Genomic DNA, 139174 nt, shown 5'->3' with positions numbered 1-139174 from the left:
ATAAACGCTTCAATTCTTAATTAGTTTTAGTTTAGAAAATTATCTCTCGGCTGAAGCTACAGAAATCGGTACCTATAGTTAATAATTACACGTAACGCAATAGTAATGTTTGGGAATGAGTGGACTAAGTTATTTTTTGCTTCAAAAGATATTCAGTTTTGAATTTGATATTTATTTAACTTTGCCGAGTCAAAGGGCTCCTTTAACGCCTTGACGCCGTCGTGCGCCGCACGACCTTGCCCATATGGACGGAGCGTCCCTGCACACATCCATGTATCTTTGGCATGTTCGTACCCTAAAATTACTGTAGAAAGCTACTTTTCAGCAAAGATTTTCCAAATTCCTTTTTCTCCAAGAGTAAGAAACAATATCCCATTAGAAGCTACTCATTTCAAGAAGTGCGGGATACAATACAAATATATGAATGTATTGTAGATAAATGCGTAAACAAAATATTTTCAAGTATTCCATGTAGGCTACGGCTCCATGGGCGCAAAATTGACGCTAGCAGTAGCGGTAAAATGAAGAGTGATAGATGAAACCAACAGCGATAATACTGGGCGGCTCCACGATGCTGTAAACTGTCGCTCAAGATCGGTAAAAGACGCATCGTCAAGGTCACGTCGCAGATGGATAAGTCCAGACCTATTTTTACAGTAATTTACAGGGGCGTAGGTGAATTGAGTCCCATATATCTAAATTAAGAAGGGTCAAAATATTTATATGGTCAAATTGAATCTCGGGCATAGTAATCCTTCTAATTACCTTTTAATAGCTTTTAATTTGTAAGTATTTTATTGGTTATGCATTTATGATAATCAAATATAAAATGTAATACATACAGTGCGCTGGAATAAGAGTTACCCCCTTTATTAACTTATTTATTTTAGCACATAAGCAAAACGCTGGGACAGGTCGATTTTTAAAATAATAATAGTATATTATAGCATCAATGTTTCGAGCTTTACGCGATCCGTCTTCAAGTTACAGGCATAACTTTGATTTTTTTAAATAGGAAAGTACATCATGTGACACCTCATTTAAAAGCTTTTGAAATACTGATTACAAAAATGGATAATACTTTAATCCTATTTGAGACCGTAGGCGTAACATTTCGATCGAAATCTTTTTAAATGCATTCATTTTTTTTCAAATCCTGAGAAAACCAATAAGTATTTTTGAAAAATTTAAACGCAGAATGAAAGATTACATTAATACGGAGGACTGAGAGTCCTTAGAATAAACAAGAAGTTTCATTTGAATGATATTATATTTGATTATTAAAAATCAGACCATATTTTATCTTTTTTTCACCCCTGTGACTTATTAAAATAAACATTATAGAAGTTCTGAGGGGCTTTTGACCCCCGATAATAAAAAGAATTCGATCGAAATTTTGCACCTGCGCTTTCAAAAAGGGTTAAAGTATTATACATTTTTGTAATCAGTATTTCAAAAGCTTTTAAATGAGTTGTCACATGATGTACTTTCCCATTTAAAAAATCAAACCTGTCACCTGAAGAGGGATTGTGTAAAGTTCGAAATATTGATGCTATAATATACTATGATTATTTTAAAATTCGACCTGTCCGAGCGTTGTGACTATATGCTAAAAACAAATAAGTTAATAAGGAAGGGTAACACTATAGAGCGCGATCTATCTGTATACGGTACGGTTTGAGTTGATTGCCAAAATGAATTCTGTGAAAGTTGTTCTTAGTGAAAAAGAAAAACAATTGATTGTGTTGAATGGCTTCAAATGTCGTTTTCACAAATCTTTAATACTTTAATACCATAAATCTTTCTTATAACATCTTCTATTTCACGTAGTAAAAAATTGAAAGAAGACAATGACATCCTGTAATACTCAAAAAACTTATCAAGATATTCTTTTAGTTTGTTGAGTAAAAGAACAAATTTTCCCTCTGTCTTTCTATGTACTAGTTAAGGATGAATCCACCATTTTCGTTGCTTTTTAAGCCTCGGTTGACAGCGCAATGCCAATATCAAAGAAACTTTTAGTTGAAATGATAGATTATCCATAAGTACTATATTATTATTATCGGTATGGATACGCACAAGAAGATACCACTGGTCGCAGAGCGTAGCCGCGTCATACTGAAGCTCGTGGAGTCGGTCCCGGCGCCAGGGCATAAGGTCCCGTCTGCAAAATTAGGATAGACGCCCTTCGGTTTTTTTAATTAGTACAATATTTTGTTTAATACAGAAAAATGCTCATTTTGGAGCCCCTCAAATAGGAGCACCCGCCCGCAGTGCATCCATTGCAAGCCCGTTATCGCCGACCCTGCATGGAGCCACTACAAACGAAGATGCGGCGCTATAGGCTATTGATTATATTCAAAATAAGATAGCTAAAAGGAACTACAACGTTAACGGGGTTTTATTATTTGATATGGTCAATGGACATCTATATATGAAAAAACCGCGGAGTGCTACCATCTAAAGGGGTGCGTTTTTGAGAAATGGGTGAATTAGTCCCTGGGCACAGGTTACATTAGGGTGAGTTCTATGTACTTTTGGTACAAATACGTCTACATAAAAATTGTTTCTGGTTAAATTTCCTATCTAAATATAACTTTTTAAAGTCAAAGATACTTTTTTTTACAAAAATATATTCAAAAGAAAAAGCACAAAAAAACCCAAAAGAAAGAAATTTTGTTTTTTGTCCCATAACTTTTGTCCACGGAGATATAGGTATAGACATTGCTTCACTGAAAAAAAACTTACATATTTTCTCTTTAAAATGATATTTGGTATAGGTCATTAGGATTTACAGTTTTCGAAATATGATTTTTCAAATTTCGCCACTCACAGCAATTTTGGGCAATTTTCCTTGTTATTTCGCAAATATTGTTCCGTAACTTTTTTCTACGTAACTTTAGGTATATGCGATGGTACACGTGATAGGAATAGAAATCAATTACCTTTAGAATGGTCTACTCTATAACGTTGTACGACTTTTTTTAAAGAGATTATGGTTTTTCAAGGTTTTATACTTTTAACGATTTTTTTATAATATAATATAAAAACTAAACAAAATTATTATATAATATATTATATATTATATAATACCTAATATAAAAAAATATTAATTTTTACATTTTTTACGATTATTTTTGAAATTTCTCATTATAACTTTTTTTTCTTGTACATGAATATACTATCTATATATTGGGCAACAAGGAGGGCTTACTTTCTGTTCTTTAAAATGGTGTATCATCCATATATAAATACATAATGGAAACCGAGTGATTCTTTGATATTTTTTTACCTGTATTATTTAAAATTATTTCTTTTACAAAAATTACATAAACATTAGTCTTAAAAACATCACTTTAGTTAAAATTATTTAAACGTTGACATTTAAAAATTTTTCAAAATCAAAGTCCATCTCTTCGTTAGCATTAGCTTCAATATCTTCCTCTGACACCTCAGTTATCTTAGAGTTCCCACAATTAGTACCCATGCACATGCACCCTTTGCAGAATATTGAACAACTAATTCCTATCTTCCTACAACCGCAGTTTTTTGTACATCTTTTGGTACATTTGTATGCTATTTTTTCAAGCAAAGCTTGTGGTGCAGGAGCTTTGACAGTAAATATTGGAATTAATCCATATTTTCAAGTTTTCCCGACCGAGTCAAGTGGATATAAAGTATTACCTATAAAAAATAAGATTCAATCATAACACACAATCACATAAAAAAGGTATAATGAGGAATTTAAAAAATAATCCTAAAATCAAAAATCGTTGCAAGTACTTATTACAATTTGATAAAGCATGTCTTATTCAAAAATAACCCTTGAATTTTTTATAATACATACACCATTTTAAAGTAAACAGAATAAGCTTTCTTTTTTATTATAATATAATATATACCATATAGAAAAAAAAGTTATAATGGGAAATTTAAAAAATAATCGTAAAAAATATAAAAACTCGTTAAAAGTCTTGAAAAAGATAACCTCGTTAAAAGAAGTCTTACAACATTATACAGTAGACCATTTTAAAGGTAGTCGATTTCTATTACTCTTATATGTACCATTGCATATACCTGAAGTTACGTAGAAAAAATTACAGAACAATATTTGCGAAATAACAAGGAAAATTGCCCAAAATTGCTATGAGCGGCGAAATTTGAAAAATCATATTTCGAAAACTGTAAATCCTAATGACCTCTACTAAACATCATTTTAAAGAGAAAATATGTAAGTTTTTTTTCTGTGAAGCAATGTCTATACCTATATCCCCGTGGACAAAAGTTATGGGACAAAAAACAAAATTTCTTTCTTTTGGGTTTCTTTGTGCTTTTTGTTTTGAATATATTTTTGTAAAAAAAAGTATCTTTGACTTTAAAAAGTTATATTTAGATAGGATATTTAACCAGGAACAATTTTTATGTAGACGTGTTTGTACCAAAAGTGCATAGAACTCACCCTAATTTAACCAGTGCCCAGGGACTACTTCACCCATTTCTCAAAAACGCACCCCTTTAAATGGTAGCACTCGGCGGTTTTTTCATATAGAGAGATTCATTGACCATATGAAATAATAAAACCCCGTTAACGTTGTAGTTCCTTTCTATAGTACATAATAAATAGCCTACTATGCATGTTCTAAATAATTGTCGTGGAGCCAAGATTTTACAGCTGTGCTGCTGCCGTAATCTTACCGCTACTGCTAGCGTTATTTTGCGCCCGTGGAGCCGTAGCCGTAGCCGTCTAGAGACGCCAAGAGTGTATTCAGAGGAGCTTCTAGGCGAATCTTCTTCTTCATGTGCGTGCTCGATTATCGAGCGTTGGCTATCTATGCCTATATTAATTTTGTTGAAGGCAACTCGGAAAAGGGATGCAGAGGATTTGTTAAACCATTCTCTTAGGTTTTTAAGCCATGGCGTTTTTCTTAGACCTGGCCCTCTTCTTCCGTCTACCTTGCCTTGTATTATTAAATGGAGTATATTATATCTCTCTTGGTGTCGCATAAAATGGCCAAAATATTCAAGTTTTCGATTTTTAACTGTTCTGACGACTTCCGTGACTTTTCCTATCCGGCGCAAATCAACTTCGTTACGAACTCTATCCACACAACTTATTAGTAGGATTCTTCAGTATACCTAGATTTCAAAGGCTTCCAATTTCTTAAGAGAGTATCTGTTAAAGTCCAACCTTCGACACCTTACAAAAGAGTAGAGAACACATCTCACTAAACTAATTTTAAGATTTAAAGTAATGTTGTTTCCACATAAAAGTTTCTTTATTTTAAAGAATGCAACTCTGACCTTCTTGATACGTATTCTAATTTCTTTGCTCATGTCGCAGTTCTCATATAGCTTACAAACAAGGTAGTTGATACTGTAAGTTCTCTCTAATTGTTCACCAAAATCTGCTACTACGAGTACTAACGGTTGTATTGGCGTCTTACTGACAACCATCAACTTGGTTTTGCGGTGTTTAGCTTGAGTCCATATTCATCACACCTTGTGGTAATTCTATTAATCAGATGTTGAAGTTCTTCGTAATTGCTAGCCATGAATACCGTGTCATCTGCGTATCTCAAATTATATTAATATTGACGCCATTCATTTTGATACCACATTGAGCATTAGCCACTTCTTTATTGTCCCGGCCAATCCTGATGTTTGCACGTTGAGGCCAGTAAAGATTTTTGATAATGCGTAGGTCTTTATCATCAATACCTAATTTCTGAAGTAAAACAATCATTTCAGTATATTTTACTTGATCAAAAGCCTTCTCAAAATCAATGAAACACATAAACCGGATGTCCGACTCTCTGCATCTCTGTACCATAAATAGTTAATCTGCGCAATTCTTTTGTGGAAGAAAATTTCTTTACAAGTAACGTTTCGGCATTAATGATAAAGTTTTTATTTTATAACCAGAGCTACTAGAGAGGGTATTTCTGAAAAAAAATTTCTTGTTCACAAATATAAATATGGATTAACTTAACATATTACATTTGTTAAACTGCAAAATATTTGTAGTTTTCAATTAAATAATCAAAAACATAAGGATAAGAAAATTAAATGTAACCATTAATGCATTTCTTAATATTGAAGAAATTATTTGTAAGAAATTATTGAGTTGTGTTTAAAAAACTCGTTTCTTTACATGTGAACCGGTATGCTTAAGGTTAATATGATATGTTAAATTTTAAGAAAGATGGCTCAAAGAAATCAGTGATTTAGGAGAAAAGAAATTGTTCTCTCGGTGCATGTTTGTGCACTTTAGTGAAGTCACTGAAAGTTTTCACCTCCGATTTCGTTGAACCTTTATCGATTTTAATAAAAATTGGTGAGTAGTTATAGGACACTTCAAGAAACAAAGGTGACATGATGCCAACTTGCGCTTTTACCCTAGGGAGGATACCACCCCTTCTCGGGGTGACATTTTTTTATTAGATATATCCCCAGAAATCGATAGAGCAGCAACTTCTAAGCAAAATTTGTTATATAGAGTGAACATAAATCAATACTTTTTGAGTTATTAAATATCAAAGATTTTATTTTTTCTTGAAAAAAAAAATGCATGTTTTAAAGCTGTTTTCACGTATTACTCAAAAGCTATAAGCTTTTGTAATAAAGTTATTCTTACCAAAACTAAAGATAATATTAAATTTAATACACTTCCCACTTAAAAAACTAAACTAATGTTATTTCAAATTGAGTTAATGTATTTAATGTATATTTTTTTCGACGAGTACTCAAATCTAAGTATTCAAGTTTACATAACGGGAAAACGATGCAATTTTTAGCATATACTTGTAAAGCACTTCTCAAAGTACTTCGGAATACCTACAAAATGAGCTCCAGTAGAAGTTAATAGGATCAAAATTAAGCAAGTTTGGATGAAAATAAGAGAACCCTTTCGATTTTTTTAGGAAAAAGTGAAAAATAAAACACACGCCATTTCCACAAAAATTAAAATTTGTAGTAGTCCTCACAATAATTTCTATAGTTAATTATTTCAACAATTTTGACCGGTTTAGAATGCATATTATTGAAAAAATAAAGATATAATTTAAAAATCAGAATTTTTAAAATTATCGTACTTTTCATTTTTGTTTGATAATAACTCCAAAAATACTCAATATACGTGAAAAATTATATTTTTTTTTGTTTCAAATACTTTACCCATTTTACTATTTCCACAGAGTAAAAAATAACCTAGATAGAAACGTTTAAAGTTTCAATTTTGCTGCGAGAACCATGTAACCGATGCCATTTACCCTTTTATTTTTAATAAAGTAAGTGATTTAAAAGACTAAATTCGACGTTTTTTAATAGCTCTTGGAATCAACTTTTAATTAGTTGTTAGGCGAACCTGATATCTTAAAAATTAACGGAGTTATTTACAAAAAAAAAAACAATAACATTTTTTGGAACATAAAAATATTTCCAGATTAACCCCTGGAATCAAATGACATCCCAACCAATATGGTTGATGTCATGTGATACAAGTGGTTAATCTGGAAATATTTTTAACATACGTTAAAATCGGATAACATAATGTAACCCCAATTGTTTAAAATGAATTTAAGGGTTTTTACCCGTACATTTTAGTGGCTTGAAGCATGTAAACCTGTAGGTATAACTATATATTCACCTTCTTACCTTTGTCAAAATTTAACCTCACGTCTGTTTTACTTATAGAGTTATACTTATTTTAGGTGATAACAGTGATGATGGAATATTGATTCTGAAAATGTTTTGTTGTGATACAGCCCTTTTTAGGGATTTTAAATATACCTCTTACAAGATAAGGTTTTGAGCGCGGAAAGACGTGGCGGAAAGATGTGGCGCCCTCTGGGTAACATATAATTTTTGGTGGGGAATTTATGAGTATCGTTCTAAAATACCCCCAGCTACCAACTTTCGTGTTGTTATCTAGTGCCTGTCAGGAAATATTCAAAAATAAATAAATTAAAATTTGACTTTGCCACCCTGAATTTCTGTTATTATCAACTTTCGTACTGAGGTAAGTTGGCTTAAATCGAGCTATTTTATTTCTAGAATTCGAAGGTTAAGCTATGGTCCATTCTTTACATTGTTTTACACGTGTATACATTGTTGATATATTGTAAAGCCCAAATCATGATTTCCAAAGTTTATACATTGTAAATTATGATTTGGTAATGCTTCTAGTGGCATTTAACGTGTCTTGGCTTGTTTATTTCTACTGCATCTTGATTGTAAATTTGGATTAGCTTATTTTCTTTTTATTTATAGTAATTCATCATGAGCGTCTTCTTTGGATTTCATTTATATTCACAATTTATAAAATTCGTAGAAATATTACAAAATGTTATAATTTTTTAAGTATAAAGACGATTTCCCAGAAGTTCCTCATTTAATTTCCGCATCCGCGTTTAAATTTAAATGGAATCTTAAAACGGTTTCTTTGCATATGCACTTTTATGACTTTACACGCGACGAGGTTTTGTGCAAACAAAATACTGAGAAATTTTAATATTTAGTACAGTGCAGTCAGTGAGGGTATTTGGCTCCAAATTCCATTAAGCTTTAAAAAAATACCTATAAAATTTGTAATATATCTGTTCAAACATTAGTAATACCCTCTTAAAGCGATAGTAATTCTGTAAAACTACGAAGTTTTCAAAAATTACATTTATTGAGACGTCGTATCATTTGAATTAAATTTTTGAGATTTCGTTTCAATGAACTATCATTTAGAAAGATGTTTGAAAAGTAAGTTGTGCAATTTTGAGAGTTATATAAATAAAATTGTATTAGTTACACAGTTTTAAATAATTTTTAAACAAAATTCAGGTATGTCTCAATTTCCGCCCACACCGTACTTATGCCCATACATTTTGTTTCTCTTTATTATAACTTTAAAATAGTCTAAGTGTTCTCCTTTCTTGCTTAATGTGACAAATTTTATTTGATCTGTTAGTTAAAGAATTATATTAAAATAACTCAAGTGTGCGCTTCGTCGAAAACCAGTACACAGTGTGCCAGTATATGGAAGCTATGCATAGATTTAATTTTAGAAAAATATTTATATAAGGTCTTTTTTGTAAAATTTTCTGAATTTTTTAAATGGTTAACTCAGTTTTTTTAGGTTTTATATTTTCGTAGTTATTTAAAAAAAAACAATTAATTTCGCAGTTCATTTTTTTAATTAAAAACGAAGCACGCACTTCTGGAGTTCTATCTTGTTTAATTTTTTCCGAAGTCAAAATCTCTATTGACTCCCTCTATTATGAAAAAGTAAAGATTCATTTTTTCATAAAGATTCTAGTTATAATACAAAAACAGATATGGTAGGTGAAAATAGCTATTTCCACCTACCTCTACCGGAAGTATACATTTCCTGACCTGATTGTAGGGAACAAAGTCGTACTTTTCCTCCCTAGGGGGACAAAGTACTTTTACTCACTAGGGAGTAAAAGTAAAAGTGACGTCATGGTATGTCATTGATGAAAAAACTTGGTATTGACGCCCTGTACAATATTCTATTATCTATTACGTAAATATCTATACATTTTAATTTTTATTTATAGAACACCCTGTATTTTGCAGAATGGTAAAAAACAGTAAATTGTTATTTTGATTTAACAATGTTTACATTAATGATATGACTTATATTTGACAGTTGACAGTTATACTGTACCTACTTGTTAGTTTTAGTTCTCTTATAAATTTTGTTAGTTAGTTATATAAATAAATTATTTAAAAATGAAAAAATGACTTGTTGTTTGAGGAAGGTGGAAAATAATATGTATAACATGGGAGTAAAGTGCCTTTTCCTCCCTTAAATGATTACTGCCCTCCGCTACGTGTCAGGAAGTAAACTTCATTCTCGGGTGGAAAAGTAGCACTTTGCTCCCTTGTTATACAAATATTGCTATTTGTATATGTGTATAATAAGCTATTTGCATAACAACGGAGCAAATTGCAATTTTTTCTCCCGATAATGAAGTTTACTGCCTGACACGTAGCGGAGGGCAGTAATCATTTAAGGGAGGAAAAGGCACTTTACTCCCATGTTATACATATGATTTTTCCACCTTCCTCAAATAACAAGTCATTTTTTCATTTTTAAATAATTTATTTATGTAACTAACTAACAAAATTTATAAGAGAACTAAAACTAACAAGTAGGTACAGTATAACTGCCAACTCTCAAATATAAATCAAATTATTAATATAAACATTGTTAAATCAAAATAACAATTTACTCTTTTTACCATTCTGCAAAATATGGTGTTCTATAAATAAACGTTAAAATGTATTAGATACTTACGTAGTAGAAAATAGAATATTACACAGGGCCTCAATAAGTTATTTCATCAATGACATACCACGACGTCACTTTTACTTTTACTCCCTAGGGAGTTAAAGTACTTTCTCTACCTAGGGAGGAAAAGTACGACTTTGCTCCCTACAATTAGGTCAGCAAATGTATACTTTCGGTAGAGGTACGTGAAAAAAGATTTTTGTGCATGCTCAAATCGGTGTATTTATCTTAAAATAACAGAGAAGTGATCGAAGGAAAAATGCGAAGTATATTTAACACCTCTTCCACCAGAATCTAATGCATCATTTTCCTTCCACAATATTTTTATTATACTGTTATTTCTATGTTCAAAGGTTGGACGGGTTTAAAATGAATGGTTTTTGAAAAAAAAAAATAAAAACAAATTATAACGCGCATTTTTAAATTTCCTTAAAGCTCTTCCTTTTCTCCATGTAAGTCGAAAATGAATGTAACTCAAAGAGATTCAAAAAAAGATACAGTGCGAAAATTTAGGATTTTTCAGATAACAATTTTGTTTTTTCTTTCATTACTGTACCTCCTTCGAGTTTCGAGTTGCATGGAAAAAACGGAAGATTTTTAAGAATTTAAAAATGCGCTCTATAATTTTTTCTTGTTCTTTTTTCAAAATCTTAAAGTTGTCCAACATTTTGAACATAGAAATAACAAATAAAAGTTATTGTAGAAGTAAAACCATGCATTTAAATCTGGTGGATGAGGGGTTAAACATATTTTGCATTTTATCTTAAAATAAATTAAATATCATTTTTTTGCTCCATATCTCGCTTAGATTGAATGTAATCGACATTTAGCGGTACTCGTTTTAAAGGCCTTTTTAGGCACTACAAAAGATATTGATATACATTATACCCTTAAAATCGACTATTTTTCTATTATTTTAAGTTGAACAAAAACAAATCTATTTTCACCTACCATATCTCTTTTGGTATTATATCTAGAAGATTTATGAAGAAGCGAAGCTCTTTGACATTTTACAAGCTACAAAAATGTTTTAAGTATATTATAGTTGTTTCGGAAGATGCATAATTTTTAATGTAATCGCAAAAAACCGTCCGAAAAGGTGACATTTTTTTCAATGAAAATGGCAAATTTTTAACCACAAATAACTCAAAAAGTATTGAGATTTGAAAAAAATTATAAAAGAATTTTTGCTTACAATTATGTGCTCTACCACTTTTATTTTGAAAACAAATATCCACCCTGGAGAAGAGGTGGAAACCACCCCCAAGATAAAAGCGCACATCGGCATAGGGTAGGTACGCTTTGAATTAGGAGATAAGTAGAGGCTATTCCTAAAATTTAATTAAAATATAATTATGCAGTAGGATAAAATTCGGAGGTAATATCCTGTTTTTGCTCTTATTGACTGGCGTACTACTGGATACTTACTTATTTCGTTCGTAATTTATTAGTACTACAACAATCTAATTATTTGCTCGTCAAAACTACATAAAATTACTTGCTCGTCACAAATTTTAATAATTTTAATTTTTTTGGATAATATCTTGCTTATCACTTTTCCTCTTTTCTGGAATAAATATTAGTTTTTATTGTAGAGTATATGTGTAAATTATTGTAATTACTGAATACATAGTTAGTGAAAAAATAATCATATTAGTTAACTGAACTATTAATTTGACCGATTATACAAGTAACCGTTACCCAAGAACATTCAAAAGCCATCTCTATGTTAATTATAACAATGTCATTGTCAAATAATGTTTACATCTTTATACCAGTGAGAATTTTACTACACGTAAGTTGCTGTGTAAAGAAAGCAAAGTAGGGATTTTTTCTTTTTCTTAAAGTGCCTATCAGTTCCGGATGTTGGCGATCATCATGGCTATCTTAACTTTGTTTACCGCAGCGCGGAACAGTTCAATGGTAGTTGTGTTATACCGCTTTCGTAAATTTTGAAGCCAGGAAATGCGTCTTCTTCCCGGTCCCCTTTTACCATTTACCTTCCCTTGGAGAATCAGTTGGAGAAGGCCGTAACGTTCTTGATTTCTCATTACATGTCCTAGATATTCTAATTTTTTTGTTTTGATGGTTATGAGAATTTCACACCCTTTCCCCATTCTACGCAGGACTTCCACCATTGTCTTCCACATTAGTAATTCGGTCAACCCAGGATATACGTAAGATGCGCCTATAACACCACATTTTGTAAGCTTCGAGCCGATTTATAGATGCAACAGTTAGTTTCCACGCTTCCATTCCGTAGAGCAGAACTGTGAATATGTAGCATTTCAACAGACGGTATTTTGTTTTTAATAATTTGTCTCGACTGTTGAAAATGGGTTTCATTCTAATGTATGCTGCTTTCGCTTTTATTATTCGCTGTTTAATTTCTGTTGAGCCATTGGCTATTTAAATTCATACCCAGATATATGTATTACTCAACTCTTTCGATATTCTGTTGGTTGATTGCAAGTTGAGCGTTTAGTATTGGTATTTTACTAATTGTCATAAATTTGGTCTTCTTTATGTTAAGAGCTAGTCCGTATCTGTTGCTGACTTCTGTTATACGATTTGATAATATCTGTAAATCATTCAGATTATCGGCAAAGACTAAGGTGTCATCTGCATATCTAATGTTATTCAACCAATCACCATTTATTAATACTCCTTACGCACAACCGTCTAAAGCTTCCTTAAATACCTATTCAGAGTAAATATTTAATAGTAGTGGAGATAAAATACAGCTCTGTTGTACTCCTCGTTCTATTGCAATTATATCAGTTAACTGGTCTTCTATTCTTCTATTTTGATTTTGACCGTTTGATTGTAATAAATGTTTCTGATAATTCTTAGATCTTTGTTGTCAATTCCAATTTCTTGCATTAGAGTTATTAATTTGTCATGTTTTACTCTGTCAAATGCTTTCTGGTAATCTATAAAGCATACGTGTATATCAAAATTTACATCCCTGCATCTCTGAAATAGCACTTGCACAGCAAAAATGGCCTCCCGTGTTCCCAGAGCATCACGAAATCCGAATTGTGTTCTTGTTAGTTGTTCCTCGCACTTTGTATATTATATTCGTTTGTGAATGACCTTCAGAAATGCTTTAAGTAAATGGCTCATCTCATAAGGCTTATAATTCTATAGTCTTCGCACTTTCTCGCGTTGGGTTTTTTTTTTGAAAATTTATAAAATTTGATTGTAGCCATTTTTTGGGAATTATGCCTGTGTCATATATTATATTGTTAAATACATATATTTGTCAACCATTTTATGCCATCGCGTCGTAGTCTATAAGTTTTAAGAATTCGGAATGAAAATGATCAGGGAGTACTGCTTTACCATCTTTGGTACTTTTGATGGCATACGTTACTTCTTCAACTGTAAGTGGAGGTCCAGATTCGCAATTGGTGTTTGTTGTAGGAATAGCCGTAAGATATTAGCGCCAACGCTCTTAAGTTCGTCTGATAATACATACTGGCACATAAATAAACTTTCAATATTTTTGAAATTTTTATTAAGCTTTGCACCTTATACTCTCTTCAATTGTATACAGTTACGTCTACACTTGTGACAAGATCTTATTTTGTATATGGCACCTTTGTTTTCTTCGAATTTTTACGTACACATCCGTTCGATAGCACGAAACAACAAATGACTGTTTTTATTTTACAACTGTCTGACAATATATTCCAACAGTTTTTGCTCATTATGCGATGTATCTCAATTTGTAATCTTGCAAATTGTTAAGGAAAATTGCACTCGACGGCTAGGATGAAAAGATAGGGAAAGTGAAACGAAGTAATCTATTGTCTCTGGTGGATGGAGTTCACATCCTTCCTCTGATGCTCTTGCTTGATTCACTGGGATCGCTTTACGTAAAAATGAAACTGATTTACAGACGGAATATTTATTTACAAGAATATTTTATATTAAAATAAGTAGTGCAGTTACTGAAGGTGGATATGAGCTATTACCTCCGATTTCGTTGAACCTCCATCGATTTGCATGAAAATTGGTGAGTTGTTAGAGGATATATCAAAGAACACAGTTGACATGGTGCCATTTTGCGCTTTTACCTTGGGGGTGGATGCCACCCCTTCTCGGGGGTGAAAAATATTTTAGTAAGAATAACCCCATAATTCGATAGAGGGACAAATTCTAAGCAAAATGTATTATATAAAGTTATTTAAATAAATCAAAACTATTAATTTGAGTTATTAACCCGCCATTACACGCGCTATGAGGGAATCCCTCACCATATTTGTTTATAATCAATGAAATTGTGTAAACTAATACGATAACCTTAAGCACCCAGGAATGCCTTTGGCATAGTTCATGAGAGGGTATGAAAAAGTTATAGAATATTTCAGGCGGTCAGTGTGCTGTGTGATAGTTGAAAGAAGAGACATCCCTCTTCAAGTGAGGGAATTCCTCACTGCGCGTGCAATCACAGTGAAATCACGTTTCTATTATCTCAAAGAAACTTTTAGGTTTTTATTTAATATTTAGGTAGGTTTAATTAAAATATTATTGTTTGGATTAGGTTTGGAACAGTGGCACAACGAGGGGGGGTTTGGGGGTTAAACTCCCACCCAGAGCATATAGAAATATATATAAAAGAAAGTAGGAAAATGTAACTTGTCTTTCACAAATAATACAAAAAACTTTCGGTACCCAAGCAAACCCCCTCCTTCCAGAGGAAAATTCTAGGTGCGCCACTGGTTAGGAACCCATTTTTAAATTTACCTCTTCTAATTGGGAAATAAGCCACAATTTGACTTGAAAAATTGATTTTATTGACGTTTCGAATTCCACCTCGGACGTCGTTATCAAAATACAAAATATTAATAGTTAAATTACATAAATGCCACAAAGAAATAGCTTCAGAACAGTTGTTAATTTTAATTTGTATTTTTAGTAAAATGAATTCGCGTAAAGGACGTTAATTTCTTAAGTGGCTTGCTGAAATTGAAAATTAAGAAAATTTGCTTTTGAACTATATTATTTTTACTTTTGTTTTGTTAAATTATTAAAAAAAAAGAATGTGTGTGTACTTTGTACGCACGTAAGAAGTTATAATTCTATTATATGATTTAAACGAAATTAATATACTTTTTATTTATATTTTGTTTAAATATTAAACTAATTTACACTTACTACTTCTCAAACATTTTTATTAGAACAGTGCCAAAAATTAAAATAATAAAAGAATAAAACACACACAAACACATTAAACAAGCCACAAATGATGTCTGAACATTAATTTTCGAAATTTTTTTTAACTAAATACGTATTTTCTGAAAATGCAATTATATAATAAATATACTTACAATCATAAAATGTATTAAAAAAAACAAAAAAGAAAGTTTCTATTGGGACTCGAACCAGCGCTCATAAGCGCGGTTGGTATTGGAATTCATTCGCCTTCAACGCTTAGCCACGGACACTATGTGTCATTATTTACGAAGATCGACTAACTAAACGGATTAAACTTGTGATATTTTGATATTTTGAAAATTGATCAAATTATTTTAATTTTGAATTGAAATGATTTAGAATTGAAAAAATACAACAAAACATAGAGTAAGAAAACAATATATTAGGTGAATATTGATAGAAATTTTGATGGTAATCAAATTATATAAATAAAAGTATTACATACTATGTATTTTGGCAGATCAAATAGGTAGGTTTATACCCATGATACATTAACAATTATTACGTACCTGTTGCTTTTAAGAACTATTTAAAAGTCACTACAATATTATAAACTTTTTTGTTTCTGTCCTCACAACAATAAAACTAATATATTATACATTTGTTTACCTTTACCTTTACCTCCAAACCACAGCTGTCCTACAGCTGCCATATCGGATAATTTTTGACATGTCCTTTGAACATCCAATCAGAACAAAGTTATAATGCGCATGCGCCGGGCTGATAGGTTTTAACATATAAAAATTCACCCTCTATCGCCGGTAAAGAAGTATAACTTCAAAAATTGGTTTACGAGACTTTCTATAATATATGAGTACAACCCATTTTATATTTCTACATGTTGACATTCATTCTTCCTCGAAATAAGTCGAATTTATGTAGGTGAGGGCGACGCTCATACGCGTGCAACCACGTCACAATAGAAGACGCGTGTAACGGCGGGTTAAAGATCAAAGATTTTAATTTTCATGAGAAAAATACATGTTTTTAACCGATTTTTCACAGATAACTCATAAACTATAGATTTTTACAAAAAAAGTTGATATTACCAAAATTAAAGCTAACAAAAAATTAAATAAACTCCTTACTATAAAAATATTTTAATGTTAACTTAAAGTGAGTTATGAGTACTTAATTAAATGTATAATTGTTTCGGCGAGTACCCAAATCTAAGTATTCACGCTTAAATAACGGGAAAATGATGCATTTTATAACATAAACTTATTAAAAATTTTCAAAGTACTTAAACTTTTTAGACCCCTTACTTTTTTAAAAATAAATGGTTAAATGACCCCTGTTACATGGTTCTCGCAGCAAAATTTAAGCTTTAAAGGCTTCTATAATGGTTATTTGTTTTTCTACGGCCGTGTTAAAACAGGTACTTTCTCGCACGCAGTTTGTTTCCGAAAGTTCCACTTTCCCGGCGTGCGGGAAAGTAGAATACCTTGTAATATGGCATTATAATATAATATAATAATACATGCCATTAACTAATATGTAGATATTATTTACTAATTTATTTCAAATTTATCTTATTTTGTTCATGTTTTAATGAAATTACCGCGATAATGCGTTGAAATAGAATTGTTTTGACATGATATTAAAAAGTCAAATCAGTGTCGACAATAACACTGGTTTTGAATCGTCGTCATCGAAACCGATATGGTCGTCATGGTAACCAATTATATTGAAAGTTTGATATTCACAACCTGGTCAAAGAATTAATTTGTGTATTTTCACTCCTAAATAAAATTTGATAAAAATTTAATTTTTATGGCTTTTTTCCAAATGAACGGCCCTAGAAAAAATATTGTTCCTAACTCATGAGGAAAGTGTCTTCCCCGCACGACTGCTTGCCCAAACTCCGTATCGCGTCGCGCGTCCTTCGGGTAAACGGCAGTCTCGTGCGTGAAAGTATCACTTTCCACACTAGTTAGGAAAATAACTATACCCTACCGAAATATTAAAAGCGGCAGAATATTTAATATAGAAACAACTAAAATTTGATAATAAATAGTTTCTGCGTATATGGAGTATTTGTGGAGTTATTATCAAAAGAATATGAGAATTACGATAATTTTAAAAATTCTGATTTTTTTAAATTACATATTTTTTTCAAAAACATGCATTTTAAACCGGTCAAAATTATTGAAATGATTACTTATGCTAACATAAAGAAATTCTTGTAAGGATTACTATAAATTTTAATTTGTGTGGAAATGGCATATGTTTCATTTTTCACTTTTTCCTAAAAAATTCGAAAGGGTTCTTAGTCTAGGCGTAAAATAGAGGTCACCGTGTCATTTTCAATTCTGATGGACAAACTCAACGGTTTCTTATAGATTTTTGGCGGCTGATTACGAATTTTGAGGGGGATTTCGATCCGAGTGGTCAAAAAATTGTTATAAACAATTTAATTGTTTATAAATTTATTATAAGTCTCTGGCTCATAAACTAAAAAAGATACAAAAAAATGCTTCAAATAAAATTTGTTCCCTAATAAAAAACGAAGAAACAACCGTTTACTAAACTCAAATCCGACAATTAGAACTCAAGATATTGTAAAATTAGTGCACAATGCAAATTGCAAATTGTAAAATAAGTATTTTTCGAAGCTTTATCGATCGTAACTCGGCTTCTACGCATGTAAATGAGCCTTATATGATGTCCTTTTAAAGCTTAATTAAGAGGCTTCCAAAAAAAGTTTGTTAAGTTATTTGATCTTCATTTGTTTTAAAGTTATACCCGTTTGAAGTTATAATTTTCTTAAAAATATTGTACATTCATTTGTTTATAAGGGTTTCAAGCAAATTTGAGCTATAAACATTTATACTTTAAATAACAATAATGATATACAAACTCAAAAGAAACAATTTGAGCTTACGAAACTGTTCGTAAGTTTATTTTTGGCTAAGATGTCGATATTTTAATGGCGCGCTATGAGGCGCAAGATTGGCTCACAGCGTAAAGGTTCACGCGCTAAGATCTCGAGGCAAATTATAATTTCTATGTATATATACGTTATCTTCATTTTTAATTTTTGAAGATCCTGATAAAATTTTATCATATACTTTCATATACAAACATTTTCTTTCATACATCTGCATCGAGATATACAGGGAATCTTAGCTTTTTTACATCTGCATAAATTCTTCGAACAATTTTTACAGACACATGGTGGTAGTAAATCTGATTTTGAAGGCATTAAAATTAAAACTTTTTGGGGCTTCAGAGTTTCATTATCTATAAGATATCCATATACAAGTGGATCAAGTTCTTTTGCAGAATCTTCGAGGCACGTTAATTGTGTGTACACCACATATAATGCTCGTTTTATATGTAAGTGGATTGAGTTTGATGTTGGTGGCATATCTTTAGCAAGAGAAATGCCTCCTTCAACAAGAGAAAACAAGAGAAAAATCTTTACGAATATTTGCTGTTTCAATTATACGTGCACAACCGTTCTCAGTAGAAGACACTTTGATGTTGATATTTTTTTGACATATAATACATAATTTATTATTAAATAAATTATTCATTATTGCAACGAATCAAGAGACAATGGCTTTGTTGTAACAAATAGACAGAATTGACAGTAGTATATTATATTATTGTAGACATTGATAGACATATTAAGAATAGTCAAGGCTTCCTGAGTAAAATAGTGTAACACGAGAGCAGTCGATCGGTATATTTACCATGATATTTATAACTTGACTGTGAGTTGATCTTGAGCCTCAGAGCGTACTATTATATTATCAATATCTTGGCCAAAAATAAACCTAGGAACACTTTCCTAAACTCAAAATACACCTTATTAGTTTTTCTATTATTAGTTTTAATTAAAGTATAAATGTTTATTGCTCAAATTTACTAAAAACCCTTATACAAAAATTAATGTACAAATTATTTAAGAAAATTATAAATTCAAACGAGTATAACTTTAGAACAAATGAAGATAAAGTAATTTGACAACTTTGTTTAGAAGTCTATTCTTCAAGTTTTACAATGAGACCATGAAAATCTCATTTTACTGCGTAGAAGCCGAGTTACGATCGATAAAGCGTCGAAAAATACTTAATTGACTGTAAGCCGATCTTCCGCCTCATAGCGCGCCATTAAAATATCGACATCTTGGCCAAAAATAAACTTATGAACATTTTCGTAACCTCAAATTGTTCCTTTTGAGTTTTTTTATCATTATTGTTCATTAAAGTATAAATGCTTATAGCTCAAATTTGCTTGAAACCCTTATAAACAAATGAATGTACAATATTTTAAAGAAAATTGTAACTTCAAACGGGTATAACTTTAAAACAAATAAAGATCAAGTAATTTAACAAACTTTGTTTGAAAGCTTGTTAGTTAAGCTTTAAAACGATACCTTCTAAGGCTTATTTGCATGCGTAGAAGCTGAGTTAATATCGATAAAGCTTCGAAAAATACTTATTTTGTAATTTGCAAATTGCATTTTGCACTAATTTTATAATATCTTGAGTTCTAATTGTTAGATTTAAGTTTAGTGAACGGTTATTTCTTCGTTTTTTAATAAGCAACAAATTTTATTTGAAACATTTTTTTTATCTCTTTTAGTTTATGAGCCAGAGCCTTATAAACAATTTATAAACAATTAAATTGTTTATAACAATTTTTTGACCACTCTCGAAATTCGTAATCGGCAGCCAAAAATCCATAAGAAACCTTTAAGTTTGTCCATCAGAATTGAATATGACACGGTGACCCCTCTGGCGCCTAGACTATCTCTTATTTTCATCATAACTTGCTTATTTTTAATGCTATTAACTTATTCTGGAGCTCATTTGATAGGTATTCTGAAGTGCTTTGGCAAGTGTTTGTAAGGTATATTTGATAAATTGCATCGTTTTCCTGTTATTTAAGCTTGAATACTTAGATTTTAGTACTCGTTGAAAAAAATATACAGTCAATTACCCATAACTCACTTTGAATTAACATCAGTTTAGTACTTTAAGTATTTTCTATATAATTTTTAATTATCTTCAATTTCAGCATAAATAACTTTTTGTAACATAGCTTTGTAACATTTGTGACATAGCTTTCGAGTTATACGTGAAAAACAGCTTTAAAACATGCATTTTTTTAGGAAAAAATACAATTTTTGATCTTTAATAACTCAAAAAGTATTGATTTATATTAATTACTTTATATAACCAACTTTGCTTGGATTTGTCTCTCTATCGACTTATGGTATTATTTTTATTAAAATAATTTTCACACACGAGAAGGGGTGGCATCCACGTCCAGGTTAAAAGCGCGAGTTGGCATCATGTCTTCTTTGTTCCATGTCGTATCCTTTAACTACTCACCAATTTTTATGAAAATTGATAAAGGTTCAACGAAATCGGAGGTGAAAACCTTCAGTGACTGCACTAAAGTGCCAATTTATTAATCTAAACCCAATTTGGAAATAGTTTTCAAAAAATAATATAAATTATGAAATCGTTTACCTGTAATATTTACCAATTAGGCGAAAAAAGATGAATCGTCATGCAACTTTTTGCATTAGATTCAGGAGAGTGTCAGAAAAGTTTGTGAACTAAATAATTGATCTCCGGTAGATGAAAATTTCCATAAGAAAAATGCATTAAAAGTGCATCTCGAAGAGATGGAAAATGAAAAATTAATCTCAGGAAATACTGACGGAAATGAATTTAATTTTTATACTCGGTGGTTTTGAAGGTTGTTGAACACGAATTTCATCTGGCAATTGGCTCCAAGGTACCTGGTGCCCAGGGTGGAACTAGTCGCCTAGAGTTTTATGTTATAATCATTCAAAATCAGTCGATAACCATTACTCGGGGGGTTTTGGGGATCGCTGAGCACGAACTTATGACAACGATGGTCTCCGACGCACTGTTGCCCATGGAGGAACTCGTCGCCTGGAGTTTCAGGTTATAATCATTCAAAATCATTCAATAACTATTATTCAGGTGTTTTGGTGGTCGCTGAGTACGAATTTCATGTCTGCGATGATCTTGGAGGTATCTGGTGCCTATAGTGGAACTCGTCGCCTGCAGTTTTATGATATAATCAAAATCAGTCAATAACCATTACTCGGGGGGTTTTGGTGGTCGCTGATGTACGAATTTCATGACGGCGGTGGTCTCCGTGGTACCTGGTGCCAATGGTGGAACTCGTCGCCTGGAATTTTATGTTATACTTATTCAACATAAGTCAATGACCACTACTCGGTTGTTTTGGGGGACGCTGAGCACGAATTTCATGACGGCGATGGTCTATGTGGTACCTGGTGCCGATGGTGGATCTCGTAGCCTGGAATTTTATGTTATAATTATTCAAAATCAGTCAATAACCAATACTCGGGGGTTTTGGGGGACGCTTAGCATGAATTTCATGATGATTTTATACCGATTTACAAATGAAAAATGTGATAAGAGTGAGAGAAAGATTATCATTGAGAGAAAGGTTATCAGAAAACGTAAGGTTGGAGCAAGACGAATTTTTTGATTGCGTAATCCCAGAAAATGGTTCAAATTTTCTTCAAATCATATTTTTAGAGCAGTTGTAAATAGAGTACAAATACCTGGTCATAATTACATCAATAAGAAACCAATAAATTAAAATCATATTCAACAATTACTTTAATTATGTGAAATTGATTAATTATGGTGTGATAAATGTCCTCTGATCTTTTTATTATTTTTGTTGATGTTACAGAATATTGACCTACCAGTATAAAATAAATAATTAATAGTATGACTTAACTATTTCATTCATAACTTTCTCCCAGTGTCATTGTCTTAACAAAGAAAACTAAAAACTACCGCAACATATTCCCATTGCATACAGCAATGCCGCGAGACAATAGACGTAATAATTCTAAAAACCCATCATTACCAGAGCACTTTCACTGAAACTTCGGAACCACTGAAACATATCAAGTATATAAAACAAACACGGGAACAATGCCAAGTTCAAAATATTCGAAATGTTGCCGGGAGTGGGTCTCTTCCTAGTGCATGTCCCCTTTTTAATGAAATTCGCTGGTGCAGCTCTAACGCCAAATGAGTCTACAATCGGAGGCAGCTTCAGGCAGTGTCTAATATCCCAAACGCCGGCTAATTTGGGACATTGCTTGGGCGTGGAAGCGATCACTAGACTTCAAAGTTTGGATAACAGTCCGGAATTTGATTTAGTTGATGGATTAACTTTGTCCAGGGATGCCCGCCAGGAATATAGGGATGGACATAATTTTGCTGAAGGCGATCCGAGCAGTTTCAGGTATTTCAAGTATTTTTAAATATTCTTATCAAAAGTGTGATATGTTAATAAAACATATAATAATAGAACAAAATAGCTTCCGTGGGGTTTCTGAATGATGTTCACAATATTTTTCTTCTTCTTATAATACAATACATATTCAATGTATGTTCAAAAATTACATATCCTTCATATTACTTTAAGGTGACTATATAAAATATATTTTATATTATGTTAAATTTATAACTTTTAATATATTTTTTTCTATTACAAATAAAATTTAATAAAAAATTTTTGTCCTGGTAAAAGGTATATTAGTTTAAAAAAGCCCCTATAGGGCTACAAACATAGAAACAAAACGTTTTCGCTCTATAGCAAGAGTGTTACATCATCAGTGTTACAAGAACATGGTGAGCTGCCCAAAAATACAAAGGGTAAAACCTTTTAAAAATAGACTAAAAGTCAGTATATTTAGGTCAGGTTATAAGAGGTGACATACTACTTATAACATAATGACCTAATTAATTATTACCTAGTAACACACTTACCACGTGTGGGAGTCATATGCTGCCCTAAAGCCACATCCATAGGAATTATATCCATCCTTTGGATTTTACGATGTTTACTTTTATATAAGACTTTAGTCTATTTTTAAAAGGTCAAAACGGCAAACAGGTGTATGTTTTCAAAAAAATTTGATAGTGTGTAAAAAATATATTTTTTATATCAGCTAAGTACTTTCAACACATAACGTGCCATCATCATAGCTTCCTAAAAGGACATATTTAAGATAAGATTTTTTTCATATAAAAAATTAGTGAAAAACTTACGTCCTCTTAAAATACCTTCATAGAAGAGCAATTGCTTAACAACACAACAAAAAACATGAATACTGGGCAAAAGCCACAGATATAGGGTAATAACCCTTTACAGTGAACATAATCACATCTAAATTCTTTTATTAATTTATAAAGACAACATGGCTGAGTCAGACCATTTTGAGCCCACGTGAACAGCAGATCAGCTGAGGAAGACTGTCATTTATTAAAATGGTAAAGAAGGAACTACCATCATATGCGACCTCTATATTCATAAATATTAATTAAAAAATTGAAAATGACTAAAAAGCCATGTATAGGTTAAATGAATTTAAAGTTAAGATACTAAATTTTAAAGTTATATTTTCAAAAGATTACTATTATTACTATTGAAGTGAAATGTTAACCTGTATATTATAAGTTATCAAAATTCTCCCAAAAACAAAACTGTTATAGTTCGACCAAGTGTAGAAGAAGTTAGATAAAATCAAACCTAGGAGAAATATCATTTGACAAGCTCAGAGTTTGAAAGCTGTTATTTAAAAAATTTTTAAAAAATCGTATTGATTAATTCAGACAAATAACAAATATTTATTTGTTTAAAAATATGTAAAAAATGAACGAAAACTCAAGAATACCTAAAAGTAATGTTCAAAAAACTTTCATAAATTGTTGGGTATACTGTATACTAAACCAAAATTATTAAAGAAATTTCTTAAAAATAGGATCAAATTTACAATTTAATTGAATCTGGGTGTTAACACAGTTTTGATGGTTTCTTTTCATTTCTCTACTTATTTCTAGACCTTCTAGTAGATTCATTTTGGTATAGTTATTATTAGGTATGCTGTGTAAGATCCTACTATCTCTTTGTGGACTAAAGCTATGTTTCGATGCATGTAAATGATGACAAAAGCTAGATTTATCGATCTTTGACAGATGCTCTTTGATACGAGTATCCAAAGGTCGCATCGTTCTACCCACGTAAGTCACAGGGCATTCACCACATGACAATTTATAAATGCCACTTTTTGAAGTTTTTTAATTTTGTCTTTAGTATGAGAGAAAATTGACTTGATGTTATCTTTGCATTTAAATGAAAGTTTTAAGTTAGGAATGTTATTTAAGATTTTTGCTATATTGTCTGAAGGATAACCTATGTATGATATAGATCTATACATAACTGCTGAGTTGGAGTTGTCCGGGGTCGCAATATAAGCTAGAGATCTGTTTCTTTTATTCCTTAATTTGTTGAGAATGTTATCAACCAAAGTAGGGGAGTAACCGTTACTATGTGCAAGTTGTTTAATAATATCCAATTCAGAAGTAAAATTTGTATCTGATAATGGTAAGGTAAGTAAACGATGGATATAGCAATAAAAAGAAGACATCTTCTGTTGAAAAGGATGACTCGAAGATCTAGGGATAGTATGGTCAGTCTGAGTTGGTTTTCTAAAGACTGAAAAACTTAATTTGTTCTCTATTCTAGTCAATGTTAAGTCTAGAAAATTAATAGAATTGTTAGACTCTGTTTCTAAAGTGAAAGTTATGGCTGGATGTAAATTATTGAGTGAAACTAGAATATTTTCTGCATCTGAGGAATTTCCTTCTATAATAGCCAACACATCATCCACATACCTAAACCAATACAAGATTTTTTGTAAAGGATTGTGATTTGAAGAATTATTATCAAAGATATTAATCTCAAGGTTGTTAAGGAACAAATCTGCTAGAAAAGGCGATAATGGATTTCCCATTGCAAGGCCTTGTGCCTGTCTATAAATAATGTTGTTAAAAGAAAAGAAATCTTGTGATAAACAAATTTGAATAAACCCAATAAGTGGGAAATTGTATCTTTATTAATGTTATTGTTAATAAGTAAATTCTCCACTATAGGAATGGTTTCATCTCTTGGTACGTTCGTAAACAAATTACTAACATCAAACGAAACTAGAAAGAAATCTCTGGGTAAATTTACAACTGACAACTTATTAACTAGATCAGTAGAATTTTTAACAGAATAATTAGGTTGCAAAGATATTGAAGATTGTAAAATGGTATTAATGAATTTAGACAGTGTCACAACTGGAGTGTTATAAAAACTAACCACTGGTCTCATAGGAACATTTGGTTTATGAATCTTTGGTAAACCATATAGTCTTGGTATCTGAGGATTTGACAAAATGAAGGTTTTTTCTTTCATCTTATGTAAAAGAAGGAAATCTTTATGTTTAGATAAGGTAGCTTTTAAGTTGGTAACTAATTTATTTAAAGGGCTTCTCTCTAAAATATCAAAGTTGTTATTTCTTAAAAATTCTTCAGTTTTTTGAATATGAATACAAAGTAAAATGTAGTAAAATGTAAAATGGAGCGGAATGCAAATTCTAAGATTTGAGAAAGACCAGCCATACAAAATAATGTATAACAAATCATATTTTGATAAAAAATATAAGGTCATAAATATTTGACAAAATAGAAAAAGAGTGGCTTATGAAGAACCATCTCTCATCCTCTCTATTTATAATAAACCTCCTGGTGTGCCAGAACTTAAAAAAAAAACGTGATTTATTGTCGCTCTGCTAATACCCAGAATTCACTGCGAATTTTTCCAGAACTTACCAACATCTGCCACAGCAGCCGCTGCTAAAGAAAGTGACAATTCGGAATAATTTTGATTTTATTATAATTTTTGATACCATAAATTTTATTTTATAAATAAATACTTAAAATTTTTTATTTGATTTCCATACAAATACCCTATACCAAACGCACTAACTATTAAAAAAATCACGTGTTGACCGTTTCATAGCGCACCAACTCAAAAAAAAAAATCTTAGTTCTTTAAAAAAATAATAATTAAAAATTATCATCTAAAAGAACCATAAAATAAACATCTATTTCCAAAATATTGTTCCATTTGAAAAAAAATGGACTATTTACAACAGATTAAAAATATTCGCCCTCAGAAAAAATAAGTTAAAGTTGATTTGTAAAGAACTAAGTTTTTTGAGATGGTGCACTCTGATACTGATGTATCGATATGTCCTTTTAGGAAGCTCTGATGATGGCACGTTATGTGTTGAAAGTACTTAGCTGATATAAAAAATATATTTTTTACACACTATCAAAAGTTTTTTGAAAACATACACCTGTTGGCCGTTTTGACCTATTTAGAAGTGTGTACAAGTCTTACAGTTTTTTCCAATTTCCAATTTTCCAATTTATTTTTAAAAGGTTTTAACCTTTGTATTTTTGGGTGGCTCACCATGTTCTTGTAACACTGATGATGCTCTTGCAACAGAGCGAAAACGTTTTGTTTCTATATTTGTAGCCCTATATGGGCTTTTTTTAAACTAATATACCTTTTACCAGAACAAAATTTTTTTATTAAATTTTACTTGTAACTAATGGTATACAGCCAACTACAGGTCAAATTCTTCCTTGTGGATTTTTCTATTACTTCTTTTGATTTGCATGCTTGTAACGTAATTTCCTGAGTTTGTCTGGTGTACTTTGTTCCTGAGTTTGTTCGAGTCTAGTCACATGCAAATGAATTAATACAGGGACTGTCTGTATAGTACAATCATTTTCGTTGTTACCTCCAACAATGAAACGTCTGCGCTTACGTTTTTGCTGCACTCATCAAGCTGAATTCTAGGGTGCTCGGTAAAAGAAGTATAAGTCAATTTAGTCAACTTTTCAGGAGAAGCAAGAAACGAAAATAATTTTGTTCTGAAGCTAAATAATTGTCATATCTCCTGAATCGTAGTACACAGAATTGTTATATTTACCTATTTTACTTTGTAAACATTAATCTTGAAGATGGTATATCTTTTTTTTAATAAATGGAAATTACAAAAAAAATGTGACATATTATTTGGACCACACGTACCAGGTGACTTATACTATTTTGTTCAGCCCAAAAAAGCTGTTGTTTATTAAAAAATAAGTAAACAAAAATATATTTATGCAATATTTATTAAAAAACAATACAAAAACATAGGAATAATGGTAACGGAGAAAAGTATTACTCTGCGTCAGATGAATCTTCATCATCTGGAGTCACATCAGCAGCAGCAGCAAGTGATGTTTTATAAACAATGATTTCCTTTTCTCTTGTATAAGGAAACCATTTCACATCAAACCAGTTGAAAGGATTTCCTCTTGTATCTTTTTTAAGCATGAGACAGCTACTTTTCAAAAGATCTGAAAAATTTAAGAAATCACCATGGTAAAGTTCTACAACATTGAATTTCTTCTTTTTTCCTGTAGTTCTCACAAGCTGATACCAGTCGTGCGGATGACTTATTGGAACACTTAACCGTTTTTTTTTGCTTTTCGATCAATCCATAATCAATATCACACTCTATTTGACTGTGCCCACTCACCATGAATTTATGGTCAATAACTTCTAAATTACTCTAAATTCACAATCAAGATGCAGTAGAAATAAACAAACCAAGACATGTTAAATGTTCTAGGAGCACTCCCAAATCATAATTTACAATGTGGGGTACATTATAAATCCCAAATTCTGATTTACAAAGTTTATACATTGTAATTTATGATTTAGGAGTTTTCCTAGAACATTTAACGTGTCTTGGTTTGTTTATTTTTACTGCATCTTGATTGTGAATTTAGAGTAGTGATATTTTGCATTGCTACTAAAAATATCATAGCAACATGTGAATTTTTGTTCTGACCACCGCATGTATCCCAATAAGGGTTACTTTGGAAACATGTGGTGTTAGTGATATTAATTCTTTATAAATATATGTAGCTATATTGTTACCTTTCCGGTCTCCTTCACCTTCGTGCAACATGTAACATGCCACACTTCTTTCTCCATTCTCATGAATATGTAGTTAGGTTGTATGTCCATAACTGTCTTTTGTAAAAGGCAACAGAGGAATTTACATATGGAGTTGGGAGACAAGTTTGCAAGTCGAAAGTGAGGCATCTAAAAGTACTACCACATTTTGCTTTTTCTGTGTCGTTGCTCTTCATAACATGTGCATTGTCTGCAGCAGTGTGATGAATACTTATCTCATCTTTTATTTTAGTTTTATCATCTTCGCTTTCAGTAACTTTGAGTTTATTACTCAGCACATCACATTTATGGCACGTATCTACTTTAGGTTTTTTAAATGAAATGTTCATTTTATGTAACTCTCTTTCATAGATAGGTCTAGAGACAGGTGATTCATTTTCTTCACAGTATAATTTGTACATTATCTTAAGAATGAGATGGCATGACAAATACAATCTACTACTTTCTCGTCGAGTATCATGAGATTCATATGGGGGAAAAGATCTTATGTGGGACTTCACTGCATTAATTTTTTTTTCATTATGCTTGTTAGCAGAAGGATCACGACCGCGTTGGTCATCAGTTATTCTCCCTGAAATATTTGAATCCCTATTTGCAAGAGCCAGTGTAATAAACATATTTGTCTCGTCAAATGTGTTCATAAAACATTTTTTACAAACTTAAATTCTAGCGTCATTCACCTTTAAATGAAAAGCAATAGCCACTTTGCGAACTTTTTCTTTATCCGGATCCAAGGTAACTTTTCTAGTGGTTTTAGGTGGTTCGGAGTCTATAAGGCTAACATTATATGCAACACGTTTGTTACGATCACCCATATTGCACAGTGGTCGAGAAAATAAACCACTTACTCATCTATTTTTATCTAATTACACCTACGTAAGAAGTTAGTATTACTTATTCTCGCTGTCTCTATTAAGTGTAATATTTGATTGGTAAAATTCCCGCGGTTTAGGGTTTAGTTATCAGCCAAATGCGAATAGTTATCAGTTGTTTCTTAAAAATCTCGTACATAAAAGAGTAATATTTGCTTAGTAGATAAGCTTGACACGCGTATCTGAAAGCGACCGTCTTAGTATAAGTCGACCGCCTTACTTGGATATTATTCAGTATCAATGGTCAAAATAGTACATATGTCGACATGTACTATTAGAGCCAAAAATAGTTCACAAACTCGAAGTGTATAAACAGTATAAGTTGACATAAACTGTTTTAACCAAATAAAAAGTTCATTTAAGTAGTTGTACTAAAAAGACTAATTAATTTTATTTAATCTATATTAGCATATTGACTTGTTCTATTGATACCAAGGTAAAGATATAGTCCTTTATAGTCTTATTCTGCAAAAATAATATTTTGACTATTTTTGACTTATACTCTTTTTACTGAGCACCCTAGAATTTTTCTCTGTATTTCAATCACCGATTGAATCACATTGAATAGATTTGGAGGTAATTTTTTGACAAAACACACTTAAAGCTGATAATTCTAAAACCCCATCATTGCCAGAGCATTTTTGATGAAACTTCGCAACCACTGAAATATATCAAGTATATAAAATAAACACGGGAATAAACAGTATTAATAAAACCGTGGCTCCAACCAACAGCGAATAGACCCGACCTAGTGAGAATAATGCGTTTACGGCTGGGACACAGTAGCTTTACCAATAAACACTTCTGTACGTGAACTGTGCCACCAATATGCGAAAATATGCCAAACAACATTCTCCGTGAAGGATATACTAACTCAGAGCAAAATATATGAAGCTACAAGAAAGAAGCACAACATCCAACAACAGGTATAGAGGAAGCCGGAGTAAACATGAATGTAAAAATACAATAAAATACAAAGTTATCTTAAACACACTGGATTATATCAGCAATTGTAACTTTACTAACTTTACTAACTTTACCTGTATTATGTTGCTTATGTCGCTAATAACCCTTGTGGTTGCAGCGTAGAATAAATAAAAAAAGGAACGCTGCCAAACTCAAAATATTCGAAATGTTGCCGGGAGTGGGTCTCTTCCTAGTGCATGTCCCCTTTTTAATGAAATTCGCTAGTGCAGCTCTAACGCCAAATGAGTCTACGATCGGAGACAGCTTCAGGCAGTGTCTAATATCCCAAGCTCCGGCTAATTTGGGACATTGTTTGGGCGTGGAAGCGTTCCCTAGATTTCAAAGTTTGGATAACAGTCCGGAATTTGATTTAGTTGATGGATTAACTTTGTCCAGGGATGACCGCCAGGAATATAGGGATGGACATAATTTTGCAGAAGGCGATCCGAGCAGTTTCAGGTATTTCAAGTATTTTTAAATATTCTTATCAAAAGTGTGATATATTAATAAAACATGAATTAATAACACAAAATAGCTTTTATGGGGTTTCTGAATGACGTTCACAATATTGGTCTTCTTCTAAAAATACAATACATATTCACTGCACGTTCGAAAATTAAATATCCTTAATATTACTTGTAGGTCTGGATCCCGCGTATGAAAAAAAAGTTGATTAATAGCAAGCTGAAAATTTGTTAATAGCTTAAGGGTGTCTAGTCGGACAAATTTTGATATATGGGCACACTGGAACAGGGGAAGTTTTAATTGTGGAACAGGTTAAAAATTTGGAACGGTCAGACCACGAAAACGGCACATGTATTTTGTCCGACAGAACAGACTTAAACTCTTCGAAAAGAGATTAAACTCTCATGCAAAAATCAGACTGCTATTTGTCACCAAATGGGCGTTTTAATGGGTGAAACATGTAGAATATGTCAAATGACAGGAATTGTGACAGGTGATAAATAGCAGTCTGATTTTTGCATGAGAGTTTAATCTCTGTTCGGAGAGTTTAAGTCTCTTCTGTCGGACAAAATAAATGTGCCGTTTTCGTGGTGTGACCGTTCCAAATTTTTAATCTGTTCCACAATTAAAACTGCACCTGTTCCAGTGTTCCCATATATCAAAGTTTATCCGACTAGACACCCTTAAGCTATTAACAAATTTTCAGCTTGCTATTAATCAACTTTTTTTTCATACGCGGGATCCAGACCTATTGAAGGTGACTATATATTATATAATATGTTAAATTTATAACTTTTAATATATTTTTTTCTATTGCTCCTTTTGATTTGGATGCTTGTAACGTAATTTCTTGAGTTTGTCTGGTGTACTTTGTTCGTGAGTTTGTTCGAGTCTAGTCACATGCAAATGAATTAATACAGGGACTGTCTGTATAGTACAATCATTTTCATTGTTACCTCCAACAATCAAACGTCTGTGCTTACGTTTTTGCTGCACTCATCCAGCTGAATTTTTCTCTGTATTTCAATCACCGATTGAATCACTTTGACTTTGAATAGATTTGGAGGTAATTTTTTGGCAAAACACACTTAAAGCTGATAATTTTACAACCCCATCATTACCAGAGTACTTTTACTGAAACTTCGGAACCACTGAAATATATCAAGTATATAAAACAAACAAACCAATAGCGAATAGACCTGACCTAGAGAGAATATCACGTTTGCAGCTGGGACACAGTAACTTCACTCATAAACACTTCTGTACGTGAACTGCGCCACCAATATGCGACAATTGTTAAACAACACTCTCCGTGAAGGATATACCCGGATTTATACTCAGCACTGTTCGATAGGGAATTGGACAGGGAAGTGGGCAGCGTGAATGTGTTAATAGCTCACTCGCGCTGCTGCTCGTCATGTTATTGCCATTGCACCTACATACCTGTATTATGTTGTTTATGTCGCTAATAACCCTTGTGGTTGCAACGTAGAATAAATAAAAAAAGGAACACTGCCAAGTTCAAAATATTCGAAATGTTGCCAAGAGTGGGTCTCTTCCTAGTGCATGTCCCTTTTTTAATGAAATTCGTTGGTGCAGCTCTAACGCCGAATGAGTCTACGATCGGAGACAGCTTCAGGCAGTGTCTAATATCCCAAACGCCGGCTAATTGCTTGGGCGTGGAAGCGATCACTAGACTTCAAAGTTTGGATAACAGTCCGGAATTTGATTTAGTTGATGGATTAATTTTGTCCAGGGATGCTCGCCAGGAATATAGGGATGGACATAATTTGGTGGAAGCCGATCCGAGCAGTGTCAGGTATTTAAAGTATTTTCAAATATTCTCGTGATGAGTGTGGTATGTTAGTCTAAAATGCAAAATCGCTTGGATTAGATTAGATTTCTCGGCGATGCATGTGTCTTATTCTAATTAATATTTTTTTTTATTATTTAAAAGTATTTTGCAATTTGTTGAGTGTCAACAGTAAACAAAAGCAAAGACATTGACTAAGCACTAAAATTTTTATACAGTTGTATTGGAAATAAATATATATGTTATAACTACTGGTTAATTAGTTAAATTTATTCTGAATTGCAAGTCCAGTGGTTTGAATCTCTTTAACCTACTTTGTTCTTGGGAATTGTCTAGGAGGTTAAGTGCAGTCTGGTTTTCATTGTCTTCCAGCTTGGTAATGTATGCAGTGCTACGTGTTTTGATAAATTCTTGACGAAATATATTTTAAGGTCACGACGAATAATTCTGTTGAGGATATATCATGGTGCATTAGTGACAGTTCGGAGGATTTTTGATTGGAAGCGTTGAATGATTTCAACGTTCAACGTGGAATGAAGTAAACACTTCTGTTCTATTTAGGTATGTGAATTTATTAAAATTCTTAAAATTTATCCACGAGGAAGTGGAAATTGTACAAAACGTTTTCGGTCAAACTGGCCATCATTAGTGTAAACGTCGAGTGTACAAGTAATTGAAACTAACCACTTCAATAGGTGTAAAAACCTCTAAATTACATTATTGCTACATTAGACATTAAATAGCAGTCGACATGAAGTCGACGTCTTAAAATTTTTAAATTAACATGTGGATGTACTTCATCCTTGCTTAAAAATTGAACAAGGTAGTGCTCAAGTGAGAGGTTAACGACCAACTACCTTGGACGTTTACACTGATGATGGTCAGTTTGACCGAAAACGTTTTGTACAATTTCCACTTCCTCTTGGATAAATTTTAAGAATTTTAATAAATTCATATACCTAAATACAACAGAAGTTGTTTTATCGAAGTTATAGAGGGTTTACCCTTTTTAAAGTTTTGATTTCAATGTTGAAGTGACTGGCTGTTTCCCATAGTTAAAAACCCATATGTCCAGATTGGCGAAAGTATTGCCTTATAGAGCGGCAATTTGTTATCCAGAAATATACTTGATGAACGACCCATTAACCAATACATATTTTCTAAATTGAAGATCTAAGTGCTTTCTCTTGGTCCAAATAGGTTTCCTCCATTTGAGACGTTTGCCAAATGAATACCAAGATATTTTACCTCGTTGGCTGAAGGTAATTGATGATTTTTTACAGTTACAGGAGGAGAGGTTCTTCTTCGTGTTGTAAATGAAACATGAATAGATTTTCCTTCGTTGACTTTAATTTTCCATTCCAAGAACCAATCTTGTATTCTGTTTAGATACGCTTGAAGGAGATACGAGGTGCAGGTAGGGTCAGCAGGTAAGGATAGGATTGCAGTATCGCCGGTAAATGTTCCTAGCATCATTTCTTCTAGTAGTTTATGAAGAGTTGTAGTTATGTCTGCGGTAAACAAGAGACACAAAGTGGGTCCTAGCATGCTTCCCTGTGGTACACCAGCTTTGTTAGAATATAGTTTGGAAGTTGCATCTTGATATTTACTCTAAAGACACACCTACCTGACAAATACGAATCGAGAAGAATACAAAAGCTGTGCTGTAATATCCTTTTTAATTTGTAGAGGTTGTCTTCATGCTGCACCTTGTCAATTGCCTGCCTAACGTCAAGAAACTCCGCCGAGCTGTACCTTTTGGCCTCAAAATCGGCAATTATATAGTTAACCACTCCATGAACTTATTGGATTATTGAGTGATGGGACCGAAATCCAAACTGGTTGTCTGGAATTATATTTTTGATCTAGAGTTCTAGTTTTTTTACTAATATGTTTTCGAACACGTTAGACGTGATTGGCACGAGGCTGATTGGTCTGTAAGATATAGTTTCTTCTTGAGGTTTGCTCGGTTTTAGAATTTTTATTATTTGTGATACTTATTATTGTGATACTTATTACAATCCAACAAGCGAGACGTGGCGGCTGAACTTCTCATATTGTGTATTTGTCGCTGTGTATTTTCGCTCAAGGTCAACCGCCAGCTATCGTTTGTCGGATTGTACATATCAAGTATACATATAAAACAAACACGGGAACAATGCCAAGTTCAAAATATTCGAAATGTTGCCGGCAGTGCAGCTCTAACGCCGAATGAGTCTACGATTCTAGACAGCTTCAGACAGTGTTAAATATCCCAGACGGGCGCGAAAGCGATCACTAGACTTTAAAGTTTGAAAAACAGTCCAAAATTTGATTTAGTTTTTGGCTTAACTTTGTCCAGGGATGCCCGACAAGAATATAGGGATGGACATAATTTTTCAGAAGGCGATCCGGGTAATTTGAGGTATTTAAAGTATTTTTAAATATTCTTGATAAAAGTTATATGTTAAAATAAAACAAAAAATAGCTTTGATAATTTTCTCAAAGATGTTCACAATTTTTCTTATTGTAATCATTATAAAAAACATATTCTTCATGTTACTTGATGCGGATTACATGTTTTACGTGGTAAATTCATAAATCTTATCCAATATATCTTTTTTCTGTCATGTTTTTTGATTTAGATGGTTATAACGTAATTTATTCGGAAGCTTTATTTATTAATGGTTGAACTTTATAAATTTTAGTATTTATTCCGACATGGTTTCCATAATAATTAGTCGCCAAACTAAACAGTACCCAAACTGGACATTGTATTTACTTATTAATTTACATAATTTACATGTTCAAATATGCACCATTGCGGCGCAAATAAGCTTCATAACGCAATTCTTGCAGATTTTCCAACATATTTATAAAGAGCGATTTTTAGCACTTTAACAAACAGGTTGGACTTGTTTGTGAGACCTGTTTGTAAACACACGTTTTATAATTTACGGTCGATTTAAACAAATTATCGCTAAATAAAAGCCTTTTAATAGTTAAGTTTTACTAGTGCAGTGACATAAAATACCAAGAACAGCAACTGTGAGTAAATTTTTAATATTAACTGCATCCAGACGATTTTTGTTAGGCTGATTGAAGTTAGATATCAGATACACAAGACTGAAAAGTAATTAGCTAGTAAAAACTCGCCTAGCGAAATAAAGAATTTTTAACAACAAAAGGCAGGGTCGGCCTGGGAAAAATGTTTTGGACAATAATTATATTTAACAAAATAACTTAGCAAATTTGAATATTTTAAATAAAATGTCACAACCAACATTTACAAATCAATCTTCATCCACCAACACTCACCCAGATAATAATTTAAATAATATGAATACCTCCAACACATCTTATGCAAGCACTGTCTCAAAAAATATCTACAAGTATCCTAACAAAGACCAGGCACTTATCTTCGGCTCCATTCAGGGAGCAAAACTTCAAGATTATCTTCTCCAATTGGGACCTCTGGTAAAACCAATAAACATAATTTTCTGTAGCAGAATTTCACACAACAGAATATGTGTTTATCTAACCAATAAATCACTGGTTGATGAGTTTTTAACTAATCATGGTCAAATTGTTGTCAATAATGAAGTCATCAAAGCAAGACGTCTAATTTCACCAGCAGACAGACTAGTATTATCGAATGTAAGCCCAACGATCCCACACGAAACTCTTGTAACCTTACTGGAAAATATTGGATTAAAATTAGTTTCTCCAATAAACTTTCTTAGAATAGGTGCATCAAATCCAGAATACCAACACATACTCAGCTTCAGAAGACAGGTGTATATCGCTCCTTCCCCAGATATTACCATACCCGAATTCTTAGAAATAACACATGATAATCTATCATATCATATCTTTTTAGCCCTAGACAGTCAACGCTGCTTCACCTGTAAATTATCGGGTCATGTTGCATCCCAATGCCCTTCGGGCAATATTAACCCACATTCCCAACAATCATCACAACCCACACATAATGTTCCAATCTCGTCAATATCTCAACCGGATGAAACATCTCCTAATGACTTAAATTCCCACTCAATAAATAATATTCTACCCGAAAGTTCCTCAGTAGTAGAAAATTGTGCAAACGTCGCCAATACTGCTTTGATCACATCCAATCTGGTAACAAATCCAGATCACACTGCTCAATCTGAAAATATCCCAACCTCGGACAAAACTACTAAGTCAACAACTTCATCCGCAACAAAACGAACAGCTGAAGATATGACCCCAGCCACTCCAGAAGAACAAATGCCACCCAATACTTCTACCTTCTCTCTTCCCCAAACAGTCGTTCAGAAAAACAAAAAACCCAAATCTAATACATCAGATCCAGAAATAGAACTTACTGAATCTATTATAAACTATATCGACTCTCATTCTCCTCACTTCATAATCAACAGCCATCAGCTTAAACAGCTCCTAGAAAATACATACGGATCGAGGGATGTTCTTAGCATTGCGGAAGACTTCACAGAAGATATTCCAAAACTAATAGATATGTTAGAAGAACTACATCCTCACGCAAACACTAAGAAACTAAAAACTCGTGTCACAAGGCTAAAAAAGAAATTACTAAAGCAATCCCAAGATTTAAGTGATACCCAATCTGATATCTCAAATACATCTCAAGATACCCAATAAATACATTCGAGTCATTACTCCAGTGGAACTTAAATGGGTACTATACCCGTTTAAATATGCTACAGCATATCATAGCCCTCCATTCTCTGGACATATTGTGTCTACAAGAAACTCACTTCCGAGACGAAAATGTCCACAAAATGAGGGGATACAATGAATTCGTTAAAAACCGAAATGTACAAGTTGCGAGTGGCGGCGTAGCCATTTACGTCTCAAAGAATCTACAAGCAACACAAATTAGAATAAATACAAACCTAGAAGCGATAGCCGTAAAAATTAAAGCACAACTAAATTACACCATCTGCAACATATACATTCCTCCTGACCATTATTTAATTGAGGATGAACTGGAGTCTCTAGTTAATCAACTTCCAACTCCTTTCATTCTTCTAGGAGATTTTAATGCCCACAATTACTCCTGGGGTTCTCAAAAAACAGACAGAAGGGGACGAATTCTATCAAACATATTCAACACCATGAACATAAGTTTACTGAATGATGGCAGCAATACTAGATTCAATATAGCTACTGGCAATTCTTCTTGCATCGATCTTTCATTATGTAGCCCAACTATTAGTCCTTACCTTGAATGGAGAGTTATGGATGACTTACTAGGCAGTGACCACTTTCCTATAAAATTAACGAATTCAATTATAAAAGACAAAATATTAAAACGGAGATAGTATCCATCAGAAATGGAAAATAAAGAAAGCCGACTGGAGCTCTTTCTCAAAAACCATTGAGAATAACATGTACAAAATTAATGAGTGGAAGGACGCAAATACAGCAGTAACTCAACTCAACGAAATAATCATAAAAGCCGCTGAATTTTCAATAGGAAAAACAAAACATATCAAGAAATTTAAACCTGTGCCTTGGTGGAATGACGAATGTGCCGAAGCAATACAAAACAGCAAATCTGCTCTAAATAGATGTAGGAGGGAGAAAACCGCAACAAGTATAATTGAATACAAAAAACATAGGGCAAAAGCAAGATATATTACCAACAAAAGTAAAAAAGAGTCATGGAAGAAGTTCGTAGGAAGCATAAACAGAAACACTACAATATCATCGGCATGGAGGAAGATACAAGGTATTTATGGAAACAAAACTTACCATGTCATTAAAGCATTAGATTATGACGGCAAACGAATAAACCAAACAAAAGAAATAGGTGAAGCATTCGCAGACTATTATCATAAGCTTTCCATAAACAGAAATATAACTAATGATAACATTGCCCTCCCTACGGAATTCAAAGAGCTGGCAAACCTTAATTCTCTAAACAAGCCACTGACAAAAGAAGAAATGGAGGAATCTCTCTCATCACTAAAAGACAGTTCTTCTGGTCCCGATGACATCCCTCCAGTTTTTCTAAAAAATCTCCCAGAAACGGCGAAACAAATCCTGCTTAATATCTTTAATCACATGTGGAATAATAGTGACTTCCCCTTAATCTGGAAGAAAGCAACAATCATCCCCATACTTAAATCTAACAAATCTTCACTCTTGCCTGAATCTTACAGGCCAATCTCCCTAACCTGCTCCATGAGTAAATTGCTAGAAAAAATAATCAACAAGAGACTAATATGGTTTTTGGAAACTCACAAATTATTAATTCCCGAACAATCCGGATTTCGACCATCTAGAAGCACACTTGATAACATTATTGACCTAGAAAGTCATATTCACGAAGCATTTGCTACTAAAGATAAATGTCTAGCAATTTATTTTGACATTAATAAAGCCTTTGATTCTACATGCCATAAAATCATCCTAAATAAACTACATCACTGGGGATTGAAAGGCAATATAATAAATTTCATACGCAATGTTTTATCTCAAAGAGAATTCCAAGTCCGAATTTCTGGAACAACATCATCAACCAAGAAACAATTAAACGGCACACCACAAGGATCAATTCTCAGCCCAACTTTATTTTTAATTGCTATGAATGATGTCTTAAAAGATTTAAAGAAACCAGTTGTAGCCAGACTTTACGCAGATGACATGATCGTGTTTATCAAGGGAAGATGTCTTAGCACCATGGCTCAAAGCCTTCAGCAATGCATAACATCCTTCGAACGTTGGTCTATAATGTCTGGGTACAATTTCTCCCCAAACAAAACAAATTGCATATTATTCTCAAAAAGAAATATACCAGAGCAGCAGCGACCATCAATATTCCTATACAACCAGAAACTAAGCTATACTCCACACATAAATTTTCTGGGCATGATATTCGACGAACGTCTGTCGTGGAAAAATCATATTAAAACACTAACTCTTTCTTGTCAAAAGGGCTTAAATTTATTAAGATGCTTAGCAAACAAGTCTTGGGGATCTGATGGTCTAATGCTGCTAAAAATATACAGAAGCCTTATTCGATCGAAAATTGATTATGGATGTATTGCATACACATCTGCTCGTCCTTCAATATTAAAATGCTTAGATACTATACACAACACCGCAATAAGAATAATTCTAGGGGCTTACAGGACAACGCCTGTAGAAAGCCTATACTGCGAACTGGGCGAACCAGCTCTATCTTTCAGACGACAAATTCTTAGTTTATCCTATGCCTCCAGAATAGCATCAATACCATCAATTCCTGCTCGCAAAAACACGTTCTGTAATCGTTTCAAATCAACTTTTCAACATAGCACCTCTCCACCACCCTTTTATATTAGAATTCACCGGTATATATCAACGTTAAATCTCCAAAATTTCCCCAGAACGTGGTTAATGAATGAACACAGCATTCCTCCATGGATTATCAGAACCCCACATGTAAACACCCAATTGACGAAATATAATAAATACGATACCAATCCACGTCTTATATATCAAAATTATAAACAAATAGTCGCAAAATATAAAAATTATACCCACTTATTCACTGATTCGTCCAAGTCTTCCCAAGGTGTAGGAGCAGCAGTATACATAAACAATGAAACCAAATATTTATTTAAGCTTCCCAGCTCCTACAGCATCTTAAATGGTGAACTTTATGCCATATTACAAGCGTTGAAGCACATTTCCAATGCACAAACCAAACACTCCTTAATAATATCTGACTCACTCAATTCATTGAGACTCATACAACAAACCTTTACGAAAAATCCAATAGTCATATTAATCAAAGAAATATTACACAGTCTGCATCAAACAGACTCAAAAATAGTTTTTCTATGGGTTCCCTCTCATTCTGGAATCGAGGGAAATGAAAACGCTGATCGTTGGGCTTACACAGCTGCGCAATTACCAACATTGGCAGAACAATCAATTCCAGCCGCAGATACAAAACAATTACTAAAATCAATGACTCTCAATTTATGGAGTGAAAAATGGAAAACATCCACGAGCAAGTTAAGAGACGTTAAAGAAGATACTGGTCCATGGAATCCACATACAACCAACAGATCGAACCAAGTCATCTTATCTCGTCTTCGGTTAGGACACTGTAAACTTACTCATGAGCATCTCATTACACATACCGAAGCACCAAAATGCAGAAGATGTAATATACCAGTATCAGTAAAACATGTGCTAACAGAATGTGATGAATTCGCCACTTACAAACAATCTATATCTGGTTATTCAAACAATATGAAAGACATTCTTAACCTGCAAACCGACTGTAAACCTCTTTTCCAATTCCTTAATAAATGTAACCTAGTAAGTAAGATTTAATTGTACACAATTTCATACTTTTGTAAACTTATTAATTGTATTCTCGTTACCCCGCTGATGACCTTCGTGGTTAATGCGGTTATTTCTAAATAAAAAAAAAAAAAAAAAAAAAAAAAAAAACAAACAGGTTATGTTATCTTTTGTAGTTGTTCTCCAATATCTTCTGGCAAAACCCTCTACTTTTCCTTATCTTTATTGATCACATCACTAGTTTAAAAATCGATGGTAAAATCTTTGTTTTTGCTGATGATACCAGTATCAGTTGGAGCAACTCAAATATTGCAACTCTTCATGCTACTATATCTTCTCATCTACTTACAATAAAAACCTGGTCCGTCTCTAATTTGCTTTAGTTTAACGTAGATAAAAGAATAGCATTATCTTATATAGGAGCTCTTTAAACCTTACTTCTTAATAACAGGCAGATCAGTACCGTTAGTTCTGTAAAATTTCTTGGTATTTTTTTAGACAGCAACCTTAGATGGTCCCTTATCGATTTGTTAAGGAAGAAATTATCTTCAGCTTCAGATCTGTTTCGAAGGAACTCAATTTAGCATCTTCCAAAATAAAATATTTTTCTTTGTTCGAGTCGCATCTTCAATATGGTCTTCCTTTTTGAGGTCCTGGTACAGTTGCCCAATCCGATGTTATTTTCAAATTACAAAAAAGAGCAATACAATATCTGTTTGGCCTCAGAAGAATAACACATTGCAGAAGCTACTTCAAAGATCACAGGATTTTAACTCTTCCTTCTTTACATATTTTAGAAAATGTTTGCTTAATTCCTAAACATCTACATGTCTCTCCAGCAAGACTGAATCATGATTATTCTACGAGAAATTCTACCTTTGACGTCTATTTACCGATCCCGTCCTTTGAGTTAGTAGTTAGCAGTTAGTCCTCTGTACAACCATCTCTCTCTACAACTTAAATCTGCAACATATTTCTCTAAATTCCGTAAAATGACAAAAGCCTACCTATTTGAAAGACTAATATTATTCAGTAGACGAATTTCTTAATCAATTACTAAGAAATTACACTACACTTTGTACAAGTAGTTTTTTTATCTATATTTGGGTATCATATGCAGCAGCCTAACTTTTAGACTTATTAGTTACTAGGGTAGACTATGGAATTTGCAGAAATTTTAATAAATAATTCTATTGTTATTATTTTGTTTTCATGACATTTCATAAGCTTTGTCGATAAAGTTATACAATTTTTCATGACAATAAAGCATATTTCTACTTAACTAATCTAAATCTTCCTAATTAAATAATTATTTCTTCATTATGGCCCAAATATTTGCGTCAGGTGTGGTCAGATCATGTGAGTGAGCTGGAAACTCGAAGACTGTTCCACGAGAAATTAGTTTTTCAAAATTTTGGTGAAGTAAGGCTAGGAAGCGTATAAGTTTAACATTGTCCGGTGCAAACTTGGAGTGAGATGTAGCATTATCCAGAAACAATACCACTTTACTATTCTACTAAATCATAGAAAAAATAGCAGACAAATACAACACAATGAAACTGCAAAAAACCAGTTAAGATAAATAGAGAACAATTAATTTAAATAGAAAATTTAATTTAAATCTACAGTAAAATCTCCGTAGGCGACTAATCATATAAAGTGACCGAGTATAACGACCGATTCTGAATTACCAGCCATTAGAAATGGAAATCTCCTTTCTTTTATTTTCTTATACCCACCATTCTCTTAAACAACCACGGATATTCATCATTGGAATTTACGAGTACCCGTTAGTGATAAAACACCCTTAATAGAGGATAATTTAAAAGTCGACCATTCTTAACAAATACAAATAGGGTACAAATTCCTCAATGGTTGGCCGATATTTAAATAAACAACTTAGAATGCAGATAAGTTGCTTTAATATTCCTATTCTCTCTTTACCGACTTTCGTTTAATTCCCCGACTAACAACTGGCAGGACTGTATTAACAATTACCAAAAAGCCCGAAATCTTCTATATAAACTCGAATTTCAACTCCGGATATAAATAAGTAATTTTTCTGTATAGAAAATGACACTTTTTTAACATTTAAACAATATAATTCTGTAAATTAAATGTATATTTATTTCAGATAAATTTCTGCGTATAGTTATACAAGAAGAGAAAAACCGCTAAACGCCGTAAAAATGAGTGGCGCACACAATAGTCCAGCTACGGGGAGCTAATATGAATATTACGTGGCACAAAAATGTATTCACATTGTGATAGAAAATTAAATAATAATTTTATTTTGAAAGATTTTCCCATAGTATTTGCTATAATTAAAGTAAAACGCGCCATAAAAATGCCTCAAACTGCAAACTTTATCAAAAGTACTCTTGTGCGGCACGTTTTATTTCAAATATAGCAAATACTATGGAAAAGTCTTTCATTATGTTAGATTTTCTAACATAAAGCTAATTATCATTTATACTTATATAAGAATCTTAATAAAATTCGTCGAATCATTGATAATTTCAAACGAACACATCTGCCCTTTGTAGCTTCCAAAATTAACCAATTCCGAGAAAACATTGCTTCTGGAGGGTGGTCTGCGATACAAAGACCCTTGCTTTATGAAAATACTCGACATATCCTGTTTCCCAGAGGCTCGGTCGAAATTGAGAACAATCTTTATATCTTTAACTTAACAATGTGTGATTTAAACTGTCTCCCCTTTCAGATTTATGTTTCCTAAAATCAATAGGGAGCTTTGTCCCTGGGGGACAAAATTAAATCTTCTGTTTATTTCTGAACGTAAATTAGACACACATAGGACATTGATAAATGATTTCCACTTCTTTTTGGGGACCCAAAGGAAAAAGGAATCCTTATGCCTAAGTCGTTTTTAGTCTCTCGTCTCTCAATCACTTATTCGTCAACTACCGAGCTAATCAGTCGCGTCTCTCGCTCAACTCTGAAAGTATTCACGTCTAGGGCTTACAATACCGTGATTCCGGGATCCCGGACAAGTTATAAAAATTGAATTGATGCACAATTCCATTTGAAGAAATTTGCGATACATTTTTGGATTATTTTATGATTTTAAGTTATTTTTCGGGTGTAACTACAATGATATTATGCTAAAAATGATGGTGTATCGCAGATTTAAAATGCGTTTATCTCGAAAACGGTTGAGTTTAGGGAGATGAAAGAAGTATACCTTTTTTAAGTAAAACTAATAAAAATTTGAGCTAGGCTGTCTGTCCGTCGGTCCGTTCGACCACGAATATAACTGCTCCGTCACTATACCAGGTAGAATCACAAATGAGGTGTCAAATGAAAGCTTATAATCCAAGGATGGTACTAAAAGTGAGGAATTTGACCTAGACTGTCTGTCCATCGGTCCGTTCGACCGCGAATAAAACTGCTTCGTCACTATACCAGATAGAATGACAAATGAGGTGTCAAATGAAAGCCTATAATCCAAGGATGGAATTAAAAGTGAGAAATTTGACCTAGGCTGACTGTCTGTCGGTCTGTCTGACCGCGACTATAACTGCTCTGTCACTATACCAGGTAGAATGACAAATAAGGGGTCAAGTGAAAGCTTATAATCCAAGGATGGTACTAAAAGTGAAAAAATTGACCTAGGTTGTCTGTCTGTCGGTCCGTCCTACCACGAATATAACTGCTCTGTCACTATACCACGTAGAATGAAAAATGAGGTGTCAAATAAAAGCTTATAATCCAAGGATGTTACTAAAGGCCAAACTAGTTTGGCCTGAAGTGAGCGTCTAGAACCGGAAGTCCTAGAGCAAATTTCTCACCTTTAATACCAGCCTTGTATTATAAGATTTCATTTGACACCTCATTTATCATTATATCTGGTATATTGACGGAAGAATTACATTCGCGGTGGAACTGACAGACGGACAGAGAACCTCGCTAAGATTTCTCACCTTTAGTAACATCCTTGGAATATAAGCTTTTATTTGACACCTCATTTTTCATTCTGCCTAGTATAGTGACGCATCAGTTATATTCGCGTTCGGACGGACCGACAGACAGACAGCCTAGGTCAAGTTTCTCACTCTTAGTACCATCCTTGGTTTATAAGCTTTCATTTTACACCTCATTTATCATACTACCTGGTATAGTGATGGAGCAGTTATATTCGAGGTCGAACGGACCGACGGACAGACAGCCTAGGCCAAATTCCTCACTTTTAGTACTATCCTTGGATTATAAGCTTTCAGCTGACACCTGATTTGTCATTCTACCTGGTATAGTTACGGAGCAGTTATATTCGCGGTCGGACGGACCGACGGACAGACAGCCTAGCTCAAATTTCTCACCTTTAGTATCATCCTTGGATTATAAGCTTTCATTTAACACCTTATTTGTCATTCTAACTAGTATAGTGACGGAACACTTATATTCGCGGTCGGACGGACCGACAGACAGACAGCCTAGGTCAAATTTCTCACTTCTAGTACCATCCTTTGAATATAAGCTTTCATTTAACACCTAATTTGTCATTCTACCTGGTATAGTGGCGGATCAGTTATATTCGCGGTCGGACCGACAAACAGACAGCCTAGGTCAAATTTCTCAGTTTTAGTACCATCCTTGGATTATAAACTTTCATTTAACACCTAATTTGTCATTCTAGCTAGTATAGTGATGGAGCAGTTATATTCGCGGTCGGACGGACCGACGGACAGACAGCCTAGGTCAAATTTCTCACTTTTAGTACCATCCTTGGATTATAAAGGACGTGATTTGGGAATTCCCCGCATGTAAAAGTCCTTAGATGTTCGTCAAATTACTTTTGATTCGGCTAAATTAGTGTAGGCTAGGCCGTACTAGGCGAAGGATTTCCTGGCTGAAAAATCTACGTACGTGGTTCAACACAACCACTACAAATCTTTTCAGACAGCAGTGTGAAAAGTATAGATTGCCATGATGGTCGCCAACATCCGAATCGGATAGCACTACAAGAAGAAGAAGAAGAAGAAGAAGGCCGTACTAGTTTGGCCTAGAACAAACTAGTTTGTCCTGAAGTGTGTTTATTTATATCAGGATAAACTAGTTTTTCCTAGGATAAAATAGTTTGGCCTAGGCCAAACTAGTTTGTCCTGAAATCGGGTTTGGCCGGTAACATATAAACTAGAATGGCACGTTTCTCGATTACACGTTAAGCATTATAAATGTCTTTGTTGCATTATCGTCAATATGGGCTAGCAGATGGGCTAGTAACCTATACGACCCTAAACTTGTGATAGCGCAATTCAAGTTTATATCCCAGTCATCCCAATATTTATTTTTTCAATATAATTCCTTATGTGCATCGAATGTACACTAGATATTTTCTATTCGGAATAGGTAAAAAACTATTGGGATGGCTGGAAAATGAACTCGAATTGCCCGATCAAGTTTAGCGTCGTAATCACTATAACCTTATAGACTAGGAGCCGGTATAGGTGAAATTTGCTACTAATCATTTTAGGCACCATAAGACCCTATAACTTAAATAGTAGAACCTAAAAGAAAACGTATGAACACTGTGCCCAGAGGCGGCTCTAGCCCATGTAGCGCCCGTGTGCAGTCGATGCCCTGGCGCCCTTTGGTGGACGCGCAGTCACACAGGAATAGTCGAATAGGTACCTACCTAGTACTAGTATATGGGGTATTAGGTACTCTTATTAGAAAAGGCGAAAGCGGCGGGTTCGTTGGAAAAAATATTCCCATGAGATTTTTTGCATAATCACATTCGTGAGACATCCCAGAATAAGGTTCAAGAAGTCGCCCGCGTGAAAAATGGTCCAAATTAAAAAAAAAAAAATTTAATCTAATTGCAAAAATCAATATTTTCGGCGCGTTTAAATTTTTTTAAGGTTTTTTGTACCATTCTGGACAAAAAAGGTCTCGTATAATTTTTCTCTAGAGTTCATCGTTTTCGAGTTATACGCAATTTAAAATTGAAAAAAAAAAAAACGAAAAATGGCGATTTTCAAGCCTTAATAACTCGGTTAAAAGTTATTATTATGAAAGTTAGTAAGTGACTAAATCACAGTTTAAAGCCCCCCTATAAGATTCTGAAGAAATTTTTGTCATTATTTTATTGCTAAGCTGTTATTTTTAAGTAATATAATGAGCGCCATGCACGTATTAGGCGGCCGTCAAAGGTGAGTGCGAGATAGATGCCATTCCGGCAGTCAATGGTGCCATCTTACTCGCACTCACATTTACAGCCGCGTCAATACAATGTTACCGCTCATTGTTAATAATTAAAAATAACAGCTTAGTAATAAATTAATGACACAAATTTCTTTAGGATCACGTATTAGTGGCGTTAAACTTTGATTTAGCCACTTTCTGAATTTCATAATAATAATTTTTAACTGAGTTATTAAGTCTTAAAAATGGCAATATTCGCGTTTTTCAAATTTTAAATTGCTTATAACTCGAAAACAATCAACTTTAGAGAAAAATTACAAGATACCTTTTTTGTCCAGAATGGTCCAAAAAACCTAAAAAAATTGTCTGGACCGAAAATATTGATTTTTGCAATTTGATTAAAAAAATTGTTAAAAAAAATTTGGACCACTTTTCGCGTGGGCGACTTCTTGCACCTTATTCTGGGGTGTCTCACGAATGTGATTATTCAAAAAAATCTCATGGGAATATTTTTCCCAACGAACCCGCCGTTTTCTCCTTGTCTATATAATGTAAACAAAAATCCAGATGCAAATATTGCAATATTAAATGAAATGATGCCGGGAGCCATTAGTTATTCACGGCGTCAGAATAACCTACCCAAATCTGTTGAAAATATTTAATTAAAAATGAACTTTTTTATCTACGAGGTAAGGTTAAAAATTGGTTGAGGAAATTTGACAGGTTTGAGTACACGAGTAAATAGTACTCTTAGGAAGGAATTGGTTAGATGAATAAAAAAGAACAACGTTGTGATTATTTAAAAAAAAAATAAATTATTAACAAATTATCACTTTTCGTACATTTGCATTGGCAAAATCTAGAATAATATCACTTACTTCAATTTTAATTTCATGTTCAATATAATTTCAATCGACTTTGAGACAATGTGACCTTAGATAATTTTTAATTCTTTTTATGTAATTTAGAAAATGATTTTTCACTGTGCACTACGGTCACTGGCAATGTGAGGTAAATTCTAAGAGCAGTGAACAAATTTGGGAACAATGAAAGTAATTTATTTATATACAAGTAATTTAAAATATCCAAAGGTGTGGTAGAATCCAATGTAATTTTTCATTAATCGTTTTAAAGCATATTTTTTGTTGAAAAACAAAGTAAAGAATCCTCTCTTTGGCGCTCGGCGCCCCCAACATCCCGGCGCCCGTGTGCACCGCACACCCTGCACAATAGGTAAAGCCGCCCCTGACTGTGCCGTCACTTTTTAGTGACACATGCGACGACATTGGCGCATCAAACTTCCCACTTAGGGACGGGATAAATAAATTAAAAAGTAGACTCCATCACACCCAGAATTCAATTTTTTCATTTTGTTTTAAATCTGTGTGATTAAAAAATAAGACACAGCGTAATTTTAACCCACCTCCCCCTTCCCCCTTCCCCCTCCATCAAAAACTTAATTTTTCCTTTTTATTTTTTAAGTGGGATCCAATCAATTTTAAAATTTCAAAAAAATCATAGACGTGGTTGACGCTTTTACAAAACATGTCTATTTTTATAGATCCGTAGATTGAGTGTACATAACCTCAAAAAAATTTCAAAATTTTTTTTTAGATAAAAGAGTATAACTTTTTTTTGGAGGGGGCTAGAGGTCTTTTTAATCTATTTTGCGTATTTTATCAAACACTATGTTTTTAATTTTTTTCAGAATTTTCCGAAATGTTCGCCACCTTCAAAAATTTAAAAAACTTATTTTTGGAGGGGTTTTTGGGGATTTTCCCTAGTTTATAGACTTAAAAATAGATCAAATCAATGTTTTTTTATAAGTTCTATGCAAATTAAAGTAACTGGGTCCTTGAGAACATTTCAACATGGGAGAAACAGGTCCAAACCCCCAAAAACCCTATAAAAAAAACGTTTTTCGTATTTTTGAAGGGGCGAACATTTCAGAAAATTCTAAAAAAGTTCAAAACATAGTGTTTAATAAAATACACAAAATAGTAAGAAAAATAGATCTCCAGCCCCCTACAAAAAGAAGTTATACGCTTTTTTCCAAAAAAAAATTTAAATTTTTTTGAGGTTATGTACATTTAACCTTTGTCTGGCGGCATAGGTACAATTGTAACTTTTGAGTTTTCAAATTGTGATAACTTTCTTTTTCAAAGAGGTAGAGACTTGAAACTTTGTGACATCTCTACATTTATGCAGTAGATTATGTGAGCCAAATATTACAAAAAAAAAATATTTATTCAGTTCCTAGAAGGAGGCCTAAGTAGTTCCGACCCCCATAAAAGACGGCATAGGTACATTTGTACCTTCTTAATTTTTTTAAATAAAGGTTATAAAAAACAATATATTTTGTTATTAAATGATAGTTTATTTAAATAAAAATACAAAACTGAAAGTTATTGTGGATTTTCGCAAAACATACATGTCGTTTTAGACAAAGAATGTTCGTCACACACAAGTAGAGAACACACTATACAACTTTTCTTCGTCTTACGCTGTTATTTCCGTTCGTTCCGACATACATGGCAACTTCCGGTTATTGGAGTAGATCCACGTGTGCTGTGAGATACTTGAGGTGGAGAAACTACAGATAATATTATGTTTCGACCAAAGACCATTTCTACAGCACTACGAAGAAAATGACTCCTCATCATCATCCGATTTTTACTTCGAGATTGAACTGAAGGCAAATAAAGATCTTTAGCAAGATCCTTCAAAAATTTCCTGCGTTGGTCCTTTGTTTTTAGTGATGGATTGTGCTCTCGACATATAATGTAGGATGGTAAGTCACTGACGTCAATCATATTATAAAAAAAGGCCAAGGGCCAACGTAATGTTTGACGCTTGACCGTCACTCTACTCACTTAGCATTTTATCCATGGTATCCCCCCCCCTTTGGTTTCATTGTAGTACTTAAATATTTCCGGCTTCGCTACTTCAGTGTCTTCTACTTTGCCTGTAGTATGTATGGACAAAAGTAACACTACTGCTTTATTTTTTTTTGCACATAAGAACATATCGTAGCATAAGGATTGTATGCGAAATTAGTAAAAAAAAACAGCTCTTTCCTTATTTACTTGCATATTGGTGAGTAGAAATATTTTGTTCTTTCTAACTGTGCCCACTAAAGTCATTTGCCATGAGTTCAAGACTTTAGCCAATTCAAAACTGGTAAAAAAGTTATCTGTTCTAACATTCCGACCAGAACCTTTATAAGATGTGACCAGATCGAATACTGTTCGTTCACCAACGTTAACTTGTCGTGAACCATCTGCTGCTTTTCCAATATAAAGCTGATCTTGTAAGGGATACGCATTTGATACATCACAAGTCCAAAAAACCTTGATACCATATTTAGCGGGTTTGGAAGGTATGTATTGCGTAAATCTTGTACGGCCTCTATACGGAAACAATTGTTCGTCGATGGTTATGTCTTCGAATGGTTTGTAGCCTTGTTGCAAATTTTTATTTAGCATTGTCCAGATATCTCTTATGGGTGCAGCCTTATCGGTTTTTTTGCGTTCTTCCCGGGTACTTTCATTGTCAAATCTGATAAATCGTAACATGTTCTTGAAACGATCACGAGACATTGCTGCACGTATTATTGGCAGAGAATCCATACTCCAGATCTCACACAAGTTTTCTTTGTTACTTCTAAGTACACCAGCAAGAATTAGAATACCAAGAAATGCGTTGAGATCACATTCGGTAAATGGTTAAAAAATTTTTTGTGGAGGCCGTCTTGAAGCATTTGGGAATCTTTGCGACAATTCTTTGTTAAAAGCCTCACATACTCTTTTGCCTTTTCTGTTTGTTTCACGCAAAATTATGTCAGAAATTTCTGGGCTCATAATTGACATAAATACTTCTTTAGGTGTAAATAAATTACACTTAGCTGCAGGCTCACCTTTTTGTGGGGAGATTGCGAGGTTTTGTTTGAGCACTGCGCATTGGATCATTACTCCATTCAGTTCCATCCTTGGATATCAAAATGTTGCTTGAAGATTGAGGTTCATTCTCTATATATGCTCGTCTGAGTCGTACTCGTCTGCCTGTTCTATAATAAATTCATCTTCAATGTCGGACTCCTCAGCATTTTCTTGTGGAACATAGCTTTCATCATCAGATGCAATAAACACTTCTTCATCTGAATCGGATTCTTCAGTCAATTTTAGTATTTCAGCGGACGTTAACCTGTAACAAAACGTTACATGTCTTGCTATGTTAATAACCTAGTGTGTCGGATATCTAGACTTGATCGCATCCCAAATGAAGAAATAAGAAGAAGAACAGGAAGAATGTACAATACCGTAGATACAATAGAATCCAAACAGCCTTTTGGCGTTTTTGGCAAACAACAACCAACTAAATGTCGATGAAATATCTACGTTTCCAGTTGAAATACAATACAATGCTACTCTTCATAGAATTTTCTTACAACATATGTTTCCAAGTTTATTGTTGCAGTAATTTCAATAATTTACAATAGCTTTGCCGGGTCACGTAAAAGCGGCTTTTAAGATTTGTTAATGGGTACAAGATCAAATTACCTTATACTAGTACTTATTTAAGGCAATATTTAAGAATTTTTACCAGTTATGACACTAATAAAATAATATTATCTTAAAACTAACACATATTTCCCTTTAGATTAAGGAATTTTTAAGAAACTATACAGGGTGGTTCATCTTATTCGCCTCGGTCTCTGTACGGAAAACCACTTGATATTTTAAAAAAATTTCTTCACAGAAATATACAGGGTCTTTAATACTACAACCTAAAAATAATGTGAATTATACAGGGTGTTCCAAAAAAGAGTGGTGTATCAAAGTTATATTTTTTCTTATGGAATGCCCTATATCTGATGACATTATTGAATTGACCTTAAAAAATAAGCTATACTTTCATAAGGGTTCCCTATACCTAAATACAGGGTGTTTTGATTTATTTCGATTTTTATAAAAATGTAAGGTTTTAGAAAAAAATAAATATCTACCAACCTGAGAAGCAGTAACTAATTCTTTCTTGGATCTTAATAAAAGACTATTTAGCATACTTAAACAGATGCTTATTGCAACAAAATTTCTTACAGGGTGGTCAAAATATGAGATTGTTCTATTAACAAATTCAAGCTGTAATAACTTACTTATTTTAAATGGAACACCCTGTATCTTACTAGTCTATTGCGTAGAAAATTTACTTAGCTTTCAATTTGTACTAGAGTTTCCTATACCTATCTTTTTACAGGGCGGTCAAAATATTAGATTGTTCTATTAACAAATTCAAGCTGTAATAACTTACTTATTTTAAATGGAACACCCTGTATCTTACTAGTCTATCGAGTAGAAAGTTTACTTAGCTTTCAATTCTTATTAGGGTTTCCTATACCTATCTCCCTTCATTTTTTAAATATTTAAAGATTTCCTAATTTGTAAGCTTTAAAAATTAGAATTACATAAGTACCTATTATGTCGTGTTTATGTACAACACATCATCAACACCGGCAATATACTTAGACAAGATACTGTCATTAATGAAATTTTCAGTGTAATCATGTGGTCACACAGAGTGTTGTATTATTTTAGTTGATTTTGGCCTACATGTGAAATTGACTAATACGTTTATTTTAAACTGCATACCCTATATTAGATGCCGTATTCTGGAAGATATTTAAATTATATTTCATTCCGTATAAGTATTTTCCATATCTAAACCCAACGGTTATTAAGTAAATTTAAGAACGCCACTTTTTGTTTGAATCTTTAAATCGCAATTACAAACAATTAAATGTAATGGCTACTTTGACGAAAACGAGCCTATTGTACAAAAATATGTAAAAATGGGTATTTATAGAATAACATGGGAATTTGTATCTACAGAATAACATGTGCATTGAGAATGTTAACATGGAATTGAAGAGATTTCAAATATCTTCCACTATAAAGAATAGAATATCGAGTAGGTCATTTAGAATAAGAACACTCTGTGTAATTAAATGATAAAAATGTGAATTTTATTAATGAAACTATCTTGACTAAGATAATTAAGTATATTGCCGGTATTGGTGATGTGTTGTACATAACCACGACATAGGTACTTAATTCTAATTTTTAAAGCTTACAAATTAGGAAATCTTTAAATATTTAAAAAATGAAGGGAGATAGGTATAGGCAACCCTAATAAGAATTGAAAGCTAAGTAAATTTTCTACTCGATAGACTAGTAAGATATAGGGTGTTCCATTTAAAATAAGTAAGTTATTACAGCTTGAATTTGTTAATAGAACAATCTAATATTTTGACCACCCTGTAAAAAGATAGGTATAGGAAACCCTAGTAAAAACTGAAAGCTAAGTAAATTTTCTACGCGATAGACTAGTAAGATACAGGGTGTTCCATTTAAAATAAGTAAGTTATTACAGCTTGAATTTGTTAATAGAACAATCTCATATTTTGACCACCCTGTAAGAATTTTGTTGCAATAAGCATCTGTTTAAGTATGCTAAATAGTCTATTATTAAGATCCAAGAAAGAATTTGTTACTGCTTTTTAGATTCGTAGATATTTATTTTTTTCTAAAACCTTACATTTTTATAAAAATCGAAATAAATCAAAACACCCTGTATTTAGGTATAGGGAACCCTTATGAAAGTATAGCTTATTTTTTAAGGTCAATTCAATAATGTCATCAGATATAGGGCATTTCATAAGAAAAAATATAACTTTGATATACCACTCTTTTTTGGAACACCCTGTATAATTCACATTATTTTTAGGTTGTAGTATTAAAGGCCCTGTATATTTCTGTGAAGAAATTTTTTTAAAATATCAAGTGGTTTTGTGTACAGAGACCGAGGCGAATAAGATGAACCACCCTGTATAATAGGTACAATAATTGTACATATGCCGTCTGTTAGCGGAGTAAGATTATGCCGCTCGACAAAGGTTGACCTACGGATCTATAAAAAAACATGTTTTGTAAAAGCGTCAAACACGCCAATGAATTTTTTGAAATTTTTATATTAATTGGACCGCGTTATGCATAACTCGACTAAGCGCCAAATTCAAGTTTTTTGGAATAATGCTGCCATCTATCAAGTAATGACGTTACCTATTTGGGAAAAAATCACCAAAGTCTAGAAATCTGTATTTTGGAAAATATTTTACTTTTAGCTAAACGCCAAATCGACTAAATGTCTGTAAACATTTGACAATACCCGACTAAGTGACTTAGATTTAGCATAATAAGACTATGCGACATAATATTGGCGCTTGGTCGCCTTATGCAAAAACGGAAATCGGCGGGATTTTGGCAGCATTGTTTCCGTCTTGTTAATTTGTTAATTCAGTTCAGTCTGTTGAGCAATATAAAAAGTGTCGCGTTATATTTTTTATAAAAGTTGTGTTTAAAAGTGTAAAAAAGCGTGTAAATATGTTGCAGAGGACTGCTCTAATTTTAAACCGTGCTCGAGAAATAACAAACGAGGAGAAGGTAAGTTATTTTGTATTGTAAAAATTACCAGACATTATTTTTGAGGTGTAAATTAAAAACTTAAATTTTTACAGTAGTTTTGTTTATCTTTATTTACTTTATTTATAGGAAGAAGGTATGCGGCAAGAAACAAGTTCGCTTCAGACTTATACCAACTTAGAACCGTTACAGGAAGTTGATTTTAACTCAGCAACAGATATTAGTGAGGTATGTTATTATAAGTTTTAATGTTTAACTAAGTTTTGTTAATTTTTACTTATTGTTATTTATAGAAAGAAAGTACGCATACAGCAGCTGTTTCCCCAAAGACTTACAGCGATTTACAAACGGTTCGGGAAAACGGTTCGGGAAGTGGAATTTAATCTAAAATTACCAGACATAAATTATGAGGTATAAAAAACCAAATAAATAGCAGATTTCTAAATTTTTATTTACTTTATTTGTAGGAAGGAAGTAATTCGGATGGATATTCAAACAAGGAAAATGAAATAGGTGACGTAAGAGTAATGGATGATAATCAAAATCAAGAAGAAGACCGACAGTCGGGTCGGAAAGAATATCGTCAAGATTTAAATTTTGTCAACAGAGATATTAATGAAGATAACAATATAGTAGAGATGGAGCAATCCGATAAAGGAGAAAATGATGGGGAAAAGAATGGCGTAAAATCTAAAGAAAAAAAATATCAGGGCCGTCCAAAAAAAGGGAGAAAGAGAAAGTTCCCTAGTCAGAATAGAGAAATCCGCAAAAAACACTGCATTCAAAATAAATCATACTTTACACAAAAAGGAGAAATGAAACTAAAAAAAGAGTTTCGTCAGTATTTGTGCAAATGCGACTGTCTATCGAAAGTTGGCATTGAATATGCTAAACAAGAATACGACAAATTTTATGATGTAAGTTCGCATGATGCTCAACGTGCCTTAATTTGCGCCATGGTTCAAGAAGGTCCAATAAAAAGAAAAAGAAAACAAAATTCTACTAAAAAAATGCACTCCAGGGTGTACAATATTAATGGCCACGTAGTTTGCAAAACATTTCTGTTGCAAACCCTAAGAATTTCGAGTGCAAAAGTGGATAATGCCTTAAAATCAAAAAAAAAGGAGAGAAGGAGTTAAAGACTTAAGAGGAAGAGCAGGCGGAAAAAATAAAATATCAGAAGAACGATTGCAAGAAATATTAGAACATATTGAACAATTTCCAAAATATAAGTCTCATTATGCAAGGGAAAAAACAAGTTCAATGTACTTACGAGCAGACACTACATTGCCCATTATGTACGATTTGTACACGCAGCAAGTTAATAATTCACCTGTGTGGTTTTCGAAGTACAAAAACGTTTTTTAACTCATTTTAATTTCAGAAGAAAACCACTGAAAAAAGACACTTGTAACCTTTGTGACAAATTAGAAATTCTAATAAACAACAGCGCCACAGAAGAACAAGTTAAATATAAAACTGAGAGAGATAACCACATCGATTCCGCTGAAGAAGCAAGACAAGCTTTAAATGCAGACAGAAAGCGTGCAAAATTTGACGAACAACTTGAAGTATTGTGTTTTGATATAGAAAAAAACACTGCCTCTTCCCCGTATACCTACAAATGTAGTTTTTTACAGACGCCAACTTTGGCTTTATAATCTAGGTATACATACAGCTAAACATAATAAACGCCATTGTTATGTGTGGTTAGAAGGCGAAGCAGGCAGAGGGGCCCAAGAAGTTGGCTCTTGTTTATTTAGACATGTGTTGAAAGCTAGAGATATGGAGGCATGTAAACATTTAATTTTGTGGTCGGACAGCTGTGGAGGGCAGAACCGAAACATTAAAATAGTTTTGATGTTAAATGCCATTTTTGATGTGCATCCTTTACTGGAAAGAATCACTTTACGTTTCCTTACATCTGGCCATAGTTTTTTGCCAAATGATACAGATTTTGGTGACATTGAATGCGCCTTAAAATTCCAACAAAGAATGTATTCACCGGTAGACTACATGAATGTAATGAGTTCGTGCCGAAAAAAAAATCCTCTAATCGTTCACAAAATGAAGAAGGAACACTTTTTCGGTACTTGTAATTTGGAAAAAAGAGTCGTCAATAGAAAAGTGGATATCTTTAATAATAAAATTAATTGGCTTAAATTCAAAGAGATTGAACTCAGAAAAGAATGCCGCGAAAAACTTTTTGTTAAATATTCTTTCCACGAAGAAGCTCATGAGATAAGTCTACAAAAGAAACGAGGAAGACCATCATCAGAACTTTATCAAAATTTTAAAGAATCACTTGTGCTGCTATGGCCAGATGGGAAGCCAATACCAGATAAAAAACTTGAGGATCTAAAATTTTTGCTTAGCCTTATTCCAAAAGATGCCAAAGAGTTTTACAAAAAATTGACTGGTGATCCAAATATGGAAGATGATATAGATGGGTTAAATGGACCTCTTGATTTTGATCTTGAAGATGATGAACTTTAGTAAGGTCTTATACCAATTTTGTTTTTATATCAGACTACAGTTTTATAAGATAGTAACTATCTTATGATACAACACTGTTGTTATGTTTAGTTTTACAATGTAGTTTTGTCATAAAACAATAAAAATATTCTATAAACCACATGTTTTAATTCGCATAAACCTCCCAAGCGACAGTTTTGTTTAGTAAACGACTTATGCAAATTATTAAAATGTTAATAACGAAAAAAGCAATACGCGACCAAACGCCATTTTTGTCTATATCAGCTAAAATATAATTTTAAAACTTTAAATAATAATACAACAAAATTCATTTTACCGTTTTTAAAAATATATCTAAAAATCAAATTTTTAAAATGTTAAATAGATTTTTCAGAACGCCATAAACTTAAATTCATTTTTCTCAAAAAGTTAAAAGTGGCGCTTGGTCGAGTTATGCATAACGCGGTCCAATTGGATCCCACCTAAAAAAAAATAAAAACGAAAAATGAATTTTTTTTTTGGGGAAGGGGGAATGGGGTGGTGGGTTAAAATTACGCTGTTTCATTTTTGAATCACATAGAAATTAAAGAAATTAAAAAAATTTAATTCTGGGAGTGATGGAGGGTACCTTTTAATTTATTTATCCCGACCATAAGTGGAAAGTTTGATGCGCCACTGTCGACGCATGTTCCACTAAAAAGTGATGGCACAGTGTTCATTCGTTTTCTATTAGGTTCTACTATTTAAGTTATAGAGTCTTATTGTGCCTAAAATGATTAGCAAATTTCACCTATAGCGGTCTATTATGTCGAAATATTATCACTACTGTGAAGCACGGAAGGAGCCTCCACGCAAGTGATATTATAAGAACAAAAGTCACTGGCGCTCCCTGGAAACGCCCCTCGGGCGGCCAATCCTTCCACCACTGGATCCGAACAAACAAACGCGAATCAACGGCTCTTCTCAGAGCCTACATTGACAATGATGACCATGACCATTGAGGGTATTACTTGTAATAAGCAGGAAATTTTGTCTGAACTTTGTCAAATCCACAGTTGTGATATATTATGCATACAAGAGACTCACCGTGACATATCATCACATAGACCTAGCGTTGAGGGAATGCAGCTTATCATTGAACATCCAAGTGCAAAACACGGAAGCGCCATCTTCGTGAAAAGAGATATTCATGTAACATCAGCTCAAGAAACTTGCTACAATGACACTGAAATTCTGACCTACCGTCGAAATAGGAGCCTGCACAGTTCTATCTGTGTATAAACCACCCTGGAGAGACTTTGTTTTCTCCCCTCCAAAAAATTTCGCTTCTCAAAAAACCAGATTTATTCTCGGGGATTTTAATAGTCCTAATGTTCATTGGGGCTACGCTTCAACTGATAAAAATGGAGATCTTGTGGGATCGTGGGCTGAACAAAACAACCTGGCACTGCTGCATGACCCAAAACTGCCATATTCATTCCAAAGCAAAATATGGAAGAGAGGTTACAACCCTGATCTCACCTTCATCAGCATGTCTTTAGAGGACCGTTGCGTAAGAAAGATATATAAGCCTATACCAAAGACACAACATAGGCCCGTGGGAATATCCGTATCTATAAAAGCTCCCAAAATCCCTTTCAAACGAAGGTTTAATTTTAAAAGAGCGAACTGGGAAAAATATACTGACGAATTGGAAACACAAGTGAAAAATATATAATAGTCCCGATCCCCAAAAACTATGATGCGTTCATCAAACTTGTAAAACGAACCTCATGTAAACACATACCCAGAGGATGTCAACAACATTACATATCTGGTCTCAACGATGAAGCAAACGACATTATGACAAATTACACCAAAGAATATAGTAAAGACCCATTTAGCGAAGTTACGGCAGAGATAGGGGAGAGACTGCAGCAAATACTAAGCGCCTCCAGACAAGAACGGTGGAGCGAGATTTTAAGTAAAATGGATATGACGCACAGTAGTAAGCAGGCTTGGAATATGATCAAAGAACTTAATGGTGATCCCACAGAGGTGAAAGAGCCATGTGCAATAATGCCAAATTAGATAGCCCACCAACTGCTTCTGAATGGCAAAACAAACAATCGTTGCAAAACGCCAAAGATTATAAGAACTCAAGACCAGGAAGCAACTCTTTTGAGAAACCCATTTACCATCGAAGAGCTTAAAAATAGTATTGACTGTATGAAAAATGGAAAATCCCCTGGGGTGGACGAAATCCAAACAGAGCAGATAAAACACTTCGGGCAAAAAGCGAGGCAATTGGTGCTCGATCTATTTAACATCTATCGCTATACCTACCAGATTCCACAAATGTGGCGTAAATTAAAAGTAGTAGCCCTTCTGAAACCTGGTAAATACCCTGAACTACCGAGTAGCTACCGTCCGATATCGCTTCTATGTCATTTATATAAATTGTATGAACGCCTCATTTTGAACCGCATCCAGGAAACATTAGATACAAAACTAATCCCACAAGCACGCTTCAGACCAGGTAAATCATGCACAGGCCAAGTGCTGAACCTAACAGAGCACATAGAGGAGGGATTTGAGCAGAGGGAGATAGTGGGAGTAGCCTTGATAGACCTCACAGCGGCCTACGATACGATAAACCACAGAACCTTGCTAACTAAGATCTATAACACTGTGCTTGATTATGACCTGGTAAATATCATTAGATCACTGTTGTGTAATAGACGCTTCTACGTTGTGCTAAATGGAAAGAAGAGCAGATGGAGAACCGAAAAAAATGGCCTACCTCAAGGAAGCGTTCTGGCGCCGTCCCTATTTAACATCTACACCAATGACCAACCAAGGCACCCCCGAACTGAGAGTTTTGTGTACGCTGACGACCTTGGTATCACCGTAAAGGGGAAAACATTCACACAATTAGAGTCGACAATGGAAGAGGCTTTAAACATTATGTCAACTTACTACAAACAAAACTCATTAAAGCCAAACCCTACTAAAACCCAAGTATGTGCATTCCACCTCAACAACTATCTGGCGCATGTAAAACTGAATATTTCCTGGGAGGGACAACGCTTGGAACATACTGATAGACCCAAATATCTTGGAGTGATACTAGACCGGTCACTAACGTATAAATTCCACTGTCAGAGCGCAAGACAAAAGGTTTCTACGAGAAACAACCTTCTCCAGAAACTTGTTGGGAGCAAGTGGGGTGCAAACCCCCAGGTCTTAAAGTCAACAGCTGAGGCCTTATGTTTCTCAACAGGGAATATGCTTGTCCCGTCTGGGGTAGATCTAGACACGCCCAACAGGTCACCATGGCGTTAAATGAAACCGGTAGAATAATTACCGGTTGTATGAAGCCTACCCCTCTACCATTACTGTACCGGGCAGCTGGATTCGCATCACCAGACGACCGTAGATGCGCCTCACAATATGTGGAGAAGTTCAGCAAACTTTCGATGAAAGTCGCCAATTATACGGGTTTGACCAACCGCCAGGAATTAGTCGACTTAAATCAAGGGAAAGGTTTATGAGAAATGTCAGCGTCGAACCACCCGAACTGTTCCCCCTACATCCAGAATGACCTAATGGAATGAACCAGGACTGGAGAACCTGGCGGACAATCAACTGAATACGCACAGGTGTTGCCCCTGTAAAAGAGAACCTTATTAAATGGGGCATCAAGACAGATAACGACGCACTTTGTGAATGTGGGGAAATACAGAGCGTGGGCATCTGAGTGTATGTAGACTTGTCCCATCACAGTGCACCCTCGATGATTTATGGCTCGCAAATACAAAGGGTGTAGACGTAGCCCGATATTGGGCAGAAAAACTGTAGTCGGATCCAGACACGAAAAAGTAAAGTAAATAATCACTACGTTAAACCGTTGTCATGTATACGGGCTATTAGGCACGGTTTGAAAAATACAAGTGCTACTGATTTGTTATATTTACAGTTTTCCTACTTTTCTGTGAACCTGAGATACGTTCACCCAAAAAATATGCCCTATTGTACTTGTCCAGTGCTATAGCTGTCTTATGAATGGTCAAAAGTCACACACTACGCCAGTTCTAAATCGGTCCTGTACCTCTCTTGAAACATAGAAAAAAAAATTCAGATCGTTGTAGCTTTTCCACACACATACTCACATACTCACAAACATTTTCCCCTTTTAAATAGAAATGGAGTTAAATTTTTGAGCTCGGTAACTTTTGAACAGTCTAACCGATTTTCAAAATAAGACATTCGTACGAAAGGTAATGATTATGATCAATAAACTATCAGAAGCCACAGAGATCGGACTTGAAATGAATGGTTGATATATGGATTTACAGGTCTTTTCTTAAACTTGTCAAGTTGCCAAAATCGAAAACTTCGCGTATATATAGTGTGGCATGTAGGGGGTGTGCGCCACTGGCGAGAACTACCGTTCTCTGGGATCTGCGTGTAGTTATATAATATAGTATAAGTTATGTGTGTATTCAATTGTATTTGATCGGCTTTAGAATTACCAATTTTCCCTTTTCAATAAACATAAATCCAGTTTTATTTTAATCCCGATTTTAAACCTAACAAATATACAAACATATCCCAATATTATTTTCAACTATCCAATTAATATGCTTTACTAGATTCTAAAAGAGGAAAGTTAATGTGCGGAAAAATAAGAGGAAAATAATTTAAATTTTGCAGTTGAAATACCAAAGACAAAGCGGAAAGTTAGCATTGTATGGGAAGTAGCCTTAGGAAAACGAGTGGATTATTAACACTTTAATGCATCGTAAGCGGCTTTAGAAACTAGAGGAGTGTCTTGTTAAAACATTAGGTAGTAAGTCTAATTGAAAAGATTATTTGTTAAAAATTAAGTCTCTATTATTGCTAATATTATGATGTAACCAGTGGTATTTATACCAGTCTATCTAGGAAAAAATCAATGATTTCACTTAGACAGATATCTTATGTAGAAACAGAATATTATACAGAGCTTATACTATATTTTAGAACCTCTTATAAGTTCTAAAAGGTATATGGGGGTAGCTGATAAAAAATCCGTGGGGACGTGCAGTAAATTTTGCTTCGTTTTTTTACCACCTTAAAAAGTAAAAAAATATATAAATTTTTGAAGTTATACTTCTTTAGGCGCCTTGGAAGTAAATTTATATGTGCGCGAATTCTTCAAAAATCTTGGTCCTGAGCGCAGCTGAAACGTTAAACGTGCTCTGATTGCGTAATTACAATGAACTGTCTATAAAATTGTTCAACATATCGGTTATGAGTAAACAAATATTGTGTATATTAATTTTTATTGTTGTGAGGGCAGAGAAAAAAGCAAGATTAAGCAAGATTAAAATTGTAGTGATTTTTTAAATAGTTTTTAAAAGCAACAGGTACGTAATTCTAAATGTTTCAGTATCGTAATAAACAATTACATAGTTACCTACCTATTTGGAAAATGTAAAATAAACCTACCTAGTATGTAATGCTTTGATTTACATAATTTGATTACCAACAAAATTTCTACCAATATTCATCTAATATTGTTTTCTTACTCTATATTTTGTTGTATTTTAATATTAAAATTCCACAAAAATCAAACTAGTTTGGTTATATTCAGAACTGTCAAAAGTTTAAAACGTTCAGTTGGTCTATCTTCCAACATAATGCATATTATGTCTCCGTAGCAAAAATCTAAAGATACTGGAATTTCAAAATTAACCGCGCCCATGGTGCGCGGGTTCAATCTTCAATACAAACTTTTATTTTTTTATTTTTTTTTATACATTTTATGATTGTAAGTATATTATTATATACTTACTTATATAAGTTCTTTTCAGAAAATACGTATTTAGTTAAAATTTTTCCAACACTTAGGCTAGGTGGGGGCAAAAGTACGCACGGGGGAAAGGTACGCACTTACATTTTTCAGTAACTTCTTATATGTTGGCGACAACATCTTGTGGCATATGTTTGTACTACTCAGTAGCATTGGATGAGAAACTTTGGCGCAATCAGGGCGAATACAACAACAAAAATGAGGTAAAAATTATTTTTGTACCTTTTGATCTAATTTTTCTTAAAAATTGATTGATTCTAATTCTTAATCTTTCAAACTCAGATTATTATTGGTTAGGCATGTTGAAAGTTTATTGTTAGAAGTCTTCTTCTACATGACAGTTTGAAGTTCATATGTGCATAGTTCCATATTGAGGTTAGATATATTATTGGTTGCCGGATGGGGCAAAAGTACTTACACAAATGGGGCAAAGGTACGCACTGCAAACGTTGAAATGGGGCAAACGTTCGCAGTGCGTACCTTTGCCCCCCAGTGAGGTAGACTTGGCAAATGCATGTTTCAAGTCAATCTTCAAAGTGAATATCAAGTTGAGCTTGATAATCTATTAGCTAATTTTGTCTCAATTGCAAAATGTCTCAGATCCGCAAAAGTACGCACATGCGTACTTTTGCCCCATTGGGTGGGGCAAAGGTACACATTTACATTTTTTTTTTCAAAAAGTTATCAACACTACAAAAATAATATTGAAGAATTTCCATTTGCCTAATATGATTACAAAATGTATCAATTTCACTTTCATCTATACTCTGTGCCAATTCAAGCATTAGGAGATTCACTAGAGATGAAAATTTAGAAAATGCGTACCTTTGCTCCCACCTACCCTATTGTTCAGAAATCATTTCTGGCATTTTTCAATTTGTTTGTGTGTTTTATTCTTTAATTTTTTTAATTTTTGGTATTGTTTTAATAAAATTTTTTGAAAATTAGTAAGTATTAAAATTAGTTTAATATTTAAATAAAATATAAATAAACTGCTTAAAGTATATTCATTTCGTTGAAATCATAATAATAGGAGTATAACTTCTTACGTGCGTACAAAATAAACACACATTCTTTTTTTTTTAATGTTTCTTATACATATATTTTAGAGAAAAATTTTTCAAATAAAACGTGTGTACCATAAAAAGCTCCTTAGATTTGAATGTTTCCAAATTAAAATGCATAAACCATTGACCGAGATAATTGGAAAAAACCTTTATTTTTACAGCAATTTATCTTCTTCAAGTGCCGTCTCCGCAACTGAGTTTGGCAATCATCATCATAGCTATTCGGACTTAGAGACGGCTGCTCTTAAAACTTCATTTGATGTACATCCGTACCATTCTCTAAGGTTGCGCACTCATGATTTTCTTCGTCTCCCTATGCTTCTATTTCCTTGGAACTTCGCCAGCATATTGAGTTATAGCAAGTTGTATCTCTCTCCACGTGTAATAAGATATTCCAATTTTATGGTTTTGATTGTATTTAAGTTCAATTTCTTTATTTATTTTTCTCAGAATCTCTTTGTTGTAACGTATTTTCTTCTTGATGTCTGCAGAATTCTTCTATACACCCAAAACTCGAATGATTCTAGTTTTTCATTGATGCCGCATTCAAGGTCGAAGCTTCCATTCCATAAAACAAAGTCGAGAAAACGTACCATCTGGACAACCTAACTCTTGGCTCTAACTTCAAATCTCTGGTGCAGATCACTCTTCTCAAAGCAGAGATATTTATAAAAAATGTGAATAAATTTATTTTTTGCGTAACGACATGGAACGCAGGCCACGTGCTCAGACTTCATAACGAGAGACTTGGAAGACTGGTATGGGAGGAGATTCCTACAGGCAAAAGACCACTCGTACGTCCCAGAATGCGATGGAGAGGTAACATTCAAGAAGATCTCCGAAAAATGAGCATATCATTTGACCCTAGGCTGATGGAAGACCGAACAAATTGGAAAAAAGTTGTAAAGTCAGCCAAGATCCACCCAGAGTTGTAGCGCTACGTGATGATGATGGTGATGGCATGTAAGGTAGCTAATCAAAATTTTGAAAGTTATGAGTTATTAAAGTGTGCTAAAAATAAAATAGATCGAACAAACTAGTTTAGAAGTTTTTCAATCAGTTATCATAGAAAGTGATTATTTAAACAACTGTACTTGCCCGAACTGTCACTCGACCTATATTTTATAAACTGCAATCGATTCTCTGAGGCTAAGATTTTTATTAAACATTTATAATAAGTTTGACATGTTTTGGGTTACACACTTGTATGTTGGCTGAATAAACAGCCGATAAAAGACACATATTCCCGAAAAAAATGGAACTCTTTATGAGTAATAGGAAACAAACACTTTTTTCTTAAAATCGTATTTTCATGGTTTATTAGTATTAAAGCAAAATGTTGAGAGGATTATAAATCTTCTAGGATCATCGTTATTTGGGTTTTCCTATGGATCGTTTGGTATTGGGCTTCTGTGTCTTCACCCTTTTTGCCATACCTTCAGGGTCCATCCGATCTACGTGGTCTCTCCACACGCGTCATCTTGCTCTTGTCCATCTCACTACGTCTTGAACGTCTAGCTCTCTCCATATTTCTTCGTTTCGTGTTCTATCTCTGAGTGTAGTACCTCTTATGGATCTTTGGATTTTCATCTCTGTTGTTCTCATTATTTGTTTGTTCTTTGTTGTCTCGGCCCTTATCTCAGCTGCTTATGTCAGTACGCTTATGTAAGACTTTGCTTTCGGTGCTCATATATTTATTCCGCCAGATTATATCCCTTAGGAAACCAGATATTCTTGCTGCTTTTGTTGCCTGCTGTGTCGTTTCTTGACGCAGATGCCTGTCGCTAGATATTTTCACACCCAAGTAGGTTCACAATCCATTACCTGTTCGATTATATGGTCGTCCACTACTAATTTACATCCAATTGGGTTCTTGGATATTATCACCGATTGGGTTTTCTCTGTTGATAGTGCCAGGTTATACCTTTCGGCGGTTATTTTAAATTTTTGTAGTAGGTGTTGTAAGTCATCTTCGTTTTCTTCTATTAAAATTGCGTCATCTGCGTAGCAAAGTATTCTCATGGTTCGGTTACCCATTTTGTATCCCTGATTTATTTTGTTTAGACTAGCTATAACTTCATCCATTATTAAATTTAATAGGCATGGACTGAGGCTGTTCCCTTGTCTTATGCCGACATTGATTGTGATTTCTTCCTTGAGCCCGTGTGTGGTTCTTATTCTTGTTTTGTTGGAGATGTATTAAGCTCTTTGATCATGTTTCTGCACTTCTGACTTATGTATTACTTTTCAAGGATAGTGAGCACGTCCTTCAATCGTACTCTTTCGAATGCCTGTTTCAGATCTACAAAGCATGTGAACATGGGCTTGTCGAATTCTCTTGATTTCTCAAATGACTGTCGCATGATGAAGATAGCGTCTATTGTAGATCTGTTTGGGCGGAAACCCTGTTATTTTTCCGATACACCGACTTTCTTGTATATTTTTTCGGATAGATGTTTTGTCAATAGTTTTAATGTAGAATTGAGTGGAGTAATTTCTCGGTAGTTTGTAGGATCTGTCTTTAGGCCTGTCTTCTAGATGGGTAATGTTAAAATCTCTCTCCATTCCTCTGGTACTGTCATGTTGTTCACAATTTTTTGGAATAATGTTGTTATCTCTTATATTATATTTGTACCCCCTTATTTGATTAATTCATTTGGTATATTGTCCAGACCTGGTAATTTTCTATTTTTTAATCTTTTGATTGCTTCGTGTACGTCTTCTTGGGTGATGTTGTCATTCTCTGTTTCTTCTAGGTGAATGTTTTGTAGGTGATTTTTTTGTACTTCGTTACTATCGTTACCGTCTTTGTATAGATTCTCGAAATGAGTTACCCATTATTCTGGTTTTATTGCGTTAATTTGTAATTCTTCGGTAACCTGCTTCTTCCTGTTCCGCAACATCTTCCATACCTTCCTTTGACCTCCTCGTAAATCATGTTCCATGTCATTTGAGAATTTTTCCCAATATCTTTGTTTTCGTTCTTCGATTCGATTAGTTGTTCTATTTCTTTCTGATTTATATCTTTGATCTTTTTGGGGTATTATTGTTAATATATCTTAAGTATGCATCTTTCTTCCCTATTGCTAAATCTTTGACTTCCTGTGTGAACCATGGTTTTTGGTTTCTGCCGCTGTTTAAATCAATTGTTCTTTCTCCAATGGTTTCCTTTGCACCTCAAGTTATTTGATTTATTATTTTTACCCATACTTCGTTTATATTGTCTGAAATTTCAATAGGGCTAGGATTGGGATTGGAATTTTAAATGAAGATGATTGAACTTACAGGTAGCATAATATGCTAATATGCATAATATGCAAGTGCATATTATGCACTGAAGTAGTGGAGTTATAACCCCTTAAAATGATGTTTAGGTAATATCCTAATATCTTAGATTCCCCTGTAATATCTTAGATTGTTTATGGTAATTGATGATAGAAAGTTCAGTTTTTTTTGAAACTTTGTTTTTTCACCACCTTTTTATTGAGCCTACTTAGAAGCGTGTGACATAAAAAATATTAAATTTATTATAAATGTTTGTAAGCTTAAATGTAAGCGCTTTTCCAAACTATTTTTTAATAATAAATTGAATAGAATATTGAAATCTGTAATACACTTTAAAAACGAAGCCTCAATGAATCGATTGCGATTTAAAAAATAGCCCTAGAGTAACTGTTTGTGCAAGCACAGTTGTTTAAATAATGGCTCTCCGGGATAAACAAATTGAATTACTTATAAACTATTTGGTAGATTTGTTTAAAATTTAACACACTTTAATAAATAATAAACTGCTACAATTTTGAGTAGTTACATTACATGTTGTTAAACTAGTACACGAGAAGATACTTAAATTATTTATTAACTAACATTAACTGTCATATTTATTAAAATTTGCTAATCTCTGCCTATAATATGATTAAAGACGTAGAAAACCAAAATCGATTTGTCCCTTCTTCAAAATAAGAAGAATATGAACAGATAAACACAATCAAAAATGAATAACCATTTTCAATTTCGTTGCAACACGAAACTATAGCCGCATCATTATTCCAGTTCAATCAGAGAGTGTAGCAAGCACTTCTACCGGTTTCGAAACTTATTAGTCTCTCATCAGGAGACACATATGCTGCTCTCTCTGACCCAACTAGGACAAACCCCGGCGTGCAGTCACGGATTGTAACGAACGAAATGGCAGGGAAGAAGAGAAGATACAGGGCAAGGATGCCCAAGCGGCAACTGCTATGAAAAAGTAAGTTTTCAATCTAAGAGCACATAAAACAACATATAAAAATGTTATTCTACATCCTACCAGACTGATAAACACAACTTCTTCTTCTGTAAGAGGTAGGTATTTAAATACGTTCCTTATTAAATGACCCGGCAACGGGTTCGGTGCAACGAACGAAATGACAGGGATGCACAAGCGGCAACTGCTATCAAAAAACTAAGTTTTCAATCTAGTAGCACATAAAATTACATCCAAAAATGTTATTCTACATCCTACAAGACCGAAAACAATGGGAACTTTCTCTGGTAACACCTCCGAGGCTTCTACAATTTGCAAGCCATAACGGATCCTGAGACTAAGGAAGATGAGGGAATTTTACAATTTATAATTCGCGTCCCATCTGCTCAGCGCGGTAAAGTTCCAACGAGAATGGTTCCCTTCGTACTCCAATCGGAGTAAACATGTAAATAGAAAATGAATGACCATTTTCAATTTTGTTGCAGCACGAAGCTACAGCCGCATCATTATTCCAGTTCAATCAGAGAGTGCAGCAAGCACCTCTACCGGTTTCGAAACTTATTAGTCTCTCATCAGGAGGCACATATGCTGCTCTCTCTGACCCAACTAGGACAAACTCCGACGTGCACGGATTGCAACGAACGAAATCGCAGGGATACCCAAGCGGCAACTGCTATCAGAAAACTAAGATTTCAATCTAATAGCACATAAAATTATATCCAAAAATGTTATTCTACGTCCTACCAGACTGAAAACAATGGGAACCTCTCTGGTAACACCCCCGAGGCTTCTACAATTTGCAAGCCATAACGGACGCTTAGACTAAGGAAGATGAGGGAATTTTACAATTTATAATTCAAGTCCCATCTGCTCAGCGCGGTAAAGTTCCAACCAGAACAATGTAAATCAAAAATGAGTAACCAATTTCAATTTCGTTGCAACACGAAACTACAGCCGCATCATTATTCCAGTTCAATCAGAGAGTGCAGCAAGCACCTCTACCGGTTTCGAAACTAATTAGTCTCTCATCAGGAGGCACATATGCTGCTCTCTCTGACCCAACTAGGATAAACCTCGACGTGCAGTCACGGATTGCAACGAACGAAATGGCAGGGAAGAAGAGAAGATACAGGGCAGGGATGCCCAAGCGGCAACTGCTATCAAAAACTAAGTTTTCAATCTAATAGCACATAAAACAACATATAAAATTGTTATTCTACATCCTACCAGACTGATAAACACAACTTCTTCTTCTGTAAGCCCGGCCGCACATCAAAGAAACATGAAACGTAAATTACGTTTCATGGAAATAAACCACTGCTAAACAAATATACAGTCGGAAAAATGAAAGAATACCCATGAACGAACATACAAAACACGCTGTATTTTCCTGCCACCGTGTCACAAAGAAAATTGTCCAGTGCCAGTACATGTAACAATAATTATTACATGTACTTGCGCTGGCCAATTTTTTGTGTGACACGGTGACAGGAAAATACAGCGTGTTTTATATGTTCGTTCATGGGTATTCTTTCATTTTTCCTACTGTATATCCGGCCATTTATGAGACTCTCCGAAAATAAAAATGTGTCATGAGCATGAATCACACTCGTTTCATAAGTAGGCGGACTTTGAGATTTTTTTAGCAGTGTTTTCTTTTCATGAAACATGTTTTTCGTTTCATGTTTCATGTTTTTCGTTTCATGTTTCTTTAGTGTGCGGCTTGGCTTCGAGGTAGGTATTTAAATACGTTCCTTATTATATGACCCGGCGTTAGTTGTGTTGTTTATTGTGACGCCTTAATAAATCGCATATTTTTCATTTTATCTATGAGTTCATGGGTCTCAATTTGTTTAAATTCCTCCTCGTATGTGTCCTGAGTCTGAATACTTATCACCAAGACTATAACTCAGTTGAAAATATTGTTTAACTGTTTCTCTCAGTTAATATAGATATTTGGTTACTACAATATGAGCGCATTATACTCTAATGCCGAGAATGGTGCATTGGACCTTTGTCCAGCGATAGTTAACTGAATATTGCCTATGAATATTGTTTAACAATCTAAAATGTATCTAATTCATTAGGACTAGCTTGTGTGTACTGTACGATTTTAAAACCCTTTTCTTGGCATACCAATATTAAGATGCGAAGTAGGTCATAATATATTGGTATTTTGTTTAAGAATGTATTTTAAACCATCTATTCTTCTGGGACTATTAACCGTCAGAATAATGTTGGCACAGACAGACTTCATAATATCTCTGAAATCACTTTTATTGTTATTTTTGATGATCCTAAATTTTCTTTAAAAAAAGCATTTAAACTGTTGGCATGCCATTGCATACTTTTCTTAGTAGCTCCTGATTTAACAACTAAGTAACAACGGATTTTCGTGGTAACCGCAAACCGTAGTGACACAAAATCATTATTATTTACATATTGAATAAATTTTGTGATATATATTCATAACGCATTATACTAATTTTGGTATATTTGATATAAACACACTGTCGGACTACTTAACTAACTAATTTCTGACTCGTATTTTAGTTTAATTTGTTTATGTTGGTCTAATTAGTTAAAATATACAGTATTCACCTAAACAAACAATAACGAAAGTGAACATTAAATTTATTTTTCATTTACATAATTTCCATGTTTAAAATGTAAGGTTGAATTAATTATCAATTCTTTAATTAAATCTGAAGGGTGTCGTGCGAAATTTTTGGGCAATAATTATTTATGGCGCTCTCTGAACACCCTGAAACATAATATGTCTCTTGTTTTCGTTTCAAGGTGAAAATCTTTTGTATTAGTTTTAAAGAGATCTATGAACCGTGACAATGTTTTCGTTAAATTACTATTCTGATTGGGAAATAAGCCACAATTTAATTTAAAAAAATAATTTTATTAACGTTTCGACTTCCACGTCGGACATCGTTGTCAAAATGTGGACGTCCGATGTGGAAGGCGAAACGTTAATAAAATCCTTTTTGTAAATTACTTACTTACTTAGTCAGTAGACCCATTTGTACCTTTCGGTGTTGGGCCTTTTTTCAATTTTAAAATTAACGATAATAAACATATAGTGGAGGCAGTGGAGGCCCTGTAGTGTAATCAAATATAAATGATCTTTACATTTAGTGAATGTTTATACTTTAATAATTTACCTACTTGGCAACTTCAAAATAAAAATTATTATTATTTTGAGGTTGTTAAGTACCTACCTAAATTAAAGTTTAAACATTCACTAAAAGTAAAGATGATTTAGATTTGATTACAGTACTTACAGGGCCTCCACTATGAACTTATACGTATTATTTTGGATTTACCCTATCCTCATCAGAGCATCTGTGTAGAGGCACTGAACTGGTATCAAAAATATTTTTTATCTTTTTGGTGTAATTATTAAAATAATTACCGAAGGTGCAACTAGCACCATCTATAAACCGTAAGTCAAATGAGTCAAGAACTAAAAATTCGAATTATTTATCCTCTGACATTTTTAAGATGGATAAATAAAGCACAACAGAGTGATGAAATACCCGACAAGGGAATCTATAATTGCATGCACGCCCTGTAGTTCACCGTGATAATAATCTTTAACTAACTAGTTCCTTTTATACCAACAAAAGTGAATAATATAACCCAAAAGAAAAGATGATTCAGTTTTGATTACAGCACAGAGCCTCCACTATGTGCTTAAACGTATTTGATTTAATATACAGCTTTTATATTGTGTGTCTCTAGCGTAATTACACTTATTATATGTAGGTACTTATGCGAAAAATTTTCAACAAATACTTGACATTTATTAAAATTTTATAATTTATTATTAACATTATTTTTTTTTAATAATTTATTTTTTTATTCAAGTAATTATTGCCAAATGTACACCAGTCATGTAGTGCAACAGAGACGCATCATATAGTGTGACATACAACGGCGCGCTCCCTCGGCGCTGCGGCTTAACAGTCGAGTGAACGCGCATAAAGAACAATTAAAAACCAACGGTCTAAATTGAAATAAACCCCAATTATTCGTCAGAATCTTGAAATTGTATGTACAAACTCTAATTGAGGTAAGTACTTGGCAACTGGCAACCTCAAAAATAATAATTTCAATTTACATAAGAATTATCAAGCCTTGAAAATGCGTGTTTTCGCATTTTTTTGATTTTAAATTACTTATAACTCAGAATATATCAACTTTTTGGAAAAATAAAGAGACCTTTTTTGTTTAGCACAACCTAGAAAGCATAAAAAAATATTTTTGGGAACCAAAAATGGTGATATTTTGAATTTGTGTAAATAAATGGTTTAAATATTGGGTATTCACCCAAAGTGATCGGAAACCATATTTGAACTCTTCGTGTATAGCCCAATCAAAGAACAATCTGACCCAAAAAAAATAAAGGAAGGATGAAAATTTGGGAATAGGTAGTTGAAATTGTCTATTATTATATAAAAAAAAGTTTACAATTCTAAATCCCCTCTCGAAGGTGACAAATTTACATTCAGAATAAGACCGGAATTGGATAAGATGACTAATTCTAAACAACTTTTCTTATATAGAGTTTTTTCACCAAGTCAATACTTTTCGAGTTATTTGCGAGTGAATATGTCCATGTTTAACAATATAAAACATGTTTTGGACGCTTGTTCGGAGATAACTCAAAAGTAAGTATTTTAGCGAAAAAAATTATTTTAGCAAAAATATAGCCCATAAAAAATTGAAAAAAATGGTATACATGAGGTCTGTAGGTCCAGCAGAAGCAGAGCTGCAGCTAATAAAATGCAGGTTTTTTTTTCGTCAAATTCCAAATGGAGTATTTCAATGTGAAATAACCCAAAAACGGAGCACTTTTGGGGGAAAATTCATTTTAACTTTTTTAAAGTGTTTAAAAAAAGGTTTATTTTTGTTTTTTTTAAAAACTTGTAATATTAAAAATAAGTGAATTACGCTCAACATATTGTTGTTTCCTTTTATTTTTTGGTAAAACGATCAGGAAAATTACCCCCTTATTAGCATCACATATAAATTTTAACATTCCCACTTCACAAGTTACTTTGTCTAAGTATTATTTATATGATCTGTAAGTTTCATCGGTTCAAAGTGCTTCGTTTTGAAAAAGCTGTAGTTAAAATGGCTTGAACGAGTAACTTATCACGAGTTTAGGCAAATTTTGAACAGCCATAGCATAACCAATTTTTGTCTAACAAGAAAACAAAAATCAAGAATATTCAGAAAAGCGAAACGTACATTTTATTACTCCTTGAGATTTTTGGTATTCTTAATTGTTTTTAAGTTAATTCCATAAACAATTACGATTTTTTTCAAAATTAATAAAATTGTTTTATTTTGAACCGAATTTTTTTCAAAACTGATCACTTTGTACCAACGAAACTTATAGATAATATAAACAATACATATTATGTAAAATAACTTGTAAAGCGGTAACGATTAATTTTATTTGAGAAGCTAATTAAATGGTGAATTCGCCATTTATTACCAAAAAATAAAAGGGAGCAACAATATTTTGAACTCACTTTTAATGTTAGAAGTTTTTTTTAAACAAAAATAAACTTTTTTTAAACACTTTAAAAAAGTTGTAATGAATTTTCCCCGAAAAGTGCTCCGTTTTTTGGTTATTTCACATTGAAATATACGATTTGGAATTTGACGAAGAAGAACCTACATTTCATTAGCTGCAACTCTGCTTCTGCTGGGTCTGCAGACCTCACGCATACACCATTTTTTTTTCAATTTTTTATAAGCTATATTTTTACTAAGAATATTTTTTTCGCTAAAATACTTACATTTTGAGTTATCTCCGAAAAACCGTCCAAAAACATTTTTTTTTTGTTAAAAATGAGCACATTCACTCGCAAACAACTCGAAAAATATTGACTCGGTAAGAAAACTCTGTAGAAAAAACTTACTTAGAATTAGTGATTTTATCCAATTCCGGACTTATTTTGAACGTATATTTTTTCACCCCCGAGAAAAAATGTTTCATCTCGTATTTTCCAATTTTTGTAAAATGGAGGGGATGTAGAATTGTAAACTTTTTCTCAAATAATAATAGACAATTCAACTACCTATTCCCAAATTTTCATCCTTCCTTTATTTTTTTGGAGGTTTTCGTAAAATTTTGCGTTCCCTGATCGCGCTCGTAACTTTTCGTCGATTGATGTACGACTAATTTTGAGCCCTTTTGCCAAACTTCCGATCATAATTTTTTAACCGGAAGGGACGTCAACACCAGAACTCAATATTCGAGCTCGACTTTTCAATACGCGTCGTTTTTTCATATGTCACTTTCTGTAAAAACTTTTTAACCAGATGTAGGTATACATTTTCCACGGCTTGCTAAGGTGCGTCGACTAATAAATAAAAATATACTATTTCTACGACTTTAAAAAAGTACTTCACCGGAGGGACCGCAGACGTTCGGATACAATTAGCGTCTCTTTGCAAAGACAATGATGTCGACTTTGCAAAGTAACAAGACACTTACTTAACACATACACTACACATTACACTAGGTACCTACTTGGTAAAATCCACTGTATCATGCCAATGGCCATTAGTTATCAAAGCATTAGATAAATAAAAAAGAATTTAAAAAAAAATAAAAAAAAAATAAAAAAAAATAAAAAAAAAATATAAAAAAACAGTACTTCCGGTTGCAACTCTGGAATCGCAAGTCCTAGTTAAAATTTCTCATCTTTAACCCGGGAGCAGTCGCGCTCACTTCTGTAACGTAAGTAGTCGCGCGTAGAGAAAAAATCTCACAATATAGATTTAGATACGAATTTAAATCAAATTTCTATTTTATAATATTTTTATTTACTTGTTATGTTAAAAATATCTATTTCTAATAATTTTAACGCTAATTAGTTCTCACCAAAGCAATAAATTCCACAAAAAAAATAAAAAAAAAATTAAAAAAATTTCTACGCATTACTACGATCTTCCTCGAGGCACTTACGAGTGGAAAGCAATGTTGAAAGATTTTTCATCAAGTTATCACGGAAAACGATAAAATGTGAGATTTTTTCTCACGGCGTGACTTCTCCCGGTTAATATCATCTTTGGGTACAAGGCACCATTCGACACCTCATTTGTCATTCTATCTGTGCTGACAAAGGAGAAGCTGTATTTGTGAATTTGTATTTAACGACTAAAAAAATGGTTCTAAAAAATGTGGCAAATTATAATTCACATCTTTATAATAAAGTTTCCCCTATGCCGCAACTGCTCATAAAATCTCTGAAAATTCCAAAGGAGACATAAAAAGACCTAAAAATACGAGTATATACATATTGAAGGCGCTGCCACTGAGATAGATCGTCAATTATCCCAAAGAGGAGGTAATCTAATAAAGTGCCATAAATTTTCCACGAGTTTCCTAAATGTAAATATCCTGGATACGATACACTTTACATTCTCCAACATATCACGAGTTAAGCTGTAAGCTGTACCGTAAAGAGATAGGTGGAAAGCTTGTCAGTGTACATAGATAAATTGATAGATATAATATAATAGATTAACCAATATTTTGTATTACATAAGAAAATTTTTCTGTGATAAAAGAGTGATTATTAATAAAATTACCGGAACATTTTTTTAAGACCTATAATTTTTTGAGCACAAGAAAAAGACAAATAACAGGATAAAGGTGAAATTATGTCACACAAATACGGTGGTGTTGCAAAAGAGACCACAGCCAAAGAAGGAGTCGCCCTATTAGTAAACCAAAAAATTGCAAACCAAGTATAAGACCGGAAATATATCTAAGAAAGAATAGTTCGCATATAGATTAAACAAAAAACATCAGACATGATAGTAGTTTATGTACCTATAGTCTGGGCAGATTATATCGGAGAATAGGCAATTTTTGCGAAAAGTCATTTGCCAGCAATTTTATTGCTGAAATCGAATCTTATAATTCTGTATATTAATAATATAGGTATGCAAAGTCCGCAGATCGTGTGCTACTTTTTTACAAACAAAATGGCGCCCCAAAATCGTGTTTTTATAATTATTGCTCCATAATTCCAAAGATTTTAACTTTACACCAAAAACAGTTAAATAAAAATTCAGCGTAATTTAATTCTGCGTAGACATGTTTTTCCCGAATCTGTCTACTCAACTAACATTTATTGATCTGGAAAAAGCCTACGACACGGTACCTTTAAAGAAACTCTTTGAAATTTTGACGACGATAGGCAAAAGTGAAGCATATCTGCGAGCAATTCATAATATGTATCAAAACCCGAAAAGCTGTATTAGACAGGGAAAATCTATGTCGAAACTATTCCCTGTTACAAAAGAGTTAAGGCAAGGGTGCTGCATATCGCCAACACTATTTAAAATATACATCCAGAAAGCTCTGGAGCAATGGAGGAAAACAGTTGCTGGGATGGGAATAATGACTGAAGAAAACTGCTTAACAACTCTGTTTTTTGCTGATGACCAAGTAATTCTGTATAGAATATATACAAGAAAGTAACAGATCGAATAAGAAAAATGGGGACTATGTATGAACATTGAGAAAACGGAATATTTGAGAATAGGAGAGGAAAGCGAAGATCCGGAACTAGAGTCAAGAAGTATAAGAAAATGTAAAAAATATAGATATTTAGGAAGCATAACATCAGAAGAAGAAACTTCAAAAAGAGACATACAGCATAGGATACAGCAAGGAAGGAAAGCAACTCGTATTTTAAATGGTCTACTATGATCTAACAAGGTGAACCTGGACACATAATTAACAATATACAGAACAATTGTGGAACCTATTATAACTTATGGAGCAGAGTGTTGGCAACTCACAGGAAAGAAAAGAAAAAATATAAAAGTAGCGGAGATGGATTAATTACGTAGAGTATGCAGGGTATCTAAATTAGAACGCGTACCAAATGAGAAAATAAGACGACGGACAAAGAGTGTATATTCCACGGTTGACCATATAGAAACAAAGAAATTGCTATGGTATGGTCATGTTTTGAGGATGTCAGAGGAAAATGGCCAAAAATAGCATTAAATTACACACCCATAAATAGAAGAAGAAGAGGAAGGCCTACAGAAACATTGAAGAAAGGCATAGAACAGTCTATGGCAGATAGAGCAATTGATGAAAACGAATGGGTGGATAGAAATCGATGGCGAGCGAAATGTGGGATATGGAGGAGACCGTAGGAACCCCACTGCTTAATATAATTTAATTGACGTAATTAAAAATTTCCAAATAGTTCCCAAAAAATATTTCTAGGCCCTTTGTAATGGCGGCATTACCTTTTTGGAATCATACAGGGTGAAAAAATTTAATAAATAACTTATTTTTTAATAAAACCAGAAAAAAACGCAACTTCCGGTAAACCGATTCTATTCTTCCGGTTCACGAACCCGATCTTATAAATAAAAAAAGAAACCTATACACCGAATTTGTTTCAAATCGGACTTTTCGTTCGAAAGATATTGCGCTATTAGGCACATATGTATAGCCGTAATTTTGAATGTCCGCCATTTTTATAAAAGACAAAATCTACAAAAACTCATACCTAAATTTGAACATTTATATGTCGTGTAGTATATGTGTTCCAAATTATATTATGCTTCTATCATTAAATGCACAACTTTTATAATATTTGCACGAATCTGCCGTACTAACAGTATCAGGGACAGAACAACAGTATACTGGGGATGTCAGAAATAAAAACGATGATTTTCTGACGGACTTCATCAACTCACATATACCATTGAAAATATCCGACGATAAAGATCTATGATCGTCTATATTCTTTCTAATAGAGTAATTAACAAATTTTGCATGTAAAAGCACCCAAACTGGCATTAATAGGAGGCAATCATAATCTAGTATTGTAAAAGATCTGAATGAACACAACATATAAATATATCATAAAAATAAAATTTCAGAATATATCACATGTCTACATAAAAGTTGAAAATCTGCAGGACAGCACAGCAAGGTATATAACATAATTCACCAAAGGAGAATAGCAGAAAAGTGCAGAAACATATATATCATCCAAAGCAATGGAGTCAAGAAATGTTGGGCAAAAATTAAGGCAAACACCTCAGGCTTAGAAGCTCTGAGCTATAGAAAGATAAATAAAAGCAAGTTTCTCCTAAAGGATGATGTGTTAAAAAAACCTATATCAAAACAATAAGATGAAAACGTCAGAATAGATAAATAACTTACTAAACACATAGATATAGGCAACTGAATAAGACAGGGGGTTTAGTAATTCATATGCTACTATAGTCGGTTCGCTAAACTCAGACACAATTGTCTAGTTATTTTAGTAAGTACTTTTGCTAATTTTGCTAAAATTGGCAAAACATAATTACGAAATAGTTAATAATAACTAAACAGTTAGTAATTTTCCCAATTTTGGCAAAATTGGCAAAAAACAGAAAAATTAGCGACTAAAATCTTTAGCCAGTTGTGTCTGAGTTTAGCGAACCGACTATAAACATAATCATGTAAGTATTGATAAAGGGCGTTAGCAAAGGAATAGAATAGCAAAATCGCTCATATAAAGGAAGAACAAAAAGTAGAACATTTAGTATATACATAAAAAATTTCCAATGCTATATATTCAGTGTACTGATGTATGGAGTTAAAGCACGGGCACTTACAGATTCCAAGCAAAAACTAGAACCCTTAAAAATATTACACATACCAACAAAAATTACACTTACCATTTGTGATTTTTCCCTATTGACTGTCGTTAGAACCTACCAAACACAAACGAAATAATAGCATCTACGGCACTGTCTAACATCATTAACAGAAAGCATTAACTATCTAAATATTGCAAAGCCCAACATGCACGTTACACTTGTTTACATGTAGGTACACTATAAACTCTCCTGGGTAATTCTTTTAATGCATCAGTCCTTGTCAACACACAAAAAGTGGCATTAAAATGATTTTAATTAATATGACATTCAACGGGGCCAATGGAATTATGCTAAATAATTCCAATATAATCCGCTAGGGAGCAGCTTTTTAATGATGCTAATAATGCTAAGCTAGACAAATATAAATTATAAAACAAATTAAAACGAATATAAATATAAATATTTACATTGTGTATAAAAAATATACAAGTTATATCTGAAGTAACTCTATTTTATGATCAATATTAGTCCAGGGTAATAAGGTTTTTTCCATGACACTTCAACAGCCAGGATACTGAAGCGTTTTTTCGATGTAGAAGGTAATATGCTTCTTTTCATGAGCATTTTTCAGTGCGTCACAAATGATAGAAAAAAAAAGGTAAGTCCGTGATAATCATAGAGGTATATATTAACATAGAGGGAGCCTACCTTCCGCGCTTCCTGACGACAAGATCTCATGGACTGGTTTGCTGCATCTCTTTCTAACACATTGTATCGAAAATGTATGATGACATTCAGTGTGAATATAGGCACGGAAGAGGAGGACAACTGTAGCAGCTTTACTATGCGTAAGAGTGAAACAGCACTAATCCAAATAAAAAAGATGGTGTCGTCACTTCGCTCTGAATGACACTCTCTCTATGCTAATATATAACTCTATGGTGATAATATACATTTTAGTGACATGACATTTTAGTTAAATCTGACAGTTGTCAAATTTTATTTGCAATTTGGCATAAAAACAAATCAATTCTGTTTATTGCATTTATAAAATGGTATTTTCTTTGATTTGTATAGTCTTATAAATTGTACAGATTATATTCGTAGATATATTATATAATTCGAAAATAATTTTTATTTCGATTAAAGCACCATCTATTGACAACTAGAATAAGTGTTATAAATGTCACCGACGAAATGTAATCACCAACGTGCGTTTTTTTCTGTCACATGCAATTTAACGCGTTAGAAAGAAATAGAAAAACTGTGACGCACTGAAAGATCCTCATGAGAAAAAGCATATCAATATCTATAAGAACAAATAAAATTGTAACTATTTCCAGCGTAGTATCCCGCGGCCATTTTTATTTATAAACAACTTAGTGTGAAAAAACGGCCTTATTTCCTTTTTTTTTTTAAATCAATGGAAAACAGTGAAACTTATGGTTTTTTTAGTACAAAAATCTTCGAGAGCATGGAAAAATCTTTAAAATGGCGTATTACAAAGTTAGATACACTCATTTATTGTTAGTATAATAGTCGAATAATGACGAGTATGTCAACTAAAATTGTCATTGTCACAGTGGTAGTTGCCAAACTCGTCCAATATATCTAAAAGTGGGAAACAGTCAATATTTATAAATTTTTATATTTCTATCGCTAAATTTTCCACCTCTACTAGTTTCATCTCTTTTTATCTGACAACTTAATATGTTTTCCATCTTTTGCGTTATTTTGCCGGTTATTAGCGCGCTCATCACTGTATAGATATCATTCATTGTTCGAAAGCTATTTCCTGGTGGCATAATTATGTAATTTACTGTTTCATTTGGGATATAAAGCAACAATTTTAGTTTGAAACCAATTTATTTGGTGTTTATTTGGCGACTTTTCGACTTCGAAAGTCGTTTTTTTTTTCGAAGTTGAAGTCGAAACGTCAATAAATTAAGTTCAAACTAAAATTGTTGCTTTATTTCTTAAATAAAACACTAAGTTGTGTCATTCATTTCTAATTCGACTCTTATTTTTAAGTTTTCTCCAATGACATACTGGTGAAAAGGTCAGTCGTAAGGAATCTGATTAGTGATTAGCATATGGTTGGAACGTAATATTGATTACTAAAGGGCGGATTATATGTATGAAAATGTATAAAAATACGTACATATATATGTAGATTTTTTTAAATATATGTAAGGATTCGTCGAAAATATGTATTAAATAAATTAAAGCAATAATTAATATAATTGATACAACTATCCTAATAATGAGTTAAAAGCAAACAACATTAATACTCAGCAACTTTATTTTTACATATTACACCATATATCTTAATTATTGATATTGTAAAAGGAATTTACACCTAAGGTAAAGGTTTGTCTTTTATCAGAAAACGTATTATGTTTATATAAAGAGAAGTTTCGCTCCACATCTACTGAGGTAATAGGGGCATATTTTAATTTTGGCAACAGGTTTCCATTAATACACGTTTCTACATATATCAAAGTTGCCTCTAAAAATGGATGACACATTCTGGATAATTTTGAAACCTTCATTATTTTCTAAAACCTGCTTAAGCTTCCCCAAATCTTTTGTACCAATGTCGCCTTTTACTTTTTGGCGTTCCTTCTGAAAATTTTCAATTCGTTCCACAGAATCAACCAGAAGACTTCTTTTCTAGTAACGTAATTGTTTCTGGGATAAAACTATAATTCGTTTTAATAAACATCAGACTTTTATGCACCTCCTTATTATCTAAAATTGCTTTTGATGATATGACAGCTTGTGAAGAGTCTGATATGTCGTTTATTACGTCCTTGATTTAATCATAATTTTCAGCGTAAAAAAATAGCTGTATGGTATGTTAAACAGTAAATGGTTAAGTTCAATTAGTTACCACTATAAACAGCCCGGATTAACCGATAATAGTATAAAAGGCCCGGTTTCAGGTAAAATTTATTTTAGGCTTTATTATGGGAGCACCGTCTAGTCAGTGTTAATTGCAAAAGACCAACTCTGTCTACCTCGGTGGCTTATCGCTCCGGGTGGGTCTTAACAATGGGCCAGGTCAGATAAATTTAATAATATTTACGACCGCACTAATTGAACTCAAACCATTTACTGTTGAACAAACATACAAATAGCTATCCAAGTACCCCATCGAGTTATTACAGGTTGGGGAGGTAGCGGTACGTCACGAAACCTCTATTTATATATTTGAACTCGCAAAGGAGCCTTGAGGAACTCCTTCTTTACATTGCTAATTAATTCGTTCACAAGAGGAAATTGAGTTCTGATAATATCTGCAATTCTGTTAACTCCATGAGCTAAACAAGTAATATGAAAAAGATTCTGATAAAATATTTTTAAATTTTGCCCCACCTTAACCATATATGGGGCAGCATCCGACAAGAAAATCACAAATTTATTTAATGGAATGGCATCTGGCAAAAAGAAGTTTGTCAAAGTGTCTTGAATGAATCGTGTAATGGTCAAATTGTTGGCTTTTTCAAATTGTTTTGAAGATATTAAATATGAGTTTCCTGGACCATGTTCCTCTAGTGCGCCAATTAGCAAATGAAAAATATATTTTCCACAGGCGTCTGTAGTTACGTCCACAATAATATAAAAGTAATTATCACGTATGACTTCCCGTATTTGGATCATTGTTGATTCATATATAGCGTCGACACTTGACTTCCTCAACGTGGATTCATCCGGGATATTAAACTTGCAATATTTTTCCAAAAATGATCTTAGATTAACGTTATTCAATTTTTTTAATGGAATGTTAGAAGCAACCATTGCCGTGCACAGATCTTCATTAAATTGTGTTTTATCGTTGCTTAAGGAACCCGAATTAAAACACTTTTTCAATAATTGTTGACTTTTTCCCCATTTCTAATCCTTTTGTGTATTTGCAGTATGTTTGGTTGTTGTGACATGCTGATGCACGTGAAATTTTGTATCGACGTTAGTCTGAAGCATGGAGAAATTGAATAAATATTTAGAGTGATGTATGTTTAATAAATAAGCAAATTAAAAGTAAACGAAATGCAAACTTTTGTTTCATTAAAAGTTACTAACAATTTTTGAACATGCCGTGCAGAACACATTTTTACCTTCCATTTAAAGTTCTACGTACGGTTTAATCCACAGCACATTAAATTTCACTTTCTCGGCATTTTCTTAACAATTTATTAAACACGTTTACACCCAACTAAAAGCAGCGCTGAACTAAAGTCCAAGAAAGCTATGCTGATTCGTTCCGGGAGCTGTAAGTCTAATCCAATTATAAATGAAAATAAATAATAGTTCATTTTATAACTATTTTTCTGGTTAATGCCAGGCCCCACATCCAAGTCTGTCAAGTCAATTTGCAGAGATTAAGAATTGTTGAGATCTCAGGTAAGTAGTACCTAGAAATATTGATTAAAAACGTCCCAGCTAATGCTAGAAATCAACGGACAGGCCCTGCATAATTACATCTTAATGGTTTTCGGGATTTCCATTGCAGAGTAAAGTGACGAAAATATGTAAATATATGTATTTACCACTTAAATATGCACCTTTTTCAAAAAATCTATAAATATGTAATATACGTAAAAATATGTAACTTACATAATATATAATCCGCGGCCTAGTGATTACAGAACTTAAAACTTTAAAAAGGGTAAGCCCTGTAATTGGCTGTATACCTTCGATAAGACAACGTAGAACGAAGTAAACACTTCTGTTGTATGTAGGTATATGAATTTATTAAAAAGTATTTAAAATTTATCTACAAGGTAGTGGAAAATTACAAACCACAAAACGTTTTCGGTCTAAACTGACCATCATCAGTGTGAACGTCGGGTGTACAAGTGTTTGGAAATAGCCACTTCGTTAAATGTAAAAACCTCTAAATTACATTATTGATAAATTTAACATTATAAAGTAGGCGGTATTAAGTCGATGTATTAAGATTATTGGAAAACCGTGTGGATGTACTTCATCCTTGCTCAAGAAATGCACGTAGTCCTTAGGTGAGAGGTAACGACACTCAACGAAAAAGGTACGTAATACCAATAAAAATGTTAATTCAGACAACAAACGCAATACTTAAAATTTGTCCAATTCTTGGTTTTATTGGGACAACAAAACGATGTTCATCAATTCATTATTTTCGTTGGTTGAACCAATGTATTACGTTTATTGATAGGATGAACATTCATTATGTATACCATAATATCACTTTATTGGTATTACGAACTCTGTTCACTGAGTCAACGAACACTATTTATTGAAACAACAACGTCGTTAATTGACCGACGAAGACTATTCGTTGTGTCAATAACAGTGTTATTTCTCCTAACGTATTTCGTTTATTTCTACAATTATTTCCGTTTATTGTTACAATTAATTCCGTTCATTTTCACAATAAATAAGGTTTTTCTTACAAGCAATTCTATTCATTCTTACAATCAGTTTCGTTCATTCCTACTATGAGCGTATTTTATATTAATAATTACTGAATGCAATAGCCCAATGTATGATATTAATTTATTAATAATAATTTTTTAAATCCGCCTTTTTTGTCCTTAACCTAAAGGACTTTACACTGTGTGATTTTTCATATGATTTCACTTATACAGTGTACTGGAATAAGTGTTACACTCCCTCCACCCCCTTATTAACTTATTTATTTTTAGCACATAAGCAAATCGCTCGGACAGGTCGATTTTTAAAATAATCAAAGTATATTATAACATCAATGTTTCGAACTTTACACGATCCCTCTTCAGGTGACAGGCGCGGCGTAACTTTGATTTTTTTTAATGGGAAAGTACGTCATGTGACAGCTTATTTAAAAGCGTTTGAAATAGTGATTCCAAAAATGTATAAAACTTTAATCCTTTTTGAGAGCGCAGGTGCAAAATTTCGATCGAATTCTTTTTAAACGCATTAATTTTTTTGGAATTCTGAGAAAACTAATAAGTATTTTTGAAAAATTTAAAAGCAGAATAAAATATTACATTATTACCGAGGGCAGAAAGTCCCTTAGAATAAACAAAAAGTTTCTGTTGAATGGTATGCCTATTTGAAATTAAAAATCATACTAAATTTTCTCTTTTTCACCCCTGTGACTTAATAAAATAATCATTATAGAGGTTCTCAGGGACTTTAGACCCTCGATAATACTGTAATATTTTATTTTGCATTTAAATTTTTAAAAATAATAATTAGTTTTCTCAGGATTCGAAAAAAATTAATACATTTAAAAAGAATTGTTAGCAGCCAACCTATTTTCCCGATTTATCGATTTGTGATTTTCACACCTTTGGGTCACTGAAAAGTAAAATAAAAGGTATTAGTTTTCAGTTCGGTACAAAACAAAAATTCGGTATAGGTAGAGAGAGTAACATACCGGATGGTGAAAGATGGTATGTGTATGTGTGCCTTAATTATTGTAAGTAGTGGTAATTATTTATAGATAATTATGTTTGCCAATAGTTTTTCTTCAGACGAAAGATGGGTTTCAATTGAACAAGCCTCGTACGTTTTTTGTTGTAATCAAAAATGGTTGTCATGTAGAATTCTTTATTCCTATATTGGTGGTTTGTTTTGGTATTGCTTGATAAAACACTGTTCGACAATAAAAATTAAAAAACATAAATATTATTTTCATAAATTATGTTTCACTAATATTTAATAAATTTTAGGAGTATCATGGATTCGTTTAGTTACGTTTTCTCAAAAAGGAACATGAGATGGAATATGGGATTTATTTATCCCGGACTCATAATGCATGTAGCGCCATCTCTTCACCCAGGTGGTACACTAGAGTTCGCTGTGGACCCTCACAGAGAAGCAATCAACGTGCAGACTTTGAAAGAAGCAGGGACAGGTCAGTAAAGTTCAAGGTCAGCTTTGTAGATGGCGCCGTACGTGAAGTTCAAGGATTCTGTAAAAAATGGTTATAATTTTATACAGGGAAATTCGCAAGAAAATAACGCACGAAAAATTGAAAGTATTAAAAAAATCATGTATTTATTTTCACCCGTAAGTACTGACGTGGATCTTTTAAGACGTAGACCCTACCCGTTCTCCTTTGTTTTCAATATGAATTTGTCTTATATTACCGTATTTGTTTTTTACATTAACTACGGAATAAATCATCGCACTGCTGTAGAATAATAAATACTGCTAAAAATAAAATAAACTTAATTTATTTTTCAAGAAAATTATTACGAAGCCATTCTTCTTCTTGTATTGCCTATCCGTTTCGGATGTTGACGACCATCATGGCGATCTGTACTTTGCACTATGCTGCTCTAAAAAGATTTGTGGTTGTTGTGTTGAACCACGTACGTAGATCTTTTAGCAAGGAAATCCTTCGCGTTCCTGGTCCTCGCAGGACCACAGTAGACCGCAGCAGTCCATATCTTTCACTGTTCCTCATGATGCGACCGAGGTATTCGATTTTGGCTGTTTTTGTTGTGATTAACAGCTCTTTTTCTTTTTGCATTCTCAGCAAAACACCCTGATTAGTAATGTGGTCGCTAAAAGCTTCTTCATAATTCGACGATAAAGCCGCATTTCAAACGCCTCAATTTTCTTGCAGATGGCGTCTGTGAGAGTTCACGACTTAACTCCGTACAACAGTACAGGATAGATATAACATCGTAGTAACCTGATTTTTATGGGTATCGCCAAGTCATGACATTTGAATAACTTTGCCATTTTTTGAAATGCAGATCTTGCTTTCTCTATCCTACATTTGATTTCTATGGAATGGTCCCAATTTTCATTGACGTTCGTACCAAGGTTGGTGTATGTTTTTACTCTTTCTATTTGTTGACCGTTCACACTAATTCGTCCAAATTGCTGTTGCTTAGAGATCATCATACATTTTGCTTTCTTAGTGTTTAGCGAAAGTCCGTATCTCTGACTGACTTCTGCGATTCTGTTCATTAACTCTTGGAGGGCTTCAGCACTGTCAGCGAATACCACTGTGTCGTCTGCGTATCTTATGTTATTTATACATTCTCGGTTAATTCGAATTTCGGCTCCAACATCCTCCACTGCTTCTTGAAATATTTCCTCAGAGTAGATGTTAAACAGCAGTGGTGATAGTATACATCCCTGACGGACCCCACGTTTGATTTTGATATCATCGGATTCTCTTGCCTCTGTCCGGATAGATGATGTTTGATTCCAGTACCGATTGCTGATAATCCTTAAATCACAGGTGTTTATTCCAATATTGTTTAGTATCTCCATCTGCTTGTCGTGCTTTACATTATCGAACGCTTTATGGTAATTAATAAAGCATGCATGAAGGCATGCATATTAATATTCAAGAAATGGTGGAGGTTTTCACAAAATCCTTTATGAATTACAGAAAAATTGAGTACATATTATATTGGTACAAAAAAAATACTCAAATAATGTTGAAAGCAGTTAAACAACTGCAACAAAGCTATCCTTTTTGTTGGTGAGCAAAGTTGTCATTTAAGATTTTCGTTTCTTTTTAGATGTAAGCATTTCTTCTTTATCTTTTTGTACATCTACTATTGTTCCAGTTCTTCCCATCTGTTATTTTTTTCTGTTCTGCATTTAGCCAGTCGTTGCTCTTCGTAATGTTCCCACTGTGTTTTCGCTTGTGACATTTAAAGCCTCCTTGCAGTTGTTCCTTATTTCCATGCTTGACTGTCCAGGTTGGTTCATGGTTCTTGGATTTCTTTTATATAATACTAGAACTGTTCCTCTATATTCTCATTTTTAGCATACTTATTATGTAAATTGTATTTTATCTGTCTAGTGCGCCTTTCTTTTTTGGCGTTGCGGGTTCTTTGCCTAAACTTGACTCCTACCATGCAGTGGTCTGTATTTGCGCCTCTGTAACTTCTGGCGTTCATTAGGTTTATAAAGCGCCGTCTGTCACCAGGGCCGCCGAGAGGGCGGTACAGCCGGTACATTTTACCGGGGCCCGGTGATGTAAGGGGCCCGGCGTCGACCAGACCAAAGACGTAATTTTTCCTGTTTTTTTTTTGCTCTTCACTTTATGCCCATAATGCGTTTAATTAATACACGGCTATATTTAATATTATGACCTTTAATCGATTTTGTTTAAAATTTTAACAGCAATAAATCACAGGAGTCAAATACTACAGTGCAGTCAGATAAAACTATGGTATGGATATGGAGATTAAAAATATATCATAGCTGCTAGAAGATTTACAAGAAATCAGAAGAATCTATGTTAAAGAATCTAAATTAGTTACCAGCAGATATGGAATAACTCCAGAATTTACATGGCTCTGACTCTATGTTAAGTTTTGTCCATAAAATTGTATATCAGTGACAATAAAGCATATTTTCTATTCTATTCTATTCTAGATCCAATAAAGAAAAACGGAGCAAAAAGCTTGTGAGATTTTTTGATGATTTGTCTGGGCCTAGTGCGACTGATAATTTTGAGCCCGACGCAATATTTCGCGGGGATATATTTAATATTGTTTTATAATACGCAATTTAACCAGAAGATTTAATGCGGAAAATAAAATTCATTCGCTATTTAACATTTTATCAATATTCCGAGATGAAGATGACGACAATATTAAGAAAAAAATTGATATAGGTATGTATTGCGCAAGTTTTATAAAGAAGACTTCAGTGAAGAACTGATAGATGAAATTTTTCATTTGAGAGCGATATACAAGGATAATATTGGTGAATCTCAACTTTCTCCAATATATTTGCTTAATAAAATTAAACATCTCAAATTTGAATCGTTATTGCGTTAAGAATATTTTGCACATACCGATGACAGTAACAGAAGCAGAAAGATCCTTTAGTTTTCTTTTTAGCATAAAATATTTCCGACACTGGAGAGTACAGCCCAATACTTCCAAGACGGAAGTTTCATGCTTTCATTTAAAAACAGATTAGCTAATTACCAATTAAAATCCACTTTGAAGACAGACTCCTCAATCATACTAAATACCCATAATATTTAGGTGTGACACTCGATAGAACGCTAAGTTTTAAAGAACATCTTACACAGACGACTGCAAAACAATATTATACAAAAGTTATGCGGTACCACATGGCGTTCCTCAGCGACTACACTTAGGTCGACAGCACTGGGACTCGTGTATCCCGTTGCAGAGTATTGTGCACCGCTATGGCTCAACAGCCCACACACCAAACGTGTTGATGCGCAACTAAACCAGGCTTTGCGTATTATATCAGGTACAATCAAGGCCACGCCTACGTATTGGCTACCAGCACTAAACCACATAGCCCCCTCACAAATCCGTCGAGAACATGCCCTTGTCAGGGAGAATAGAAAAATTAACGCCGATCCTGTGCTCCGCTCTCACGTTGGTATTAACGACAGAGACATAAGTAGGCTTCGTTCAAGAAAAAACCCTTTGAATTCTGCAAGGATACTAATTGAAAGAAATTTCGAAATAACCGACCGTTGGCAAAAAGGTTGGGAGAAGAATGCTCCACCTGACATCTGAAATATGCCATGTATTACAAGCAAGCCAGAGGGTTTCAATCAACCGAGACGGATCTGGGCGACACTAAATAGAATTAGAACCAACTGTGGTAGGTGCTCTGGCTCACTTTTTAGATGGGAAAAAAATACCTTCTCCAAATTGCGATTGCGGTGCTGAAAGACAAACGGTTAAGCATTTGTTGGAGGAATGCCCCATCAGATCGTACAGTGGCAATTGGTCCGATTTTTTAATGGCGACCAATGAATCAATTCAATATATTTATCAACTAAATTTTCGTTTATAAAAATTAATCATTATTTTTTTATAATGTAGGTATTGTGATCTTTATTTTTGTACAAAAACTGTGATATAGCCATACGCTAAATAAAAAATAATTCGCATAAAGAATTGTATGAGGTAGGTAATGATAGCTACAATACTTTGGGCTAATTAGCAAAATTCATGGAAAAGTTATTTACCAGCAATTTTATTGCTGGAATCGAATTATAAGACCCTATATATTAATAATATAGGTATGCAAAGTCCGCAGATAGTGTGCTACTTTTTTTATAAACAAAATGGCGCCGACAAATCGTATTTTTTTCAATTATTGCTATATAACTCCGAAGATTTTAATTCTACAACAAAAACACTCAAATAAAAATTCACCGCAATTAAATTCTGCATAGAGATATGTTTTTCACGATTTGCTCCGACGAAAATTTTCCTCGGAAAATGCGGGTTTTCCTAACAAAAACTATAATTTTTAAATAAAGTTTTAGGTAAGTAATTATTAATCAATAATTAAATAACTTAGTGACATCAAATATTTCTTGGTATAGATTGTAATTCCAGAAGCTGGTGAAAATTAAACGAATATTTTAGCAACAATTCAATTGTTAATTAACAATTTACGATCGCAATAATAACCAAAATAATCATGATACATTGATCAAACTTATAAAGAATATAAAGATGAGATGCTTGTTTAATATTTTATCGACAAAATATAAATTTTTCTTTTTTTGCATAATCTTTAAATTTTGAAAAAAAAAATAGTTATAATACGTTGGTCTAATTAGTAAAGTACAAAGAAAGGTTATTTACCAGCAATTTTATTGCTTTAATCGAATTATAAGATCCTATATAATATTAATATAGGTATGCAAAGTCCACAGATAGTGTGCTACTTTTTTTATAAAGAAAATGGCGCCGACAAATCGTATTTTTTTCAATTATTGCTCTATAACTCCGAAGATTTTAACTTTACACCAAAAATACTCAAATAAAAATTCACCCTAATTTAATTCTACATAGAGGCATGTTTTTCCCGATTTGCTCCGACGAAAATTTTCCTCGGAAAACGTGGGTTTTCCCAACAAAATCTCGAATTTTCAAATAAATTTTTGGGCCAGTAACTATTTATCAATAATTATATAGCTTGGTGAAATAAAAGCTTTCTTAGTATAGATTATAAATTCAGAAGCCGGTTAAAATGAAACGAATATTTTACCAACAATTCAATTGTTAATTAACAATTTACAGTCGCAATAACAACCAAAATAATCATGAGACATTGATCAAACTTAGACAGATTATAAAGGTGTGATGCCTATTTAATATTTTGTTGACAAAATATAAATTTTTCATTTTTTTGCATAATCTTTAAATGTTTAAAAAAAATTGTTATAAACAAATTAACATTTCTTAGAAATTGTTTAGTATATTCTAATTTTAAAAAATACTTAAAATGCGTATTTCATAGGTCTTGAAAATGAATGCTTTAAAAAAATTTTCCAACCATTTGCAAAAAAGTTAGGAAACAGCAAAATTAATATACGATATCTCCATTGTTTATAATTTGTTTTAATTGTTTCAAAGCTTAAAAGTGAGTCTATGGTACATTCTAATTACTCACAAAAAATGTCAAAAATTAGTGCAATGGTTATATTTTAATCAAAGATTAAAAATACTTTTTTTTGTAATTTTTAGCGCGAAAGTAGGCTTGATACAGAGCCGGAGATAAAATGTTCACTCGAAGCGACTGACACGCTTAAACTCGCGCGAGTTGTGTATGTGGGCGGGTAGCTACGGTACTGTATTATTCTACTTTCGCGCGTGTTAATTACAAAAAAATATATTTATAATCTTTAATTAAAATATAACCATTAAGCTGATAATCGATATTGTTTTATAGATAATTAGCTTCTACTTTAAACTCACTTCTACGCTTTGAAAGAATTAAAAAAAATTGTTAACACCCTAGTAATCGTATGTTTATTTTGCTGTTTCATAAATTTTTTGCAAATGGTTGCAAAAAAGTTTTAAAGCATTTATTTTCAAGATATTTAAAATGCGCATTTTAGCTATTTTTTAAAATTATAATATAATAAAAACTTTCTGAGAAACGTTAATTTGTTTATAACTATTTTTTTTAAACATTTAAAGATTATGCAAAAAAATAAAAAATTTATATTTTGTCGACAAAATGTTAAATAGGCATCTCATCTTTATAAGATTTCAAAGTTTGATCAGTGTATCATAATTATTTTGGTTATTATTGCGACCGTAAATTATTAATTAACAATTGAATTGTTGCTAAAATATTCGTTTAATTTTCACCAGCTTCTGGAACTATAATCTAAACCAAGAAGGCTTCTAAGTCACCAAATTATTTCATTATTGGTAAATAATTACTTATCTAAAACTTTATTTGAAAATTAAAGATTTTGTTGGGAAAACCCGCATTTTCCGAGGAAAATTTTCGTCGGACCAGATGGGGAAAACACGTCTCGATGCAGAATTTAATCACGGTGAATTTTTATTTGAGTGTTTTTTTGTAAAGTTAAAATCTTCGGAGTTCTAGAGCAATAACTGGAAAAAACACGATTTTCGGGCGCCATTTTGTTTATAAAAAAAGTAGCACACTATCTGAGGACTTTGCATACCTATATATTATTAATATATAGGATCTTATGATTCGATTCCAGCAATAAAATTGCTGGTAAATAACTTTTCCCAAAAATGGCCTATTCTCCGATAATCAGCCCAGACTACAATGAAACAGGATCGGTTAGCTGCCTCTCAACTTTGTGAGGAACATTTTTGCCAATCAGGAAACTCGAAAAGCACCTGTAGTATAAATATTTTCACTATTATTAATAATATAATCAAAATTTAATAAAATCTATATTTGAAATGTTTCTTATTATTTATTGTTCTTTTCATGAGGATTTTTCAGTGCGTCACAAATGATAGAAAAAAAGGTAAGTCCGTGATAATATACATTTATAACATTTATTCTAACATGACATTTTAGTTAAATCTGACAGTTGTCAAATTTTATTTGCAATTGGGCTAAAAACATATCAATTGCCTTTATTGCATTTTAGTCCAGAGAAATAAGGTTTTTCTCGTGACACATCCCCCTCCAGGCCGAAACCAAATTTTTTGAGTAGTATGGACATCTATATTATTAACCTATATGTTTCCTGCAGCCGATTTTGATGATATACATAGTTATAAACAAATGAAGATCGAAAAACGGTAAATTATCGCTTTTTTCGTCTATTAACAAAAAGTTAAGCACTTTAAACAAATTTGAGAGTAAGAAACTCATAAATCGTATAAAAAACTTCAATATGGCATTCGCTGAATATGTCCAACCTTATTGGTTGCTTAGAAAATTGTAAAATAAATCATAAATATTGAGTTTTTATAAATATTCGTAACTTAGGTAAAAATTAACTTAGAATCTTCTTATTACGCGGAATGCCGAGACTTCTTGTACTTAAATTATATTTTAAATTTCAAAGCAATTGGTCAAATAGTTTAAAAGTTATTTAATTTATTTTTCCCAAATTCATTTTTTTTGCAACACTATAAGTCAGAAAATTATGAGGTTACAATAATACTTCGGACAGTTTATGAAAGAAGAACATTTATACTATTACCTCAATTAAAAATAAATGACAAAAAATAATTTTAAACAGTGTAAAATTATTTTGCAAAAACATGTCCATTTTTTGCTTACTTATAAACAATTAGAATAACTTTTTAACGGTTACTCGTAGAAAAATTATTTTTTCATATTTAAAAAGACTGAATTTTTATACACATTTAGAAAGAAAAACAACTGTTCTAGGACATTTAGGGACAAAGTTAGCCCCCCATTTTTTTAATTCACATGTTTTTGCAAAATTATTTTGCAATATCTATAATTATTTTTTGTCATTTTTTTTAAATTAAATTAATACTGTAAATTTTCTTCTTTCATAAACTATCCAAAATATTACTGTAACTTCATCATTTTCTGACTTACAGTGTTGCAAAAAAAATTAATTTTGGATAAACAAATTAAATAACTTTTAAACTATTTGACCAATTGCTTTGGAATTTAGGGTGTAATTTAAGCACTATAAGTCTCAGCATTCCATGTAATAAGAAGGTTCTAAGTTAACTTTTACATAAGTTATGAATATTTTTAAAAATTCAAAATTTATGATTTATTTGGCAATTTTCTAAGTAACCAATAAGGATAGACATATTCAGCGAACGCCATATTGAAGTTTTTTATACGGTTTATGAGTTTATTACTCTCAAATTTGTTTAAAATTCCCAATTTTTTAGTAAGAGACGAAAAAAGCGAAAATTTACCGTTTTTTGATCTTCATTTGTTTATAACTATGTATATCATCAAAATCGGCTGCAGGAAACATATAGGTTATTATTATAGATGACCATATTACTCGAAAAATTTGGTTTCAGCCTGGAGGGGGATGTGTCACCAACACGATATTTTTTTTCCTTATTTCTCTGAACTATTTATAAAATGGTATTTTCTTTGATTTGTATAGTCTTATAAATTGTACAGATTATATTCGTAGATATGACATAATTAGTAAATAATTTTTTCTATTGTAGCGCCATCTATCGACAACTAGAATAATCACCGAACTAGAATAATTACCGACGTGCCTTTTTTTCTGTCATATACAATTTAATGCGTTAGAAAGAAATTGAAAAACTGTGACGCACTGAAAAATGCTCATGAGAAAAACCATATTAATAATTTGATTTCTATAAAAATTAAACAATTTTTTCGCCCTTCACTTTTTGCCAGGGGCCCGTCCTTTACTTTTTACCGGGGCCCGCTCATCCCTCTCGGCGGCCCTGTCTGTCACTAAGTACTTAGAATATGGTTAATTTGGTTTGCATTTTTCCGTCTGGTAATATTCACGTTGCTTTATTGAGATTAAAACATGTTCCCACAACCATGTTTTTCACAAGTGCTATACTGATAAGTAGACTTAGGCAAATATGCGAATTGCATATTTTGCATATTATGCATAAAAAATGCAAAAATGTCCAATTTTGCATATTTTTATATAAGTGTGCATAAAGTGCATATAGTTTGAAATTTTTGTTGTGACTATAAACATCTTTTTATATCCATGTAACAAATAGCTTGGAAATCTCAATATTTCATTTTGTTTTATAATCTCTTGGTATTCAAATTTTTGGTATCGGAATGTAGTAACTAATAAAAGCTTTATAGGCTTATACATAGTTTTGTCACGTTTTGTCCTTGACACAAGGGTCCAAAATCTGCCAGTTTATATCTCTAGGTAAAAATTTTAATTTTGACAGTACATTTCACTTTTTTTGTAAACTAAGCCGTGAACCCGTGTCTTTATAATCGAAGGGTCAGAGGGAAAAACGATGAATGTCAATTTTTGGCCATTTTGCGATTTTCGTGCAATCTGTTAGCTTAGAAAGAGTACTATCAACCTGTGAATGGCCAAGGGGAAATAAAGATGACAATCGTCTTAAAATCACGTCACGAGATTGGACGCAAGGGGGAAAAACAATGAACATGTAAGTTTGTTTCTCATTTTACCGAAAATGCTTGCAGATTGATATTCACCGTTCTTCCCCCTGGCCCTTCAATTGTGAATGATTATTGTGCTTTGAAAATGCCGAAAATAAACAGTTCAGTGTCATTCATAAAATCAAACTACACTGTGCGTCAAAAAGAAACGGGGCGGCCCACAAAATTGGTAATTTTTGATGTCTCGAATTTCCTAAATCTGTTGTCCGATTCAAGTAATTTTCTTAAAAATCTATAGACTTGATATTTAGCAATACCGTTGTAATAATGTTGTTGCTAAACAGATACATTTTCATTGTATACTGGGTGGACCAATCAAACTGTTTTTTTTTCTCAAAGTTCGTAACACCCTGTAGAATATTCTAGCATTTATAAAATACTGACATTAAAACCCAACTATAACCTCAGATTTTTTAACATTATTTTTTTTCTTCGTTCGCTTATGTTGGATAATAAAAAACTTAGGTTACTATAACCACTAACTTCAGAAAACTATTACCCAATTAGAATCCTCCAAATTATCATTGTTAGACAGTACATTGTTAATAAAAGAATTTGAATCATTTTGTGAAAACCTTAAAAGTAATACACATTGGAAAGAAAATGTTCCAAAAATTTAAAGCAACCATGGAAAAAAACAGTGATTACCAGGTTCTTTTTGAAGTGGTTCAAGTATTAGCTGAGACATTTTCCGAACCACTTAATTTAGAACCAACTGTTATCGAAAATTTGAAAAATGCACCAGTTACATCAGTTTGTTGATGTCGAAAGAAGTTGTTCTTTGTACTCAGATGGAAGCCAAACATTTTTATGAGAAAATTTTGAACAGCATTTTATAATTTATTGTTACCACAATTCAAAATGATACAATTTATTTGTTAAAATACTTAAATATTTAATTACATAAGCTTTGTTTGTAAAATACATAGGTACACTTTAATTAAGAAAACATGTGAAGATACTGTAAATATTTTTTATTACATGCATATTTTCTAGATGAACATGCATATTGTTGGGTAAAATAGGGTAGCAGCACCATTTTTGGCCATCTTAAGGAATTTCTTGGCCTTAATAAATCATTAAAAATCAAAAATTAGAGCTGCGGACTTGTAATTGAGCAAACGTATGACGTTAACTTTGTTTGATTTAATAGCCACTTACGTTTGAAGTTAAATTATAAGGACATTTTGTTAGGTATTTTTTAATTCAGAAAGCATATAAAAACTAACTTTGTACCATTTGTGACCACTTTGCTCCTAATGTGGTCTATTCAGAAACCATTTGTGGCCATTTGTTTAATTCTACATAGATAAGGATGATAGTTTCTAGTATTTTTAGTTACCTAACACATTTTTTTACTAAAGGTAGAAAAATTATATTTAATTACTAGAAATGTTAATAAAATTACATGAAAAGGATAGTAGTTTTAATAAAAAAAATTGTTATTACAACAGTTTTAATCAACACGAATTACTAAAATTTATAATATTTATTGATCTCTTCAACAAAAAAGTAACCCCTTGATTTTTTTTTAAAGGTGGTTGAATTTCTTCCATTTCCTCATCCTTTTCATACCAAATTTCATCCTTTTTTTGTGGCCACTTCCAATCATTCCCATAGTTTTCCATTGTGCTGATTAAAACCTTGCCATTTTTTTCGTCAGTAATTATTCCTGGGAAAAACTTACTTTCGTACTGTACAATTACGTATGTAGATACTTTGTCCGCAGTACATATGTCAAGAGGGTTCCCTTCAACTACATTCTGTATATTTTTGGCCTCCTCACAGACAGGTTCCTCCTCTGATTCTTGTGTGAGATTTGTATTTTCTAACCCGTTTCCAATTACTTGTTTTACATCTTCAGGGGCCTTTACATTACTCACGGAAACTGTTTTGTTTATTAGTTCGGTTTTTTTTTAGTCTCTTTAGATTTTATCTTAATTCCATTTTTCCTAGAAGTTTTTTTTAGATTCTCTTCTTTACAGGCTCTTTTTGCCTCTTTGTCTTGCTTCTTTTTTTCTTTTTTTTCCATTTCAAGTTCTTTTTCTTTTTCTTTAGCCACCGCAAGTTCCAACCATGTATTACATGTTAGCACAGAAGGTAAGATTTCACGCTTTCTGGTTTTCTTGGAAATGTTTTCGTTACTGGGATAAATCAGAATGTTACTTAATAGGTCTACAGGCCTTCTTTTCGGAGTATAGACAATGGTAGTACCAACAGATGAAGTCATTAAGTCAACATTTGAAGGTATAGGCGAGTCCGTCAATTTATTAATAACACTGCTATTTTCCAATAGATCCATCGATTCATTGTCCATAACCACATCGGAATTTTTTGCTAACTCTTTATCTATTAACATTTCTGTAGCATTGTCTATGAAACTGCTTTCTTTAAAGGAAGGATTATTATACTCTGGAAAGTCAAATTCTACAATATTAGAGACTGTTGGAGTTGATGTTAGTACATTATTATCTTCCACTTCAATTACAATGGAATTGTCTACCATATAATGGTTAGAAATTTCCTCAGCCGACAATTTGCTGACACTCTCAATAGGGTCATGTAATAAATCTTCGTTTTTAAACTGTACCCATATATTGTACAATGATTCATCAAAAGCATCGTATTTGGACTGTTTGAATTGTTTTAAAACGTCGGGATGAATTTTAGACTCCAAATATTTTAAATGTGTCAGATGTGTCAGACAAGTTTTCGTTTTGCTAGAGACTACTATGGGTTCTTTCGTTAATGTGATTTTAGAATAATCTACGTTATTAGCAGAAAACGGAAAAAGTCCACATGTTTTAAACCCATTTTGTAGAGATTTAGTAAAATCAGTTTCATCCATAATTTTTTGAAGGAGTTGTGGAATGTCATGTTTTTTGACATCTCTGCCGTTGTGAAATCTGTACATTTTTACTTCAGTTTTCCACTTACTTTTTAACGGAAAAAAGAAACTGACATCCAACGGCTGAAGGATGTGTGTCGTATTTGGATGTAAACACACAACTATAATTTTATTCTCAATGCACAATCGACTTAAAGGCAAACTTAAATGCGAGGAATGTCCGTCCAAAAAAACTATAATCGGCAACACAATATTACTTTCGTGAATAAAAGGAATAAACACATTTGAAAAGTATTCGTAAAAACACTTTGATGTCATCCATCCTTTGGGTGATTTTCCAACTCCCCAGTCTCTTGGAATATTTTTGCAGATCTTCTCAGGAAGCCGATCATATTTAAAAAGTGTAAGGGGTGGTGCCATTTTCCCTAAAGCATTTGCTGTTATTAAAGTGGTTATATTTTCTTTGTCCGAGGAGGATGAAGTATTGTAAACTGGAAGACCTTTCTCCGCTAAAATTAAACCGCCTTTTGGACATAAATAGAAAGACGTCTCATCCATATTCCAGATTCTTGCCGGATCATCCAAAACATGCTTATCATCTCCAAGTAAATCCAAAGTTTCTTTGAACTAGTTTCGGATTTTTTCTTCAGTAATTAATGATCTGGCTCTATTTATGTATTCAGACTGCTTTAATGAGAGTACTGGAAATGTACGCATAAATAGATGAAACCACTTCCTCCCAGGAGTATTTGCTTTAAAAGGGGTTTTTAGTTGACTGTCTTCTACCAATTTTTTTATTGAAAAATAAAGGCCTTCTCGACAAATAGGAAAACCCATTTTAGCTGTAGTTTTGATCCAGTGTACCAGCCGATCTTCTATGATCTTCCCTAAAACTGGACTTCTTCCTACTTTGCCTGATGTTTCTGGAGCTCTTCCACTTAACTTATTGCGTATTGTGGAACGGGGTACTTCATACAAATTACATGCTGTAATTACTTTCATTCCACCTCGAATAGCTTCCAATGCATTCTTTACTTGCTGAGGTTCATATTGAAAAAATGTTCGTTTTGGTCGTTGTCGTACATTATTATTTTTTTTCTTGATTTCAATTTTCTTTTTACTCCGTGCCATTATCTGTAATAATAACAAATATTTATAAATAAATATTTTTATGTACATGATGTTTTACCGGTAACGGTATGGTTTCTTATTTGTTTTAAATAAATGTCAATGTATAGTAAATGCATACTCCAGGGTTATCCATAAAAAAATTATATTTTTGTTTTACAACCCCATTTTGGGATACCTTGATTATTACAAAATATTTTTAAATCATTTTGTTAACGAACGGTCCGTTGCGAGTAAAACACCCTGTAGAGTATAACTGGCTACTATGGGAACACGCGTGTTTTTGAAGTAGTCAGTAAATTATGTCATATGACCAAAATTGGATTTAACTGTTCCATTAGTAGCCACTATTAAACAGTTGCTGTGGCCACAAATAGGTCAGAAGTGTTCTAATAGTAGCCAGCAAATGGCCATTAATGGTGTGAATACAAAAATAAGTGTTCCATTTGTGGCCACCCAATTTAATAATGTATCGAGATAAAATAAGGAGTTTAAAAACAGATGAAATCGTAAAGAAATCATACCCAAAACTTAAAATCATACGTTGATCACAAAATTTTAATATTTGGCTTAAATACAGCTTAAATAAACTTACCTGTTTTCTTACGTATATCGTTAACAGAAGGTCTAATACACAGTGTCACCTACTTCAAGAATAAGTAGAAACTAACCTGTAAATCAGAATAAGTCGCAAACTGTAGAGCCATCGTGTTAGAACGAATATAGTCGAAATTCTTCCGATTTCCGTAAAGGCGGTAAACTCGGACCTTATTATATTAGATTATTGGTTTAGGTCGCCACTAACGGTGAAGTGGCCAAAAATGGTGCTGCTACCCTACTGCATATTTATGCGCATGTTTCATACCTTTTTATTTGCATATTTGCCTAAGTCTACTGATAAGTCTTAACCCATTGTCATTAACAACATCGTGAAGGCTCTGTTTACCAATATAATTTTGGTAATAAATCTCTCCTATCTAACTGCTCATGCCCCAATAATTATTTTGTGTATGCATAAAATTTTAATTGTTTTATTAGGCGAGGAATATAAAAAAAAAGATTTAGTTTTATTAAATCACAAACTTTATAGTGCGTTAAACTTGTTTATAATGGTGTTAAATAAACAGAAGTCCAAGCATAGAACGACGAGGTTTCTTTAAAATAAATCACGGAGTTAGTCATTGTTAGTGCTACACTTTATCATGTAGATGGCACTTCAGCTGAAAACGGAGTAGGTAAATTTCAATAAAGAGATTTTGTGTGGAAATAAGTAACAATAATTATTAATACTGATGAAGATTCCGTATTATATTTTGTTTAAAAAATTCGATTTCCAATCCGGCAAATGTTTTCAAAAAGTCTAAAATAACAATAATAATTATCTTTCATCTCAACAAGCAAATGTTTATAATTAAGATATAAGATTCCAATGGGGTGCCCTAATCGAATTCAAAACTAGGCCAGCGTGAATCGCTCTATGTCTTTATCTTCTAATTACTTATCCGCGGAACTAAAATTGCTTGCTTGGGCCCCAAGTCATTGTATCAAGCCCCACTGAGCTCAGTCCAATGGCTTGGTGCTCAAGTCTTTTTGTTTTTTTGTTTTTTGTGTTTTTTCTGCTAGTGTGCGCCTTTTTTTGTTTTTTATATTTTTTTGGTGGCTTGCGCCTTTTCTCCTATTTTCTTAAGGGCTGACTTTACCTGATCGTGATGTTGGACCTACGCTTGTGATTTCGTGTTTCTTCGGCAGTTGGTGTTTCGAGCTACGAACTATCTACTATTTTTTATTTTATTTATTTATCACTTTACTTTCACTTTATGTTTCTCTTTATTTTCATTACTTTATTCCACTATTTGTTGTTTGGGACGTTTGTGCTTCCATCGTATGACACTTTCACGTTGTATGACACAACGAACACGGTGGAAAGCGTCATGCGTGTTCGTTTATTTCTTTCGGTGATGTTGGGGGGATGATGCCTTCTGGATCGTCTGGTCTTACTTCTTGCTCTTCGACTTCTTCCATGAAGTCTACGTCCTCGTCTGGGTGGTAGTTTAGCCTGCATTATCTTTGGACTGTGGACCTCATCACCTCTGATTTTTTTTCTATGGTGTATACCATGCCGTTTTCTCCATGTAGTGGAGTGGGGGGATGGGATTTTTCGTTGCGGTGTTGTCGAAGAGCCGTTTTGACCTCTCTGTTCAATGTGTTTGCCCAGGTTTTGTATACTTGGTTCCTTGTTTTTCTGGCTATTTGCTTTGCTCTGTTTTTTCCCTTATCAGGTCTTGTACTTCTTGTGGTATGTCTCTGAACCTTCCCGTGTGGATCTCGACTTCTTCTTCTGTTGTGTTATTTCTAATTGCTTCTCGGATGATGTTTTCTAACTGTAGAACTTTTTGTTCTATTTGTTGTAGGTTATTTATAACTGGCACTATATTTATTCCTTCACTCACTAATCTTTTATAATTTGTCCACTTTATTTTCTTTTTTATTCTTTTCAGCGGGTTTGTTTCTTCCCATGTTTCTAGTTCTAGTAGAATGGGGTTGTAATCTGTTGTTCCTTAGTTTAGGGTGATTAGTTCTGCTTGTAGTCCTAGGTTTTTGGTCACAACGATGTCAGTGTGGGTGGGAAGTCGATTACCTGGGAAATTGCAGTTAGCACATGTTGTCTTTACTTCACTAGCTCGTTTGCACAGCTTTGAGGGGTGATCTTCGCGCCGCATTTCACACACATTGGGTACTTGTGGCCCGCGTTCTGGGCATGGCGGTAGCCTTGGCCACTGCGTTGGTCCGGTTGCTTTGCGTAGGTCCTCTACCACGACCTTCATGTGGCACAAATTTGAGATACGCTTTGCTTTCCCGACATCCTCATGGTCCAGAGTCAGGATGAACATGGATAGTTGTCTTTTTGGGCCTGCTCTGGTAGACATATTCTTCGCAGAGTGACAGGTTATTTGATACTGTGCTGCCATCTCTTCTTGGATTGCATTTTCTGTGGTGTTCGTGAGCAATCCTCTTAAAACCACTCTGGGTTTTACGTCCTCATCTAATGGGAAAGCTATCCATTGTAACCTCCTGTTTCCTTTCTCTTTGGCGTTGTATTTTTAATTCGCACTCATGTGAATTGCAGAATTCGCTTCGCCCATTCTGCAAACTTTCACATGCGTGCCTTAAAATTGTACTTTTAACACTTATATCATAAATAACTATTACTAGGTTCTGTGATATTATTTCACCTCATTATTTGGTAATTTGTTTGGTTAAGTTTGTTTTGTTTTTATTTACTCTTCTGAATACTTAAACGTACGAGTATATTGACATTAAAATATCTTAAAGAATCTTTAGGTAATCGAACCAAAATCTACATTTTAGTTTTGATCAAGGGAAGAAATCAAAAGTTGCAAGGTCTGATCATTATTAATAAGAAGTAATGATGATTTTTTTAAAGAGACTCAATTAGGTAATTTACAACAAAGGGTAAAAGTAAAAAAAATTAGCAAAGGGTAAAATTTATACTACAATCACAATAAAGATGCACTAGAAATAAACAAGTCAAGATACGTTGAATGTTACGAGGAGCACCCCCAAATCATGATTTACAAAGTTTATACATTGTAAATCATGTTTCGGAAGTGATCCTCCTAACATTCAATGTGTCTTGGTTTGTTTTTTTCTAGTGCAAATTTATTGTGATTTTAGTATAGAAGAAACAATATTACAAGAAATATTAGAATTAAGCAGTTATACTAATGTGTTAATGCTTTTAGGAAGACTTCTTGCTCGGCAATTCCTCCTACCATTCCTACTTGGATTTAAGTTTAATATAATAAGTATCTTACCAGTCATTTTCGGTATAGTCGCCTTAATAGCCAAGAAGGCGTTAATCATCAGTAAATTTGCATTAATACTGTCTAGTGCGTTTGCTTTGGGAACACTTGTTTTTGGATATGGACAAAGCAGCTACCCCAACCAGCAGTACACATCTGGTCACTATACTTCCGGCCAGTACGGAAATCACGGTCATCATGGCCATTACGGCCATTTTGGTCACGGTGGCCATGGTCATGGGCATGGAATCCAGACTTTTAACAAGTAAGTCATTAGGTACTTTTAGATGAATTTTCATTTCATACATATAGTGCAGTCACTGAAGGTGAATATGAGCTATTACCTCCGATTTCGTTGAACCTCCATCGATTTGCACGAGAAATGGTGAGTGGTTAGAGGATATCTCAAGGAACAAAGGTGACATAGTGTTAACTTGCGCTTTTACCCTGGGGGTGGATGCCACCCCTCCTCGGGGGTGAAAATTATTTTATAAAAAATAACCCCACAATTCGATAGAGCGACAAATTATAAGCAAAATTTGTTATATAAAGTTATTAAAATAAATCAAAACTTTTTGAGTTATTAAAGATCAAAGATTTTAATTGTTCGTGAGAAAAATGCAGTTTTTTAACCGATTTTTCATAAATAACTCAAAAACTATAAGTTTTTACAAAAAAGTTATTATTGTCAAAATTGAGGCTAATAAAAAGCTAAATAAATTCCTTACTAGAAAAACCTTTCAATGTTAACTGAAAGTGATTTATAGGTAATTGAATGCATATTTCTTTCGTCGAGTACCCAAATCTAAGTATTCAAGTTTAAATACCGGGAAAATGATGCATTTTATAACATAAACTTATAAAACATTTGTCAAAGCTCATTGAAATATCTATCAAATAAGTGCTCGAACAAGTTGATAGCATTAAAGTTTATGCACCAAAAATGTTTCAAAATGTATCTTTTAAAAAATTTTCTAAAAATTGTTTTTTTTTGTAAATAACTCCGTTAAATTTTAAAGTAGCAAGTTCATCTAATAACTGGTTAAAACTTTATTCCAAGAGCTATTAAAAACGTCAAAATAGTCATTTATACCTCTTACTTTTTTAAAAATAAAAAGTTAAATGGCCCCGGTTACATGGTTCTCGCAGCAAAATTGAAAACGAAATTTTAAACCTTTCTATCTCGGTTATTTTTTACTCTACGAAAGTAGTAAAATGGGTAGAGTATTTGTTACAAAAAAAACTAAAATTGAGTTAATTATCATTTTTTACGTATATTGAGTATTTTTGGCGTTATTATCAAAAGAAAATGAAAAGTACGATAATTCTAAAAATTCTGATTTTTTTAAATTATACCTTTTTTTCAAAAACGTGCATTCTAAACCGGTCAAATTTGTTGAAATAATTAACTATGATAACATAAAGAAATTCTTGTGAGGATTACTACAAATTTTAATTTTTGCGGAAATGGCGTATGTTTAGTTTTTAACTTTTTCCTAAAAAAATCGAAAGGGTTCTCTTTATTTCATCATAACTTGCTTAATTTTGATGCTATTAACTTCTACTGAAGCTCACTTGATAGGTATTCCGAAGTACTTTGACAAGTGCTTAACAAGTATATTCTATAAAACGCATCGTTTTCCCGTTATGTAAGCTTGAATACTTAGATTTGAGTACTCGTCGAAAAAAATATACATTCAGTTACCCATAACTCACTTTAAAATAACATTAGTTTAGTTCTTTAAGTAGGGAGTGTATTAAATTTTTTTCGTACTTCCGGGCCTAAAGTGACAACTTCACTCCCTTGTGACAGGTACTAAAGTGTCACATTTAATCCCTCCGGGATTAAATATTGACGAAACTCCCGGAACGATTAAATCACAAACAAACGAATTTAAGGGATATTTTATTGAAAAATATAATTAATTAGAATGGTAATTAACTTTTTAAAAGCATCGTACTGCTGCTCGTATAGTTTTCTAGATTTCGGTGGTAACAATTCTTCACCTACTTCGGCTGCTCTTTTATCAATATCAGATACACCTTCTTCACTCATGATACCAATAATTATCAATAACAATGTTTCTTTACAATGACACTAGTAATGACAATGTTTCTAAATTATAACTGTCACAACGCAATGTTACTATGGTAACTTATTTTAAAGACAGTTTATTAAATGAGTTGAAGAGAGAAAAAACTGATTGAAATTATTGAAATAATTAATAAAATCATACCGGAAGTACGAAAAGTATCGTATATACCTTGCGACTGAAGTACATTTAATCCTTCAGGTAAATTATGGCCCTCCCTGCGGTCGGGCCATAAACTTTACCTTCAGGATTAAATGTACTACTTCAGTCCCGCGGTATATAATGTACTATTTCGTACTTCCGGGCCTAAAGTGACAACTTCACTCCCTTGTGACAGGTACTAAAGTGTCACATTTAATCCCTCCGGGATTAAATATTGACGAAACTCCCGGAACGATTAAATCACAAACAAACGAATTTAAGGGATATTTTATTGAAAAATATAATTAATTAGAATGGTAATTAACGTTAATATTCAAATTAATATTGTGACAGTTCGTCATAAATTGATTTCTTAAAATTTCTGAATATAAACAAATTTCCAAATTTACCTTAAGCATTAAATATTTATCATCCGGAGCCTCCCGTAAGAACTGATCTACCTGCTCAGACGTGAGAATTCTTGACTTCTTTGGCTTAAATCCCTCATTTCTTCTCTTCAAAAAAGCTAATAATTTTGGAAATTTACTTATATCAATATCTTCTCTAATGTTAATAACCGATTTCAGCATTGAGTAATGTGCCCAGAGAGTTGAGGCACAAACCGCTTTTGATTTATCATCGAAGTAGACTAACAGCGCATTTTCAGTAGGTTGTCTCACATTTTTTAAGCGGCACCACTTTTTAAAAGCATCGTACTGCTGCTCGTATAGTTTTCTAGATTTCGGTGGTAACAATTCTTCACCTACTTCGGCTGCTCTTTTATCAATATCAGATACACCTTCTTCACTCATGATACCAATAATTATCAATAACAATGTTTCTTTACAATGACACTAGTAATGACAATGTTTCTAAATTATAACTGTCACAACGCAATGTTACTATGGTAACTTATTTTAAAGACAGTTTATTAAATGAGTTGAAGAGAGAAAAAACTGATTGAAATTATTGAAATAATTAATAAAATCATACCGGAAGTACGAAAAGTATCGTATATACCTTGCGACTGAAGTACATTTAATCCTTCAGGTAAATTATGGCCCTCCCTGCGGTCGGGCCATAAACTTTACCTTCAGGATTAAATGTACTACTTCAGTCCCGCGGTATATAATGTACTATTATTATCTTTAATTTTGGTAATAATAGCTTTTTTAAAAAAGCTTATAGTTTTTGAGTAATACGTGAAAAACTGCTTTAAAACATGCATTTTTTTAAGAGAAAATAAAATCTTTGATATTTAATAACTCAAGAAGTATTGATTTATGTTAATAACTTTATATAACAAATTTTGCTTAGAAGTTGCCCCTCTATCGATTTCTGGTATTATTTTTAATAAAAAAAAATTCACCCCCGAGAAGGGGTGGCAACCACCCCCAGGATAAAAGCGCAAGTTAACATCATGTCAACTTTGTTCCTTGAAGTATCTTCTAACTACTTACCAATTTTCATGAAAATCGATGAAGGTTCAACGAAATCGGAGGTGAAAACCTTCAGTGATTCCACTAATATTTAAATTTAGTTTCAAGGAAAATTTTAACACAATGTGAAACATATTTCGCTCACTGAGTTCTATAATGGCACAACCGCAAAAATAAACTTATGAGATAATTGTCTATGAAGTTTCATGACATCATAAAATACTTGATAATGAAGGGTTACATATTATTACATTTTTTTCCATTGTATGAATTTCGAGAACTTTGATATGAATATGCCAGTATTGAATTAAAATTTTTATAGTATGTTTTGCAAATGTGGTAGTAAGTAGTGACACAAAGTGTTCATAAAATAAACGTTTATATTTTTTAATCCTTTGATCATGTTTTTATTCGCATTAAAGATTTACTATGAGCACAACAATATTTTTCTTACTAATAACTAAGAAAGAATCTTAAATACCTTTAAAAGAATAAAACCGTCGTATGTACCGTGGAATCTTTAAAAGAAAATATTTTGTTGGGATTTCTGGTTCGTATTTTTTTGAAAAAGTTGACGATTTTAAAATAATAAGATTATTTAAAGGAAGTTGTATAGGAAAATAGATCCTCTTCGACTTTCAGTATTGAAACATCACTTAACATAAAGATTTCTGCCTAAAGACCTAAAGTAATACCTAAAGTCGAAGTGAAAAAAACTTTGCACATTCTTACTTTTGTACATTGTTTAACAAAATAAAAAGCATTGTTATTGGTTCTTCCACCGCTCTTTTCTACAGTAACCTGTTCCATCAATGTTATTATCTAGTTTCGCGGATTGGAAATGTCTCCCAAATCTCAGTATAACTTAAGAAACGCTAGTCTCTCTTCTTCTGTGAATTTCTGGTACATTTTTGCCTGTATTTTGTAATGTCAAACGGCTCTTTAACTGATCTGGCTGGAACGTCTATCTTCCTATTGTACATTTGATAAGATCCAGAGTTTCAGAGGTGTTTAGTTCGATTTTTTATCCACTGAGAAGGTTGGACTTACCTTTTTCTCGTTGTTTCCTTACATTCTTCTCCTTCTTACATTTTAAGTGGAACATAAGAAAAAGTAAACCTATACTGACACATCTTCGTTCTTTCATGGCTTAAAGTAAAGTATTTGAATTAAAGTAAATTCTATACCGACACAACCTTATATTTTGTTGACATAATTTTGCCAAGAAAATAATTTCGTACTGGCCAATTTTCAATGTGCTGGTATAGACTAAAACATAAAATATTTTTATTGAAGGTTATAAAAATTATATAATTCCACACTAGGGTGGGCCCAAAAAACTAACATTATTTTTTTCAAGTCGTAATACCGCGGAAAAGTTGCGAATGTATGAGACTAAAAAGGGATAAGAATTTAAAAAGTATCGGTTTATATCTTCCATTCGCGCATGAGCCATAAAGTTTGCCGAAATTGGTAAAAAACAGATTTTTTGTGATAATTTTTAACAGATTAAATTTAGCGTGGATACGTTTGTAATAGCTCATTTTCTAATTCTTAATAACCATACTAACTAAATTTAACCGTGTTATTAAAATCTCTTAACATTTTCCGTTCGCGCATAAGGCAAAAAAATAGCCAAAATGTGACAAAATTGCATATTTCATACACGTTTAATTTATCGTAATTAAGAGTTTAGTTGAATGAAAACAATACTCGCATATAAATTTTGTTGAACTTGTATTGAGAATACTCAAAATAAACGCACTTTAAACACATCATTTTCAGAACTTTAGTAGACTATTATTTAAAAATATTGTTTGTGAATATAGAAAAAACCAAATTTTTTTAAGAGATGCAAGTTTTCAATTCGACAATATGGTCCAATGTCCACCAGTCCATTGTCCGTCCAGTCCATCTTGTATTATTTTAACAAATTTTTGCTCTTAAATAATAGAAGACACTTTGAACTGTGATTTATGTGTAAAGTCCGTCATTGTAGCCTACAATTGACAGAAGTCAACTAAGCAACGATCAGAAATATCTGCTTGATATTTCAATTGCAGTACATTCAGGTATCTGTAAAGAAGACTTGTCCATACGAGATCCTGGTCCCTTGTCGCATTCTAGGTGGTTGACAACAGCAAACCCAACCCTCAGATTATACTTAAGTGAAGAGAATCCAACTTCTGATCTCAAAGAAATCGTTCAATTTATATTGAAATCATACATGCCCATGTGGTTTTGTATAAAAAATAGTAACAGCTTTACAGATGGACCAAAATTTGTACACCAATCAACACAAACTACAAGGTAACTGCCTGAAGAATTGCATAATGTTGTTGACCCTGTTATTGAGCGTAATGCTTTTTTCGCACATCCAGAACATTTGATGTTGGCCATGACACAAGATAACAGAAAACATATAAGAGAGCTTGGACTTCGCAGAATTCTGAAAGCTAGACAGCTAGATAAAACAAGATCTAACCTTAGAATATTCAAACCGCCAAAACTAAATTTTGAATGTCGAGACTATTCAGAAATAATTCATTGGTTAGACTGTGACTTATCTTCTCCTCCATTATTAAAAGACATAAATGATGATGAAATAACATTAATTATTCAGAGTGATTCAACCCCTAACTGGGATGTAATATTAAAGTCATTTCCTGTTCATACACAGGCAGTAGAACGATGTGTAAAACTCGTAACAGAAGCCGCTGGAAAAGTTTGCAGAGCTGAGAATCGCGACGGCTTCATAAGAACAACATTGTTATCAAGGTCTGCAATGCCGGACTTTACACAGAAATCACAGTTCAAAGTGCCTTCTACTATTTAATAGCACAAAGGTGTTAAAATAATACAAGATGGACTGGACGGACAATGGACTGGTGGATATTGGACCTTATTTTCGAATTGAAAACTTGCATCTCGTAAAAAAATTTGGTTTTTTCTATATTCACAAACAAAATTTTTAAATAATAGCCTACTAAAGTTCTGAAAATGATGTGTTTAAAGTGTGTTTATTTTAAGTGTTTTCAATACAAGTTCAACAAAATGTATATATGAGTATTATTTTTATTCAACTAAACTCTTAAATACGAAAAATTAAACGTGTATGAAATATGCAATTTTGTCACATTTTGGCTATTTTTATGCCTTACGCGCGAACGGAAAATGTTAAGAGATCTTAATAACACGGTTAAATTTAGTTAGTATGGTTATTAAGAATGATAAAATGAGCTATTACCAACGTATCCACGCCAAATTTAATCTGTTAAAAATTATCGCAAAAAATCAGTTTTTTACCAATTTCGGCAAATTTTATGGCTCATGCGCGAATGGAAGATATAAACCGATAATTTTTAAATTCTTACCCCTTTTGAGTCTCATACATTCGCAACTTTTCCGCGGTATTACGACTTGAAAAAAATAATTTTAGTTTTTTCGGCCCACCATATTCCACACAGCCATGATGTGAACAAGTCAAATTTAGCTCAATGGTACCTCGAGCGTGAAACATTGGATATTTTGTACATCTATGTGTAAAGTCACATCATTTTTATATGCTCCTATGACGAATTAATTTTAAAGGGTTTTTACCATAATATTTTTACTTTGGTGGTTAGCATGTTTGATTCAAGAAACACTGATGATGATCGGTCAACCGATTGAAAGCTAGTTCGGTTTCTTTTATGATGTAGCCCTGTATAGGAATTGTAACAAATATACCTTTTATAAAGGATTTCATGGTTTTTTGTAATAAATGGTATACAGCCAAATACAGAAAATTTTTTTCCTCGTGGATTTTTTAAAAATTATATATTTTTGTTGAAGCGGCATAACTTTAGTTTTATTAAAATGTGCCGGTATTTCATGTACAAGCAACACAAACACACCGAAAGTCTACGGCATACTAAATATGTGCCGGTATAGTGCTTTCGCTCGAGCGAAATAGAGCGAAATATGCACGTGGTATAACTCTATCTACGGGATTCTATGCAAACTACGTTTATGTCGGTTTCGTTCAATTATAAGGTGAAATTTTGTGATTTTTAAGTAGTGGTTATTACAAAACACCATTTGTTTAAAATGTGCCACTATAGAAGTCAGTGAGCGATTTGTCTTGTTGATTCTCGCATTATTTTTTTTCTGTTATAAAACTGGTTCGTAATATTTTAAAGCAGGTAATTGATTTAATTATAGTTCGACAGTAATAATCTTTAAAAAAAAGTACTAGATCCTTTGGAAAAGGTATATATATTTAAAAATACCTAAATAGGGGTTACATCACATAACAGAACGTTTTCGTATAAATAAATTCATCATCAGTGTTAAAAACCAATTACAGTAAAACCTCGATAGAACGGACCTCTATTGAACGGACTTCGGATATAACGGACAAAAAATCCCTTCAAATGTAAAAAAAGTTTGAATAAAAAATTGAATTCTTCAAGAAAAATCAGCAAGGACAGGGTCAAAAATTGGTTTCTTTTTAAGAATTTGGACCTGCAGTGAGATAATTTCAAGAGAAAAACTAAGAATACCGCCGGAAGGGGTAAAATGTTTATTGATTGTAGACAACGCTGCTGCTCATCCCTCTGAAAATATTCTACGTTCAGAAGAAAGCAACTTTAAGCTGTATTTTGCTTTACTTTTTTTTTGCTCAAAAAAATAAAACATCGCTTATTCAACTTATCGATGAGGGAGTAATTTTGGTAACCAAACGAATATAATGCTGACAGTTTTTAGATGATGTAATGGTTGTATTGCACGATGAAGATACCGCAGGGGACAGAAGAGAGCAGCATAATTTTAGAGAAGTGATTATAAAAAAACAGGAAACTTCAAAATTGCAAACAAAATTTAATTCTTTTATTAAAGCAGAATTACCGAAAGCAGGCGCGTCGATATCAAACAGCAACGTCACTTCAGAGTAAGACAATTAAATACAATTTATTTGTGACTTGTCTTTTTTATTTATATTTAAATACAGTGCACATATTTCAAAAAAAAAGATTTGTTGATTTGCTTAAAGCTTATTTTATATAACGGACTTTCGGCTTTAACGGACACCCCAAAACGGAGGTTTTACTGTATTGGTATAGCGTGCATGACTGAGCCACCAAAATGTTTTGGGTAAAAACACTTTAAGTTATAAAAACATTTAGATTTTACTATATATTATTTATTGTTGTTAATATTGTATGATGTTGCGAATATTTCTGATATTTCCCAGGGCAATACAGGGCTCTTCCCACGTTCCCACTTGGTTTTAATGTAAAAAGGAATGGAAGCTCACATATTGGAGAGGAATGGCAAATGCACGCTATCGGTTTTTAACACTCTTGAAGGATTTATTAATCCGAAAACGTTGTATTATGTTTTGTAGCCCCTATTTAGGGACTTTTAAAAAGCCTATTAAAAGCCTATTAAAAAGCCTATTAAAAGCCCCTATTCAAATCCTATTAAAAAGCCTATTAAAAGCCTACTAAAAAGCCTATTAAAGCCTATTAAAAGCCCCTATTTAGGGACTTTTATAAAGGATCTAGTAATTTTGTGATTTACGGTATACAGCCAAATACAGGAACTTTATTTCCTCGATTTAAGTACTTGAAACCTCAAAAATACTATTCTAAATATGAGTTTTTAAACCTCAAAAATTCGTATTTTCGCATTTTTTTAGATTTTAAATCGCCTATAACTCGAAATCTATCGATTTTTGAGAAAAATCCCAAGATACCTGTCGTATTTAGAATGACTAAAAAAACCTAAAAAATATGTTCCAAAGCAAAAGAAGGTGATCTTTTGTATTTGTTTAAAAATTCTTTAAACCATTTCTGTCCAAAAATTCCGCCCGGTACCCTTCAGATTTGTTTAAAGGGGACATTTTTGAATAGGAATCCACAAAGAAACCGAATCAGAAATTTTTTCAGACGGGAGCGGTTTCACCAAATGGACTATTATATTTCCTTTAAATAGATAATTTGTTATCTAGATAGGTTCTTGAATTACGGTTCCAGTATAGAAATATTTGTCTGATGAATTATTATAGCGTTGGGTCTTTCTGTGTCATTAGAGAGTTATTGCCAACGTCTTTTAAGTCGACCTGTAATAAAAGATCCTTTATTTTGACATATAAGCATGCGCAGTATTGCGTCTTTTATTTTTGTCTTTTAATAAAATACAGGCCGCCTGTATTTAAGGAAAATTAGAGGACACCTTTATTTTAATAAAAGTTCCTTTATTTTGACATAACGTGTCAAAAATGTGAAGAAAGGTCTAACTTCACTTGTATTTTGAATTTATCTTGTCGCTTCTTTGGATTGATAATTTGTGTATTGTGGGATTGATATTTGATTAAACTTTCATCATTAAAGTTGTATGTTGGGTTTTATTTATTAAAAACAACTCTAAGTAATATTCTGAGATATAGATTATTGATGTTTTGACCCAAACGAATATAGAAAAGAACATTTTATTGAAGCTTGAGTTATTACAAGAAGTTGTAAAAAGGAATATTACATAAATAATTTTAAATTGTTACTAATTACAATGATCAGACTTAAAATATCAATAACTCATTTATTAAACTCAATATATTTTACATTTTTCTATAGAAATAAATATTTATTGAAGATATAAGAGATTGAAGATATAAGATCAATAAATTTTAATGAAAGTTAGGATTTGTTAAAATTCTAGATTCAAAATAGAGTTCTATTCAACAGATATATAACAACAGGTTAACAAAATAAAACAAAGGTTCAAGTATTTATTTTTGAAAATTTAATCTTTTATAGATTAGGATCTATAAAGTTTTTAATCAAAAGTATTAATACACTTTCATTTTCATGCCATCTTCTTCTTTTGGTTCTTATCCGTTTCGAATGTTGGAAATCATATAGCAATCGTAACCTTGCTAGCTGCGATTCGAAACAGTTCCATTGATATTCTCCCTTTACCAGGTCTTCGCTTACCTTTGACTGTACCTTGCAATATGTACTGCAGCAGGGAGTAACGGTGCTGATTTATCATATGTGTCCCAGATACTGCAGTTTTATGCGTTTAATGGTTCATTCCTCCTTGTTCGTGATCCATTTCATGCCATCAGTATTTGTTTATTTAAACATTGCCAAAAAAATTAATAAAAACCAGCATAAAGCTTAATTCTTCTATTATCTTTTTGTATATCGGAAGTTTATCTGACAGATTAGAGGTCTTTTCATTTTCAGATAACTAATTATTGGGAAGTTTATATAACAGTATCCTTAGTATCTGTCTTTTCAGCTCCGGATAACTAGTTAACGGGAAGTTTTTCTCTGTCAGATATCTATTAGTATCTAATCTGTCAGATAAACTTCCTGATAACTAGTTATCCAGAGGTGAAAAGAAAGAAAGAGAGGGCCAAATGGATAAAAGATCAAACGCCAATAGCATGTATATTTATAAATTTATTATTTAAAACCTGCTAATGATCATAAAATACTTAAAATCAGTCACCAATATAATATTTATATTTATTTATAAATTTATTAACAAACTGCAGTCCAATAAAAATAAAATTAGTTTAAGCGCTAGCTTTAAATGTCGAACAATAATTTTAAACAAACACACACACAATTTAGTCGCATTAGATTAGCTCCTGGTTGAAAATGTACTGCCACAGCTTCTATATCAATATCAACAGCCCACTCATTTGCCAGTATTTCAACGTTTTCTCTATTATGTACTACTGCAATATGTAAAACTGAACAAGCTGATATTATTCTTTGAATAAAAGGTAACTTGCATCTCATTACATATGGTAAAATGGGAAATCTCTTCACAATACCAAATGTTCTTTCAATAACAATTCTTGAAGGGATTTGTGATGGATTATAAAAACACAACTTCTGTCTGAAAATTCTGGAATGGTGTCATTCGGTAGTTGTAGTTGAGGAATGGATATCCACTATTCCCTAATAATATATTCTCCAGAAATTCCCCATTACATATACCCATAATGCAAAAGTATTTAAAAACTCCTAAAATAGTATTTCCAATTTATTGCACTTCCATATTATTGAACGATGAGTATTATGGGATATATTATGTTGTTCTCTAAACATCTTTAAATGACAAAATAATTAAATTTAACGTTTTACTCTTCAATTATCTTATTTTAATTTATATCGACAAATGGAATTTTATAGGTTATTTTTATATTTACAAAAATATTTCATGTCATTTGTCAAAATAAAAGATTCTTTAACTGCGTTTGCAATACCACTCTTTTAGACCCGTCCTGTATTTGTCCTTTATTAAAGTATCCTGTAATAAAGGATCCTTTATTTGCCGGTGGCAATAACTCTCTATTAACCTAGTGTCTCAAAATAACCACAAAGACGATGTCTTCTAATCTAACGTTTTTGTATTACTAAGGGTTCTCGTGATAATGAAGAGTAACTGTTATCGAAGTTTGTTTGGAATTTATCGCTAAAGTTATCCTGATATCAATTCAGTGATTACAAATATTTTGCTATATCAAAAACTCATCCTATAATTTTACCTATTTTAGATTTCCCGACGAAGACTATAGTGACTCATATTTTAGGGAAACTAATGAAGCAAATGCTGACCAGCTAACAGTTTTTCCAAACGTTGTTAAATCTGACAATGAAAAATTTTCAAGGACAGAGGAAGGAAGAGGCCGGAACTTTGCTTGGGAAGACGAAAAGAAACTAAAGGAGAAATCGAAACCTGTTTGATGTTATATTAATTTATTGTTTCATCTATACAAATTCTGTTAATTTATTTAAAACTGAATTAAAACTCACTGTAAGATATTATTTTAATTTTTTTAATAAATGGTACCACATTTTCTTCTAAATGATTTATTTCAGCACCAGAATGTTTATATATGCAATACAATTGAAGCAGACGAAAATTGTCGCAAATAATAAGCAGCCATAATTAAAAATAAGTAAATATTTCTATAAAACAGTATTATAAAATACGGCTCTAGGCTAAAATAGAAAACAGTGGGCTTGTTCAAAATCTTGGTCCAATGCCATTTAAATTCATTAATTTTTTTCGAATCCCGAGAAAACTTACAGCATTTTTGAACAATTTAAACGCCAAATAAAAGATTACGTTATTATCGAGGGCCAAAAGTCCCCGAAAACTTCTATAATGTTTATTTTAATAAGTTAGAGGAGTAAAAAAAGAGAAAATTTAGTATGATTTTTAATTTCAAATATTTCATTAAAAAAAAATTTTTGAAGTTATATTTCTTTACCGGCGATAGAGGGTGATACCGGCTATCAGCCCGGCGCATGCGCATTATACCTTTGTTCTGATTGGATGTTCAAATGACATGTCAAAAATTATCCGATATATCTGTGGTTTGGAGGTAAAGGTAAAGGTAAACCAATGTATAATATATTAGTTTTATTGTTGTGAGGACAAAAACAAAAAAGTTTATAATATTGTAGTGACTTTTAAATAGTTTTTAAAAGCAACAGGTACGTAATAATTGTTAATGTATCATGGGTATAAACCTACCTATTTTATCTGCCAAAATACATAGTATGTAATACTTTTATTTATATAATTTGATTACCATCAAAATTTCTATCAATATTCACCTAATATATTGTTTTTTTACTCTATGTTTTGCTGTATTTTTTCAATTCTAAATCATTTCAATTCAAAATTAAAATAATTTGATCAATTTTCAAAATATCAAAATATCACAAGTTTAATCCGTTTAGTTAGTCGATCTTCGTAAATAATGACACATAGTGTCCGTGGCTAAGCGGAGAAGGCGAATGAATTCCAATACCAACCGCTCTTATCAGCGCTGGTTCGAGTCCCAATAGAAACTATCTTTTTTGTTTTTTTTAATACATTTTATGATTGTACGTATATTTATTATATAATTGTATTTTCAGAAAATACGTATTTAGTTAAAAAAATTTTCGACAATTAATGTTCATACATCATTTGTGGCTTGTTTAATGTGGTTGTGTGTGTTTTATTCTTTTATTATTTTAATTTTTGGCACTGTTCTAATAAAAATGTTTGAGAAGTAGTAAGTATAAATTAGTTTAATATTTAAACAAAATATAAATAAAAAGTATATTAATTTCGTTTAAATCATATAATAGAAGTATAACTTCTTACGTGCGTACAAAGTACACACACAATCTTTTTTTTCTGTTTATTCTTTCGACCCTCGGTAATATCGTAATTTTTTATTCTGCGTTTAAATTTTTCAAAAATATTTATTAGGGATCTGAGGATTCGAAAAAAATGAATGTATTTAAAAAATATTGGAGCCGAAATTTTGCGCCTACGCATACGCCCTTAAAATAAAGAGAGCAATGGACGAAATGGCAAATAATAAAACACAATGACAGCATGGCATGATTTTGATACCAAAAAATATAAGGAAGCTCATCGTTATACTCTTATAAACTTATCATTTAATTTTTTCAGTAATCTTGTACATACATAAATGTCTACACCTGTTTTTGGAAAGTATAATAACAATATTTGGTACCTATATTATGTAGTTTTTAAGTGCACTATACGAGACGAAGAAAAAAGTAAAGGATCAAATTATTTTGGATGACTGTCTCATGTTCTACAATGGTGTTAGGAAAAACATCAGAGCCAAAGATAAAGTCACCCTTTTAGTGAAAATAAAATTTTTACAACAAATAAAACAATATAAATTTTTCTATTCTAAAAGAATAATTTTATAAACACTCTTATCCAGTGTTGGTTGAAATTAAATACATCACCTTATTACGATTTTAAAGAACATGAACCGCGAGAATAACGGCAAAAAAATTGAAAAATTCAGTAAACTCCCCAAAAATGCTTAAAAAACGGGTTTTTCGCATGTTTCAAGAAATCTCCAGCTTCTCTGGTAAATACATCGTGCCATGTTATTTTATAAACAATTTTGTAAACATGCTGTTTAACTTCATATTATGTGGAAAGGTAAAAAAAGTCGGGTAGATCCAGTAAAAAATCCCCCGAATAACAATAAAATAATAAAAACGAATAAATTGCATTTTATGAGTTAATTGGAGAGGGATGGCAAAATTGTGGTGAGTATTAGTTATTATTCACATGAAAAGTAAAAAATTAAAAAATTATTTAATCAGATTGTTACGATCTCAAAAAATATTAATAGGGCCGCAAAAATTGGCAAATACCATTAAAAGCTTAAAAAACATAGCTTTTAGGGGTTTTAATGTGTTTAGCCTAATTTTTGAATGTGCTCAAGGACTCACTTACTTTAAATTAGATGTAACTTATAAGAAAACCTTGAGTTGATATATTTTGAAGTCTATAAAATTAGGAAATCCCCAAAAACTTCTAAAAACCAGTTTTTTATATATTTGAAAGTAGCGCCCCTTACGGCAAACTTTGAAAAAAAAATCCGAAATACATTTTTGATAAAATACACAAAACAAAAAAAATTAGACCTGCAGCCATCTCTACAAAAACCCCTTTTTTCGAAAAAATAATGCATTTTTAGATTATGTACGCTTATCCTACGGATCTCTAGATTAAAGGGGGGATTGAAATAATTGCTCTGAGTCTAATTTTTTAATTACATAGAACGCAAAACAATTCAAAAAATTTATTTATTATTTATTTATTTACATAAAGTACCTCGACAACTTATGGTCATTGGTACAGGAACACTAAAATTAAAGATATAACGAAAACAATAATTATTATAGAGTTTTAGATAACGTCTATGAGATTAAATCTTGTGGTACAAATGGATGGTTTTTAAAAACATTGTATGTAGTTTTCATTATTTCTGAAGGGTTGTTGGGTATTTCCTTAACACTAGATTTTAACTCCAATGATTTATACAGGTTAGTGAATGATTGACAGTCTGTGAGGATGTGTTCCATGGACAGGTAAACACTGCAATGGAGGCAAGTTGCACAATTTCCCGAGAACATGAAAATACCAAGTAAGCTTGGTGTGGTTATTTCTGAGTCTTATAATAATCGATGCTTCTCTTCTAGTTGCAAAGTCGAGGCAGAGATGACCAATAAACTGTTGGAGTTTATGGGGAGTTGTTTTGCTCTGTTGACATAAGTTTTGCCAGACCTCATTAACTGAAAAAGAGTAAACAAAATTTAATTCTGGGAGTGAGGACATTTTGCGAATCTTAAAGGGATCTACCCTTTGACATATTATATCTCTTTTGTGTAGTAGACAAGAGTAGTGTAGACAATTTTCTGGTCAAATAAAACAGGAAATGAAGATCATACTACCATTCATTAGGAAATCCAACACCAACAGACTCATAGATAAACCTTCCTCTCCCCATTCCTGGAGCCAATATCAGTAACAGACTAAGTATTTTTTAGAAGCTATTTGTTTCAGCGATGAAAAAAATAAAGGAAGTGGCCAACCTGCACTTAGTATTTCTTGTTATTATTTATATTTTATATTTTAATTAATTTAACTTTTGTGATTCAGGACACTAATAGTCTAAGCTTAATTTCTGAGGAGAAATCGCAATGGTTGGTTATCAGAGAGACTATAATGTATGCAAATCCTTAAAAAAAATGACATTGCCCTCTTTTTCGAGAGTACAGAGCATGAGTATAACTACTTATGTTAACAAAATCGTCCCTAATCCTATACTTTCAACGAATCTTCTTTAAATAGCCGGAAGAAACGTAATTATTTTTAATTTTTAGATAGAAAGTAAAATATGAGAATAAATTGGCTATAATTTACACCTTTACTCCCATTAAAACGAAGATCGTCACTTAGCCATACTAATGAAACAAAACAATTTTCTTTTTAACCTACTGGCAACCACATTAATAGTCTAGTCAAAAGATCTCTATTTCTGAAAGTTTTACTTTTACCGATTTGGATTTGGTACTTTTGTAGGCAAACTCAGAACAGCATGACTTGGAATGGATGGAACAAAACGACGACTAAAACTGCAACGGCAAATAACATTGAAAATGGCAAAATGGAACGTACAAGAAACAAACAAAATGAAGTGTTATCAGAACTTATAACGAAGAAAAAAGGTAAAGGTAACAAGAAAGTCGGTTACTTTACGCAAATGTACAGTGGTGTACAAAAAGTAATATAGCCAAAAGGGGTGTAGCGGTACTTATTCACAATAAATTAGTAAAATACGTAAAAGCTCACAATAAACTGACGAGCAAATTTTCATGATAATGCTGAAGAAAAATGGCCACAATGTAGTTATCTAGAGGTTTACTCCCCGACGAAGATGCTGTGATGAAAAATAAAGAAGAATTTTACGATAATCTAGTGAATGTATTAGAAGGACTTATTACAAGGAATAACAAGAACAAGGAAGTATTCATTATGGGAGATTTCAATGTCCGATTGTGCAGACGGGCAACAGACAAGAGTGTGTGAGAGGTTACCGTTAAAACTGACAAATGGAGTCCATGCTCCTAAAAACATACACAAGTATATATCGATATAGCCAACAAGAGGGCTAATGTAAAAGTTCGATTATATCATCATGCGCTGACTATCAAAGCTTTGACGTAAGGGTGTATCGAGGAGCGAAGTTTGAATCGGATCACCCAATACTTACTTACTTATTCCTCTTCACACCGTGCGAAGCATAGTTTCTCTGTTTGCCTCCATTCTGTCCTATCCTTTTCAATCATCTGTATTTCTGGCCAGGTTTTCCCAATAACATAAATTTCTTTATCGACACTTCTTTTCCAAGTTTCTACGGTTCTACTTGGTCTTCTTTTTCCATGTGGTGTGTATTTTAGGGCTTACCTCGCTATGCCTGTGTCAGGTGTCCTTAGTGATGATCCATCTCTCCATTTTATTTTGCATATTGTCTTAGATATAGGTTCCTGGTTAGCTCTTGTCCATAACTCTTGGTTTGATAGGCGGTTTGGCCAATAAATGTTAAGAATCTTTTTTATGCATTTATTTATGAAGACCTGCGATACATTTTCTTGACACTTTCAAAGTTTCTGCTCCCTATAGTAGCACGGTCTTCACGTTGCTGTTGAATACTCGTATCTTGGTCTTACATGTCGTCTGAGGTGAAGACCACATTTTTCTTAGCATATTAAATGCATTTTGAGCTATTCTTCGTTTTACGTCCTCCCCCGTCCCTCCTTTGTTGTTTAAAATACTGCCGAAGTAGTTAAGTTTCTCTACTGTTTTTAATTGCGTGCCTCCAAGTGATATTTCCATTTCTCTTGATGTATTTATTTTCATTATCTTAGTTTTTCTGACGTCTATGTTAAGTCCGACCTTCTCCACTACCTCTGCGACTTTTTTTAGTTTTGCGTTGCATGTGTTGTCTTTTTCTGTTAAAAGGCATATTTCCAGTCTTATTACTAGTAGCCTTAGACATGATCCTGTTGATTACTATCAGAAATAAGATCGGAGAGAGCACACAGCCTTGCCTTACTCCTGTACCCATATCTATTTGTTCTGTTAACTTCCCTTTGTGGACAATACTTGCTGTGGATCCTTCGTAGAACAGTATTATAATTCTGGTATACTTGGGAGGCATTCCGTCTTTATCAAGTCATTTTCATAAGGCTCTGAGGTTTACACGATCAAACGCTTTCTCGAAGTCTATAAAGTTCACAGCTTAATCTGCCACTCTAATGATTGCTCTATAGTCGTTCTCATCTCATCGTATAAATATGCTCAAAGAGGGATCTTCGTTTCTGGAATCCAGCTTGGTTTTCTCTTATAACTTTATCAAATTCTTTCTTCATTCTTTCAAGCATGATTCGGGTCATTATTTTGCTTATTCTTTAAAGCACGGTGATCGGTCTTCAATTTTCACATTTGGATGGGTCTCCCTTCTTAACCATTGCAAAATATTAGTGAAATTATTATTAGATTATACTTTAACTAATAAAGATGCAAACAATAATAAGATAATAGGACAATACAGAATTTTATTGTGTATCATTGCATATTGATATTTGTTGACCTGACTATAAGGTCACGCACGACAAATACTAGGTAAACTTGAAATTTCTCTTATAGGCAAGTACGCACCCATATTGCTCCTTTAGTATTCGTGTAACCTGAATACTTCTGCAACACAGATCTAAGGAAATATAAATATTCATTATTTTCATCTTAAAATACACATATTTAAAGACGTGAGTGTTAACAACAGCTAAAAGATTTGTTTAAGGAAACTAGACGAAATAGGACAAATTGTATTTAAAGTATTTAACCAAATCTCCAAGACTATAAGTTTGCAAAAAAAGAAGCTAAATATCAGAAGCAAAAACTAATGTACAGCCGGTTCCTAAAAAAACTGATACGACTCTTAGCAAGATTTCATCATGTTGAGCAGTGTATTTGATTGATCTGACATTATATTTATTATGACAGACAAATAATAAAATAAACAAACAACAAACAACTGATTCATGAAAAAACTAATAAGTATTTTAGAAAAATTTAAACGCAGGATGAAAGATTACATTATTACCGAGGGCGGAAAGCCCCTTAGAATAAACAAGCAGTTTCTATTGAATGAAATATTTGAAATTAAATATCACACTTTTTTTATTTTCAGCCCTGTAACTTATTAAAATAAATATTATAGAAGTTTTCAGGGACTTTCAGCCCTCGGTAATAATGTAGTCTTTCATTCTGAGTTTAAATTTTTCAAAAATATTTATTAGCTTTCTCAGGATTCGAAAAAAAATGAATACAATTAAAATACATTGAGAATTTTGACATGCGTCACAATTTTGCATTAACTCAATGTAAAATTCTAAACTGTTGAATTCCAGCTTCCCTAATTGTTTGACATCAAAAGACATTAGAAACTATTTGTAGATGATTCAAATCTGTATTGAAAACAACTGTTAAAATTGGTCTACGTAATTAAACATATTCCAAAATTTTGTAAAAATGTAATACATTTCAGTTTTCAGCCCTAACTTAGGCCACACACAATGCAATAATGTTCACATTTTTGAACTGTCAATATTTTTATTTTATCATCTATTGTAAAACAATACAGTTGATAAGATACCCTCAGTTGCGGAGAAAGTATTAATAATAAAGATTAATAATAAAGTCTAATAACCGTGGAGCAGAATAAGCTATCTGACAAATTTTAAGATTTGGCAGTGACATTGACAGTATGTAAATATTAAGTATTTATCCTTCAAAATACACTGCTCAATTTTCGACAAAATACGCGTCAAGAGTCGTATCAGTTTTTTTTGGAACCAGGTGTACATAGAAGCGTTTATACATAATAAATCTATACAACTACATTCATACCAGGAAAGGTAGAAAAATATAGAAAATAAACCAACGCAACTTATTACACGAAGAAATTGACAAAAAGCCAGTTTTGGCCTTTTCTTCTTTTTTTTCACATTTTATCTTCACTTCCTCTCTAAACCATGGGGTTTCCTTTTTTGATACGTTAATATTTGTTACTTTCCTCTCTTCATGTGATTCTGTTTTTGCGTGGATTATGTTATCTTTGAGTTTTTACCAGCTTTCTTCGACGTTTTCGTTTTCTAATATTTAATTCTTACCCATCTTCTCTGATATTCTTTTTCTGTATAATTATTCCGTGGATTCCGTATTTAGTCCTTCGATTCTGATTTTTGTTTGTGTGGTGCTATTCTCTTGAGTGTGAAGTATTTCATGATGATTCCTATTTTACATAATACTAGGCTATGGTCGCTACTTACATCTGCTGAGTTGTGCCATCTTACGTCGATTATTTTTGATGGATGTACATATCTGTTGGTTACAACATAATCTATCATAGATCCTTGTCCACGGGTGTTATTGGATGTATATTTGTGTTGGTCTTTATGGTCAAAAAATGTGTTGTTTATTCTAAGTTTGTTATTAGTGCAGAAGTTTATCATCAGTACTCCATTTTCGTTTTTATCATTCCCATTATGATTTTGCTTATTTTCGGGTATTACTTGGTTGCATATTGAGCATTAAAATCTCCCGGTATTATCATCTTTCCTCTAACATGATCGACTACTTGTTGTAATCCGTTATAAATGATTTCCCTTGTTATTTGGGGCTTGTTATTTTCTGGGGCGTATACTCCGATGATGTTCAGGTCTTTCTTCTCAATTCTAATTTTTGTTGGTACGATTCTTTTTTAATAGATATTGACAATCCTTGATGTGATTTTGATATTTTTCGTGTACCTATTAGGAAGTACCTGTAATTTTTGGTGTACCTATTCCTTTGGCCCGGTTTTCTTTGCTACTCCACTGTAGACTAGTATACAGGGTATCCCGAAAAGATTGGTCATAAATCGTACCACAGATTCTGGGGTCAAAAATAGGTTGATTTAACCTAACTTACCTTAGTACAAATGTGCACATAAATAAGTTAAAACCCTCTGAAGTTACAAACTGAAAATAAACTTTTTCGCATATATCGAAAACTACTAGAGATTTTTTATTGAAAATGGACATGTTGCATTATTATAGGAAGAACATTTAAAAAAAAATTGTAGTGAAATTTGTGCCCCCCTTAAAAATTGTATGGGGGTTTTGTTCCCTTAAATCCCCCCAAACTTTTGTGTACGTTCTAGTTAAATTATTATTGTGCTACCATTAGTTCAACATAATGTTTTTAAAACTTTTTTGCCTCTTATTACTTTCTCGAAAAGCCAGTGTTTATCGAGATATTTTGAATATTTATCGAATCCACCACATATTTGTATATGGTTAAGTACGATTATAGGGACCTGTTAATCTGAATATGTATTAACTTATAACTTACATTTTTAGGTATATCTTAAAAAAGAAGCTACATCTCGATAAAAGGTGACTTATGAAAAAAATACTAAGAGGCAAAAGTTTTAAAAACACTGTGCTTAACTAATGGTACCACAATAATATTTTAATTGAAACGTACGCAAACATTTGGGGGCTTTAAAGAACAAAAAACCCCCAATAAAATGTTTATGTAAATATATTGAAAAAGAAGCCGCATCTCGATAAAAACTGGCTTGTCGAAAAAATACTAGGAGGCAAAAAAGTTTTAAAAACGTTGTGTTTAAATAATAGTACCACAATAATGAATTAATTGGAACGTACACAAAAGTTTGGGGGGGGGGTTTAAGGGAACAAAATCCCCATAAATTTTTTATGGGGTGGACAAATTTCACTATAATTTTGTTTGAAGATGTTCCTGCCATAAGAATGATACATGTCCATTTTCAATAAAAAATCTCTAATAGTTTTCGATATATTGAAAAAAAAACGATTTTCATTTTGTAACTTCAAAGGGCTGTAACTTTTTTTATGAGCACATTTGTACTAAGGTAACTTAGGTTCAATCGAACTATTTTTGACCCCAAAATATGTGTTATAGTTTATGACCAATCTTTTTGGGACACCCTGTATATTCACCTAATATTGATTGTCCTTTTTCTTTCTTTTTGTTTCCTATAGAGCGCATATACATATTTGTTTCTTTTTTAATACTTCTTGATGAAGAAATATTAAAAGTTGAAGGTAAAAGGTATCCTCATGAAGGGTGACTTCTTGATTTGTGTTGAGCGATCTGATGTCCCAGATTGTTATTCTCATTTATCGTCTTTATATTATCAATCCAGTTCCGAGGCTTCACATTGTTTCATTGATCCGTATTCGTTTTTACGAATTGGTAGGTAGGCGGATGCACATTGCCCAAGATAGAGAGGCATGGAAGAAGAAAGAGGAGGCCTATATCCAAGGATAGATGTGTAGGGCTGATTAGACAGATAGAGATAGATAGGTTGCTAACCTTACCAATCACTCTTCACATTTTATCCGGGCTTGGGACCGGCTGTGGTAACCGCAGAGCTACTCGATCCACCCCGAAACTACCCCAGGCACTGTTCCTTTGAAAATGCTTGGTAAAATTATTAAAGACATGTTTAGATATTCTTTATGATTATTGTTATAGTACCATCTTGAAATATGACAACAATGTCAGTGAAGTAATATGTATATTTTGCTCTGAAGCTATTTTCTTGTGGCATTTTTATAATCAAGTATTTTCAAATGGGAAATAAGCCACAATTTTACCTAAAAATGATTTTATTAACGTTTCGATGCCCAAGTCGGGTGTCGTTGTCAAAATACAAAATAATACTAAATAAACAAAAATGTTGTTGCTTAGTAAAAAATTCTTCTAATAATTTATTTAATCTGACTCATTTATATCGGCAATTCAGACACGTATTATACATTTTAAAGTAGACGACTTTAAAATGATATTGCCAATATTGATGAGTTGCGTTCCTGGGACGACTTTACTAAAAGATAGTTCACTCGATTACATGAAATCAATCCCAACTCAAGAATATCCGCCACAAAAAATCATAGCATGTGATCTGTCTTTAAAAAGACAACCAAATGCAACGGTGGCACTGAAATTCTCGCGTTAGAGATTCCATAGTAAATCACGAGGGAAAACCAGGAAAAACCTTGTGATACTATCCCGACATCGTAAGTATTTGGGTTTACATTTAGTTTACTCTCAAAACTAATACCAAATTCTGACTTGATATTTTAATTGAGATCTATTCTATCTAAAACTAAACCTAACAGTGAACAAGAAAGAACAAAGAATTGTATTTATAAAATACCTTGTGAATGCGAACAATTTTATATAGGTGAAAAGTCAAGACCATTATACGTTAGAGTAAATGAACATCAGTTTATACAAAAAATAGAGAATTTGATAGATCTCAAATATGTCAACACGCATGGGATAATGAACATAGAGTTCAGTGGAGAGATTCAAGTATAGTCCTAAAAGAAGCAGATAGTAAAAAGAGAAAAATCAAAGAAGCGGCTCTAATTATGCTAAATGAAACCAATTGTGTCGCAAATTCCTCGGTAGAATGCAGTAGGATGTGGTTACCCATATTAAAGGAGGAAGTCAATAGAAAGAAAATACAACAATTAGTAAATCAGTAACATATCGAGTTAGTACATATTTAGTATTTAAGTATTATTTAAAATTTAAAATATCAAGTCAAAATTTGGTATTAGTTTTGAGAGTAAACTAAATGTAAACCCAAATACTTACGATGTCGGGATAGTATCACGAGGTTTTTCCTGGTTTTCCCTCGTGATTTACTATGGAATCTCTAACGCGAGAATTTCAGTGCCACCGTTGTATTTGGTTGTCTTTTTAAAGACAGATCACAGGCTATGATTTTTTGTGGCGGATATTCTTGAGTTGGGATTGATTTCATGTAATCGAATGAACTATCTTTTAGTAAAGTCGTCCCAGGAACGCAACTCATCAATATTGGCAATATCATTTTAAAGTCGTGTAACGAAATTAGCGATGGACTACCCCGCTAATTGAAACAATAATCGAAAATATTACCCCAATCAACTAAGATGGCCATCGTTACACCCTTAGCTTAGCTCAGTCACTCAGGTGTGTGTTCGTCTTGTCCTAACCTTAGATATGGTGTGTTCGTCTTGTCCTAACCTTAGATATGAACTCTGAAAATTTAGAATGGTAGCAAACAAAACAATATATTTTAACCAATCATGTTTATTGTTCATAAAAATATAATAAATAAAAGGGCTTGGTAAATTGCATTAACAAATGTATTTAAATTCTTGCCAAAAACTAACAATTCTGGATTATACTTATGGCTTTTGGTAGCTGATGGTAACTTCTTGATGTTGAATGGTACTGCTGCTGGTTCTGCAACGGGCTCTGGGGTTGTAGGTGTTGTATTCCACCAGGCCTACGGATGTTGGTCGTTGCAGTCTTGGTTATGTGGTTGCAGCCCTGATGACATGGTCCTCGTTGTTGTATCGCCGGCGATTTGAGGGTTGTTGAAACTCCCGGAGGGAGAACGGTGATTTTATTCCAAAAACTAGAAGAGTAAACACATATCAACAATCAAGAAGAAAAACCAACGTGTGCCATCTGCCGTTCTAATCGTCAGAAAGAGTAGCAGATGACAAGAATAAATCAAATGAAATTTAGATGAGAATAGTTAAAATTCTGATTACTAAACCTGCATACATGTAAATTAAAAGATAATTATATTTGAAACTAAAATATCAGAACACATGGTCTGACTTGGAAGTTAGGTTAGAAAAAAAAACAATATAAAAACTGTTAGATGGAGAAATATAATTATAATATAATGTTATCCTTACCCCAAGAGATGATTTGATGAAATGAAAATGATTAAATTTTGGAATTACATGCCTTTTTAAGGATTAATTTTTCCCTTCCAGTTTGTGTCTTCTGGTAGGGATGAAGTATGAAGTGACACTTTCATGACAGTGCGACATAGGTGGCGGGCATGTTCCGAATTGAGACAGATACTTACGGAGTAAGAATGTATACAGGGTACGTTCAGTATGTTGATTTAAATGAAAAGAGATATAGTAAATAGAAGATAATAAAAAAGGATAATAAAATGATATTCAAAGAGGATAATAAAAGAGCGCCAACCAATTTTTAAAGGGGGAAATGGGTAAACCAAATAGAAGAAGATAATTATTAAAGAAAATAAGGTAAAATAATTATTTAAAAGTAAAATATCAAAGATGTGACGTTTGTAACGTTACAGTCGTCTACTTTAAAATGTATAATACGTGTCTGAATTGCCGATATAAATGAGTCAGATTAAATAAATTATTAGAAGAATTTTTTACTAAGCAACAACATTTTTGTTTATTTAGTATTATTTTGTATTTTGACAACGACACCCGACTTGGGCGTCGAAACGTTAATAAAATCATTTTTAGGTAAAATTGTGGCTTATTTCCCATTTGAATATACTTGATTATGTATATTTTGCAACTCGAGCCCAACAGTCCTATCTCTTAAAGTTTTCGACTACGAAGGTTTACGTATTTCTAGTCCGACATTTAGTTCTATTTTCTCTTTTATTTGAATTAAATCAAAATGCACAAATCAGCTCTTTTCTACTGATTCAGTGAATTTGTACCCTACGAGCTCCCTAGTGGGAAAGTTTTGGGGTAGATCTGATTTCTTTCATTATCCATGGATTTTGAGCTGCTGAATCCTAATATGAGGTTTGCGGACAAAATTTCTTGCCGGAACATCGAAAAAATCGCGAGAAAATCGAAAAATTTCTCTTTTTTCCGATTTTTTGTTCAAATCTCGAAAACTATTAACTTTTAGTAAATGGTCTGTTAATAGAAATTAAAGAACTTAAAATTATCTACAAATATCACTATTTACTTTTTTTTCAGAAGAACCGTTCGGTCGAAAGTGCAAGTTGAAAATTGCCAATTTTTAACGGTCTCGGCAAAACCCACTTTTTACATTCCAAAACTTTAGTTTTTATTAGAATGCTGTCATTTGATAAATTTCTCCTAGTTTTCTGTACAAATAATAAATGTTAGTTCATAATATGAATATGGTATGTCTATTCTCACAGCTTCCATGAATCCATTCCATCCTAAAATACCGATAATGTTCTGCTTTTCCCTTAGAGCCACAGAGCCACAGAAGATCAGGCAAAGATGGAGTCACAGTTTCAGTTGGTGTGAACGTTCCCTTCGGATCTTGATTTCTGATAAACCTTGAGGTTTTGTCCTTTCAAAATGTATTAGTTGAACAGCTCTCTGACTTCCATAAACCTCAGGTGCGGGTTTAGTTTTTAGACGAGGAATGGATTGGTTAGGAGCTATTGCATGTTTAGGTGCAATACAAGAAATGCCACTTATGACGTAAAAAGTGTGGTATCCGTCCATTGCATGTACGTTAACCCTTTCTGTCCCAACGCTGCATATACAGTATGTCCCTGTAAGTTGTATCCATATGGAAAACTTTTTTATTATTAATTTTACGAGAAAAAGGGATTCTTCATAAAAAGCTCTGCATGGTCCAAAACCTAAGATTTAACCATCAAATGTCAAATTTTTTGAATATTATACGAGGTATGTCAAAAAGTTTGAATTTCACTCAAGAGTAAAGTAGCTTTATTTTTCACAATATTGAAAATTGCTATTAGGAAAAGTTGTTTGGAATTAAAAACTATATTCTAATATGCAATTACATCCTTCTAATTGAAAAAATTTTATTATTTTTATTATTTTATTATTATTTTATAAATTTTTTTTTTGAAAAATTATGATAACTAACATTATTTGCAGTATTTCAATTCTGATAACTTTTATTATTAATTTTACGAAAAAAAGTGATTCTTAATAAAAAGTTCTGGATGGTCTAAAACCTAAAATACAACCATCTTATATCAAATTTTATCAATTTTATACCAGGTATGTCAAAAAAGATAAATCTAGATCAAAAGTAAAGTACCTTTATAGTTCAGAATATTTCAATTTAGTCCAGAAAGCCACTGCGCATCCGCTAGGAAAAATATTCTAATTCGGATTTTTTGCACAATATTACTCAAAAAGGACTCCTTTTAACAAATGTGCATGTTGCCAGGACCAAAAGTGGTCAAAAATTTTTTAAACGTTTTTTTTTGTTTTTTTCCTAAAATTATTATTTTTGCATGGAAAAAAGTTTTTTTTTAGGTTTTTTGGATCATTTCAAACAGAAAAGGTCTTTAGTGACTTTTCTCTAAAAATGATAGTTTTTGACATATAAGCGATTAAAAATTGAAAAATTTCGAAATCGGCCATTTTTAACCCTCAAACACTATGTGAAAAACTGAAAATTTGAATGTTGCCAAGGTAGGTAGATATTCTTTAAATATTGGTTGATGAAATCCCGAAGAGTTTTTTGCAATACAATATTCAAAACTCCTTTGTTTTTTAATTGCTAATCAAGCGTGCGCGACACTATTTTCCGCCGACAGTATGGTGCAAATGAAAGGAATAAATTCGTTATTTCGTAAACTGGTGACTTTAAGGAAAAATCCCGAAACAGGTCGATTTTTATTTGTAAGTTATGATATTGTGACATATATGGTATACTAGTGACGTCATCCGTCTGGGCGTGATGACGTAATCGATGATTTTTTTAAATGAGAATAGGGGTCGTGTTGCAGCTCATTTGAAAGGTTCTTCAATTCTCTATTCAGTAATGTAAACATTTACATAATTATTTATACAGGGTGTCCTTCTACTTCTTTTTTTGTCAAATAATTTAATTTAATAAAAATTTTTTGGACACCCTGTATAAATAATTATGTAAATGTTTATATTACTGAATAGATAATTGAAGAACCTTTCAAATGAACTAGCACATGATCCCTATTCTTATTTAAAAAAATCATCGATTACGTCATCACGTCCAGATGGATGACGTTACTAGTATACCATATAGGCCACAATATCACAACTTAAAAATAAAAATCGACCTATTTCGGGATTTTTTCCTAAAGTCGCCAGTTTACGAAATAACGAATTTATTCCTTTCATTTGCACCATACTGTCGGTGGAAAATAGTGTCGCGCACACTTGACTAGCAATTAAAAAACAAAGGAGTTTTGAATATTGTATTGCAAAAAACTCTTCGGAATTTCATCAATGGATGTTTAAAGAATATCTACCTACCTTGGCAACATTCAAATTTTCAGTTTTTTACATAGTTTTTGAGGTTAAAAATGGCCGATTTCGCAATTTTTCAATTTTTAATCGCTTATATGTCAAAAACTATCATTTTTAGAGAAAAGTCACTAAAGACCTTTTCTGTTTGGAATGATCCAAAAAACCTAAAAAAACTTTTTTCCATGTAAAAAAAAATAATTTTAGGATAAAAACAAAAAAAACGTTTAAAAAATTTTTGACCACTGTTTGTTCCTGGCAACATGAAAATTTGTTAAAAGGAGTCCTTTTTGAGTAAGATTGTGCAAAAAATCCGAATTAGAATATTTTTCCTAGCGGATGCGCAGTGGCTTTCTGGACTAATTTGTAGGATGTAACTACATACTAAAACATAGTTTTTAATTCTAAATAACTTTTCATAATAGCAATTTTCGATATTGTGAAAAATAAACTTATTTTACTCTTGAGCGAAATTAATATTTTTTGACATACCTCGTATAAAATTGATAAAATTTGACATAAGATGGTTGTATTTTAGGTTTTAGACCATGCAGAACTTTTGATTAGGAATCACTTTTTTTCGTAAAATTAATAATAAAAGAGTTATCTGAATTGAAAGAACTGAAAATAATGTCAGTTATCCATAATTTTTCAAAAAATAATTTTTTCAATAAGAATCATGTAATTGCTTACCAGAGAATAGTTTTTAATCCCAAGCAATTTTTCATAATAGCAATTTTCAATATTGTGAAAAATAAAGCTACTTTACTCTTGAGTGAAATTCAAACTTTTTGACATACCTCGTATAATATTTAAAAAATTTTATATTTGATGGTTAAATATTATGTTTTGGACCATGCAGAGCTTTTTATGAAGAATCACTTTTTTTCGTAAAATTAATAATAAAAAAGTTTTCTATATGGATACAACTTGCAAGGACATACTGTATATGATTTTGAAAAAGTGGGTCTGTATTCCCAGCCGCCGTATATACATATACGTTCAAAGTGTTATGGACTCAATTTACCAAAACCGAAAATATGCGTTGCTTATAAAATTTTAGACTCATTGGTGTCCCAATGCCTTAGAAATATGTCCGAAAATGTTAGATTATTGTTCCCAAAGCATCAAGATGTTATCACCTAAGACAGGTCATGCGGACCCATTGCCGTATATATTTGTTCACATATTTTAGATATAGTATTTTTACTACAAAAACGTTATTACGTAGGTCCAAATTTTTGACGTAAGAGAACTGTCAAAACATTAGAATGTGACTTTTCATTATTGCTATGTTTATTATAAACACGGCAATAATGAAAAGTCACATTCTAATGTTTTGACAGTTCTCTTACGTCAAAAATTTTGACCTACGTAATAACGTTTTTGTAGTAAAAATACTATATACATGCTATATTGTAGCACTGGTGGCAACGCTTATAGGTAGCTGCTAGGAGTTGAAGCGTTTGTAGCCACAGAAAAGACCAGAAAAAAAAGAAGCGAATCGAGATACATGTGTGCAAGATGCGGAGTCGACCTTTGTGTAGTGTCATGTTTTGAGGAGTACCACACAAAAGAAACCTTTTAATGTTAATTTACATAACATAATTTTTTTTAAGTTAGTTACATGTTTTCAAGTTTAAGTTGGTTAAAAATAACTCAATAAAAAACATGTTTTGGTCATTTATTTGTTTATTTACATGCGACGTATATATAAGGCAATAGGACTCTAATCATGGAAAAACCTTTGGGATTTAGGGACCAACATGCAAATTAAGGCCTGGCATAGAAAGAGTTAAAATCAGCGTTTTCGAGCACCTGTTGTGTAAAGCACGGCTGGTCAATTTTCTGCGGATCGCCTGCGATTGCTGACACTTCCAGATAAGCAACGCGCTTGCTCAAAGTCAATAGAATTTTGGTTAAAAGACTGATAGATTTGTACACACTTGAATGAACAAAGGAAGTGAAAGAAGTACATTAAAGTGTGTAAATGTATTTATTTCCTTAGCTAAGCGCTTTCGAATGAAAAGTCATCTTCCGAGCTAATGCTACAATAAAAAGTTAAACTAATAAGCAAAAATATGTCTATAAGTACAAAGCTTTGCACTCAGTTAAAAGTGTACTCAAAGTTTTATCTCATTAAGAAATTTGGAAAATTTGGTCAGTTGTGCAACTCGGGACGATGAAAATTAGTTTAATTTTTAATAGTACTTGTAAAACAGTAAAAACAATCACTGAGATGTAACGTCTCAGTGATTGTTTTTACTGTTTTACAAGTACTATTAAAAATTAAACTAATTTTTATCGTCCCTAGTTGCACAACTTACTAAATTTTCTAAATTTGTTAATGAGATGCAAACACATACAAACCGAAGAAGACGGTACTTTTTATACCTTGACGTAACTTTTTATTGTAGCATTAGCTCTGAAGATGACTTTTCACTCGAAAGTGCTTAGCTAAGGAAATAAATACATTTACACATTTTAGTATACTTCTTTCACTTCCTTCGTAATAGAATTTTGTTGAGAATTAGGAGGCTGATGCCCAGCAGTGGATGCAAAAATCTGGATGATGAATACGATAATGATTAATGAGTGTAACATTACGCCCTATACAGTTTTATAAATACTTTCAAATTATCTTTCTATAATTATTTTATTGATACAAATCTTTTATTATTTCCATAATGCATATTGATAGATTATAATTTATAAAAATTATAAAGTTTTAATACGAAACGAATTTACTAAATAATAATATCTAATACTAATTTAGTAAAACGAAATCCTATTTATCTTATCTTAAACGTTATATTTACAGTTACAATTTGTGGTTCGAATATGTTCTTAATAACAGTGGACAATATCGTAATAAACATTTACCGCATATCTGATGTTTTTATGCTCTAAATTGTTTTACACACCGTTAGTTCCAGATTATTTTCTGACGACGAAAGTGAACGCAATTCTTGAGCCGATTGTCTATTAAATGATATTTACAGCTTGATTTTTAACGATCAGTATAGTAGATATTTTATTTTACAATTGTATTTGACATAACAGGTTCTACTCTTTCCTTTATTTGCTATTTTTATTATTTACATACATATTATATTGGCATAATATCTATGTAACTCTAAATAAGCCTCCAAAATAGTATGTATTTCATTGGTAAAATTGGGTTATAAGTACTGGTTTTGTTTATTAAGAAACCATCAGATCAGATCTTTATAGGTCTACATATTTCTCTTCTTTTAGTAATTGGTGATTTCAACATGAAAACATTTTTTTGTTTTATTTTTTTTTGTAGCTATCCGGTTTAATTTAGCCCTAGATTAAACAGCAGTTTTGAAAACTTCAAATTGGCAATATATGGCATGAACGTTAAGGCAAACAAATTAATTAACAAATTAATCCACATTTCAAATAGTTGTTAACGTATAAATAAATAGAGGGCCGTAGAGGTGTAGGAAGAAAACAAGTTGCTAAAAACATTCGTGAATGGACTCAGATATCAAATGCTGGAATTATTCCGTATTGCAGAAATCAAGAAGTTTTCGCATGATGATCGCCAACATTGGATAAATCTGATATGACACATCATGAAGAAAAACGTATAAATTGGATTAACCTTCCGATGACCAAACTTTTTTTGTTACACGGATGACCATGGGGGGGGGGGGAATGACCCCAGGTCAAAAATGTCAAAAATGACAATTAAAAAAAAATGGAAGTTTTTTTTTTAATTTTATGGCATGGACTTTATGTCATTCAGCCAGTCACAACATGAGTATTAGTGTCATGTGTAGTGTGTATGTTGAGTAAGTGTCTTGTTACTTTGCAAAGTCGACGTCATTAGCGTAAAACTACTTGGAATTACACATAATAGACGGTATTTTACTAAACATCAACTTCAGAATATATTTTTTATTCGTAAAATATAGGAAATTTTTTTTATTTCAAATTATGAGGATATCTATAATGATATTAAAGTCAAATAAAAAAATAATGAGTTAAAAATTGAAAATACTTTTGAATTTATTAAAAAAACATACGCTGGGATCACAATTTCCCCCGCTTGGTCACCCGAAAGTTAAGAAAATAAAAAAAAACGTGTCAGTGTCTTTTTATATGTATATTATATACTCCATTAATATGGAACATTCATGTCAGTATTATATTTTAGAAAAAGTACCAAACATAAACTGGACCGCGTTATGTAATAGCGGATTAAGCGCCAAAATGTAGTTTTGAGATAAATCGGTTTAAAGATTTTAAATTTGTTTTTGGTACTATTTCTAAAATATAGTACTGACATGTTTAATATTTAATATATTAATGCAAATGTAAAGAGACTTTTACATGTGATTAAAATTTTTTAAAAATAATTTATATTTTAAAAGTTGTACGATCAAATGTCGCTTAATTCGTTAATGATTTTTTAAGATATGCATTAGTTAAGATCCGAATACCGGATTAAGAGACATATTTGGCGCTTAGTCTGATGTTACCTGACAAAGGATGTCTTTTAATTCGATATCTAAAACGTTAGTAAATATGTTGTGTTTTATAATAAAGAATTAACCGACTATTCGTGGCGCTTGATTCGTTATTACACTTTTTACACAAAGATGCGGATTTTTGTTTATGACAATGGATTATGTACCATTATTGGCGTTTAGTTCGATATTACAAATCCTAGTGTGAGATTTATTTTAATAAAATAAAAAATGTCGCTTAATACAGGCATTTAAAAACAGCTTTTTTTAAAAAATTTTTACAAAAAAACATATTTTTATACATATATTTGCACCCTAGCTGCAAGATGGCACTATTATCTCGATTTTGGACTTTTGGCGGTTAATCCGTTATTACATAACGCGGTCCAACTTAGAAACCCATTTTTGTCTAAACTACATTTTGGCACTTAATCCGCTATTACATAACTCAATCCAATTAATTTTAATGAATAATCTTTTTGTATTTGTTGATTAAAAGCTTAACAGATGTGTCAATTAGATACAGCTTCTAAAAATATTTCTATTAGACCCACAACTAGTATAACATGAACGTCATATCATTTATTTTGGAGAGTTCAATGCTAAGTCAGAACAGAAACCTAAAGAGCATCTATGGCTACTATTATTATAAATAAAATAGTAGTTGTTATTTTGGTGCATATTATTTGATTTATCTAGTAGTTGTTCTTTATGAACCGAAAGAGAAAAGATAAATTTTTGCTCATATAGTTTTGAATACTCAATTTAAATATGTTATTAATTTTTCGAGGTTTGTTCTAGTTTTGGCTGCGTTAATAATCAAATGAACCTATGGGCAGCAGAAACTTATACCCGTCAAAGAGAGCAAATATAGGAAACTACCTCCGAATTGTATCCTAATGCGTGGATTTTCATGAAATTTTGAGAATGGTCTCTACTTATCTCCTAATTCAAAGATATGTCGATGTATGCTTATGCTTATTATTTTTTTGGGGTGAAAACTACCTCTTATTCCCAGATTGAATGGAACTAGTTGTAAATAAATCAAAGCACTTTTTAGGCTTGTTTGATGAAGTTCAGTTCAACAAAGCTATTTTTATATTTAAGACATTATTGTTGGTTATCTAAATTATTAAAACCTTTATAAACCACCCCGCCACTACCATATTTGATAACAAAACGTGTAAAAAGGTGATTTGTTAATTTAATTGAATGAAATTATATTTTAACAATAATTCATTAAACTAAATTAATTTTTAATTTAGTTAAATAATGTATTAATATTTTACTACAAAAATAGAATATATATCCTACCGGTATTTTGGGTCAATGGTTTTTTTTGTTTAATTTTTTTAACCCTTAAAACAACCCCCAACTTCATAAAATAAAAAAATAATAAAAAATAAATTTGAACATATCAGAAGAACATTTATAATCTATATCACTGTCGTTCTTTCGTTCTGTCGTTCTTTCCTTATCTTTGTCATAGATTGGAGCACAGTCTTGGCAGTTAGCACCTGTATTACATATGTAGCGGTCAAAAAAGCCCGATTTTTCTGCAGGTTCATGAGGCGTTGCATCCTTTTTTGCAGTTGAAAGAAAATATCTCTAATAATTCCTACGGTGCGGTGATTTATGCATTTTTGTGGGCTGAAAATATGCATTAGCATAATTCCATCCCCAATCATTTAGATTCAGAACTTTATCGCTTAGCCAAATTTGAATTTGGTAATTAACTCTCTTTGTGCTCGTCCAAATAGCAATATACCCAAATAATTGGGTATATTGCTATATATCTAATATTTATAACAACTACGTTTTGGTTATATTTTTTGCACATTTTTTAAAATACTCTTTTTGAAAACGATTTTCGAAGTGTAAATCGAAACGTCAAATAGCCGATAAAAATATTCTTTTCATTACAATTAACTGTGACCATATACATAATATTATTTAAGAAGTGAGATAATATCATAAGCGAGCTGATATTTTTTGAGCTATCAAAAGATAACTCTATTACTTGGAATGAAGAATAACGACTGCTAAGAGAAAACTGTTAAAAAATATTATTGTTCCGTTTTTTCCACTTTCATTCTTCTCATTAGAAAAAAATTCAAACCGAGAATCAACTATTGTAATGATAAGGAAGGTAACTTTCTTACCAACAAAGAGGATAACCTGTTACGATGGGTAGGGCACTATCGAAAGTTGCTGGAAGGGAAACCTACTAACAACATAGAGCTGGAATACCTAAATGCGAAACTCGTGGAACCTCCCTCGGTAGAAGAAGTGAAAATATCTATAGAACAACTAACGAACCACACATCCCAGGCAGCGATGGCATCCCAGCAGAGTTATTTAAGCACGGTGGAGCAGATCACCAAGGTGATGCGAGAAATTGTTTGTAAAATTTTGTCCGAGGAGCAAATGCCTGAAGAATGGAGTTTAGGCTTAATATGCCCCTTACACAAAAAAGGAAACCAACTGGAATGCAATAATTACCGCGGAATAACTCTCCTAAATACAGCATACAAGATATCGTCAGACATTTTACACGAGAGATCGAAGCCTTATACCGAATCGTTTCTAGGAGAATATTAGGCAGGATTCAGGCGTGGACGTTCAACCATTAACCAGATCTTTACACTACGACAGATCCTCGAAAAAGTGCAAGAGTTTAACATAGATATGTACCATATCTTTTTCGACTTTAAAGCGGCATATGACAGTGTGATAAAGACCAAGTTTTTACAACGCTACGAATGAGTTATGAATTCCAAAAAAAAACTCATATGTTTGATAAAAGTGACAATGGCGAAGATGCTACCAGCAGTAAAAATTCAAAACGACTCGTCAACCTCATTTAAAATACATAGGGGGTTAAGGCAGGGCGATGCGCTGGCGTGTCAGCTTTTTAATGTAGACTTAGAAAAAGTTGTACGTGACGCTAATTTAGATAGCAGGGGAACAATATTTAATAGATCAGTCCAAATTCTAGCATATGAAGACGACGTGGACATTATAACAAGAACCAGGGCGAGAACTGCGGAAATCCTAACCGATCTAGTAGCAGCAGCAGAACAAATGAAGTTACATATAAATCAAAATAAAACCAAATTCATGGCGACTAACACAAGCACAAGAACTGGAAATGTTGACGCAGATCTAATCATCAATGGACAAAACTTCAAAGACTTCAAAGCGGTCAAAGAGTTCATATATCTAGGGCCATCGGTTAACCCCAATAACAACACATCTGAGAAAATAAAAAGGCGAATACTAATAATTGCAAACAGGTGTTATCATGGTATATAGAAGTACTTATCTAACAATCGTCTGTCTCAAAAAACTCGTATTCGAGGTGTGCAAGTACTTGGAGGGGATACGAGAAACGATCGTGCGCTAATAGCGGAGAAATATTGCAACTTTCTTAAATAATTCATATTGTCAATTGAAATTGCCAAATTGACGTATATTTCATACCTACTGTCATTGAAGAAGAAAAATTATA

At 32.6% G+C, this 139174-nt stretch overlaps 1 protein-coding gene across 2 annotated transcripts; it reads left to right on the top strand.

Moving 5' to 3' along the window:
* Window positions 1-22516: 22516 nt before the first annotated feature.
* LOC114324600 (uncharacterized) lies at window positions 22517-115466 on the top strand. Of its 2 annotated transcripts, none has more exons than XM_050654410.1 (4): window positions 22517-22807; window positions 85480-85664; window positions 102899-103223; window positions 115225-115466. In XM_050654410.1, exons 1-4 carry the CDS (start codon window positions 22560-22562, stop codon window positions 115376-115378), a joined length of 912 nt encoding a protein of 303 aa, XP_050510367.1. In that variant the 5' UTR covers window positions 22517-22559; the 3' UTR covers window positions 115379-115466. The 2 variants fall into 2 exon arrangements, with proteins under 2 accessions (XP_050510367.1, XP_050510366.1); XM_050654409.1 differs by having other exon boundaries at window positions 115189-115466.
* Window positions 115467-139174: the final 23708 nt, after the last annotated feature.

This window comes from Diabrotica virgifera, chromosome 6 (genome assembly GCF_917563875.1).
Source record: "Diabrotica virgifera virgifera chromosome 6, PGI_DIABVI_V3a".
In the NCBI taxonomy this organism is placed as follows: Eukaryota; Metazoa; Arthropoda; class Insecta; order Coleoptera; family Chrysomelidae; genus Diabrotica; species Diabrotica virgifera.
The sequence above is the reverse complement of the archived record's forward strand: the minus strand, read 5'-3'. Positions and strand labels throughout refer to the sequence as shown.

What these genes read in the sequence shown, in the direction of transcription:
- LOC114324600 (XM_050654409.1), top strand. Translation starts at nt 22,560, where the DNA reads ATGAAATTCGCTGGTGCAGCTCTAACGCCAAATGAGTCTACAATCGGA. An exon ending in TTTGAAAGAAGCAGGGACAG is followed by an intron (nt 85,665 to 102,898) that starts GTCAGTAAAGTT and finishes TAATGCTTTTAG; the next exon opens with GAAGACTTCTTGCTCGGCAA. An exon ending in GGAATCCAGACTTTTAACAA is followed by an intron (nt 103,224 to 115,188) that starts GTAAGTCATTAG and finishes TACCTATTTTAG; the next exon opens with ATTTCCCGACGAAGACTATA.